Raw genomic sequence first — 144,179 nt, 5'->3', positions numbered from 1 at the left:
TGACTTAAGGTCAAAGTCAAAGTCATTGCATTGGCATATAAGGCCCTCTACACCCTGCCCCTCCTCCCTGTACCTGCTCTCCTCCCACTCCCCCCCACCACCACTCCTCCCCTCTGTCTTGATGTCTTTGAAACCTTAGGCACATGCCCAACTCCAGCCCTGCTCGCATTTTCTGTTCCCTCTGCCAGGAAAACTGTGCTTGGCTTGAGTCTTCACCTCCTTCAGATCTTTACTCAAATGTCATCCTCTCTGCGAGGCTTCTCTAAACCACTTCTTCAGAATTGCCCCCACCCCACACATACACACCCAAGCACACATTCCCCATCCTTCTTCCCTGTTTTACTTTTCCGTAGAGCACCTAATTTCTAATACGCCATATAATTTACTAATTTATCTTATTTTCTCTCTTCCCTCTCACTGGAATGTAAGAGCCATGAGAACAGGGATTTTGGTGTGTTTTGTTTGCTGCCACATTCCCAACTCCTAGAACCTAGGATACAGTGAGCATTCAATAAATATTTGTTGAATGAATATATTCTTTATACACAGCTCTGATTAGTTCTATGGGGTAAATTCCTAGAAATGAAATGACCACAGTACAGGATATGGACATTTTAAAAGGTTCTTGATACAGATGTCCAAACCCTGCCTTCCCAAGGTTGAATTCATTGACATTCTCATCAGTGGCTATGACCCAGCCTGTCCACTGTGTCCTCACATTGTTATCAGTTTTAACACACCTGTAGCCAGCTTGGTGTGTAGCAGTTGTATTTCTAATTTGTGCTGCTTTGATTAGGTGCATTTGTCTTTGTTTTTTCATGCATGTCTTCCTTAGGTGATCATCAGCTTTTGTCCTTTGCCCATTTTGCTAATTTAATTTCAGTGTTTCCTATTGTAGTATTGGTGTTTTTCTACTTGATTCATAAAATTAGGTTAGGTTAGGTTACTGAGTCTTTGTCATCTGGTTTGCAGATATTTTTCCAAGTTTGTCATTTTTCCTTTAATTTTGCTTATGGTATTTCTTGATGTATAGGTTTTTAATCCATTTTAATTTTATAGTTCTTTTTTTGCTTTGTGTTTGGAAAAATCTTGTCTCCTTCTAAGATCAATTATTCATCTGTAATTTTTTTAGTTCTCTTACATTTTAAAAAATATATTTTATTATTTAGTTAATCTCTTGTGTTTTTTCATATTGTCACGAGACAATACGAGAATCTGACATCCATTTTTCCCCTTAAATCATAAACTATTGCACTAACAACGCTATCTTTAGAATATACTAAATCTTTTTTTTTTTTTACATTTTTTTTTAATTTTTTAATTTTTTTTTTTTTTTTGCGGTACGCGGGCCTCTCACTGTTGTGGCCTCTCCCGTTGTGGAGCACAGGCTCCGGATGCGCAGGCTCAGCGGCCATGGCTCACGGGCCCAGCCGCTCTGCGGCATGTGGGATCTTCCCGGACCGGGGCACAAACCCATGTCCCCTGCATCGGCAGGCGGACCCTCAACCGCTGCGCCACCAGGGAAGGCCCTGGAATATACTAAATCTTTATACTAAGGTCTGTTTCAAGTTTTTCAATTGTAGATGCATTTATATTTTTCTTTTGCCAGAACCCAACTCTGTTAATTATTACAGCTTTTTAATACCTTCTTTAAAATTTATTTTATTTTTTCATTTGTTGGTTATTCTTAATAAATTTTAGGATCATTCTGTCAAGTTCAGGAATAGATGTGGAATTAACGTCCTAAAATAAAAATCATATTGTGCCTCTCCCCCATGGGAGGTCTTTTTTTTTCTTTTTCAGCCACACCATGTGGCATGTGGGATCTTAGTCCCTGACAAGGGATCAAACCCGTGCCCCCTGCAGTGGAAGCACGGAGTCTGAACCACTGGACCCCCAGGGAAGTCTCCGGAAAATCTTTTAATGACTCCTCACCACCTTCAGAACATAAAGGCCAGACCCTTTAATGTGGTATCCAAGGCCTTCCTAGACGTGCCCAGTCAGACTCTCTGGGCCTGTTTATTGTTATTCCCTGCTTGCGATTTACGCTTCAGATCCGCACCCACATCCTCTGCTTTTTCTCACCTCCCCATCTCTGCAGCTCCATCTGCCTTTAATGACCTTGACTCACTCCCATTTACCCTAAAATCCATCACTACCTCCCTGTTTCCACACTGGCCAGGCTCTGTGGCCACTCGTGTGTGTCTGTTGTCACCCTGCGCATGTCTCTATTGCCACGTAACCCACTGTGTCACAGTGATGAGTTAGTCTACCCTGTGAACTCAGTGGGAGCATCTCTTGTTCATTTTGTATTCCTTGTACCTAGCATGCTACCTGTCACACAGTAGGTAGTGTAGATGGATTAGAGGAGAATATCTAGGACTGAAAGTCGGGAGATGGATTGTTGCAGTAATCAAAGTGAAAGATATTAGGGTCTTGACTAGGGCAGTGGTGGTAAAAATGGAGAGAAGGGGACATATTTGAAAAATATTTAAGAGAGAAAATTGACAGGACTTTATGTCTCGTTAAATATGAGAGAAGATACTCTGAATCTTAAATTTCCAACATCAGGGGTACCTTGTAGTTACCTTAACCATATTTAGGCATTCAGGAGGAGAAGCAGATTTAAGGAGGATAAAATTAGGACAATTTTAGATGTGCTGTGAGTTGGAGATGCCCTTATGATACCCAGTGGAGATGTCTAATAGGCAATGGGATAGAAATAGGCTAATTATATACTTTTATTGTTCAACCCAGGACCATTTTGAGATTGAAGCAGGGTGTTATTACTAATTATGCCAGGACAAGCATAAACTAGGAATGACCCTGACAAATGACAATATGTATGGTCTCTCATATATATAAAGGTCAGATATGAACCTCAAAGAGAAGGGTCTGGAATGTGATTATTGATTTATGAATCTTTAGCATACAGATCCCCTGAGAGTGGGTGAGGTTGCCCAGGGAGAATTGATAGGATGAGAAAAAGAGAAGAGGGAGCAAAACAAAACCATAGGGAATACAAACATTTAGATAGTGATTATCAACTGGTAAAATTTTTTCAAAACACCCATGTCTCCAAATTTTCCTGAAGATTCTGATATCCTAACTAACCATCCCTATTCCCCACTCACCTTTGTAATCTTCTCTGGTCCCAAATTGCAATAGGGGGTGATTTTTTTTTTTTTTAAGTGCAGAACTGTAGGTTTATAGGTTGGTCAGAGGAAGAGGAGCCAGCCAAGGAAACTGCACGTGGACAGAGAGATAGGAACCAGGAGACTGACTATAGTTCAGCCAGAGTTACTGAAAGAAATGGTTGGAGGTGGTCATTAATGTTAAATGCTATAGAGAGAGAGGCTCAGTCATGAGAGGAACTCAGAAATGTCCATTGGCTTGGCACTTAGGGGGCACTGGTGCTCTTTTCTGGGGGTGATCAATATAGTTTTTCTGCAGAAGCCAGAGGAAGTAGGTGGGACTAAAGCTGTGAAGGGTAAAGACAGAAGTAGCCACCAACATTCCTGCAACATTGAAGCAGGGAAGGATTGTTTCTTGTTTTATAAGTGAAGAGAGAGAACATTGAGTCTGTAATTTATTGACTGCAGGACGGAGCCAGTAGAGAGGGCAAGGCTGAGTGTATAGGAGAGGAAGAAATACCAGTCTGCAGTCATATTTAAGCTGTTTTACTCAGCCCCATTTTCTTGTCTGGAGTACCTATGCTGTAGGTTGAATGCCACCATTCTGTCCCAGTAGGAGTCACTGAGACTTTAAAAACCATCCTTCAGATGTCTATTTGGTTGGCTTGGGACCTAGATTTTTCTCCCTCTTTTTCACTAAAGACTCAAGATGGGAGCCTTTGAATAGAACATAAATGTATCTTCTAGATGCATTGATTTGCTGAAATGTCACTGGCGAAGTGTTGATAACCCATCACTAGATTTATGGGTTGATATGATTATGTCTTTGTTGATAGATTTAGAAACATACACTTCAGATGAACATATTCCTTTGGGACATATATATGTGTGTTTATGTGGTATTCTATGTATTAGAAGGAAAAGTGAGTTTTACACTGAGAGTTGATTTTTTTTTTCCCCTTGAGAAGCTCCATTAAGAAAAAAATGTTGAGTTTCAGAATAGAAACTGTTCCATTTTCTGATCTGCTACCTCATAGTAAGAAGTCCGTTGTAAGGTTAACTTTCTCGGAGAGAAGGCAAGGACACCAGCGAAAGGAAAAGGAAGGTTTAATTGCTCTGCAAAGGCCCAAACATGCTCTGAAAAGTAAAGATTTCAGGCTTAATGTGCATGGAACAAAAGGCCGTTGTGAACTGTGTACAAGAGTTGGTGAGAGTTTGTATTCTGCCCCTTTTTTCTGTGGGAGTTATTTCCTGTTGTTGACTAGAGTTCTTTATTTAGAACCACCTAGCTTCAGAATGCCTGCTAGCAAGCAGAAAAGTGTGTATTTAAAACATAGGCTTATTTCAAGACAATCTCTGAAAAAAAGTCACACTACCCGTGCACTGAGACAGCATCACATTCCCAAAGGTCAAGAGAGTGTGTGGGCTTTATTCCTATAACCCTGTATCGAGGGACACAAATAAGAGAGAAGCAGAATGCATTTGGCGTAGCAGTAAGTGGTCACCTGAACTCCAAGTGAAAGATAGTTCACGGGGAAAGTGTGTTTCCATTGTTTTTTAAAACAAAAGAAAACAAGATTTCACTTTTTAGTGTTAAATGCATTATTTGGTATGTTAAGGAAGTAACAGGAAGCCTTACATATTCTGTAAGGAAGTTTTTATCCTTTCTAGTCAGGTGAGAAATATACCCCCAAATACTGGCTTTAAACCAATTATTCTCTTATACCTGCCTTGTCAGCTGGGCTTCCTATTAAAAACTTTGGTTACGGTAGCATCGTCATTGAATTTTGCAGTCTATTATTAAGAGACAGAGAAGACGGACAATATATCAAATGAGTAAAAGGAATTAAGTTATTACTGAAATAATGGGGGATAAATAAATGCATGAAATATAAATATTACCCAATGCTTTATTAATAGATATTAGAAATTGTGGGAAAAAACCTTACGAAGTTCTACTTCATGGGAACCATATGGAAGAAAGGGAAAAAATGTATTTTTTTAATGTGATGAAATCTAAAACAATAAATTTAAATTGTTTATTACAACATATTTGTTTGCTTTACATGTTTTTAAAAAGAAATTAAACTTTATAGTGTCTCTCCCTGATTCCAGTATTCTCCTCCATTTACGAAAGTCAACCACTTTCCTGAATGTTTTTTGTCTGTAATGTTTTTATTCTATAATTGCATACGTCTGTATTGGTAAACAATATATAGTATTGTTTTGCATGTATTAAAATATTTTATATAAATGATATTATACTGTACATACTTTACAGCTTGCTTTATTTTACTCAGCATTGTGTTTTTGAGATTTAACCATGTTGATATTTGGTATCTTTAGTACTTCTTATCCACCGTAGTTTTCAAGTATATCAATTTATTCTCATCTTAATGAACATTAAGGTTGTTTCTGATTTTTAGCTATGACAAGCAAAGCTACAATAAACACTCTTCTATGTCTCCATGGGGAATAAAAACAAGAGTTTCTCTAGATTCTAGATTTAGCCCTTCTCATCCAGAATTCTTCCAGAGAATTAAACCCCAGTACCCTAAGGCATCTATTGTATGTAATGAATTATCTTCTGTCTAGAATGGTTCACGTGTTGGACTGGAGCTGGAGACTGATACCTGCTCCTAAGAGCCAGCGATTACGCCAATCTTTCTAATTCTTCAGTTCAGTTGGGAGGTTTGAAATCAGCCATGGTGGGTTATTTGCACCACAGAAATCAGCAAATTCTACAAATAAGGGCTTCTTTCCTTCTTTCCCCATTCCCCACCCACACACCAGCCAGTTGTTAAACATTTACCAGCACACCACTGGTTCTTACCTTTATACCACCCTTGGGAGATCTGAGGAAATAGTCACTTGAATTCTTTTCTGTAGGGCTTATTTTCTTACGGAACCCTAGCTGAGAAAGACTGCATGTATGTGGGCAGGGTGTGTGCATCTCCAACTCCACTAGATAATACCACATTATCTCCAAAATGGTCAATCTGATAGCCGCGAACTAACCTTTTATAATTTGCATTTTTCTTATTGCTGATGAGATTGAGTATCTTTTCACGTATTTGTTGGATATTTGAGCTTCCTCTTTTACCCATTTTTCTGTTGGGTTTATATGACTTTTTAAAAATTGATTCAATTCTTTATTAATTCTGAATATTAATCCTTTGTTGATTATATGAATCACATATCACTCAACAGTCTTTAGCTTGCCTTTATCTTTATAGTATATTTTGTTTAATAGATGTTTAATTTTTAATATAATCAAAGTTATTGGTCTTTTTCTTTATAGTCTGTGCATTGGCTGTCTTGTTTCTTAATAATCAAAGTCTCGGCAGGAAACAGTATTCCACTCAAGTGACTCAACTAAAGAGACTTTAATGAAAAAGTACTTTTGACAGAGAGACAAAGGTTGAGGCATGGAAGACCAAGAACTGTAGGAAGCTGTTATTATCTTTAGGTCTAAAGGGGAAAGGGGAGGAAATGGTGTTGCTAGAATCTGTGAGAGTTGGCACCCTGGACAAGGGGCTGCCTGCAGAAGCTGTGGTCTTGGAGGGATGGGTGATGCTATAACAGGGGCCCAAAGCAGGAAGGAGCAGGGAAGAAATACCCCAGCCTCTCTCCGCTCTGACCCACTGGTCTCTTTCTGGTGCCTTCCTGTTGAAGAATCCAGCTGGAAGCTAGTTGGCAAAGAAGCTTAGTCCATAGGGGTCAACATTTCAAGGTACGGGGCAAAGCAGAGGCAAGTAGAGAATGAATCTTAGGAGACAGACAGAAATCACATATTCCTTATCCTGAACCTATAAACATATTTTCCTATATTCTCTCCTAAAAGTTTTAATGTTTTGTTTCACATATTTAGATGTTAGTCCACCTGAAATGTATTTTTTCTAAAAATGTCAGGTACCTCATTTAATTTTATTTTTCCGTGCAGGTAACCGGGTGACCTTTAGTCATTTATTGAATAGCCTGTTCTTTCCCACTGATCTGTAACCTCACCTCTGTCATATTTTATGCTTCTGTATATGTGTGGGTCTGTTTCTGCACACTCGATTCTATTCTGCTGATCTATATATCCCTTGCCAGCACCACTCTGTTTTGATTACTAGAGCTTTATAATAAACCTTGATATCTGATGGGACACATCTCCCATCTTGTTCTTTAAACTTACTACAGCTATCTTTTGTCCTTTGCTATTCCAGATGATTTCTGGATTTGCTTTTAAAGTTCCATGGGTGGGGAGAGGGGAGCATTGGGATTTAAGTTGGAATCATATTTAATTTATTGATGAGTTGTGGGGAGAATTGATATTTATATAGTATTAAGTATTCTTGTCCCTAAATAGTGTATCTCCCCATTAATTCTGTTCTTTTCATCAGATGAACTTTTGGAAAGGTTTCTATTTTCTCACTTTTCATTTTTGGCTATAATGTGAAAATAGTAATTCTGGAGTCTTTATCTTTATAGCTGTTATTTTTTTTTATCACTAAAACTAAGAGCATGTCTAACAGTTCTAAAGTGATAACAAATGAGGATTGATTAAAAATGAATGTCTGATTCATTGAAATTCTTTTCAACCTTTATAATTTGGGCTTTTTTTTTTTTTTGCGGTACGTGGGTCTCTCACTGTTGTGGCCTCTCCCGTTGCGGAGCACAGGCTCCGGACGCGCAGGCCCAGCGGCCATGGCCCACGGGCCCAGCCGCTCCGGGGCATGTGGGATCTTCCCGGACCGGGGCACGAACCTGTGTCCCCTGCATCGGCAGGCGGACTCTCAACCACTGTGCCACCAGGGAAGCCCTATAATTTGGGCTTTAATAACTTAAAGGAAAGTAAAAGGAAATATAAATGGTGTTGAAATTACCAATACTACTCCCACAAAAGCTATTTATCAGCCGTCCCAGTATGGACTATGCTGTCTTCTGTGTAATGAGGCCAAATGAATCACTGTAGTCAAAGTCAGGGAATCTGGCACTTTTTAAATGAGTCTTTTAAATTTGATGTGACTCATATGTATGTTTTCTTTGAAAGGAATCATCTTTAGGGACAATTAAATACATGCATTGTTTGAGCAAACTCGAGTTTGTAGAGTGTACATTTATTTGTAACAGAACAGAACGGCAGTGGGCGTCTATGCTATAGATGATATTCTCGTGGTATTTGCTGCCATCCACTCTCCTTTCTAAATTTGGTGTTACAGATTCAACTTCTGTTTTTAAAAAGGGAAGTTACATATAGCGCATTCACACTATTATTTTCTCCTTAAAAGCCAGTTTCTCTGATGATTGCCCATTTAAGGAGTTTCATATACATACCTCAAACAAGACTTCTCTAAGAAAGCAGTTTTGAAACAAATATTACTCAGCAAGATAAAATCTTTTGTTCAATATTTAGAGCATGTTTAGGAAAACAATTGACTAGTTACACCAGTGTATCTAATGTAGCATTGGTGTTTATCTGAGATGTTTGCCTTAGTTTCTTCCTACTTGACTTTCACTCTGCATTTCTGAAATTTTAAATGTAAAATTTTTTTAATTGAAAAATACATATTTTTCAATTTAAAGCAAGTATTATTGGACAGTTGGATAATTTTGAAAAAGTCTTGTTTATTCTGGCAACAGGTCTTTAAAGAACAGTTCTGCGTTGGTGACTAAAAGAAAAGATAAAGTCTTACCTAAGTGTTACGTCTCCTCCGAAAACCAATAAAAATTCACAGTGGCAAAGAGCTGATTCATTTTTTGTTGTATGCGCTATTTCCATTTAAACTGTCCACATGTTTATTTTTAATGATACTTCATAGCCTGAACTTAGAGGTATTTCCTGGGCATCTATACACATTAAAGCTTTGACTTTTTTTAACTCCTCAAAGTAGAATTTCTACAGCTGAGACTTCAAAAAGTGGTTTAAATACGTTATTTACATTCCCGAAATCACCATAGTTCTCTTAAATGACCTCTTTACTCACAGGTGATTTAAAGGTACACAATCTTAGATCGTTTCTACAATAGATATGAGAATGTGTATCACAGAAAATAGGATGTGAAGTTGGTTTTATATTCTTCTAAACTCCTCCGTGAAGGCAGTCCCCATTGTAGTCACCTTTTCATAGACTCTTAGTTCTGGGAAGGGGCTACAGAAACCCCTGAGCCCTAGTGCCTCATTTTGTGGGGTGTGGATGTGGGTCACATGATGTCAAGGCCCTGATTCAGCTTCACTGCTGACTGGCTGAGGAACTAGACCCAAGATCTTCTGACCAACCACCTGTGTTCTTTTCACCGGAACCAGTGCTTATCCTAAATCTGTGACATAGCAGATTAAGAAACTAAAAAGTCAATGATTAATCATAGCTAAGAGATTTATTTGTACAAGATCTTCAAACTCCTACTCCAGGACTCTTCCTCTCACCAAGCTGGTTCCCAGGGACAAGGATGGTCTGGAGGCTGCATGATTTCTAACATTCATTGAAGTTTTCTAGGGAAGCCCGGAGTGCTGAGTACCTTGAGAAGAGTGTAAACTGCTCAAGAAGGGAGAATGGTTTATAGACAGGAAGTACAGGGTCAACCTGCAGAGGCCACCAGGAGAGTAGTGCCGTGTGGGGAACTGGGGACAAGGAGAGAGGTTTCTGAGAAGCACCCACCAAGTCTTGGCAGAGTGGCATCTGGCAGGAAGGGAGCACTGGAGTTGTCACCAGCCAAGGCCTTCGCTTTCCAGCTGAGAGAGGATGAAAGCAAGAGCTGGAGTCTCTAAGGAGGGCCGCTCCGAAGTGGACCTCACCATTTATCTGAGGATTTTACCGGAAAATAGTGGCAAATGAAGTAGGGAGGAGGCTCATGCTCAACAGATGCCATCTCCTCTAGAAATGGTTAGAAGGGACTAATCAAAAATGCCAGAAAAAAGAAAATGGTTTTAAGAGCATTTTCTTCCAATGTTATCATTAAGATTTTCTTCCAAATGAGGATTTAAATACTATCAGATTTTTAAGAGAGAAAAAGGCATGTATTGCTAACAGAAAAATGACCCTCTCCCAGAACATAAGGGGCAGTCATTGCAAAGCAGTCCAATAACAAGGAGGGAAGCTTTGCAAGAGCAGCCCCTCACCGGAGTTGAAGCTCTCTTCTTGTGAAGCGTGACTTCAGGGAGAGGCAGGAAAAAACCTGACACACGTAGGGCGAAGAGATGGAGAAGAATCTGCAGTAGTAGAGAAGTTAACTGGCTCCTTTGGTACCGTGACGTTTTAACTTGCTAGTGGCTGAAAAGTACTGAACCTGTCCATGCCATCTTTGTGAGAGTGTTTAGTTTAACAAATCATCGTATCCTGTATCAACTCTTTGATAATCAGTTACGTGATATGAGACGTCCAGACTTTATTTTGAAGATTTATTAATAGATTTCAGTGATCAGTGAATGGGAAGTCCACATTCAGTTAGGATCTCTGTATTTTCCACGAAAAGATTATTTAGCCCAGCTGGCTGTATATAATGTGTTTAATAACTGAAACGTTTATTGAGGGGGTAGGGGCATAAGACCAATATTTCCAAGGTATATAGATGGATGATTATTACCAGTATTTCATGTGGAACTTGAAAGGTAAAATGTAATAAAGGAGAAAGAATGAGCTTGAAAACTGTCCTAAAGTCTTTCTCAGTTTATGTAGACAGCTTGTCCTTGTGTCAGTTCTTTGGTGCATACTAATTAAGTGCTAAAAGTGGCCTTCAGTTAGTGCAGTAGTCTGGTTGTTTGCAAGATGTGAGGGCACAGAAACTTTCAAGAGAAGCAGTGAAGTGCAAACTAGTACCCAGAACTACAAAGCAATGTTGAGAAGTACCGCTCTGAAATTAAACTCATGAGTATTTTTAAAAATTACCATCACAGTTCTATACTTACAAAAGCAGTATTTCTTTTCTCCCTAAACAGGTATGTTCCTGATAGTTAAATGTGGATGACTGGCCTAATTTTTTGTATGTGAAAGTGAGAGGGAGAAGCTCCTAACTCTAAATCCTGAGGGTAGGATTATTGTAAATGGACTTTTAAATGTTCCACAGAGTGAAAGTGTGAAAACCACACTTACGTGTTCACTAAGCACTTCTTGTTCATTTGCTAGGAATAAACTATATATATATATATGTATGTGTATGTGTATATATATATATGTATATATATGTGTGTGTGTGTGTGTGTGTGTGTATACACACATACTTTTTTTTTTTTTTTAAATCATGCATACTGAAGGGAGTTGACTTCAAAAGCTCAAGGAGGGCCTTTCCTTAGCCTCATGGTGTTGGATTCCCAGGACCAGGCAGAAATGGCTCTGCTGGCCCGTGGGGGACTTGGCCCCAGGGGAGGGGGCCATGAACCACCTGGTGTGGGACTACATCAGCAGCTGTTGAAGCTGCCACTTCATCCTTTGACTTCTTGGTACAAGATGCCAGAATCTAGAAGTGGGGGAAGTGGGACTTATATATAACATGTGCACGGATAAGACATTTACCTTCAAAAGTGTGGAAAGGTGAAAAACATTTTCCCCCATAACTTAGATTGCTTTCCTAAGAACTCAAACCTTTACTGAGCACACACAGAATACGTACTTTAGCAGAATCAAGCGTCCACTCTGAAGACTTAAAAATTGTCTCTTTGATCTTAGTTCTTTTGGTAATTCATTTGCTAGAAAATATCCAAGCGTCACAAAAATTGTGCAAGTCTAACTTGCTGCTCACTTCAATTCATGAATAACAGTTTCAATTTATTTTAATTTCAACAGAGCCTCTGGCCTCTGCTACAGAGATATCACAGGAAGAGATTACTGCAGCTTCTATTTCAATGGCTTCTCCTTAAACTGAGCGCTGAAAGTATAAGTGAGTGGATTGTTAGGAAACTGTTGGTAGGTAGTGTCCTCTCTGAAAGGCAGAACTCTAGAAATGAAAAATATCTTGGCTTCACGGCAAAATGTTTGAATATTATGCCACCCAGGCACAAACTGAACAGGACTTGCTGAGGGCCCTGAGCACTACTTCCACGATGTGTAATTTGGAATGCCACTGTAATGAAACTTTCCAAAGATATCCACAAATAATTAGCTTCTGGCATTGGTTATACTTAAAGAAAAACCTGTGTAACCTTTTAATTATACTGAGGGGCCAGTAAACACCTTTTTCATTCCCTTGAAAGATAAAACAAGAAACATTGTTCCGTCTACCAACATTTTAGCCCAGGTTTAATTTCAATCAGATCATCGATTTGATTGATAACACATCATTACTGAACAGTTCCAATAGGTGTAAACTTGTCTTGATGTTAACGACTTATAATCACCTTTTTTTTTTTTTTTTGTGCGGTACGCGGGCCTCTCACAGGCTCCGGACGAGCAGGCTCAGCGGCCATGGCTCACGGGCCCAGCCGCTCCACGGCATTTGGGATCTTCCCGGACCGGGGCACAACCCGTGTCCCCTGCATCGGCAGGCGGACCCTCAACCACTGAGCCACCAGGGAAGCCCTATAATCACCTTTATGTTAGATCTTAAAGCTTTATTATCCTTAAACATAACTAGTATAGTGGACTATTAAGCTCCAAAGAGATCTGAGACGATATTGATTGGGGTGGCAGCCAAAGTTTTAAGGTGCCTGAATTACTTTTTGTAACATCTTTACACTGAACGCGCATGTAATTTTTAAAATAATCATTAATTTTCTAGGGGAGCTCTCCTTTCCTAGGGCTTTAAAATTCGCACCGTACACACAACCTCTCCCAACTAGTATAAATTTACCTGCTAAATGTAAGTAGTTCAAGAAAGGAGAGAGAAAAGGCTAGCAATGTGAAACTGCGCCTCGGTATCCCCTGCGTATCCAAGCCTGGCTTGCCTACCTGCGTGGGCTCTGCCAGGGTAGGCGGCCGGCTGCCGGGTCTGCACCACGGCCGCGGCCTGCCACGAAGGATGCAACTCGGTTCCGTCATGTTCCGAAGGTACTCTTGACTTGGTGACCCATTTCAAGTGTTGGGCTGAGTCCACTGCACGCAAAGGGAATTTTCTGTCCCCAGCTCCAGCTGGAGCCCCCACCCATCCTGTCATTCGGACGTCTCTGCGGGCCACTCGTGCGTCCTGAGACTGGGGCATCGGAGAGGGTCTCAGCTGCGGGAGCGCCGCCCCCGCCCTCCCGGAACGCCTGTCTCGAAAGCTCCGCTGGCAGCGTGAACGCCGCGCCTTGGGGTCTGATTTTCTCTCCCCCCATTTCCCCCCGGGACCCTGCCTGCCCGGCTAACCGGCCCCAAGTTGCAGAATAGCTCAGATGCTTGTCATATTTGCGGTCGCGCGACTCAGCGGGCTGTGCGCGCGCGGCTCTCGCCGCCGCCTTTGTCACTAGCGGCTCCGTCATTTGCATGAGTGGTGTGAGGGGATTCTTGGTGGTTAGTTGTGGTCCCCTGGCCGGAGTGTCTCTTTTCTTCTCCCCTGCTCCTTAAGCCTTCCCTTAAGAGAAAATCAAGGACGCCCCGGCTGGGAAGGGAGCCGTGGGCGGCGCTGCCACCCGGCGTCTCGCGTGCTCCGCCTGCCCCTTCCTGCTCCTGGGGCGGCCGGGGCCCCGCTAGGCATTTATCGCGCCTCCCGGGACCTCCGGGGGAGGGGGCGGGGCCGGCAAGAGGCGGGGCCTGGTGGCCGAGGGGCGGGGCGGGCCGAGGGGCGGGGCCTGCTGAGCCCAGCGCCCGGAGCTCGCGGGAGGCTCGCTGGCCGCACGTCACTCCTGCACAGCGAGTGCTGGAGCACTAGCTGCCGCTAGCTCGGTCAGGGCGCCCCCTCCGCCCGCCTCCCGCTTCCTCCTCCGCTGCCTGCCGCCGCCGCCTCCTCCTCCTCCACCATTGTATAATGCTCCGAGCGCGCAGGCAGAGGACGGCGGAGTCTTAGCTTCGGTCTCGCCTCCAGCCCGCTCCTCGGAGCCACCCTCGGGCCCCCGGAGCGGGGGATTCCGCATGGAGCGGGAGTAGCTTGAGGAGTGGGCAGAAACCCCTCCTGATGTGTTAGTTCCCAGGTGGAGCTGCATGTGGTAAGTTCTCCCGGCGCCGGGTTGGAGGGGATTCTTGGATGCGCTGGGCTCCCGGTGGGTGGGGGCGGCGTTGGGACCTCGCCAGGGCCGGCTGAGCCGGGAGGGCGGAGGAGGGGCCCGGGCGGCCGCGAGGGTCGTGGGCGCCTCGGCGGGAGGGACCTGGGCTGGAGCAGGTACCGGGAGGAGCGCTCCCTCCGGCTGCTTCCCTGCCCCGCTCCCTTGGACCCCCGGGGCCAGCGCCGGGGACCCCCAGCGTTCGCGGGCAGATCTGCTGGGGGAAGGGCAGGGGACGGGCAGTCACGGACCGGGGTCAGGAGGGGGTCGGGAGCTAACCAGAACCCAGCGGTGGGGCGGAGGGAGCTTGGAGCTGTCGCTTTTACAGCTGGGATATGTGTGCGTGTTGTGGCGGTTGTGTTGTTGTGAACGTGCGAGACTTTTTTTTTTTTAAGGCTCGTATTGCTGGCGCGAAGGCTGCTTCACTCTTGAATTCTGTGGCCGGATTTGCATCCAACTTGCTTTAGTGTGTTTCTGTTAGTTTCCCTGTGTTTTAGCTTAAAAACGTACCTCTCCACCCTCTTTTCGCCCGTACCCAAGTGAATTGATTTTGAATGTGTATGTATGTTAAACTTGATGTCTCATTGGTTTTTAAGTTAGAAATCTACAAGTCATCTTGGTCGTGACCGCCTATGACTGAAAGGGAGGGGGCTGAGGGGAGCCAGCTGTCCCAAGCCCTGGACTTTGTACCATTAAGACAGGGTGCCGTCAGAGGGCCACTGCATCGAGAGAAAGATCATAAATTGTTTTTTTCCCCCTTGGCCACGAGTTGTCTTACTTTTAGCAGAAGTAATAGTAATAGATTGAGATTAGAGTTCTGTGTTTATCCTTAAATTTCTCAAAAAGATTAGATATAATTTGTTTTAGAATAACTTTTTGCTTTCAAGCTGGTTAATTTCAGGATGTTTCAGGAGGTGGAAAGGAAGTTTTTACAGGCACTGAGTGGGGAAGGACAATCATCAGGGCGAGACATCCAGCCTCAGACCATACTAGTTTTAATTTTAATTAAGTCGGGCAGCCTCATTTGGTCTTAAGGAAGACAGTATATGTTTTCAAGCTTTGTTCATGAAATATACTGTTTGATTTCCCAATATATGTCAAGAAATGTACATAATGTGTGTAAAGAGCCTAGAAGTTGTAGCCAATAGGATCCCTGAGGCCTTAAGTGTTCAAAGTAGCCTTTTATAATTAGAGACTAGTCTCTGACAAGAGTGAAGTGGGCTCTTGGCTGCACTCAACCCCTGGAGGACAGTCCACCTGATTGCCTCTGGGTTGTTTTGCTGATGGGGGGGGTAGTTGTTCAGCTACTCAGAAGGCGTATCTCACCCCTAGAGTTCCTCCCAGTCCTCCCCCTTTTTATAGCCGTCTATTCTGATTTGAGTGTAGTAGGGTGTGCTCTGAGGATGAAAATACCCATCCTCAGATCCCTGCTTCTGGCACGAGCAAGAAGAGCTCGTTCATGCATCTCCGCTTTCCTGTTCATTTTAGCAATTTCTTCGTGGAAAAACGACAAAAAGAGAGATAAATGTTAGAAATTTTCCTTTAGCTTTATTGATTTACTTGGAAATATCATATGTTAATGTAAAGTTGTCTATGTTGTTCATCAGGTTTGGAGCCCTTTAACATAATTTTTATTTCTTTCCTCTCCCCTAATTAAAATGTGCATAACCATGTTGCTGTCAGGTGAGAAATCTTATGAAATGGATTTGACAGCCTTTCTTTTTCTTAAACATTCAGCTCTGTTCCTTGTGTTTTTACAATAGGTGGGAGAGAAGACTCACATTTTATAATACCAACCAAGTGTACGACACGAGTGTCCTAGGGAACAGTTTTATTGTCAGGCGAGTGTCACAGCTTCTTAGGTAACAGCTGCTCCGGCCTGTTTCCCTTAAAAAAATTAGAAAGGGGTACTAACTCAGATTTAGAAAACCTTTAGACTTCTATTTGCTGAATTGTTCCCTTGAAAGCTTTTTTATTTAATTGAGAAGCTGAAATATAAATTTTACCCATTTGCCATGCACTGAATTATTAATAATGAGATACTTAGTATATATTTTGATATTTTAAAACTCAAATTTGTGTAGCAGCTGATAGCTTTTGGCATATGCTATTTTAAACAGTGTTCCAATGACAGAATAAAAGTTACAATGCTACTTAGAAAGGCGCACACACACAAAACAGATAAAAAACATATAAGGGGAGGTTGAAGATATATACATATATACAGACATACAAATACATAAAGATTTTTTTCTGTCAAAAATTAAACTGACAGAAAATAATAAATAAAAATAAAAGCATACTTCAAATTATCAGTAGCAAATTATACCAAAAGTTTGCCCTTGGTCAAAATATTTTATACTTTAGCTATTTAAGAAAGTTAAAAGTTACAACAGAAACCCTTAGAGGTTTCTTTTGCTGTGGTTCCTTGTTAGAGAACACTAGTAAAAGCATGCAGCTTTATTTTATATTTTGTTTATGTCAATAAAAAACAAGACGACTTTGTCAGTATTACAACAGAGATTTTTAAAATGTATAGGTAAATATGGCATTTAGGAGTGTGAACTTTAATTCACTTGTAGAACTTCTTAAAATTTTGTTGCTATAGAAATTTCATATTTACTGTTACGGCCTATCCTATAGGAGATAGCTGCAGTTGCAGTAGTTTCTTGCCAAAGGAGAGAGGGAGAGGGGGCAGAGAGACGAGAGAGAGGTGTCTCTGATTGCTGAGTGCAAAGATCAGGTGTATGCTCAAGGCACCAGAGGGCAAGCTCCAGTTTTAAGTGAAAATGGCCTTGAAATAAGGGTAACAGCTACTTTCATAGGTCTTTCCATTAATCAACACTGACCAGCAGAACACGAACATCTAAAAATGCAGTGGCCACTGCATATGCACATATCATATATTTTCTACTGACTGTTAATAATTATTCCTTAAACAGTTGGCCGAAACCCCCAAGCTAGGACTCCTGCTTAAGAAATGGGTGGATATTTAATTTAGTTTCAATATTCTTGAAGGAAAGAGCAACTAACCAAAGTTAGCGTATCTTTTAAACGAAATTATTGTCTCCAGTGGCTAGTGCGGTTGGTGTTAAAGGCAAACTTGTGCCCTCCGTGCAGATGCTGGGAAACCCTGTGAGCAGCACTGTCCCCTGGAGCGCCCATCACTCATTGTGTGGAGCAGTGTCTTTCTCCATGAGCACTGTGTAGCAGTTCATTCTTTGTATGAATCTGTGAATGGCATATGTCAGGCCAATAAGACGACATTCCTATTCTGGGTAATAAATAGATGCCTTGTTTTTTTTTTTTTTTTCCTTGAAGATCATGAGACAAACAAAAACATGCTTGGCTGTCTAAAAATTTTCTTTGAAATACAAATAAAAATTTCAAAATAAAAACATCGCAATATCTTTGAAAACATATGATTCCTAATAGGACAAAACAGATGCTTATCATTTAAACAAGCACCACATAGAGACAATGAAAACTCCCTTTTGGAAGGAAATTCTGCTGTCTTTGTGGTCTGAGGGCTGCTGAAGCTGGAAAGCCTCCTTCGTCTCCTCTCAAGATCTCCCGTCCCTCCTCTCAACTTAATTGGGAATCCCTGCCAGGATTCACTGAAGCAAACCCCACAATTTGATGTATCTATCTTAGCAACCTGGGAACACAGAAGCTGTATTCCGCACCAACTGCAGCTTTCAGTTCAGAATGGAGTCAGCATCTGCTCTCTTGTCTGGCCTCCTCTTACACTTGCACGCCGTGTGTCCAGAGCTGGCCCTGCCCCTGAGCAGGGACGGCAGAGGAGGGCTGAGTGTGCCCGTTCGGCGCCGCCCCGAGTGGAGTGAGCAATGCGGATGCGCGGGGTGGGGGCCGGAGGGAGGAGAGTGGAGGACAGCTCTGGAGCCGACCGTGCAGCTGCTACAGCAGGTCTGACTAGTTTTAGGTGCCCAAAGGCAGCTTTGTTTCTCCAGTAACTCCAGGTAGCAGCAAACCTCAGCTCTTAAAACGAATTCATGTCTGAATTACTATCTTTCTGTCCCTTTGCAAAAACCTGTAGCTTTGCAGAGTTGCTATTTAATTCTAAGCTTTTTTTCCTTTAAAAACCTTCATAGGTGGTTAACTGAAAGCAAGATGATAAACCAGGCATTTTTGTGCTTCTAAGGAGTTTCATGTAGAATAGTGAAGGGGAAGGAATTCTGGCTCTTCAGGACACACACACACACACACACACACTCATTCACTCGTGTTTCTAGCTGTCTGTGTGAACCTGTTGAACAAAAGTAAAAAGTATTACTTGATCATGCCATGGTAAGAAAATTAAATAATGAAGCGTTACTTGCTGCAAATCAACCTTTAGCCCCTTGCTCTGCTCTCCTGGCTGACTGCTTATCATTCCACGCCAGCCGCAGCTCCCGGGCTTCAGGCAGGCCTGCTGGAGTACCCCACCCTGGTGTTTAGAAGTGTTGAGTTAAACTCTGGGAATCTGAAAGTCCCAAGGTCATCTCTGCACCAGAACAGGTTTGCATAAAATTCTAGCCACACCAATGAGATAACGAGGTGGTGACTGTTTTAATCTGATCCTCCCTTAGTGGTTACCCATTTTACAATAATACATGATACAGATTTGCTTTTCAGATTTCTTTCCCTTTTTGAGGAGGGAATCTCCATGTATGTGTGTACTTCTCTGTCTTCTCTGCTGTCGTAGAAAACCCAACTGGCAGAGGAATTTGAGCACCATGCGTGGTCCGTAGCTGATGAAGAAATTTTTGCGTTGCCTCTGTGCTTGTCACAAACCTGGTGATGGTCTTTTCTGAACAGTTTTTTAAACAGACTGCTTTTAAAAATATTTTTATTATGGCCGGAAATATAAAATAAAATAGATTTTACCTGGTGTTGGTTGTTAGCTGTCTAACAGTAGCTGGTTAACAAATTCAAAGCGTGGATTCCTCAAGTGGCACCTGCCTTCTTGCTTCTGAAGCCCCTAAAGATAGGCAGGATGTTCAGGGGTGGCAGTGGGGTGGGTTGGAGGCAGGTCTCCTTAAAGGTCCTTGAAGATCATAGAAGTTGAAGTTCTGACAGGTAGTTTCCTTAGAAAATAAATATTTATTACATTCAGTGTGGTGCTCTGATTAATTTTATTGTATTTGACTAAATGACTTTGTGTAAATAAAGTTCTGTGGGTCATTAATTATCAATACCCAGAAGTCCTTGGGAAGAAATACTTTTATCTCAAAATAGCCCCAAAATAATTATTTAAAAAAATGAATGGCTGCCATCTTTACTAAGTATCATTCACTGCTCTCAAGCATAGTTTGTATCCTCATTTCCTTTTTCTACTTTGTGAATTATTCAAGTATATGATATAAAGTTTAAATTGTCTTTGTAAAACCTTAACAGGAGCCTGCCTAGTTCTTAGAATTAACTAAAGTAAACATTCTGAATATGTACGTTGCTTATATGAAACAGATATTTACATAGTAGAATAGTTATCTCCTCCCCTTTACGCATCTCTTAAGTATATGTCTTTTATCATGTACCTTAAATTTTTATACCCATATGTCATATTGTAAAAATGTGATAGTTTTCTTTTAAGGAATCCAGATTTAGACCATACAGTACAGTGTTTAGATTTACTCAGTGAGTAAATAAGTAAATAAAGAATATTTATCTGGTTTTCCTCTTTAGATTGCATGTGAAAGTTAAAAGAAATATGTTCTGTATTTGTGAGGAATATAAAGCATGTCTTCTTTTAAGTGATTTTTCACAGTAATAAAGCATCCCCAATTTGAAAACAAAGATGATTAAAAACTAATAATAACCTGTAAGAAACACTTTCATAAAAACACTTCCCGACATAGCATACTTCGTTTTTGTTAGTTTTATTCAGTGGCAAGTTAGTTGGCTAACAAAACCTAGATGGTGATCTTTTGTTTTAATTAAGATGCAATTTTATTTTTCACAGATTTGTTCTAGAAAATTATATTTACCTGTTTTAGTATGACTGTTTTATGTATCTGAGAGCGCTCTTTAAAACAACAACAGAAAACCAAAACACTGCCACATACTTTTGGCAAAGCATTGGGTTTCTACCCTAAGCTTTTCCCCTCTGACCTTGTATATGAAGGGTCTCTAGTGTGAGAGGAAAAACAAGGTATCTTTGGAGAAAAGATGGTACAGGAGGGTTGACACCAGAATCCCATGCAGGCAATTACAAGTACTGGAGAAAAAAATATTTTCATTATGCATGGGAATGGGGGTGGGGTGAGGCTGGCTAGCCTTTACTGGCACATAATCTTAAGGGAAAGAAATTAAAATCTAAGAATTCCTTCCCTTAATGATAATGAGGCTTTAGATTCAGCATGCTAAAGATGTGTTCCTGACACCAAATTAGTGTGGACTAGCATCATAATTTTAATGACTACAATAATATATTATTTATAAAAATAACATAATAATAGTTCATGTTTGCCAAGTTTCATATGGAAGGATTGGTGGTAATAGTTGGTGTCTTATGAACACTGTTATTGAACATACAATATCGTAGAACTTCAACTTGTAATTTGAATAGGAAGAATTCCAGCAAGTTATACAATCAACTTGCTTCATTATCTCTTTAAGGTTACCTGAGTTACACTTTACGATTAAACGGCTCCTCCCCAATATTCTTTATGAAGTTTTCCCAAATAACTGCCTGAAGCCATTTCTGTTCAGTGTGGAGGTAATTTCCTGTTATTAAGAAGCAATAGGATTATTGAAGGCTTTTCTATCCTAGTAAAATTCCTACTGCTAACCTTGAGAATCACCTTAGGATGCCCCCACTGGAAATTCTGAACTGCTGGCTTCTCCCAGTCCACATCTTATCAACTCGGGTTGTATGTTTGTTGTTGTGTGTTTGTTCTCACTTCAGGAGTCCTCCATGGATTTTTAACCATGGTTTTGGAAACATCAGTGTTACTTATATACAGACAACAACCTTTTTCACATGTAGTATTTCCAGATTTTGAACCATAGCATAAAATAATTTAGTTTGGTCTTTGCGGGGCTCTTGGCTTGCTTAGCAGTGTCCTATGGAGACCTGAATTTGGGAACAATCTTGGAAATGTGCATGCTTTGAGAGATCTCTAGTTAGAAATTGCAGTGAATAACCAGACTTCAGGAGTGCCTGTTGCTCTGCTGCGCCCCCTCGTGGTTAGATGTGATATGCTCTTTCAAAGCTTAAGAGGAGTCTCCACTTGTACTGGGCGTGCTTGTTTACATAGAGCATTTATAGCTTTCTTCTATGTAAAATAACCTATCAAGTTAATATAATAGTTCTCGCTAAGGGTGTAAATAGTTTATCGTGCTTATTTGATTTTTTACTTTGTAGAATTTTAAAAGTATGTATTGGTGTGTGTGTGTGTGTGTGTGTGTGTGTGTGTGTTTTACCTTTTTCTTATGGAAAATTCCCAACACACTCAAACTTTAAAGAGAAGAGTACAATGCATCCCTTGTGCTTATCACCCGGCTTCAACAGTTATCAACATTTTGTCAGTTTTGTTTCATCTTCACGGCCGTTTTCTTCTAGAACATTTTAAAGCAAATTCCAGGCATCGTATCATGTTATGTTTTTGTTAAACTTAAGTTTAGAAACTGTATAATTCGGCTCAATCTTTTACTTTAGGTGTGCAGTGCTTTTAGCCAGAATTGTTAGGTAAAATAAGAGAATTGTTGGCATTCTCAGTATCTTTGGAAGAGGTGACTGGTGTCCCTAGCTTCCTAAGAGTTAGGTTTAAAACCTAAAATTCCCAGCTGGCGGAGGAACCAGTAAGACAGGATATTAGAAACATTTTCTAGTACTTAACAGTTACATTCTAAAAAGCCCATGTTTCTTTCCAGATGTTTATTAACAAGGCTGTAATTTATTCCAAAGAAATACTCATTTGAAACACTCTCTCCCAGAATTTGCCTACTAAATGAAATTAGTTGTCAACATTTTTAAACGTCCTTTTCTTTTTCCAAGAGAAAATATGATGTTTGACAAACCAGCAGCGTCAGAAACCGTCTTCAATTTAATAGAAGTGTGTAAAAATCCTGAGAGGGAAAGCTAGAGTTTCTTAAAATGTAGACTTGAGGAAGACATCCCCAAACCGTAAAAGTTGTTGTTTTAATTGACTTCGAGGTTGCCTTCCTGGCTTAATTTATGTTTGTCTCCCAGGCTTTAAGACGCTGTCAAGAAAGCAAGGAGGATTGTTCGCGGCGCCCCGGGTCCAAGTGCAGAGCCTGATCGCGGCTACGCGGCCGTGCAGTGCCTGCGGCCGAGCCCGTGTCCCCCGCGCCGCCCGGAGAGCCCGGGGAGGCGCCGCGGCAAACAGTGGTGTCGGGTTACAGCTTCGGAGCCGCGGCGAGCGCGCCTAACTGGCTTGATCTAGTGACTGGCTTCATAATTACATTGCTGATTTGTTAGGGAAGGCTTTGTCTTACTTACCAATTAGCATGGATGTTACTGCAGGGACCTCATCCTGGATGAGCTTGGGTTTAAAAAAAAAAAAAAAAGCTTCCCCGGTCCGGGCAGCTTTAGGTGTTCAGTTACTAACCCTCCCTTGTCTTCTGGGAGTCCTCACCCTGTCTGTAAACACGCAGAGGCTTTCTCCCTGTTGGAATTTTTTTGTTTATTTTATTTTACTTTGGCTGCGTTGCGTCTTCGTTGCCGTAGTTGCGGCGAGTGGAGGCTACTCTTGGTTGCGGTGCGCGGGCTTCTCATTGCGGTGGCTTCTCTTGTTGCGGAGCACGGGCTCTAGGCGCGCGGGCTTCAGTACTTGTGGCTCACGGGCTTAGTTGCTCCGCGGCATGTGGGATCTTCCCGGACCAGGACTCGAACCCGTGTTCCCTGCATTGGCAGGTGGATTCTCAACCACTGCGCCACCAGGGAAGCCCTCCCCGTTGGAATTTTGCCCGTGTTTCTGCCGTTCCCTAAGGCCAGAGGCAATCACTTTGGGGTCTGCAGGAGTGCTGACCCACAGCGCCTCCTGGAGGCTCACCACCCCGGTTTTGGGGGAACTGCACCGGCCACAGCGCATGGCACACCCCCGCTGGGAGATCCTTTCAGGTTGACCCCCCTTTCTGTCAGCTCTCTCCCCGATCTGCCGATCTGCGGCACCACCACCTAGCATGTCCCTTCAGGGTGGCCTTTCTGTTCTCCCGGTGGGTTCTGTTGTTACTTGGGGGAGGAGGGGTGTTAAAAGCATAGGTGTTATCAGATTTCTGAGTCCTGGGTGTTTTTTAAGGTGTAATATTTTAACAGTGTGGAAAGTTGTCTGAGCAAACCTGGCTTCCCCCCGTAGAAGGGGGTTGGGGCCTCTCCTTCCTTCCTGGGAGCTGCTGTGTGACTGTCTGACAGAAGAGCCTTTTCCCAGAGTTCGCCCATAGCTGGTGGGAGGTGTCCTGGTTAGGAGCAGAGGCTCTCCATTTGGACCACCTCTTCTGAGGATCCAGAGCGCGTTGTAAGGCAGGTGTATGGGGTGAGGAGAGGAGAGCTGAGAATATTCTGTTTCAGAAGTTGTCTCACCAGCATTTCTGGCCAGCCTCTCTCCTGCTCTTGGAAGACTGTCGCACACTCAGTAGTTTTGCCAGGGGCACTCCTTTCTTCTTCTACTGCCCCCAAAAGAAACTGAAAGAATGTGTTTCCACTTACAGGACTTTGGGTTTGGTGGCTCAGGATGTCAGAGTGAGGAAAGCGCCTCTGCTAGCCTGTTTGAAGACACTCGTCACATGTCTCGTCTTAGCTTCTTTTTTCTTCAAACTGGCTAGATCCATGAGGAAAAATCATCGTTCTGAATCATGGGCATTACCCTAAATGCCTCGTTTTTATGATTTTTAGTGTCAGCATGGGCACTTCTGGACTCCTCAGCAACCAGTAATCACACCAGTGGTCACACAGGATGGTGTAGTTGCGGAGATTGGGGACCCTCTGGATTAGGAGCCTTTCACTTGAGAGATGTGAACTTAGTGACGCAGGCATAAGTGTGCAGACCAGTGACTCATCCCAAAGCAGGCACCAGGGTCTTCACCCTGGTGAGGATGTAGAAGGAGACCAGTTCTCTGGGAGCCGAGGGCCCCACTAGTAACTACCCTTCCCCAACAGAAGACACCAGGGCTGAGTTCTGCCTCGTTAACTGACCGTTGAGACAATACGTCACTTAAGCCTGCTACACTCGAAAGCCCTGGATTTCTAGTTGTCACTTACTACTCCAAAAGGAAATTGGAACAAGCTTTTGAAAATGTACACGAAGTACAAACCATCGGGCCTTGAGGTGTTCTGGAGTGAGTCTTTTGGGATCTCCCCTGTCTGCCCCACCTCTGTGTGTGGACCAGCATCCCTCCGCCTGGATGGATGAGCTAAGCTGGGAGCCATTTCCACTCCCTCCCCGGCCACTTGCCTCCGCTCTCAGCTGCCTCTTTGATCATGTGGTCAGTCATACCTTCCCCAGTCATTTCCTCCCTTCAGAAATTGGAACTAAGCTATCAATTTTGACCTTCTTTTAAATGCCTTTTGTAGCATTAATTCCCTTAGATACTGAGTAGGATGAGATGGAGGGTTTTCCTTCTATCTGGGGTGATCACTATTTGGGGGGATGAATTGAGTTAAAGCATAATGCAGTCTTTTGCATCTTTTTTTGACCCGCAGCGAGTCAGAAAGACAGCCCTAGTGGTGCGCAGAGAAGGGCTCCCAGTTTGGGCCTCTCACAAGCCCGAGCAGTGATGCTGCCCACAGGGGCCACACAGCCCCCTCTGTGCACCTGTCAATCAGCGGCCACTAGGCTCTGGGCCTCTAGGAAGCACTAGTGGCCACAGAGGGCTGCAGGTTAAAGCAGTGGATTTTGTTGTTGCTAGTGGGGATGACAGAAGTGGTGGTTTGCAAAAGTAGATTTAATATTCTTAATTTAAAAATCATAACATTTATTTTGACAGCTCCGAGAGTGATTTAAAATTTTTTTCCAAGCCATAGCTTTTAAACAGTTGAAAAACATTGAGTTTAAAAGAACATTTTTGATTGCTTGTGTTTTTCTTTTAATGTTTGCATTTTTTTCCCACAATGCCTTAAAAAATATAAAAGCTACGAAATGCTCCCTTTTAACACATAGGTACTCTTCCAGTTTCTCTTTGGACATTGGGCATAAGGCCTCACTGCCATTCACTCTGTGATCACAGCAAGAAGAATCTAGGCCCCAGTGAGCAGGTGGGATCTGATATATCAGTCTGAGAAGCTGAGCTTTATCATTAAAATTGAGCTGAAGACATCTTAATTCTGCATGGAGTCTTTCTTTTTTAATGTCAGCTGCCATCACAGAAACGCTGCTCATTCTTTTTTTCCTTACCTGCTTAGGCACAAGTAAGGAAGCCCTTTAGGCTCCAGTTTAATTGAGTAAAGATATTCTCAGGCTTACATATGAAATAGCTGGATGGGGAAGAAAGGAAGTCATGGTTTTCAAAATGAGGTCCGCAGACCAGCATCACCTGGAAACTTGATGGAAATGCACATCTTGGGCCTCCACACCAGACGGACTGAATGAGAATCTGGGATAGTGTGTGTGTGTTTGGGGGTGGGGGGCAGCATTCTGTGTTAACTAGCCCCCTTGGTGAGTCTGATGCTCCCTCAAGTTTGAGAACTAAAGATCGAGGGAGGCATCCCTGCCCACCCGCTGTGCCTCGGATACTGACAAATCTCCTTACCCAGGGTCTGCCCTGTACAGCTGTGCCCTCTGAGATTCGTTCAGCCTTCCCCTTTGTCATACCCTCCCTCCCATGCCAAGTTTACAGTCAGAGCCAAAGACACACATCTCTGTCTTTGTTTTACAGTCCTTCTCTGGCTGTCCCTCAGTGTCTTTTCTCATTCTTTCCATTTACTATTCATCCAGTGACTCTTTCTGGAGCATCTTCGGTGTATCAGGGACTGCCCTAACCTGAGAACACAGAGACGAACGGAACAGTCTGAAACCCTCAGAGGGCTTACCGTCTGGGGTGGGAAACGGACATTGAGAGACAATCCCGCCTTAAACAGAAACCTCAGATCCTGTCCCCTTCAGAAGTCCCCTGGTCACCTCAGTCTGTACTAATCTCTCAGACTCCCTGCTGTGGGAGCCATTCAGAATCTGGAATTGCAGACTCCCAAACAGGTGATATCTTCTCCTGTTTCCCTGGTTCTTTCTCTTCTGAGGAATCTCCCAGTGACATGTGACTTTTGACTCTCTGCCCAAGCGGATGGTAGCTTTTGAGGGCAGGGTCCTTCCTAATGAAAGCGGCACAACTGCAAGCCAGTTTAGTATCTGGAGAGTTTTATTCGCTATTAAACTTCCTGGAAGACTCCGGCAGAGAAGTGTTCATTTGTATTTGCTACCCTTGAGTTTTGGTCTCTATTTTCAAAACTTAGATCGCTGCAGTTACTACTTGCCAAAATTTACGTTAAGCAAATCAGAATGCTAGGAGTTTCTTTCTAGCAAGCTTCTTGGGGAGGGAGGTGTTTTATCTGGACCCTTATATTAAGAGCCAGTGAATATTCAATAAAAGAGTGGCTGTGGTTAGTTTTAGGCCCCTCTGGGTGGGCAGGAAAGGGAGGGAGCGCCCACCTCACTCCCCCATGTGGGGATCTCTAACCAGCCCTGAAGCTCGGGCCCCTTCTGGGCCTTTGACTGAAAGATTGGGTAGAAGACATGAGCTTTGGGGCCTGGGTCTTCTCAAGCCAAGGGAGGAGGCAAAGTGGGGCGCCAAGCCTCGGGGTGGCCTGGAAACCGACTTATCACAGGCCCCCTTTGGTGAACTACAGGCTACCACCCTGGTGTCCAGGTCCACCGCCAAGGGGCCTCTCGGGCAGGAACAGCAGACACCCCCTTCCCTCTTGTCAGCTTGAAGCCCCTAATGAGCTCCAGCCACTGCTCCATCCTCAGGCTGCAGCCAAGTGAGGCCTTTTAACACGTCACCTGCCTCTCCAGTGGCCTGAAGAGCTATTGCTGTCGTCTTAGCGCGCCCGCCCGAGGAAAAGGCTTCAGGCAGCCTGGCCCTTGGGTTCCTGCGAAGCTTGTCTTTTCTTTGAATTGTGTCTGCTCCAAGGTGTGGCGTTCACACAGCACCGAGTGAGGGTCCTTCTCACTTCCAGGAGCTGGAGGCCTCTTCTGAACGTGGGCAGACGGGACTCTCAACAGTGTGTTAAGCAAACTTTAGGAAAACTTTAATTTTTTACAAATTTTAAATTAAAAAAAAACTTTTTTTAACGTTAAGCTTCTACGTAGGAGTGAGGATTAGATTTTACTATGTTGTTTTTCACTCCTTTCTGTAAAAATGTAGATAGACTTCAGATTACAAGTCAGGATTGTGTGCATTTTGCAATCTTACTGGGTGTGTAGAGCAGTGTTGCCTCGTAAAATGAAATAGAAAAATGAAGGCAAACCTGCTTGGAGCCATACTCTATCGTGAGTCCTTATTTACACATTTGAGAAGCGTCCAGGATTCGATTCGTCTTGCCTATTCGCGCTCACAGATTTTGCTTACACGGGCCCTCCTCTGTCCCCTTCCAGAGAGCATTACGAATGTCTTACCAGGCTTTCCCTAAATCATTAAGATTATCACACAGCTATGACCAGCTAGATCATTCTAATTGGAAATTAGGCGCTTCTCATGTTGAAATCTCTCTGAAAAGTATCTCCATAGATCTCCCGCAGCAATGGGAATTCTGCTAAATGCCTCTAGTACCACGTGCTTTTTAAGTATTTAAGTTCTATGTGCTCAGTGATTATTTCTAGAGAAGTATGAGTTATTGAAAAAGCCCTGTTGTTTTTTCCTGTCAACAAGTCCTTAAAAGACAGCTGTGCATGAATGACAAAAAGAAAGGAAAAGTCTACGTTGTCTTTTCTAAGGGTTACTTCTCCAGAAAACCGGTAAAAATTTTAAGTGGCGATGAGCTTACTAATTTGTTTTGAGCTGTGTATTTGGTTTACATTTTGGGACAGTGCTTCTCAAACTTTTTGTGATGAAGGACGATCTTGTTTGTGTTTTCCTCCTTTATAGACTGATACTTTAGAAAAACATGACAAAAATAATGACTAGAAAAATGAAATAAGAGTACAAAAATGTAAAAATAGAAGCCTCGTTTTAAAAAATTGTATTTACAGAGATACAATTACTCTGTAAATCTGCTATAAAAGTTTCTAAACAATGCAGTATCTTTACTTACCTCATCATGAACTAGTAACAGTTTACAGACTGGTTCCATCTATGGACCACACTTTGAGAAACACTGTTTTAGAGTGTGTGTGCGTGTGCACTTGTGTACTCTGGCACACGTTTGGATGTATTGGGTACATTCAAATTACAGCATATAACGTAGGTTATATAACAGCTTTATATGATAATTAAATGCATTTGGTGAGCTCTTTGGTAAAAATGGAGTTTTTCTAGAAGTGACATTAAATGCTTCAATTGTAAACCAATACAAATGGCATATATGTGAATACAGTTATCTGTTTCAAAACACAGTTGTCCGGTAATACTTCTAAAGCATGAAGTAGAAAGTGTTTTGTAATGTGAAATGAAGTCACCTCCTCTCTGATTCACACTCAAGTTTAAATGGGCACAGATACTTTAGATAGGAAATGTTCTCTGCAAAGTGTATATACAAATGAGGCTTTTAGCACTGAACAGTAGGAAATGTTTCTGTCATGTGAAGCCTTAGATAAGGGAGTTGTTACTATCATACCTTCCTTGCCTTAGAGAACAGTTAATTATGGGACTGGTCTTCGGTCCTAGTGATAGACAGCCATTTTCTTAATGTTTACAAAGTGAGAGAAAGTGTTTCCTACAAGCAACTCCACATTCTTTATGAGTGTTAACAAATTCTCCAGCTGATTCTGACTTGATGGCTTGCAGCTGTCTTCATCCTTCTCTCCTGGAGACTGAGGCACGTGAAGGCAGTCACCCGGAGTGGGACCTGTGCACCGGGCTCTGTGTCCACCTGCATGTCTGTCTGCCTGGAGGGGCAGCGTGGCCTTCTTTCACAAAGCCTTGGGAGGAAGTTCTGGGAAGTTTTATTATGGTTAGCCTTATTCCTTTAGGATGAGACTCCTAATTGAAAATGATAATGAGGTGTCCGCGAAGATGTTCAGCCCCTTGAAGACCAAGCTTTAGTCCTGTGCAGGACTACCCACCTTCTGGCCGAGTGCCCAAGACAGCGTAGATGCGGGATGAGTTAAAGGATTGAAGGAGGCCATTCAGTAAAAGGCAAGTCGCCTTTAGAAGAAAAACTGGATAACTACAAAGCACTTTCTTGTGTGTGACGGTATCAGAAAGAGTGAGTGGCCTTGAGGAGAGCATTAACACGTGCCTGTGGGTAAGTGGCGTAGAGGGCATAGGGAGCGAGCGTGGGCCTGGCTTGATTAGAAGCATGTCTGCTGGTCTGAACGACGGCGTAAGGACAGCTTTCTTGATTCACTGGTTGGAAAGTGAGGTCTCTGAGTCAAAGGCGGGTGGACTTGTGATTGCCGTTTAGCTGGTAGAAGTTCTGAGATGAAGGACCACTCCCCTGAAGGCACAGACAGCTGAGGGCGTCTCCACTCAGGCCAGAGCACACAAGGAGACCTCCGAGGCTGTGCGTGTCAGGCGAGATAGGCAGGAGTTAAAATCCAACCCATTCCCCAGTGCTCAAGGTCTGAGATAGGAGGTCATTGTTTCTTTGAAATCCCTGCTGGAATCACAGTAGGTATTGTTTTAAGAAATGTGTCGAGTACCCAAACAGCAATGCTTATAATCAGAGCAAATTTCTTTTAAATTAGTCCAGTTGCACTCAGGCATGGCTGCATGCGATGAAATTGAGCCATGGGAAAACTTGGGCTGGGCAATCCACCTTCCTCCACTTGATTCTAGACGGAAAAGCAGTGGCAGCTCAATCACTGTGGTCAGTTAACACAGTCCAAGCACTTCGCCACATGTCACCAAACAGGCAGAAAGGCTCTATGTGTGATGAGGAAGGAAACGGCATTTTGAAAGCACACGTGGTTCTACCAAAATTGTACATATTCCCTTTTCTCCAACTGGGTTCTTTTCATCGCTCTAGGTGTGTTCAAGCTGTAATCTATGATACCTTTACCTGTTTAGGTCATAGTATTGTCAGTGTTTTCTTGGGCTTTAAAAATAGATCTGTTTGGGGGAGGGAAGTTGAACCTGCATGGTAACGCCGTAGGCATGCGAACGCAAGCCCAGGAGCACAAAGTCAAAATCACGGTTTCCATGGTAACGTTTAACTTGTCTGTGTTGTACACATTTCTCAAGAAATACATTCAACAGACTACCCAGTGATAAAAATTGCTCCACCGGCACACAAAGGTAGATTTCCCAATGAATTCCTCTGTTGTAACCGACCCTGGGCAGGGAGCTCAAGTCCGGGTCCTGACCTCTGAATCCACGTCTTTTTTTAGGGTAGAAATTCTTTTTTGTGGGATTGATTCCATCTCCTTCCTTTCTCCTTGGCAGATATATGTTGGGGAAAGGAGGAAAACGGAAGTTTGACGAGCATGAAGATGGGCTGGAAGGCAAAATTGTGTCCCCCTCCGACGGTCCGTCCAAGGTGTCTTACACCTTACAGCGCCAGACTATCTTCAACATTTCCCTTATGAAACTCTACAACCACAGGCCCCTCACAGAGCCCAGCTTGCAAAAGACCGTGCTCATCAACAACATGTTGAGGCGGATCCAGGAGGAGCTGAAGCAGGAGGGCAGCCTGAGGCCCGCGTTCCCCGCCTCTTCGCCGCCCGCCGACCCGCTGGGCTCCAGCTACCGGGAGGCACCGCCTGCCTTCAGCCACCCCGCGCCCGCGCCCTGCGAGCTGGGCGGCGCTGCGCCCCTGGAGGCCTGCCTCACCCCCGCCTCACTGCTCGAGGACGACCAGGACACGTTTTGCACTTCCCCGGCCGCGCAGCCTGCGGCCCCCGCCAGACTCGCACCTCCTGCCCTCCCGCCGGAAAAGGACAGCTTCTCCTCCGCCCTGGACGAGATCGAGGAGCTCTGTCCCACATCTACCTCCATGGAGGCCGCGGAGGCCACCACCGACGACCCGAAAGGGGACTCCGGCGGGCCCGGCGCGCAGAGACCCGAGGGGCTCCAGGACGGCCGGCCCGACGACCCGAAACTGATGGACTCCCTGCCCGGCAACTTTGAGATCACCACGTCCACGGGCTTCCTGACAGACTTGACCCTGGACGACATCCTGTTTGCCGACATTGACACGTCCATGTACGACTTTGACCCCTGCACGTCCGCGTCGGGGACATCCTCAAAAATGTCCCCCGTGTCGGCCGACGACCTCCTCAAGACGCTGGCCCCCTACAGCAGCCAGCCCGTCGCCCCGAGCCAGCCTTTCAAGATGGACCTCACGGAGCTGGACCACATCATGGAGGTGCTGGTCGGGTCCTGAGCCCCGGGGCCCGTCGCCTGCACCCCGCACCCCGACAGCTCTCCGCACTGTGCATGTACCCTTGCTTGCCTTTTTCTGAGAAAAAGAACATTCTACAAAAGGATCACACTAGTTTTTGCTTTGAGCAGAGTTGGAGTGCCTTCATCCAAGTATGACCACTTTTAATATGCTTTTTTGAGTGGTTCCTCAGAGACCTAGTACCCGGGAATAGGAAAGAATACATTTGAAGACAATGTCGCTATGTGGAATGACAAAAATAAACAGCTCAAGTGAAGCACAAGGAATAAGTTGGAAAAGCTGTAAATTGCATGTGCATATTTGTCTATTTTTTCTATAAGTTTTATTGCAAGAGGTAAAAAAAGAAAATATATATATATATTATTTAGATAATCTCAGTACCTTTTCCGGCATTTTCGCCCTGTATAGGTTGACTTGGCAATTCAGCCTTTTTAGAGGCATTAACTACTCCTCGTAAGTGTTGCATTTACATGGCTGTTTAGAAACTGCTGCCCAAATTTATTTTATATTTTTGTACAGATTCCGCAGTTTATGATATTGTTTTTCTAAAAACAAATGCTGTTTATACATATGAGATAGCTATTTTGATAGGATTTGCTCACATAGTTCCTGCAAACTTCAGATGTACAAGTTGCACTTGTACTTTTATAGAGTTGTAATGTTTTATATGTGTTTGGTGCAAAGAGAAAATTGGATCAAATCAATCCGCAGTTGATGTCCCCAGACGCGCGCGCGCGCACACACACACACACACACACACACACACGCAGCGCTTTAAGAAGGGCCAGGAGATATCACACCCAAATTTCACAAGCACCGACCCCCTGGCATGAACACCCGCCAGCACTGTGACTTCCAAAGCCAGAGCCACGTCTGCTCATCAAACTTGCATTAAGCAGTTGGCGGGAGGTGGCCATGGAGCTCGGGGTTTAAGTGATGGTTCTCTTTAGCTCTCTCTCTGGAGGGGAAGGCTACCAAGTACTCATTGTATTTATGCCAAGTCTGCGCTTTTAATTGTTTTTATTTTTTTAAACAAAACCCCAGATCTTTCCCTTTTTGGCATAATTTTTATGAAGACCTGAAATTTTACACACGAACAAAATTTTATGAAAAGCAACTGACCTCTTCATGGAACTAAACCCTGTTGCGACGCTTAGGGCTCGTCAAGAAGGAACTCTCCCCCAGAAGGCATCCATCATGTCGCTCTGTTGTCTTTTCCTGCTTCCCTTCCTTAGAGCTTTCTTTCCCTCTGTTGCTAAGTGCTGAAAATGGCATCTTCACGATCACCACAGTGAGCCCAGTTCTCCTCGGCCCAGCCTAGGATGCACTCTTGTAACACGCATGGCTCCTGAACCTGGAGTTGGTCCCATTACGTCACGGCCTCCGATCTGGTTGCTTTCTTAAATCAACTGCTTTAACTACACTTTACAAGGCTGTTTTACCCAAATACACAGATAGGACTTTCTATGCATGTTCCCCTCCTCCCCCATTGCCATCCTCTCTCTGCCAGGAGAACTTGAGAACTAGCTTTTTATTCCTAGCGGTGTACATTTAATTTTAAAACGTTTGCAATGTATCATGCTTGTTGCCGAAATTGTTAATGGCCTTTCCGTTTCAGTTTTTTCTTTCTTCCAATGGTACTTTAGCTGGTTACAACCTATATTGTTGAAATGCAGGTGGCTTCTTTAGGAATAACTTTTATATTTATTTAAGAATTTTTAAATTATGGGATTTGTGTTGTTGTTGTTGTCTTTGTTGTTGGTCATTTGTCAATATTCAGTCACCAATTCTGCTCACTTCTTGCCATGGATAAAATTGAGTCTTTCTGGCCAATTAAAAAAGACAGCTTTATAAAATGGCACTTTAAACAAGCCATAGATAGTTTTATTTTTATAATACACATGGCAAAGCAAATACACTTTGATGAAGGAACTGCTCATCTAAGCAAAAGATTCGTGTATGATATGATTAAATCTTTCTACGTTCTGATTTACTCCCCCCCCACCCCCTCCCGCCAACTTGAATGTGTTTTTAAAGGCTAATTATCAACTCAGACGAGCAGTGAGAAACCGATCAAACTGCACCGTTCTCCAGCAAGCACCCTCCACCGGACACCTCTTACTACTGCAGATGTGTCATTCCCTTTGATAGGACCAGGGACCATGTAGTTAAGGTGAGGGTTGTGGTAGATGCTTCCGGTGTCACCGTGCCTGTCCGTTTGAAGGGCTTCCTTTTCCTGTAGAGAACAAGTCCGCCCAGGCTCCATGCTTCTGCTAACTCAAGGACCTGGCAGACTCTCCACATGCCGCCCGCATACACATACGTGTACATGCACAATAGTGTTGATTATTCCGGACAATAACAGGGTAAGGCGGCTGATTTGCCATTGTTAAAAACTGATTGATAGTAACTTAGAACAACTGTACTTCGGTTGGATTAGCAAATCGTGTGTTTAAACAAATCCCATATGTTGGGCAGCAGTTCAAATAAGCACAGCGAAGTGTTGCCCACACGTGGTTCTCTGACTCTCCCGCGTTTGTAAGGCTGGGCTTCAGGATCAAAAACAAAAACCCCCAACAGCAGCGCGCAAATGCTTTTTAATTCTCTGGACACCCTCACCGTAAATTCTTGATATTCAAGGTCTAATGAGGAAGACGTGGGGAATTAGTGGCCCTGTTTCAAAAGAACAAAACCATCAAGTGTTCCAGTTATCTTTGTGTCTTATTTTTACAAAGTGATGTCCCGACAGGGAAGAACGTGAGCCTGTGTGTGATCTCCAAGTCCCAGCTTGAGTGTGGGACGTGCTTCCAGATGCCACCCGGCAGCAGTGCCTTCCCGTTTCTAAAGGACATCCTGTGGCATTCAGAGTCAGGCAGGCAGTTTGAGGTGCCTTTACGAGAGGGACAGAGAGACAGGCTGGGTGGGGCTGGGAGAGGACAATTATTGACAGTGATGTGCAATGAAGTGACAAGATGAGAGCAGAATAATAAGAGCTTTGAATTTGAAGTGATTTTTTTTCATAAGTTATTTATTCCTTTTTTTCTGTGTAAATATATTTATTTTACTGTGGAGCTCTAACAACATCTGGATCGTAACATGTGCAGAATGTATGTAGGAATTTATTCTCCTGTAGGAATGTCAATCTGTATTAAAAGGGGGTCCGAGCCAGACCCCTGGGTCTTCTCATCGTATGCACAGTCCACGTTCATTTTTACTCTCTCCTCTAATATGGGTCGATTTGAAATATGCAAAAGGTATGGATGAGGAATGTTTTAATACCTCCAAATTTTTAAGAAAATCAAGCATCAAAGGGTTGATATTTTTTAAAGTTTTTCTAGTCGCACTTTCTCTCTTTATGACAGAAGGGGCATCCACACCGACGCCCTCGCTCACACCAAAGGGTGAGAGCTAGCCACAGCCGCCTCCACCGGAGTGTCTTTCTCAATTGTGCTGTTTATTGCCATAGCCCCTTGGAGTGTCCCAGCCGCCCTGAGATCGATCAAGGAAATTCCTTAAATAAATAAACTCCAAAGAGCCAAAGTGTCAACTTACGGATCATTTTTAAAGCTTAAATTTATTAACCACCTTTGTAGTAAACAATGAATTATGAATCCGCAGGGCAGCCTTCTCAAATGACAGGTGCAAAAAATAATAATAAGAGAGAGAGAGACTCTACTTTGTGCAGCGATTGTTATTCTCTGTATGAATTGTCTTAATTTCAAAATCTTGCTGTTACAAATTGGACCTTTATATGCTTTCTGAAAATAATTGAAAAGAGCATATTTAACCTGTTTCGGCTGGAAATGGTTGACTTCCAGTAACTGCCAATGGCAGTGAGGTGTGTGCGTCCTGCTTATGTACAGTTGTTTTCAGGGCTTCTAAGAATGAGTCTGAATGGTTCTTGAGAATTAGCCAGGATCAAATGCTCTTGCAAGCAAAGCCAATAAAAATTTTGGACGTCTTTTGGGGATAACAAGTTTGGAAGGAAAGTCGGTCCATACGAGCAAACAACCAAGATTTGGAAAAGATGTACATAGTGACATGTTTGGTGCATGGTTTTTGAGGAGGGCTTTTGTCAAACAGGAGGTGTAACCTTTCCCCCACAGACCTGAGAGCTGTGCCTTTTCTATGCAATATTACTAGACGTTACATCGGAACCCAGATGGTTGTATTCACATGTAGGTTTGGGCTGTAATCTAAACAATTGGACAGATTAAATGTACATGGAAATGAGCAGTCTTACTTTTGTAGTTTTATATTATACAATAAACAGTTAAAAGATGAGAGAGGCGTGTTTGCAGTTTCCTTCTGCCCGGAGCACAGCCAGCTCATGTGTCACCGTCTGCCCACGTCAGGGAACGGTCTGCCCGCGGCTTCTGCTGGAGTTGGTGCTGTCACCCGCCCCCTGTCTCTCACTCTCAGGAGCACTCTTCTCTCTCGGTTCTCCCCCTGCCTCTTGGGCCCTTCTCGGACCTCCTCCCCCAACTCTTCCTAAACACTGGGCGGGGGTGGGGGTGGGGGTTCCAGCTCTTTGCTGAGCCTCCACTCCTGCTTGCTTTCCCGAGGGCACCTAATCCACTCAGGACTCTGAAAACGTATTTCCAGCCCCTACCTCTCTCCCAGGCTCCGGACTTGGTATCTGCCAAGTTTTGCCATCTCACGCTCAGTGGGTCTAAACCAGCCTCGTTCCCCCCACGGGGCTGGGCCTTCCCCTTTGGGCCTCTCTTTGGCCTCATCACCCTTCTCCCAGGTGTGATTCCGCCGCCTCCTTTCCGAACTTACCACAGCTTCTTCCGCAGCCCGGACCCTCTTCCCCCCTCGCCTCCAGTTATTGCATCTGCTTCCTATCTGCTCTTCACTGCCACCTGCTTGTTTCTCTAACATCCTTGTTGCCCCCCACTGGTATTCCACAGCACCGGTGGTTCACGAATTTGTTGCACATCCTCCAGCAGCCCGATCCACATTTCCACAGTGCGGCTCCCCACCCCTCCCACCATCTTCCACAGGGTCGTGGAGGAGATCCTGGGGAGTCTCCTTGGCAGCGGGGCCGTCTCTGAGGGCATTGTGTGATCTAGCCTCACCTCCTCCAGGCAGTTCCGGGCCACGATACTAGCTGGTGAGGGAATGGGGCTGGAAAATGAGGGTTCCGATCAGTCAGCAGTGGAATATGGTGGCAGAGTGGGGAGCGTTGGGGAGGTATTATAGGTTGAATTGTGTCCTCCGAAAAAGATCTGTTGAAGGTCTAACCCCCAAGACCTCAGAATGTGACCTTAATTCAGAAATAGGGTCTCTACAGAGAAATTAAAATGAGGTTACCCGGGTGGGTCTTAATCCAATGACTAGTGTCCTTATGAAAAAAAAAAAGGCGGGGTGGGGGGAGATTTTGACACATACAAGCACAGAGGACACCATGTGAAGATGAAAGCAGAGATCAGGGTAACATGTCTACACCCAAGGAGCACCAAAGGCTGCCAGCAAACCACCAGAAGCCGGGGGAGCAGGCTGAACAGAGTTCTTCCTCACAGCCCTCAGAAGGCACCAGCCCTGCTGGCACCTCTGTTTCCGACTTATGGCCTCCAGAACAATCTATTTCTATAGCTTAAGTCACTCTGTGGTACTTTGTTATGGCAGCCCTAGCAGACTAACACGGGGGAGAAGAGGCTGAGCTCAATCCAGACATCCCAATGGAGATGCTCGTTAGGCTGCTAGAAATAAGAGGCTGTTTCTCAGTGGAGAGGTTTGTCTCTGGAATATGAGCGTCTGCTATTAATTAGAGATAGAGCTTTGGCGACTCGTTCAATCTCTCTGTGCTTGTGAGGAGGAGATACAGCCATGGCTCCTAAATCTCTTTGAACATGTTGACGGTGCAATAAAAGTGCAAGCTGTGGATGTCATCTCTCCTCACATGCCTCCAACTGCACCTAGTGCATAGTAGGCACTCAAAACATTTGTTTAATTAAAAACAAACAAAAAAACCCTGTGGTTCCTCCTCTACAGCAGGAGGGAAGCACAGAGCGTGGTCTTCCTTGTTTGGGTCCCAGGCCCACTCCCGTCCGGCTCTCTGGACGCCCCCATTGCCAGCACACTGCATGCCCTTGCTTGTGCCCCCAGTTCAGCTTGTAGATATTCTACCCATCACTCCCAGGCCGAGCGAGCTCAAGTGTCTGTCCGTGAAGTCTCCTCTTCTTCGGGACGGCTCTGCCTCTGCAGAGGCACTTAGCAAGCCTTGCTTGCCATGTCTCTGGCTAGCTGTGCAACTTTGTTTCCTGTGCTACCCCCCTGCTGCTGCTCTTTAGAGAGCAGTTCAAAGAGATTTAGGAGCCATGACTTTATCTCGTGATGTTCATCTTTGTCAGAGGTCGGCAAACTTCGGCCCTTGGGCCAAATCCTGTTTGTGTGAATTTTGTTGGAACACGGCGCATTCATTTATGTGTGTATTATCTATGGCTGCTGTCCTACTACAGTGACACAGAGACCGTAAGGCCCTCAAAGTCTAAAATGTTTGCTCTTTGGCCTTTAACAGAAACAGTTTACCAAACCTTGATCTTTGCAAACCATGCAATGCTTAGAACAGGGTCTGACCATAGTTGAGACCAGGCCAGACTTGCTGTGCTCAGGGGCTTACACAGACTGGGACGTCTGGAGAGGGGTCTGGAAAGTGAGTACAGTACAGAGGTGAGGGCAGGGATCCCAAGGACAAAGAGTGCGAGGTGGGGATGCGAGGGTCCGAGAGGGCGGAGGAGCCAGAAAAGCCCCGTGAGGATGGACATCTTCAGAGCGCTTAACACCTGGGAAGGAAAGGGCCCCGTTTTACAGATGTGAAAGCTGAAACACAGAGAGGGGAAGTGATTCTTGTTTAAGGGGGGAGAGCATAGCATGTAGGTTCAGAGTTTGGCTCCGTAACTGGACCACCTGGGTTTGAAGCCTGGCTCCATCATTGATAGCCTGTAACCTTGGGCAAGTTCCCGAACCTCTCTATGCCTCAGCTTTCTCATCTCTTAGATGAGGGTAGTAATTGAGCTTATCTCGTGCAATGACAGGGATTAAAGGAGTCCATACATGTAAAGCACTTATAACAGTTCTAGGGAATTAAAACAAGAAGTCCACAAATGTTGGCTCTAGCTAACCTGAGAGCGGCAAGGCTAAAATCCAGGCCTCCCCTTGGTGTGGGGTCTTAGGTTGGGCCATTAAGCAAACCTGGGGCATCTTAATGCTGAGGGCACGTTTTGTGGGACCACCACCATTTCCACGCTTGTGGTCATGACTCTCAGCTATGTATTTACTGAGGACACTGTGCTCCAAGCTTGTGTGGCAATCTGGGGTCCCAGAGTCCCTATTGTCTCCTCTGTCTTTGCTTTTAATGTATGTTTGCTCCTCCTGGAAAGGAATCTTAACTGAAGGTGGAGATTCCGGATTACCACTTCCCGAGCACTCACACGAGCCAGACACCACTGAGTGCCGTGTATGGGATCTCGTGGACTCTGCCCGGGCCCTTTGAGGTTTATCTTACCACCTCTGCTTTACAGAGGAGGGAGTCCAGACTCAGAGAGGCTAAGCAACCGCCCAGAGGTCACACAGCTGGCATATGGCAGAGCTGGGATTGCAGGCCAGGCCTCTGTGACCCTTATAACCCCTTCAGCACACTCTCCCGTCACCCATCCTCGCTCCTGGTGTCATCCAAGTCCACCTGCAGGCTGCCGGCTGGAGGCTGAGCAGGTGTCCCAATCCAAGCTTCACCTCTGTCACTTGCCTGACCTTGGGCAAGCCACTTCACCCCTCTTCTTCTCCACAGGGGCATGGCTCCCTCCTGGCACACTGAAGCATTAGCCAGTGGGACAAGAGAGGAAGATGTCCCAGTGGGACCAGCAGTGAACCAGGACCTGGGACTGCTCTTACAGGGCTGAAGTCTCTGTGTGACCTTGGGTCGGCTACTTCCCCTCTCAGGGACTCAGTTGGCTGGGTGGCAAAGGAAGGAGGCACACGCATGCCACATGCTTCGGGCCATGGTTCTTCTTGGCTGCAAGCTGGAAGCATGGGGGCCTCCGCCAGCATCTCTGGGCACGGAGCCCTAGGCCTCGGGATCTTATGGAATCGCTCAGGTGGGAGGAGAGCTGCTGCTCTAAGTCCCCCAGTGCCAGCCTTCCCGGCTGCTGGTGTGCAAGACCGGGAAGGCACACACACCGTCCCTGGAGCTGGGAATCCCCTTGCGGCAGGCTGGCTGTCCCAGTCCCACAGCCCGCCCCTGCTTCCCTCCCTCCCTCCCTCCCTCCCTCCCCTGGCAGGCGGGGAAGCCAAGCTGCCAGCTGCTAGCAAGGCCTATTGTTCAGCAGTGACAAGAAATGGTTGCAGGGGCCCAGACCCGGGAAGGGCTGGAGACAGAAAGGGGGAGGGGCGGGCCGAGCTGGGGAAATGTCTTCGAGGGGCCTTGGCTGCCTGGAGAAGCTGGAGCACAAACACCCCCAGCAGACTTTTTCACACTTGTCTTCCCGGGATGTCATCACTGGAGGATGTGCGTGTCACTGTTTTTGTGTGTTAGTGTTACCGCGTCAGGCTGCCTCTAGAAAAGGATTTATGGTCACTTGTCTCCCAGCTGAGCGCTGAAAACAGTGCCAGGTGGCCAAGTGCTTTGAAAATGGTGTTGTTCGAAGTCAGTCCAATCCACGCGCTCATGGGAAATACCGCCTTCCTGGGCCTGGAGACGTTCCAGGGATCCTGGACATTTGTGTATAGCTTAATGGTGTAGGAAGCATTTCACATACATTTGTGCTGTTTGATTCTCGGGACGACTCTGGAGAGGGTGGCAATGGAGGGAGGCTGAGCTTGCTTGGGGAAACTGAGGCACACAGAGAGGCAGGGCTGCAGACCCAGGCTCTGGACTCCTAAATTTATTACCTTCCGGTGCTTCAGAGCTTAAAGAAACTGGCCAGAAACTTAATTATGAAAAATAATGGTCAACAGCCAGCCATGGAGCTAGAAGTTACAAATCCCTTGGAGCTTTGTAACAGACTCAGTGGGAACTGAAGTTATTCAGAGCTTCTGTTCTGTCCTTTCTAGTGCAGTAGCAGGGCCCTGAGCTGGGGAGGGCTTAGGAAAAATGAGGTAGGGCAGGACTGGTCAGGGAAGGAGGTGGGAGTTTAAGTTCAATGGGAAGTTGCTGGAGGGCCAGGAAGTGGCCTGATTCATGTTTAGAATGAATTTGAAATTTGAAATTAAAAATATGAAACCATTCACATTAACACTATATACTTAGGTATGAATCTAACAAAATATGTACAAAACGGATATGAGGAAAACTACAAAGCACTGATGAAACAAATCACAGAAGATCTAAATAAATGGAGAGATATTCCATGTTCATGGAGAGGAAGAGTCAATACTGTTTAGAGCTCAGCTCTTCCCAACTTGACCTATAGATTCAACACAGTCCCAGTCAAAATCCCAGCAGCTTAGTTTGTGGACATTGACAAACTGATCCTAGAGTTTACGTAGAGACGCAAAAGACCCAGAACAGCCAACACAATAGTAAAGGAGAAAAACAAAGTTGGAGGCCTAACTACCCAACTTCCAGACTTACTATAAAGCTACAGCAATCAAGACAGAAATCACAGTATAGGAAAAAGAATAAACAAATAGATAAACGGAATAGAACAGATTGCCCAGAAGTACACACACACAAATACAGTTAACTAATCTTTGACAAAGGAGCAAAGGCAATTCAGTGGAGACAGGATAGTATTTTCAACAAATGGTGCTGAACAACTGGCCATTCACACACACACGCACACACACTAAAAGAATCTAGCCAAAGGCCTTATACTCTTCACCAAAATTAACTCAAAAGAGATCGTAGACTTACGTGTAACACGTGAAACTGTTTAAAACTTCTACAAGATAACACAGGATAATCTAGGTGATCTTGCATTTGGTGATGACTTTTTAGATAAAACACCAAAAGTATGACCCATGAAAATTATAAATTGGACCTTATTAAAATGTAACATCTCTGCTCTGCGAAAGACACTATTAGGAGAATGAAAAGAAGCCACAGACTGGGAGAAAATCTTAGCAAAACAAAGTAAACAGTCCAAGTCCAATTAAAAACGAGCGAAAGATCTGAACAGACACCTCACCAAAGAAGATATACGGATAACAAGCATATGAAAAGTGGTCAACATCACATGTAATTAGGGAATTGTAAATTAAAACAATAATGAGGTACCACCACACACCCCAAAACACTGACAACACCAAATGTTGGTGAAGATGTGGAGCAACAGGAACTCTCATTCATTCTTGGTGGGAATGCAAAATGGTACACTTTGGAAGACAATTCGGCAGTTTCTTAAAAAGCTAAGGATACTCTTACCATATGATCCAGCAATCATGCTCATAGATATTCATCCAAACAAGTTGAAATATAATGTCCACACAAAAATTCAGCACACAAATATTTATAGCAGCTTTATTCATAACTGCCAGAAACTGGAAGCAACCAAGATGTCCTTCAATAGGTGAATGGATAAACAAAACGTTTATTGATGCCGAAAGCTCAGCCTCTCTGTACATCAGTGCCGAATCAACTCTCTGAGATAGAGTTTTGGGTGAAGCACCCCAAGCTCTGGTCTGCCTCAGGACCTTTGCATTTACTGTTCCCTTCCCCTCTATCTTTGTATTTCATTGAACCCTATGAAATGACTATTTTTGTAGATTAAAAAAAGGTTAAATATCAGGATTCCTAATATATCTTATTCCTTCTCATCCTCCAAATCTCAGCTCAGATGCCACCTCCTCAGAGTGGCCCTGACTGACCATCCCACTCCCAAGTAGGCATATCACTCTGTTTTATTTTCTTAGTAGCATTTATTACCATGTGAGGTTATCTCATTTATTCGTTTGCTTTCTCCTTCTCCTTCTCCTTCTTCTTCTTCTTCTCCTTCTCCTTCTCCTTCTCCTTCTCCTTCTTCTTCTTCTTCTTCTTCTTCTTCTTCTTCTTCTTCTCCTTCTTCTCCTTCTTCTCCTTCTTCTCCTTCTTCTCCTCCTTCTCCTTCTTCTTTCTCCTTCTCCTTCTCCTTCTTCTTCTTCTTCTCCTTCTTCTCCTTCTTCTCCTTCTTCTCCTCCTTCTTCTCCTTCTTCTTTCTCCTTCTCCTTCTCCTTCTCCTTCTTCTTCTTCTTCTTTTCTCTCCTGTAGTATATAAACCTCCTGACAGTAGGGACCTTGTCTTGGTCAATAAGCTTCTCAGAGAACAGATGGTCTGGGGACCCCAGATAATTGTACCACCCTAGGGAGGGGGAAGCTACCCCACTGCCCCTGAAATTTGACTGATGTCATATTTCCAGCCAGCTCTCTGGTTGGGAACAGAGCCTGATTTACCTGACAGAACAATAGGGAAACATGATATTTTCCCCTTATGTGTTGAGGGCCAAGTTCAAAGCCTCCTCCGTTGGTAGAGTGGAACAGCAGCATGGGCTGGAGGCAGAGAGGACTGGGTGGGAACCAGCTTTGCCCCAGCTACCACCTCCTCCAGCCTGTCCCCCCGTAACAATAGAATAGCTTTCCTTACACTTACCATGTTTCCTCAGCTCCTACTCTGATGCACAACCTTTAGTGACTCCCTATTGCCATAAGGAAATATGCAAACCCCTTTTCAGGCTTTCGAGGCCCTGCTTTCTCGCATCCCACTGACTCTTCCAAAAGTCCCCTGCCTAGGACACCCTCTTTCCTCCCTACCTCCCAGGCCCTTCCCATCCGCCAACCCCCCCGCCATTCGTTTGCTCAGCTCATGGGGTTTCGAGGATTGCTGGGGCCTGTTTCAGAGCTCAGGCTCCAGAAGAACAGGGACTGAGTCCAGGGAGTGTGAGCGCCAGCTGGCTGCAGAGTGTGACTTGTTGGAAGGGGAAGGAGGGGAGACTGAGGGGCCTCCCAGTGGGAGAGGACCTTTGTCTCCTCCTTGGTGGGTCCAGACCCCTAAGAGCACACCAGCTCAGGAAGCTGGGCCACAGTGCTCTGGAGAGGGGTCCATGCAGCCGTCCCTCCTTCCCTTCCTCTCCCTCCCCCAGTGTGGAGCCAGCCGAGTTGACTAAAGTGGCAGGAAAAATGTCCCCCAACCCTTCCAAGCTGCTGCACATCTGTGCCCAGACAAAGCCAGCTATTAATCCTAGCTTTTGTGTGAGTGTTTGGGTGTTGAATTCCACTTGGATCTGCCAGCCTTTGGAAGGGGAGATTGGAGGGGATTTAGTGACAACAAAAGGAACCCACTGAGGGGAATGGGAGGGGGCCAGGGGAGCTAAGAAACCCAAGTGCATTCACTCTGAGCCTGGTGAGGGCTCCTGGGAGCCCAACTTCAGCCAGAGCCTAGCAGGGCTCCCAAATTCCCAGGGTCTGAGTCACAAAAAGCGGCCACTCCCCAGGAGAAAAACACCAGCTTCACGGGCCTGCTGTCCACTCCAGATGCTGTCTGGGCCTCGGCCCCAGCCTGACAGGGCCTGTGCCCTGCCCCGGTACCGCCTCTTTCAGACTGGGGCAGCCCACTGCCCAGGGAAGTCCAGGATGGAGGGAGACAGGAAATAGGGAGCAGGCAGAAGCCCCAGGGACTGAGTCCAGATCAGGGAGCGCCTCAAAGTCCCCAGGAGTCCCCAGCCAAGTCAACCGCACAGCAATAAGGGCCGAGGGCCTGAGGCACTGGGCTGCCTAGTTGCCTGGATCCGGTTCTCCCGAGGAGCCCTTGGACACGTGGTCCCAGCCAGATGCTCAGCCTCCAGGGACTCCTGTTCCCACAAACCCTAACTCTGGCTGAGGCATCAAACCCTCAGAATAGCCCTGGACAGGGTCATGGTGTGTGTGTGTGTGTGTGTGTGTGTGTGTGTGTGTGTGTGTGTGTGTGTGTCTTAGAATGTCCAGTAATTCTGAGGGGGAAGACCTGCCGCCCCAGGCAGGTGTTATTTGACTAGTTTATGTAGCAGAAGCTCCGATCTCATTGCTAGATTAATAAGCGGCCTGAGGTGTGAACTGAACCCCACCCGCCAATCTGCCCCTGCCCCTCCTGCTTTGTGAATTTCACTTTTTAAAATGCACTCCCCATCTGTGGCTGTTTGACCCCCAAAGGCTCACCAAGCTGTGGAGCTGTTGTCTGACACAGTGAAGTACAAGTTGTTTTAACTCTGTGTGGTGCGGAGACATACCCCGAGCTTCCTCCGCATTTCTCTACCTTATCTGAGATGTCTCGTCATATTCATTCATTCATTCAATAGTTGACTGAAGTACTGCTCTGCAGGCCAAGTTCTGCTTTAGCTGCTGGGCAGGAGATGCAAAATGTGGCTGCCTGCTACAACGAAGGTTCCGGGCTTAATGAATGATTTTCTAGTGGTTGTTAGCACATCCACAGATGTTTTAGTCTACCTTAATTAACTCTAGAAATAAAAGGGTGAACTCGAATCATTCGTTCATTCATTCCCTCACTCATTCAGGAGAGGTGAAGTCAGGCTGGCCCACCAGGTCCTCTGTACTAAAAACCCCAAATGTTCTCCCAACTCTCTCCTGGTCTTTGGGGAAGGGGATTTCACAGGTGCTATAAAGGCTCTCTCCTCCTGGCACTGTTTCTGGTGGACCTGGTCTCCGGCAGCCCCCCTCCAGAGGCGAGTGAAGAATAGGTGGGCCATGTGCTGCCTCCAGGACGATGGCCTCCTCTGGGTCAGCGAGCGGGCGCAGCTTCTCCAACTCCGGGATGGAACCTTCTGGAAGCCAGAAAGCCACTCCATTCCTGGTTTTGTCAGAGAGCACCTGCACTGTTGCTGAGGAGGCTCCCCGAGGATGGGTGAGAGACCCTGGCTGCTGCACTGCTTGCAGAACCCCATACCCGGGGACACCTCGCTCTGCACTGGGTCCCGTCCATAGGGGCTTCCCGCCAGGTTGACAGCGAGGGCCTTGGAGGCACAGAGATGGTCATGGGAGTTGAGAGGATCGGTGACTGCAAGTGGTTTTTAATCCCTTTGTCCTACATTGTAAGGGACGGGGGTTGGGGGCGGCAAGATGAGTCCACAGGCCTTGGGCGGCACTGACGCATCCGCACGTGGACTGCGATAAATGGGGTTACTACTGTGGGGGGAAGGTCAAGACAGGTACCGGTCTGCGGGCATCTAAGGATGGGGTGTGGAGAAGGGCTGGGGTCGGGAGACCTCACCAAGTGCGGCTCGCAGGTAATCGGTCCTGGCGCAGAGACTAGGCAGGCCCTTCTGCATTCTGTGGCTCTGGGGCTCGGCTTCTCTCTCCAGTTTTCCTCCCAAGATGGTCGCAGGACCTCAGTGAAGGTCACGACCATCAGAGGCTCCCTGTGTGTATCTGCCCACCCCTGGGGCAGGAAGGGTCTGGCTTCCCAAATCAGTAATGATCAGAAGTACCATTTATTGAGTGCCACATGCCAGGTGACATGCTAAGCTCTTTACGTTGCATTAGCTCTGTGAAGACTTGCAACCACCCATGAGGTCAGCACTATTATTATTCCCACTTTATAGCTGTGCACACCGAGGCTTAGAGAAGTTAAGGACCTGACCCAAGATCAAATAGCTAAACGGAGGTGGAGCCAGGACTTCAAAACCTGGGCTCTACTCTATTCTGATGGGGATCCCTAAGACCTCTGGATCTTCGACTTCCCCAGGGCCACCTCCCTCAGCCATTTCACAGCCCAGCAATGTGGAAAAGGCCTGGAAGAGGAGGAAATATCCAGTTTGAGCCTCTAGTTTGGCCTCTTGGTCAAAGGTGAGATGCAGTGAAGAAGATGAGTGGTCAGCAGATTATCTGGAGATTTTATTGCTCCAGGATGACCCCTCTCCTCTCAGAAGAAAACAGATTAGCAGATTTTGCTCTTGAAGGTAAAATTTTAAAATGAAAAGTTTTTTTTTCCTTTTAACAAAAGCAAAGCCAGAAAATACAGAGACACAAAAATAAACATGTAAAATGCCTTTCTATTACTCAGAGGTGATGACTGCTAAAACCTTGCATATATTTTTGTCAATATGCAAATATTTTGTCAATATGCACTTTCTAAGTGCAGACACATATACGCACATGCTTTTTCACACTATATTTTTAACAGAGTAAAAATGGTATTATTTGGAAACTGCTTATTTTTTTTCACTCAGTAATTTATCTAAACATCTTCCTAAGTAGGGACATATTTATTCACCCACTATATCATATTCAACAGCTGTGTGGCATTCTATTCTACGGCTGTACCGTAATTCGTTGAACTAATCTGCTAATGGTAAGTATTTAGGAATTTCTACTTTTTGTTCCTGCTGTGATCAGCAGCTTGAGTTAAAAATCTCAGTACATCCTTATGTAGAACCTTGAAGTGAAATTAATGAGTCAAAAGGTGTGTGTGTGTTGCCCAAGAACCCTCAGGAAAGGTTGTAGCCATTTATTCTCATAATTCAGAGACCCCTGCCCCTGCCCCACCCAGTGCCTGCAAGCGTGCGTGCGTGCGCGCGCACACACACACACACACACACACACACAGTGTTGCTATTTCTGGAATATTCTTGCATTTAAAAAACAGGTTGACAATTTGATACATGAAATACTATCTCATTATTGTTTTATTTAGCATTTCTTTCATTATTAATTGGGGTCAACAGTTTTCATGTGCCTATTAGCCACTTTTATTTCTTCTCTCAGTTGCCCGTTCATGTCCTTTGTCCATTTTTCTATTGGATACTCTTCTTTTAGCACAGTTGTCCTATTTAGGTGAGTAGTTCTCAACCCTGGCATATTAGAATCACCCGGAGGACTTTAAAGAAAGAAAGAAAAAAGGGAGGGAGGGAGGAGTGAGGAGGGAAGAATGACAAGGGCAGGAAGGAAGAAAGGGAAAAGGCCCCATCCCTGAGTAAATATTTGGTGGAGCCTGGGTTTCAATATTTTTTAAAGTGTTCTCGTGCTTCTAATTTGCAGCCATGGCTGAGACCCTTGTTATAAATTAGATTTCTCCCACGGTCTGGCTCCAAATGCTTTCATCGCAGAATCTATTTTCATTTCTTTGACACCCAGTTTTCTCTTGTGAAAAATGGGCAGCAGAACTGGGAAGCAACACAGCACCCTCATCCCAAATTCTATAAATCCCATCGAGGAGGCTGGAGTTTCAGGAAAGAGGGTGAGGAAGACTCTGGCTGAAAGAGGGTGAGAAGCCTGGTCAGGCTCTCTGACAGGCGGATTGGAAAAAATTAAAAATGCTCACTCAGGCAATTAGACTTTCCCTGAAGACAGCCTGAGCCCTAAATGGAGGGGACAAAGCTGGTGTTCTTCAGAACACGTTTGCTTCTCTACTGCACCCGCCTTCAGATGCACAGCAATCTTGCCCTCTCTGGGGCTTCAAGGTGTAGAGTTAAAGTCTTATCTGAGGCATTTCATCTCCTTTCAGATGTCAGCAGGAGACAGGAGGAGTGCAGCCGGGGAATCAGGTCCTTCAGGAGGGAGCCATCCCCCTGGCACCCAGGCCTGCCCTGGGGATGGGACGGATCCCTGGGTCGGTGCAGGGGCTGCCTCCACCACCTCTAGTCCTCTCAAGGGGGTTATGGCATGCTCAAAACAAACTTGAGTACCGTTAAAGCTCAAAGGCTCTGTCCCCTTCCCCCCACCATAGTGCAGGGCGCGCAGGTCCCACCTGGGGGACAGGATGGGATGAAAGGGTCTTTCTGGTGAATCAGGCAGGAAGGTCCCTGGAAACCCCCAGGCTGGCTTGGTGCCACTCCAGGTCGGGCACACGGAGCACAGCAAACGTGAGCCTTCCCGCCACCGCCGCTGCCGCTGCGCCCGAAGGTGGTAGAACACGTGCCTCTGCTTGAAACCTGGCCCACCTGGTGCCTGTGTGTGAACCCAAGCCTCTGCTTCTTCATCTGTAAAATGGAGTTGGATGCTGATGTTCAGGGCTGCCGAGAGGACTAAAAAAAGCGGTATGTGGGGCTTCCCCGGCACAGTGGTGGCGCAGTGGTTGAGAGTCCGCCTGCCGATGCAGGGGACACGGGTTCGTGCCCTGGTCCAGGAGGATCCCACATGCCGCGGAGCGGCTGGGCCTGTGAGCCATGGCTGCTGGGCCTGCGCGTCCGGAGCCTGTGCTCCGTAACGGGAGAGGTCACGACAGTGAGAGGCCTGCGTACCGCAAAAAAAAAAAAAAAAAAAAGCGGTATGTGGCACATTGCAGGTCCTCAGTAAATGCCAGGAGCTCTCCGTGCCTGCCCCTCCACGCCCTTTCCCTACCCTCGCCTGTCAGAGCTGAGGGCTCCAGTTGAGCTCAGGAATCTCCAACCCCTTTTTCATCCCCACGGCCCGCACTTATTCCATTTCTTAGGGACAGGGAAGGCGGCCCTGCCTACATGGTCCCCGGGCTCCCAGCGCTGAGCGGAGCTTGCCCCGGAAGCTGCACCCCTCCGCCTGTGCCCAGACTGCGCCCAACCTCCCTGCCTTCTCTCCTACCATCTCCTTGAGAATCCCACGCCTTTGCACTTTCCTGCCCAGACTTAACCAAAACACGTACTGTAAACCTAATATTTATTGAGCACTTACTTTGTGCCAGGGACCAAGCTTCATCTCCATTACCTTATTAATTGTTCACAGGAAGATTTTTGTTACCCCATTTTACAGATGAGGAAAGTCAGACTAGTTCTTTGTAAAGTCACAGGGCATTAGAGAACTGGATTCTCATGCCACCATGCTGTGTTTGGTATCATATACACTGACTGCCTATGTGCCTGCCCCAAGGAGCTTAAATTCCAGCAGACGTTCTCTCTCCCTCCTCTCAGCTCCCACTGCATCTTGCTCTGCTCCCTCTTCACCATTTATCCCACCCTGCCTTGCATTGCTATTTTCTGGGTACCTCTCATCTCCTTTGACCATGGGTTCCCCCCAGGACAGAAAATGTGTCTTTGTATCTTCATCTTTGAGTCTGGCACAAAACTTAGAACACTGTAGGTTCTTAAATTATGTTTCTAATTCTAAAGTAACGTGTTCAGTATAGAAAAAAAAAAAAAAGAAAACACAGAAAAAGTAAAGCAGAAAAGAAATATCACCTATGATCCCACTACCCAGAGAAAACTATTGTTAATATTTAGGCAAATTTCCTTCCAGTCTCTCTCTCTATATATATATAGTATTTATAGATATATAGTTTTTATTCTGCATAAAGTAGACATTTACAATACCATTTTCTATGATGCTTTTTTTTAAAGTACTCTTTGCTTCTGACTTTTTTTTAAAATATGTATTTTATTAATTTATTTGGTTGCACCAGGTCTTAGTTGTGGCAGGCGGGCTCCTTAGTTGTGATGTGAGAACTTTTAGTTGCGGCATGAATGTGGGATCTAGTTCCCTGACCAGGGATCGAACCCGGGCCCCCTGCTTTGGGAGCACGGAGTCTTAGCCACTGCGCCACCAGGGAAGTCCCTATGATGCTTTTTTACCTTATATCATGAGCAATTCCCACATCATTAGAAATTCTTTGGAAATGCTGTTTTTTGATGGCTGTAGAGTGTTCTCTCCTGTGCCGGTGCCCCTCCTGTTTAAATCACTCCCATAAACAACTCCAAATGTTGTGGTTCATTTACAGCCCCTCTGATTATTCCCAGAGGAGAAATACCTGAAGTGGAATTGCTGAGACAAAGAGAAAGGATATTTCCAAGGCTCTTGGCACATTACAGTTGGCTCTGAACAAAGCCCTGCTCTATCAAACCCTCTTCCATCCCCACCCACCCAGATGTGCTCACCTACTAGCTGGAAGGCCCAGTGCCCTAGAGCCCCCTCTCTCATTTCAACTCCCCCAGCCTTTTCAAATGGTCAGAAGCAGGTGGAAGGGTCCTGGGAGATGGGACTTGAGAGACTTGGCCAACCGATGCCCAAATCTACCCCTCTCTGATCTGCACTCCATCATCAGAATGACTCCTTTGGGTTAAGGGCAGTGTGACTCAAAAGTTGTTGGTTGTACAATGGACTTCTAGTTGGAGACATTCCCACTAAGCCATGGCCACTAGGCAGATCTTCTTAGTTACTAGATTAACAGCCGAGACTTGGGCCTCAGGGATTGGGACGTTACAAAGTTATGCATGTTTTTAATTTTATTGAATATATTATGTAAAAATATTAAAGATTAATCTGGGGAAAAAAGACAAAATATCATGCCTACATCTTTTCCCTTTTCCCACATTTTCTAGGTCAGGGAAGTAGTCTCTGTGAAAGGGAAATAACCTTTAGATCAGTATCTTCAAAAGTATCCAACACTTTCTTGGATAGATTTTCATTCAGCCTATAATGACATCCATAGAGCAATGGCCATGGGTCTCTAGCACAGGGCTGGATATATGAGCCACCAGGTGCTGTGAGCCCCTCAGAGGCCATGGCCAAAACAGCCAGAGTGCTTTTCCAGCTCCACTGTAAACAATTTGGGATTTAATCTAAAGAGATTCTAAGTGGGTCAATTCTTTGAGGTAATTTGTGTCAATTTCCAAGTCACTCCTGGTCATCGTCCAGGAAAGACAATTTTTATTAAAGAACCCCAGGGCTGCCTGTAGGGACAGCCTCCCCGATCCCTCACCAGTCGACACTCAGCAGAGGCGGATGGCTGCGCAGAACAGCCCGCTAACTGAGGGAACCCAGGCAGGATCGTCGTCCTCAAGGAGCTCAGCCTGCCCTCCCACCGAGCTGGGCTGGGCGGTGTCCGTGCTCCAGAGCGGCGGTTCTCAACCTTCGCGAACGTGCGGGTCTCTGGCAGGGCCTGGGAACACAGCCTGCTGGGTCCAGAGACCAGTGCTGGCCCGAGAGTCTGCATTTCTAAGTTCAAGTTCCGGGGGGATGCCGAGGCTGCTGGTCCCAGGGTCACACTTCGAGGACGCTAGCCCGGGAGCTCGGAGAGAGGGAACCAGGGGCACCCCGGGGCGGAGGGGCGCGGAGGCCGGGCCCGGGGCCTCCCGAGAGGGAAGCGGCGGAGGCCGGAACCGCGGGCGGCGGCGCGGCGACTTGGTCCGGGTGACACGGGGGCGGCGGGCGCCTTGGCGGCGGCGGCGGGAGACCCCTCCGGCCACCCAGGGCGCGGCGGCCCGGCCTCCCTCCCCGGCCCCGCGGCAGCTCCGGGGCGCCCCGCGCGGCTTCCCGGGCCTCTGCGCCCACCGCCCGGAAGGGAGACAAAGGCACTACGGGGGACGGAAATGGAGCGTGCCTCCTGAATGTCCAGACTGTCTGGGCCCCTGCTTCTCACACCCTTCCTCCTTCATGGCTGTCATTGGCGCTGGGCTCTCCTCCCTGCCCACGGCGGGGGCGGAGGGAGGAGAGCGCGCTACACATGCAGTCGCTACTCTCACTATCCGCCCCGCACCAGGGGCCGCCGTCTAGAGCCCCAGATTCCATCCCCAGAGCGGCTTCTCACAGCCATGTGACCTTTACAGCTCACCTCAGCTCCCTGGCCTCGGTTTGTCCTGGTGTAAAGCAACTGGGTTGGAGGGGGATGTTTCTGAACTTCCTATCCTATCCACCTTGACCTGTGAATGGCAGGTGGTGGGATGGGGTCTGGTGCAGGCAGAACACGGTTGAAGCTGGGTAGGGGCTATGAGGTGGTGGAGGAAAGGAAGAGGGGAAGCGGGAGGGGGCCTCCCAGGTACCTTTGCAAGCTCTGCCCGCCCTCAGTCCTGGCCTCCATGTGCGGGCTGGCAGAGCCCCTACCCAGGGAAGACGCCCATGGGAATCCCCTCACTAGCTGGGTGCCCGGTTTGCAGTCACTGTTTGCCAGAGGATGAGGAAAGGGACAGGAAGGAACGTGCAGGCTGGACTGGAAAATCCAGCTGTGCAGGAGGAGCCCTGACTGTACTTCACACTGGAAGCTGAAGCCTTGCTTGGCCCTGTCTCCGGGGCACATGCCCTGCTGGACCCTGGGGAGCCCCGTCCAGGGGCACAGCTGCCACTGGGTTGAGAGCTCCTGAGCCAAAAGTCTAGTAGCTTTTAGCTTTGAGGCTGCACACATGTGCTCCCAAGATTGTGTGGAAATGTTATTTTCAACTTAAATCCATCTTCCTACAGATTTACTCAATGAGTTCAAAGATGTTCAGAATTAAGAGTTCTTAATTTACAGCCTTGGCAGCAGCTTCCAACACATTAACCCGAAGGCCTTATATCCTCCTCAGCCCACCCCTGCTCCCCTCTGCAGAAAGGGAAGCGCCCACAAAATGTCCAGATGGTTCAGAGAAGTATGTAAGTCTGTTTGCAAGTGGCAGAAATGCCTCTCCAAGTAGCTTAAAGATATATGCACCTATAAAATATATAAATATAGACAGTATTTTATATGCGTATTTGGCTCACAGAGTCTAAATAAAGGTTAAAAACTGGTAGGAAGGACAGGGATGTTGTTGGGCCCTGAATGTGACAGGACTCTCTGATGGCAGCTCCCAAGCTTAACAACTTAAAGTCTCACTGCCAATTTTCTCCAAAAATCTTAGAGCGAGGAGATCCTTAGCAAACCTATCTGAGAAGGGTCTGCCAGAGGCCCAGACCACTTCACCACGCACTGGGTCTGGGGAGAGGCTCCTTTAGACCTGAGCCTGCACGGGGCATGGGGAGCCTACTTCCTGGTAATGGTTCCAAAATACAAGGACCTCCACTGCCCAGGACTGATGAAGCCCACACAATTCTCAGGCTGGCACCCACCAGCCAGTTCTGCCAGAGAGCTGGGACCAGCAGGGTGAGGCCAGCCTCCCTGAAGGGGTGGCCACGTGAGAATTTGACCTGTTCAGCAGAAGTGGTCAAAGCCACTGTGTGCAGTGGTGTGGGTTGTGCACTGCAACTCCGGAGGTGCCATTTGTGCTGTTGACTCTGTGAAGGCGCCTCCTGGAGTTGTGCAACGCACAGTGCGTGTGGCTCCGGAGGCATTCCTGTTATTCAGGACAACTGGGTGATCCTTACAAACAGATTAGAAACAGAGCTTCCTGAGGTACCTGCACACACATGGCCTCATGGAAGCCACCGGCCATGGTACGGTGACTTGATTTCTCTGGGGGTCACACTGCATTCTCAAGGTGGGGTGCACTGGTCATTGTGGTAAACGCAGATGGAAGCCTTGTTTCAGGCCCCACCTGCCCTGTGAACCACTGGGGCCTGCCTTGCAGCAGCAGGGAACATCCCCAGAGTGGCCCAAGCCCTGGATTTGTAGTTAGAAGCCCCAGACCTCCATGAAAGGGGAGCCATGTGACCTTGGTCCAGTGTCATTCTATGTGGTAGTTTCCTACGACTGAGTAACAAATTACCACAAACTGGGGGACACGAAACAACAGAAATTTATTCTCTCACAGTTCTGGAGGCCTCGAATCCAAATCAGGGAGTCAGCAGGACTGGTTCCTTCTAGAGGCTCTGAGGGAAAAACAGTCCTATGCCTTTCTCCTGGCTTCTTCTGGTTGCTGGCTATCCACACGATCCTTGGCTTGAAGACACATCACTGCAGTCTCCGCCTCCATCTTCACATCCCCTTCTCGCAGTGCGTCACTTCTCCCTGCCTCTTCTCCCTCTTTTTAAAAAACTAAATTAGGGACTTCCCTGGTGGTCCAGTGGTTAAGGCTCTGTGCTTCTACTGCAGGGGGTGCGGGTTTGATCCCTGGTCGGGGACCCGCACGTGGCGCAGCCAAAAAGTAAAAAACAAAAAAAACCCTGAATTTAATTTTTTATTGTGGTAAAATATGCATAGCATACAATTTACCATTTTAACCACGTTTAAGCATATAGTTCAAAGGCATTAAGTACTTTCACATCCTTTCCTCTTTTACAAAGACAGTTGTCATTGGGTATAGAGCCTACCCTGATCCAGGATGTCTCATTTTGAGCTCCTTAATTACATCTGCAAAGACTTTTTTTTTTTCCCCAAATGAGATCATAGTCAAAAATTGGGGGGAGATGTCTCTTTTGAGGGGGCTGCCGGTCAACCTAGCCCCTATGGCCTCCAACCCTCACTTTTCTCATCTATGAAGTGGGAATCATCACACTTCCACCTCTACCTGGTTGGTTGTGGGCACTTAGGTGCCATCTGTGCTGAGGGGTCACGGGCAGCAGGCCTGGCTTGTCTTGTAGTTGCCCTGTGTGTGGCCCTGATAAGCCCGGTCTCCATGTGGCCTGAGTTTTGGCACCACGGGGACTCCCCATGAGAGGGAGAGCTCTCCTGCAGAAGGGCAAACAGGCACCTGGTCAAGGCCCAAGGAGGAGGCCGGGGTGGGGACAGGCTGGACATGCTGCCTCGTTGACCTCTCTCTACCTGTAGAAAGCACTCCTTGGACGACCCCTGTGACTTTGATGCAGAACGGGGAACGAGAGTCGGGGAACAAGAGTGAGTGTCATCCTGGAGACCATCCCCCCTTCCACAGGCCACCTCTCCGGGCTGGGGCTCTAGAGGGGAGGCAGTGTGATGGGGCCGGACTGTTGGCCGCCACGAGCTCTCCCTCAGGAACATGCTTCTGAGCAGAGTGACCTTCTAGATTCCCACTGCCCCTGCCCAGCGTGACCTCTCGCCCCTCTCAGTTCCCCTGATTCTTCCTTGGCTCTCAGCCTTCACAGCAGGAGGTGTGTGACACCCAGGGCGATCCTGGGCCACTTGCCCAACCTCAGTGTCATCGCCTGCAGAATGGAGATAACATAGGAGATCCTTCAGGGGGTGGGTAGTGAGGCTCAAATGCGATAGCAGAGCTTGGGGGCGTTGCATGGACACATGGACGGGCAGCCAGCCCCTCCGGGTTTAGATCTGGTCTGCTGTGGGCTTTGGGGCAACTTGTTTAACCTCTCTGGGCCTCAGTTTTATCATGTGTAAGATGAGAAGAATAATAGTGCCTATTTCATAGGACTTATGGGGGGATTAAACAAGCTAATACACGGAAAGCTCTTTGAATAGTGTCTGCCACCTTACCACGTGCTAGGTAAGAGCCGGCCATTATTATTATTGTCGTTGTAGGGTTTAACACAGTATTGTGCATATAGGAAGTCCTCGAGAAATAACTTAAAAAGAAAAACCCAAACCAAAACACCCCAACCTGCCTTCTCCCTTTGGGCCTTATCTTCCCAGTTAGCCTGAGCTCCTGGATGGGCTGGGGGAACAGCAGGAGTTTGACACAACTTGGTTGATTCATGTATCCAAAAAGCTGCCAGGTGCCATCTCTGGGTTTTTCTTCTTACCTTTTTTTCGTTTTTTGTGTGTGTGTGTGTGTGTGTTTTTTTTGGTGGCTGTGAAAACTGTTGGAAACTACGGACCCTCTCCCCAGAAACTACGGACCCTCTCCCCAGAAACTACGGACCCTCTCCCCAGAAGCAAACATCACAATGTGTTGCACAGACTTTCAGGGGATCCCTGACCCCCGCTGAGGACCAGGGCAAGAAGCCCCTCTCTAGATGACACCCTCTCCCATGTCTCATTTGTTGGTTTTACTCCAACAAAACAAAAGCTGGTCCTCCTCCCTCACCCTTCAGTGGGCGGTACCCCAGCTTCTACCCCAGCTCCCAGCCACCTTCACCCCCCCACCCCAGGCCCCCTGGCTCAATGCCCACTCCAAGCCGCAAACCTTGGAGAGGAGTTGAATATAGCACCTGTTCGGCATTTGAGGGCTAAAAAAGAAAAAGAAAAAAACAGACTCAACTTTAAAAAAAATCAGACAGAAGGAATCATCCTCCAGGCCAAACACCATAATTCATGGGGCTCTTATTCACTGAGTGGGACTAAACGATATTTACAGCCAAGAGGCCCTGGACTCACCGAGATGAGCCATCCAGGAGTTGCCCAAACTCTGGCAGCAGAGTGGAGAGGGCAGGGGCGACCCAGGGCCGGGAGGTCAGACCACTGGCAGGGGGAGATTTTATTGTTGTTGTTCACAGATGATGGGGTATTTTTTCCCCCGCTTAATGTTAAGTGTAATTTCGGAATTTTAGTACATGTTCCTGGGAAAATGATAACTTCAAACAATTGTTTCCTTGAGGCCAATTATGTGCTTGGAATTGGGCTATTTGCTGTGGGTGGTGCCCATTCATTCATTCATTCATTCAGGGTTTATTAGGTACCTTCTTTATATGAGAAGCTGTTCCGGACACCCGGGATACAGCCACGAACAAGGCAACAGAGGTTCCTGTCTTAATGAAGTTTATAGTCTTGGCAGGAGAGACAGATAACACAAAATAAACAATAAATAGATGTTGGGTGGTAATGTGTGCTGAGAAGAAAGTCAAAGCAGGTGGGGGCTGGAGAGGGCTGGGCACTATGTTATTGAGTGTTCAGAGCAGAGGCCTGAAGGAGTGAGGTTTGGGGAGGGTCCCAGGAAGGGAGGAGGGCCATCCACCAGGTGGCCAGTCTTGTTTGGGTTGGGACAGCTCAGCAGGACTAATGACCCACAGGACCAGTTCCCACAGCTGGGGGTTTCTGGATGACAAGTTTGCTGAAGGCCCCCAGTCCTCTGCTGGAACTTTTCCTGGGGCACATAGGTCCTTCCTGGCCGTGGCCTTGGGTCTCCCTGCCAAGCCAAAAGTACCCCCAGGGCTGTTTCTTCCTCATCCCTACCCCTCCCTAGGATGGGTTCTGGCTGATCACCACGCCCCCTCCCCCACGTTTACATCCACTGTCCTTCAAACTCAAAACAAGACAATTAAAAACATGGGCAGACTGTCAAGGATCACCTTTGAGGGAAGTGCCTGGGAGGGTCCTCTGAGGTCTCCCTGGATTCCAAGCATCGCCGCCATCACCTCTCTCCAAGCCCCTTCAGCATCTCCTGGAGGCCTCCTTGTGGAGCTCAGCTACTTCTGTAGCCCCACTGTTCAGGTCAAAAGTCAGTTGCTCATAATCATTTAATCATGAACGGCTGGCCTGCTGGTCCTTAATTATGCCCTGGAATCAGGTGCTGCATGGTAAACAGCCCTGTTCCCCTTAAGGCTCCCAAGTCAGGTGAGACACATTGTAGGTACCCAATAAGAACTTGGTATCCTAAATAATAATAATAATTAATAAAAAAATAATATGTAACATTTATTCAGCACTTACTATCTCCAAGTGTCATGCTAACTGTTTAACAAAAGTTCTTTCTTTAATTCTCCTAAGAAGCCTGTTTTGGTGTTTTTTTTTTTTTTTTTTTTTGCGGTACGCGGGCCTCTCACTGCTGTGGCCTCTCCTGTTGCGGAGCACAGGCTCCGGACGCGCAGGCTCAGCAGCCACGGCTCACGGGCCCAGCCGCTCCGCGGCATGTGGGATCTTCCCGGACCAGAGCACGAACCCGTGTCCCCTGCATCGGCAGGCGGACTCTCAACCACTGCGCCACCAGGGAAGCCCTGTTTTGGTATTTTTTACTTTAATTCTGACACCCATTTTGCAGACCGGTTCCTAGTTTCACAATTAGGAAGTGGCAGTGCCAGGATTCAAACTCCAGTTGCCTCATTCCTGCTTCTCTCCCAGGAACAATGTTCAGGCCACATCTTCTGTGGTCCTCGAAGGCTCAGGATTCCTTAGTCGTGGGGCTGGTGAATGCTTGAGGACAGCTGGGAAAGCCATGAGCCCCCAGGGCCCAAGAGCTGCAACTCCGGTTCTTGAGTTTGCTCCCGTCCAAGCTCCATGTTGAAATGATTATCCAGAATAATAGCTCATGCCCCTTCTTTCACAGTCCTCAGAGGCAACCCACAGGATGGTTGAAGGTCGGACAGGTTGATGTGTCACCTTTTATGGAAGTGCCTGGGAGGACCCTTTCCCAGAGGCCAGCCTGCAGAGGTAAGTACCCTGGTTGCAGACACTCCCCTTCAGCCAGGAAAATGTTCAGGTCCCCTGGCTTTCTTGTCAGTCATTAGGGGTTCCTGGCGGGTCCCCACTAGCATCTGAGCTAGGATAGACCATTTCACATCTTTGCTCCTCTCTCAGGGCCTATTGCCCAACCATCTCCCCGTCAGTGGAGGTTGATGTTAGATAAAGACCAGTTGTCACTGGTGGGCTCTGCCCCGATTTTCTTCCCCTGAATGCATCCTCTCAACAGGTGTCTGGTGACACAGGACCCATGAGGTCCTGCCTGCCTCACAGATGTTAGGTTCCAGCCACAAAACCAAAAAAAAAAAAAAAAAAACTGGGGTGGGAAAGAAGGATCCAGATTTCACTGAAAATGAGGCTTTTCAGGGTTGCTGACTAAGGAATTTTCTTTCCAAACATCTGAAAGTGCAAACAGATTGTAAATTAAGAGGGAGTTACAAGATAGTAGCTGAAGGGAAACAACGCCTCCCTGCTCTCTGGTTGTGGCTGGTGTGGCACTGATGGGACCCAGGCAGCCAAGAAAGATGATTAGCCTGGCGGGTGGGTGGGATGGGGCCAGGGTGCTGGGGACAGTGTTCAGGCCGCTTCCTTGAGCCAAGGGGGAGTAGCTTCTTCTGACAGGAGGTAGAACACTGGTCTCTGTCTTCTCTTGCGCCAATGAATTAGTGATTCCCACCCAGATCAAAATTCAGGCTCCCAAGGCAACTCAGCAAAAATAAAGTGAAACAAATTATAACCCATTCAAACCAGGCTTCTCATGACCAAAGCATGAAGCCAGGAGTTGGACGGCCCTTGAGTCACACTTCTCTGCTCCTTCTGAGTAAAAATACTGATCTCAGTGAAATGTCTTCATTCAGCTGAGGCTTGAATTTATAATGGGAGGAGAGCCCCTGGCATAGCTGTCTCTGGCAATAATCCTGCTGGGTTTGGGGTGCTGGGGCCATGATGGGGAGCCTGGGCCCAGAGCGGAAAAGTCAAGAGCAATTCCCCCTGCCATGACCACACCACCTCCAGACGCAACGCGGAAGCACTGCTTTGGAGAACAGAACAGGAAAAGAGGGGTGGAGAGTGGGAGGACTGTTGAAAGCCCAGAGCCGGCTGGGCAGGTTTCAACATGGAGCAAACCTTCAGGTTCCCTTGTCGTGCCACGGAGTTCAGTAACTATCAGCGTGACACCCCCTTTCAGGGATATCAAGCTCTGTCTGACGACCCCTCAGTGTGGTCCTCTGAGCCCCTCTGAGTACGCCCAGGCCTTGCTCAGAGGCTGACTGTCCAGTACCATCCACTGAGGGCTCCCTCTGGGGAAAGGTCGGGATTCTGGGTTTGGGAACCTCCTACAGACCTGTGTGCTTTCCAAACAGGGCTTACCTGGCGGTGTGAGCTGTGCCCCAGGGGCGGCCGAGATACCCCCACGTCCAGTCCATACTTGCTGCTTGCACAAGGCAGGAATCGAGGCCAAACCAAAACAAAACAGACAGCTTTGGGCAAAATGGAAACCCCGTGGGGTTGGTGTTGGCATTGGGGCGCGGCTTCAGAGCTTGGAGAATCGAGTGGGTGATGAATGGCCTAGGGTATCTCGGAAAAATTCAGGCAGGACTTGAGGTAGGGCTCATAATATTTGCAGGCAAAGGCACACACAGCACAGGTTCTGGAAGGATCCCTCCATTTCACCGAGGGGTTCAGCGTTCACAGTTTCAGGAAGAAAACAAGGTGAAAGTCCGTCAACCTGCCAGGTCCTGTGCCAGAGACCACGGGCCCAACCGGAGCCAGACACAGTCCTACCCTCAAGAAGCTCACGGCCTGAGGGAGAAAGGAGCAAACCGGTCATGAAGCAAGGCCACAGGTGCCTTGGCAGCCCTCATCACTCTGTGAAGCGTGCGGCCTCTGGCGTCAGACGGACCTGGCTTCTAGACTCTTCTGCTTCCTGGCTGAGTGATCTTGGGGAAGTTGCACAATGTTGCAGGTGTTGGTTTCCTCCGCAGCAAAGTGGGGGTGTTCAGGTACCTCCTAGGGTTCCGGGGAGGATCCAGAGACTGAGCGTGTGCAGAGCACGTGCCTGGCCCCCGGTGGTGCTCCTAATAATGCAGAGAAGCTGGTTTGATGATAATAATGTAAACCTAGTGTTATTAGAGAAGCTTGCCAAGCACCCAGAGTGGCTGGAGACCAGTCGTCTGCTGTTCGGGGCGGGCCAGGGGCGCGGTCCAGAAGGGCTCCCAGAGGATGATGCTGGCCGCACGGCGAGGCAGAGCAACACTGGGAGGGGGCGTTTGGGTCCCGGAGAGCAGCCGGCAGTCCCGGCAGAGCCCACTGCGCAGGGGACAGAGCCCCCAGGTGCTCTGCGACGTGCCAAGGAGTTAAGCCTTTGTCGGGAGGGTGGAGGGGTACCGGGAAGGCTTTCTGACAGGAGAAGCACACTCTGCCATCAGCAGAAGATTAGATGGGAAGGGAGGCAAGGCGGGGAGGGTCAGCGTGGGCTGTAACAGTGGGCACATAAGAGACTCTGGGGGCCTGAAGACGGAGGAGATGGGGATGTAGGAGGCGTCGCTGCTAGGACTCCAGAACCTACAGGATCAGGGCTAAGGTAGGGGAGCAGGCCAAGAGCGAGCGTGGAGTTTGGCCACCAAGGCCAGGGGCGGGGGTGTGGAGGCAGGGGAGCGCAGGGCTGTGTGGCACACGGGCTTCCATGCAGGGGTCTGTGGGCCGTCTGGGTGGGGGCGATGGGGCCATCAAATCCTGGTGCAGAGCTGGGGGAGGGGCAAGGGTAAGGATCTCCAGCAAGACTCTTGGTTACCTGTTTGGGCTGAGGAGCCATATGGGAAACACTATGTAGGTGACCAGAGTGGCCCCTTTCCTGCGGCAGACACAGCACTGATGACATTCTCACCCGCTGACCCTTGTGATTTTTCGTGACCCTCGTCACTGACCCCCCAGGAGGGAGACGACAACACCGGAGAGGCGCATGAGCGTGGTCAAAAGGTGAGTCCAGAGGTGAAAGCCAAAGGAGCCAATGTCACCGTTCACAGTCAAGTTCAGGGTATAGATAAGGGGTCTGTCGTCCTTAAATCCTGATTTTGGAAAACTGAAGGAAGGGAACAGTTCTTGAAAGAGGTAAATTTAAAATAAAATATTATTATATGAAGTGATATGAATGCTATCCTCAGAGATAGTCCCCCTGAAAAGATGAGGTCAAGTGACGGACAACTGAGGCATGAGATACTCAGAGGGCAACCTGAGGTTTGTGGACGTTGGGTGGACTTTCTGACTTTACTGTCAGGAAGACAATCGCTTTTCCCACCATCAGCCTTTTATCTGCATCATCAGCGATGGAGTACTGACTTGGATGAGTGATGATAATACAAAAGTATTTATTGAGTTCTTACTATGTGCCAGCGACTCTACGGATTATCCTCATTTAACCTCGCATCCTGAGTAGATGCCATTTTATCTCCTACTAGTTCTATCACCCTTATGCTTCTTTGGGAGCACTAGGGCACAGCCATTATCAAGCTGGATGAGGGATTGGAGATCATGTGTAGAAATGCTCAGGGTACCCACGAATTGCCACAGGCAGAGTGTGAGGGATTCGGCAAGGCTTCGCCTGTTCTTAGGATCCGTGGGCATGATAGAGAAACGTGGGTGTCACTGTGCTGGGAAGGTGTGTGCTGAGTCTTCCTGGCTCTCTGCGAGGGCAGTTGCAGGGATTCGTACTGGTCAACATCTGGGTCGGTGATCTGGATCATAAAGGTTATTTATCAATCTGCGAATGACAAAACTGAGGAAGGAGGGAGAGACTACATGCTAGATGGTACAATAAAGATTTGATGAGAGGGAGAGGCTGAAGTGATCATCCAAAGCTAACAAAATAAAGTTGTAAAAGGGCAAGTGTAGAACTCTGTTTTCAGATCTAAAAACTCAAGTACACAAGTAGATGATAGAGAAAACCTGGCTTGATGGCAATTATGGGAGAAAAGGCCGTTTACACAGTTTAAAGAGGCAACATTATTGCCCTATACAATAATGGAATTGTAGGCTAAATTTTAAAAAAGTGTCTGAAATTAAATTAAATACGAGCCCCTTGCTAGTGATGAAGCAACATCGGATCCAGTCTCAGGAGTACATTTTTTTTTTTTGTGGTACGCGGGCCTCTCACTGCTGTGGCCTCTCCCGTTGCGGAGCACAGGCTCCGGACGCACAGGCTCAGCGGCCATGGCTCACGGGCCTAGTCGCTCCACGGCATGTGGGATCTTCCCGGACCGGGGCACGAACCCGTGTCCCCTGCATCGGCAGGCAGACTCTCAACCACTGCACCACCAGGGAAGCCCCCTACTTTAGCTTTTGATTCTATAGATTCCAACCCCTCATTTTATGCATCAAGTACCTGTGACTTAGAAAAGGGGTTTATCCAAGATCTTACAGCTGATTGGTGGCAGAGCTATACTTAGAACACACAACTCCTAGCTTAATCTGCTGCCCCTTCTACCTCACCAGGAGGCTCCCTACTTCCACCCATGATTTGTCTTAGCGTCTGTGCCCCTAGAAGGTCCCGGTAAACCTGAGCTGCCCCCTATTGATTCTTTCCCCCCTTGGAAAAGCACCAGGAAGGCAAGAGATACTGTTTGAGGCATTGCTGCAGCGTGAGACAACGATCCCAGATTTCATTTCACTGTGTATTACTTTAGCTCCATGAAATACTGTATGAACTGGGAAGTGAAAAACAGGAGTGACTCAGGCTTCTGGTTTTTCTACATGATCTGTTCTCTCCTTCCTTGCTACTAGAATCCCTTTTAGATGGCCACCCAGAATAAAGGTATTCCCCAGTCTCTTTTGCAGCTAGATATGGCATTGCAACTAAGTTCTGGCCAATAGGTTGGAATTAGAGAGACTTAGGAAAAGTGTCCTTAGCAGGAAGAAGCATGCCCTTCGCCCACGATGGATGGAATGCAGACTTGGCGGCTGGACCCCCAGCAGCCACCGTGGACCATAAGCTAGAAACCACGTGTTGATAAGGGTGGAACAGGATGGTAAGAGCTTGCATGTCTGATGAGCTTATGAAGACTCTTTACCGGCCCCAGACTGTTTCCTCATGTTTTACAGGCAAGAGAAATAAAGTCCTAACGTTGAAGCCACCGTTACCATCTTCCATCAACTCTGTCATTGAATGTAAGAACAGCGTTATTTCATACATCACTAAGAAAAAGAAACCACTGCCAAATTAAACAGCTACCCCATCCAGCTAACCCATTCCAATTTCGGAGAAGTTCCAATGTAGCAAAAGGATGAGTCTTATTACATGAAACGCAGTATTTTTGGTTTTTGTTACTCATAGCCAAGCCTAATCCTGATTCAAGAAACATGAGGGAGCAAAAAGACAAGTTCTAAATAAAGAGCATGACAATCATGTAGAGGGAAGAACAAGTCTCTATAAAAGAATGACTCATAAAAATAGTAGTGACACATGACTCAATTTAGGGAAGTTTCTCCCATAACTTCCCAGTCTGGCTTGAATTAACTGGGGAATTATGTATGGCTATTTGGATTTGGCCATAAAGTGAGATGAGACTCCAGGGGATGAGTGGGCTGGTTTTAAGATGTCAAAGACCCAAAGGGGATTGCTAAGCCAGTCTCCATTGTGTGTGATTTGGTTTTAGGGTCTCTGATTCCTTGGTTTCTTCTCCCCAACTCTGCAGGGTCCTCCTGGCTGACTTTGAGAAGGACAAATGGGCAGCTGCTGCCAGAAGCAGCTGATGACCAAGACAAGCTTGCAACCAACAGGCTCACCCTTAGCTGAGAGATTCGCATGGAGATGCTCACGGCTCTTCCCGCACCAGCCCTGCTACTGCTTTCCAGTGTAATTTGAGCCTTGATCTGGTGCAAAGCTGAGCACTTTTGGTCCTCAGCACTAGAGCCCTGACCTTAAGCTATGACAACCCAGTATTAACGTACCTGAGTGATTAAAACATCAAAGGCCAATATGACACACGAAAGGGAAAGGGAAAGGGAAATCTGGCTTATTGAAAAGTGGTTATAAGATGGACTATCCACTTTGTGTGTCATTAAAGCCGGGGCACTTTCATGAGAAATGTCCACTTGATTACTTTTAAATTGTAACAGAATAACTTATTTTAATTGATCCTATCTCCTGTGACTGCTTCTTGAATCTACCGGGACACCAGGGGCCTTTATAGATTTTGCGGATTCTATGCTCTGGCTATCGTTTATTGACGGTCTCCTCATGTGATAAATGTTTTACATCTATTATTTAACACATCAACCCCACAGGTAGGTGGTATCATTCCCTTTTTTTTTTTTTTTTTTTTTGGCAGTACGTGGGCCTCTCACTGTTGTGGCCTCTCCCGCTGCGGAGCGCACAGGCTCTGGACGCGCAGGCTCAGTGGCCATGGCTCACGAGTCCAGCTGCTCCATGGCATGTGGGATCCTCCCGGACCGGGGCACGAACCCGTGTCCCCTGCGTCGGCAGGTGGACTCTCAACCATTGCGCCACCAGGGAAGCCCCTCATTCCCATTTTTAAAGATATAACTGTGGCTCAGAGAAGGTTGATTAACTTTCTCATGGTATCACACACAGCTAATAAATGGGCTCTGAACCTAGGTGGATGAAGGCTACCATTATCATTTAGTTGTAATGGACTGTAGAAGCAGCCCTTTAAGCTTCAGTTACTGAAACATGTAAAGGTCTGCTGAGGAATACTTTTATCCTTCCATTCAGAAGGTCCACTGGGCACTGAAGACTTGTGACTATTCTGAAGGAAAGCCTTCTCTGGAAAAAAAAAAAAAAAGTTGGGGAAACGGCAGGAGATGGACTGGATAAGCATTCTTGCTCCAGGCCTTACTTAAATTACACTCAGGCAACTGTTCCAATGGCCCGTGTAATAACCTGGCGACACAGGAATCTCTGTCAATGACAGAGGTGCAGAAGAGTTCCAATGGAACATTCCCACAGCCGATGAGGTGGACTACTGTTGGGCTGATTGCCTGTTTTTACTGAAATACATCATGTGACTTTTTGCTGAAGCAACATCTAATCTAATAACAATATTTTAAAAGTGCTTTTAAGAAATTTTCTGCTCACCTTAATTTCATGCATGTATTTCCTTGGGAAGAAAAAAATTCCCTACAAATCCCTATTTAACTTTGCCAATTCTGATGAAGATATATTATAATGATCATGGGAATTTCTTGTATGATCTCATGTTCTACATAAAAACAGCTCAGCTACTTAAAGGGTTGATTCAAATTCTTATGGGTGAGAATCTAATTCTTCTTGGTTTTAATAAACTGGAAGCCCTACCAAATGATTTCTTCTGGATTGAAACACATTAAGATGAAATAAAACTTAACGTTCAAATTCATTACATTTTCCCTCAGATACCAAAGTACAGACACCAGGCTAAACTTCTTTTAAATTATTTTATTTTTGTGTAAGCTAAAAGGAAATTTACACACTGGAATCTCAAAAGACCTTGGGCATGCACCTTGACCTTGTTAGAGGTTCCTCTACATGTCTCTTTTTTTCCATAGGAATTTCCCCAAACATTTAAAACCCATAGTTTTTACTGTATATACAGCCTAAACCATAGCAATCTATGATTATGTCATTTTACACTGTGCAAAATCCTCAAAAAATAGTGGTATGATAGAACAAAACAATCAGTAACAAGTAAATTTCATGGTAAGACATTCATGTAATTTGGTCCTTCTCTAAACCAAACTGATTTAAAACAGACAGGCACAATCTCTTTAAACCCCTTCAATCAAGTTCTGACAATGATCCATACCCTAGAACAAAAGCGCAATCGATGAAAGTACCTTGCAAAAGGTCAAACAGCAACAGGCCAGACTGAAAAGATTAAACAAGAGCACAAAAAGGGTAACAAAAGCCAGATCTGAAACAAACCCACCACACGTAAAATTAAAAAAAAAAAAAAATTTAAACAGGGACTTGGAGCTTATTTATGAGAGCAAAAGTAATTCAGTGTATGATGTGAAAAATTAATAGGACAGTCAATGCAATCTGAAAAGACTGAAGGGGATTTCACAGACAGTGGAGATTTGACTTTTTAGTTTTCATTTTTTTATTTCAAAAGTTTTGTAAGAAGGACACCACCAGTGTATTTCACAAAGACATAAATGTATACACCCCAGCAACACAAAAAGAATAAATCTTCAAAAATGTTCACCCCGATTATTTACATTTGTTTCTAATATAAATTTAGGGCTTCAGTATGTAAATAAATATACATTACTATGTATACCTTTCTAGTGCGGCTTACCAACAAATCAGCTGAACTTTAATTTTTTTTTTTTTAATTAGAGCAGGTATGCTTTTGATGGTGGGGAAGGGCTGGAGGGAAGGAAAAGCAACTGAAACCGTCCAGTTCACATCAGTTATCAGTCTGCCTTCTCTTGGGAGCTTGTGGAAGGTGTCAAGGTGGTTGGGAACATCAACACCTTGGCATGCATGAACGTCAGGTCAGGAAGGCTGGCGATCACCTTGATGGCTTCTTCACTCAGGTGCTCTTCTCTTTTCGGTTTCCTGTTGACAAATGAAAAAAGAGATGTGTGTTAAAGTGACACTTGCTGGAGGTCAAACGGGAGAAAATCTACTCTCAAGGTAGACAGCAATCTGTGGGGACTTGAGTTATCTTTCCCTCTGCCAGTCCCTGAACCTCATAATACCTTTGTGTTGAGTGCTTCCTGTGCCAGAGGCCAAATCCCTTACAAAGATTCACACCGAATTTATGTATGTTCATTACAGTTAGGCAGGTACGTAGACATTCACATGTACCTGTGCACAGCTCGCAGCTCTATTTAAGCTTAGAAGCATCTACCTAGGCATACTTTTAAAATGTTACTAGGGAACTCCCTGGTGGTCCAGTGGTTAGGATTCCGTGCTTCCACTGCAGGGGTCACGTGTCCGATTCCTGGTCGGGGAACAAAGATCCTGCGTGCTGTGTGGCGCAGCCAAGAAAAAGTTACGCAGCAGAAATATGATGCTGAAGCCCTAGCTAATAACACTCTGCCCAACTGGACTTCCCCCTCCCCACTGAGAAACTACCAAAGTTGCCTCAACATAAAGCAAAGTATGTCTGGCACGGTCCTTGTAAGTCATTTTAACCTCAGGCTTTCTTCAACCCCAAAGGGGAATTCCAGGACAGAAAGCCCTCAGCTCAAAAACACCCAGCCTCTGCCCCACTGGGATGCAGAGAGATGGTAGGTCCAAAGGCCGCAGCACTAGGGCCAGCTACTCATGCCGAGAATGCACATAGGCAGGAAGGACTCAGGGAGAGGGGAAATCTCGAAATCTGTTGGGTCCTATAGATGAAATGCCCCTAATATAAGAAGTGATCAGCGTGGCGACACAGAGAGGAAGAGCTCCTGCTGACCCGGGTCTTCCCAGCAGGTGAGCCACAGAAAATGCCAATTGAGCCTCGAATGTGGCTCAAATTGGGCACATGATTGTAATCCAATCTTTATGTTTTCTAGGATGTTAAATATACTGAAAGATAGCTGCGGTCATAAAGATATTAATTTTAGATCAAAATAATTTAAAATTGTTGACTCTAAAAGGCCCAATCCTCTTTTACAGTAAATGATAGTTGGTACTCTATTAGGTGCGACACAAGTTATTTCTTCCACCTAAGTATTTTCTTTGTCCTTGGGATGAGGTGCAGGAGGTCAGGAGATGAAACAAGAAAGAAAAGATAGATGCAGGTCTTTGTTTTATACCTGGACTTTTCTGTTGTTACCACATTTAAGTTCAGGCTGAAATAAAAAGATTTTACGAAAAGACTGAAAAATAAAACATCAGACTTTTAGGACCAAAGTTCTTCAATATGGGGGTCAGCTTCAGGTACACTGAAACCATCAGTAGATCAACTCAGAAGAATGGAATAGCACTCCAAATTTTTTCCCGATTAAAATCTACATTTTTAATTGCACTTAAATCATGGTAAAACTATTAAGTGGATGGTTGATGGGAAGTTGCCTATCTGCATCATTCCACAATAAAACCAGATAGTTCACTTTTTAGTCTCAAAGTGAAAAACTGGAAGACTACATGGGAAAGGGCAGCCTCTCACCATGGTCAATCTTAGCATCACTCACGATGGGGTCAACCAGACATTATGTGTCGTCTGATGCGATACAACACCTATGATGTATTCCAGCCAAAAGGCTTTACCTGAATCCATCAAACCTTTAGATATAATGTCCAGTTTACAGGAAATAAGGGGAATAGAGAAATATTTGAAAACTACTTGAAGGAAGCAAATGGACAAATCCAGAGATTGGGACGTTCTGCAGGACAAGTGGACCGATCTTTTCAACAAGCTAGCGTTAGTAAACTGAAAAGCAAACAGAAGGGATGGGGGTAGATATACTAGGTTAAAAGTGACTTAGCCATAGCAGCTAGGTACAATAGTCCTAGATTGGATGCTGATTTGGAGAAAGCAGAGAGAAAGGACATTGTTGGGGAATTTGAATACATATAGCCTGGCTATTAGATGAAATGAAAATTTACTGAAATCAGTAGATGGAGACCACTGACTGCAAGGGAAGGCTCAATGCCGTATAGACTATAAAATCTCCTTTTTGGTTAAAACAACACTCATATGGGTATATTTGCAAAGATAAAGATCTGAAAGAATATGCACTAAGGAGTTATAGTGATCTGACTGGTAAGAATGTGATACTTTCATGAAAAATTTTTTGTCTATTTTCTAACTTTCTACTCTTACTGTTTCTGTAAAGATAAAAAATTATTAAAAACAGTAACCAGTAAAATTGCACCTAAATGGACTTCTCGCTTGTGGAGTGCAGTTGGGGTGTGGGGAAGGAGAACAAAGAAGTTGTTTTCACCCAAGGAATGGTTGGTAAATATTATTCTAGAGTTTCTACCAATTGCCTTATTTCAGAGACACTACTTGAAGGCTGTCTGAAGTTGTATTTAAAAATAAGAAAAAGTTTACGTAGTTCATAGTTTGTGCGTTTATCTGTAGTCGCTGTGCGTTGATGTGATCTAGTTTTCTTAGAATGTAAGAAAGAAGAAAATGCTTGAGGGGAATTTGAAAATAAAAAGTTACATCATGACCTTTCCTTGAAGCCAAAGGCAGTGACCTAATTTTGATTTATACTCTTCCTAGTTAAGATTTATCCTTTTGGCCAATGCAGTACAATTAAGAGTTCAGAAATAAACCCATACATTTATGGTTAAACTGATTTTCAACAAGAGGGAAATGGGGCAAGAACAGTCTTTTCAACAACCAGTGCTGGTACAACTGGATATCCACGTGCAAAAGAATGAAGTTGGACCCCCTACCTTACACCATATTCAAAAATTAATTCAAAATACATCAAAGGTCTAAATATAAGAGTTGAAACTTTAAAACTCTTAAAAGAAAACCTAGATGTAACCCTTCCTGACCTTGAAGTAGGCAATGGTTTCTTAGATATGACACCTAAGGCACAAGCAATGAAATATATATGTACATATTTATGTACACATATATGTATATCTATCTATAGAGATATATACACATATACGCATGTATATAGGGCTTCATCAAAATTAAGAAACTTTTGTGTTTCACAGGACACTACCAAGAAAGTGAAAAAACAGCCTGCAGAATGAGATAAAATATTTGCAAATCCTGTATCTGATAAAGGTCTAGTATGCAGAATATGTAAAGAGTTCTTAAAAACAACAACAACTTCCCTAAAGAAGAGATACAAGTGGTCAATAAGCACCTGAAAAACTGCTCAATATCACTGGCCATCAGGGAAATGTAAATCAAAATGACAATGAGATATCACTTCATACCCATTGGGATGACTATAACCAAAAGACAGTAACAAGCCTTGTGAGAATGTGGTGACATTGGAACCCTCAAACTTTATTGGTGGAAATGCAAAATGGGGCCACTGCTTTGGAAAACAGTTTGGTAGTTCTTCAAAAAATTAAACAGTGTTACCACGTGACCCAGAAGTTCCACTCCCAAGAAAATTGAAAGCATTTGTCCACACAAAAACTTGTACATGAATGTTCATGGCAGCATTACTCATAACAGTCAAAAAGTGAAAACAACCCAAATGTCCATTAATTTATTAGTGGGATAAACAAAATGTGGTATAGCCATACAATGGAATATTATGCAGCCATAAAAAAGGAATAGAAAGTACCAATACATGCAACAACTTGGCTGAGCTTGAAAACATTATGCTAACTGAAAGAAGTCAGACACAAAAGGCTATATAATGTATTATTCTGTTAGTATGAAATAATCAGAATATGCAAATCCACAGAGATAGAAGGCAGATTAATAGCTGCCAGGGGCTGGGAAAACTGGCATATAGGGAGTGACTGCTAATGGGAACAGGGTTTCTCTCGGGGATGATAAAAATCTTCTGGAATTAGTGGTAATGGTTGCACAACCTTGCGAATATACTAGAAGCCACTGAATTGTACACTTGACGTGGGTGAATTTCATGGCATGTGAATTATATCTCAATTAAAAGGTCAAAAAAAGAAAAGAAAAAACCATGCATGCCTTTTGGCAACTAGTCCTCTGGCCTGTATAATCTTCAGTTAGAGGTCTGTGGCTACTAACTAGCTGGCTACCCACTGATTAAGATTAGGAAGTAATTTTTCTCTGTATTAGAAAAGGTAAGCAAGAAGATGGAACTATTTTAAAACTGAGAACTTGCATTTCTTTAAAATAAGAAGTCACTTTCACAACCTATGTTTAGAAAGTGAACAGCACATGTACTTTCTCTTACATATGCAAAGACATTTGGAAAAGAGTATGGGATGTTGTTTGTTACATGGCAAATTTCCTCTACCTAGACCACTATTTCTTAACCTTTTCTTACCCTACAGTTCCTCAGTGCTTTTTCACTCCATCTTCTGTGTATTGACAAAAGCCAAGATTTTGCTGAGGTGTACACTTCAAATTTTATTTTATTCAAAAACAAAAACAAAAAATGAAGCAAAACCAAAAAATAACAAAGATGCTTAAAATTCCTTTGGAATTATGCCACCCCACCTTTCTCCCCCCTGTACGACTGAGAATCACTCATGGGGGCACTTTACAGTATTACCTTCTAATTATAAGACTTGTGAATATTTGCACTTCTCACCACTTTCAAATAGTTAATTCCTCCAAAGAGAAAACACAAAGTTGACAACTTGTTTTCTTTGCAATTTATTTTGTTTTAAATGTGAAGCTGGACAGGTACCAGAGACTAATTCAATGCAGTTACAAAACTGACCCCAGGATACACACTATAGTTTCAGTTCATTCCATAATAGTACAGAGTAAGAGAAAAAATAAAATAACTTAAAGTGGTAGGAGTTGGAAGAGTGCCCTAGTGTACAGAATGTTTTAAGGGTGAGTTGAAAAGTTAGGAGAGCAAGCAAGTTAACAATGTGGCTTAGAGCTCCTCCTACTGGCACAAAGAATGAATTCTCACCACCGGGACTTTGAACACTAACTACTACAGTTCACTCAGTGAGACTGCAGAGGGAAAAAGGTGAGGAAACACTAGGGCTGTCCTTAGAAAAAGTTGTCCAAAAAGTAGCAGGAGAAAGCCCAAACGATAAAAGTGTCAGTTTTTTGTTTGTGTGTTTGTTTTAAAAGTCATTAGCTTTTGGTTAACATATATAGAAAAAATGGATGAGAAATCTGTATAAGGAGAACATTAATTTGAAAATGATTTATTTGGAAAGAGAAATTAGAAAGCAAGCAAAAAATCCACACTAGCTTCATTTACAAGCAAGTTCACTTAATAGGAGGCTTTAACAGCGCCAGGTAGTGTTACTACAAAGAAATAGGGGTGATAAGAACAAGGGAGAGAATCTGTGGCTAAACAAGAACGTGCAGACTACAAATCCATTCCCGGGAAAAGTTCAGGGTAGCCTTAATTATAAAACAAATAATAATGGATTTTCATGATTATAAATATTAATTGTATTAGTAATAATAAATATCTGTTGAATGGGTACTTAAGCACAAACACAGTTTTAAAGGTGATGTGATAATTCAAGCCAAAGTTTTAAGACAGGTAAGCATTTATTATTTGCAAGGAAAACACTGCTTTATTAAATGGATGTTTTTCTACAGAAGAACTGATTTAAAAGATAAATCTGAATTTGACGTGTGAGTAGAATGTATTTAAACAGGAGAAAAAGCTATAATATCTCTGCCTAACTGGGCAAAAACAGGTGAATATTTTCACTTTAAAGTGCTGATGAATCACAGATTTGGTACAGCAGAGTTGGTATGCCGATCAACCAGTATTTGCTCTTGCAGTAGTGACTTCCTGGTTCATAAGATTACCTTCTTATTAGAAACTGCCTTATTCTTATGGCTAACATGTCAAAGCAATGGATTATTCCAGTGCTTAATTATGTAAAACTAAAGGTTTCCTGAATCCTGCACACAACGCCCACATGACATTCCTGTATCTGAGATAACTGCTTTTCTAAAAGCCCTGCCCCTGAGGGGCTCCCAGAAAGCTTGTTAAAAGCAAGGCTTCGGGCTTCCCTGGTGGCGCAGCGGTTGAGAGTCCGCCTGCCGATGCAGGGGACATGGGTGCAGGGGACATGGGTTCGTGCCCTGGATCCCACGTGCCGCGGAGCGGCTGGGCCCGTGAGCCATGGCCGCTGAGCCTGTGCGTCCGGAGCCTGTGCTCCGCAACGGGAGAGGCCACAACAGTGAGAGGCCCGCATACCGCAAAAAAAAAAAAAAGCAAGGCTTCACGACCCAAATCAGAGGTGTTACACATTAGCGAAAATTCAGAAAATAAAACAGTGGCCATTCCCTACTCTCTCTTAGCCCAGAGGTGAAAGGATCAGCATAGGTGACTCTGGGAGTGTGAAACTGGGTTCTCAAAGATGATCATCTCAGTAGTTATGAAAGAAAAGGGGGAGCATTTCTGTAATGGCTTCATGATCTCAATTCTTTTATCAGATTCTTCTCTACAAAGTTGGGTGTAGGGGTAGGGAAGGAGAGAAAACGACATCTGTCAGCCCTTTCCAGTCTCTCATGAAATAGCTCCGCTCTAGTAAATCCATAATTAAACATAATTTGATACTATTTTCTGGAATTAGGCATCTATTGGTTTTATAAATGTAAAGTGAATTTTAATATAATATATTGAAATACTGCCAACTTATGTGCTTTCCCATCTGGGCTACTTTGTTTAACACAGAATTCAAAATTAGGGTGTAATGAGCACTAGCTTTTACCTGGTAGATGTGCTTGTCTTCTCTACTGTGGACATGAGTCTCGCAAATGCATCAGTCACTTTGAGGCTTGAGGTGGAGATTTCCAGCTTAGAAGTTGTTAACTCATACAACTCTGGATCCACACCTTATAGTATAAAATGATAGTCAGTGATGGCAAGCTGCAATGGGTACTCAGCCACAATCCAAGATGCAAAAGGCAATTACTCTGTAAACATCTGAGTCTTTATAAGCACAACACATCTTTAGAACACTGTAATATTGCATTTAGTTTTTAAATTATAAATTCCACTCTTCGGAGTTTTTATAAAGTAGGAAAATACTCTTAAAATTCCACTCTGGTATAAATATAGCCTTAATTAATCTAACGTTTATGTAGACGATACCATCAAAATACTTCTAAAAAATTCTATCTGCTATAGAAAACTCCCTAAATTTTGTATTTGTTTGTGATATGAAGGTTATCAATGTTTTATAAATAGAATGCACATGATTTGTTACATAATATGACACCTCAATTTTTAAATTGACTGATTTAACTTCATTTTTTGAACCTCCCTTTTCCCTTACCTCCCTGACCATTTATCCTCCATTATTTTCATCCATATCCCCAAATTTGTAAGTTAATATAAAGTCTCAGATACAGTAAATAATTTGGTTAGTTTAAATATATTCTGACTATCTGAGGACATGAAATATTACCCAAAGTATCAAATTATTACTAAAGAAAAGTTATATACCGCATTGTTCTTTCTTCAGGTAAGAAGTGGGGAGGGTAAAATATTTTCAGAAAAAGTGAATAAAAGCACTACGTTTGAACAAAATGAAAATTGTCTCAAGGGTTATACTTCTATTGTCTCATAGCTGAATCTAGTGGCTAACAGTTCAAATATCTTGTTAGAAAAATTCAAAACAAAGCTGAGTTAGAGGATTAGATTTATTGTAAAATCTATTAAAATCCTTCCCATCTGACTTCATTAAAATATACATACATATTTTAAAACTTTCCTTGAATATTAATTTATATCAAATATGAGGACTACAAAAAACAAGGAACAATTAAATATTTTCAACTCAAGCTAAGCGTTGGAAAATAAAGGTAATCAGATAAAAACTTTTTAATCCTACACTCTCTTTGGTTTTAGCAAATTCAGTAGTTTCAGGGTATAATAGAAAAGCAGACTGTAAGTACAAATGTCTTATAGCTTCATCAATTTCTACTTATCATTTCTAAAAAAGCCCTAAGACCCGCAGATAAAATTATATATACATGTACCATATCGATATTAACAAACAAGTTTCCTCCTTTAGGATATTTCTAGGTTAAGAAAAAAAATCAGGAACTGCCTTCTATTAACCACCTTTGTAGCTGACTAGCAGATGTAAACACAGATCTCAGATGTTTACAGAAATCATACTAGCACAAGCGGCTTCCACAGTTACCATGTCCAACAAGGGAGGAAGGCTATAGAAAATGTTTGTTGACTCTCCGAAGTTTTTAGTATTTCATTAAGGTACAGTTTCAAAATATAATTTAAAAGGCCCTTTCTTTGTATTTCTATAATAAGTATTAAGGTTGCAATTAAAATGTAAAAATTTACAGATGCCTGTAAAGGGACCAGATGAACCCAAAGCACCTCCTTCCTCCACTATGAAAGGTTAGATTCCAAGTAACCACAAAATTTAAGTAGATGGTGAATGCACAATGCAGAGTAAACAATTGCATTCTGACTGGCAACAGGAAAGTGCTAGTAAAAATTTAGTTGGGTTTATACAATACTGACAACTTGGCCGTCAAACAGTGAAGTGGGAGATTTTTAAAAACCGCTTCAACCTCCCCCAACCTCCCAAAACCATTACCACCAAAAAAAGTACTATGGCTATATTTTATACTTTTCAAAAACAAGACAACTACTTATTCTACACAAAAAACTGGAGAGTAATTTTTTTAATGGAAGAGTTTTTTTTTTTTTAACAGAACCTTAATGAGGCATAGTTTAGTTACATAAGTAAAGCTAGCCAACCAAGTTCTATGCCAACCTCCTAAGTCTCAAACACAAAATAATTAAATAACCGCAAGCTAAGACAAAATGACTTTCCCAGAAACAAGTCAGAAAAAGTGCAAGCAAGTGGTGAAATGGAATACTCAGGAAAGGGTTGACACCTGTAGCTTGATGGTAAGTTTTAACAAAACCCAATAGCAATAAAACAAGCCAAAGCAAATTTATAGTAATCAGGTTTACACAGCAGCTAGAGTATATTAATGAAAATACGGAAGGAAAATATTTAAAAGGTTCCAAAGTAATGAGGACCGCCATTGACCATGCTAATTTCATTTCCATTACAGCTCTAAGCTTCTGAAACTGCTTGCTCTTCTCAAAGCTGTGTATGTATACTGAGCCTGGTTTATCAGGTCATTTCTGTACTTCTTTATACAGTCAGATGATTTGTGCTCTTATGGGTGATTTTTAACTGAGTTTGAAATGTAACCAAAAATTAAATTTAAACCAGGTTTTTAGACACCCAAAAGTAGTGACCTCATTTAAATTATGATACAGTCCATGACAAAACAAAGCTGAGAGCAAATTAGAAATAGGAGCTTGGTAATTCATTCTTGGGATTATAGTAATAAGGAAACTGATACACAAGTTTTTGGGTTTCTTCCCCCCATTAAGTATTAAAAACTAATTAGCTCACCCAGGTCATTTCATAGCTCACATGTGTTTAGAAGTAATTTAAATAGTGAAATATTCTGAAGTCAAAACCAGACACATTAGTTTTTCATATGTTTGTAAAATCTCGGAAACAATGAAAATGATAACCAGGGGATTAGATTTGCGGAATCCAGTCATTCTACAAAACGGCTTTGGAATGTCCTTATAGCACAATCAGATTTCCATAACCAGCTCTTGGAGAAGGGCATTCTGGGTCCCAGGTTCACCCTTAGCTGATTGTCTTAGTCTCCCCCATTTCCCATCATGGCTCCTAAATTGCTAGAAGTGGGTGGCAGGGTTATCTAGCTGAACAAAACCAGCAGATTCTCAGAACCAGGCTGGCTGTCTAACTGATCCTAGTGGGGACTGAGAGGGACCCTCCCTATGCATTCTGGGCATCAGCATCTATATAGCACCTCAACAGCCGTCTGGTATCAATGGGCATGATTACCAGATCACAAGTTGGGATGACAGGGAGTCATTAAAATCATATTAAATAAAATGTAAACATAAAAATGCCATTATATTTTAATCGTTTATTCAGTTAGAAAATGACAAAGTACATTAGGCCTTTGGTCAATGAACTGAACTTTTGCCAGGCTGAACATTAATTTAACAGGCACTCCCGTAAGTTTTAATTTCTAGCTTTTAGTATCTCATAGCAATTATTTTCTATTATTATCTTTAACATTTTTTTTTCCTCCATGGAAAACAGTAAACTTTCTATTCAAGAGCTACATAAAACAGTAATAATTCTATGTGGGACTATATAACTAAGTGCTAGACTCCAACATTTTGGAACCTAATTATACATTTAGCAGCACTAATGAACAACTAATTGAATGCTAGAATTTGTAAAAGGTTCTATTATCACAGACACTATAATGTAAAGTCACCTTTGTGTACTAAAATATTCTTATATCTCTAAATTTGTATTTTTTCAAATGGCTTTGTAGAATATGCTTTAAAAATAAGCATATAAAATATCACATTTTCTATTTACAGGGGGAAAAAAAACCCCTGCCTTTAACTGTGTAAGGACATTAGGGCTGTTTTATATCTAGAAACTACTTTCAGCTCTGAATATTATACTCTGTCAGTATAATTTTAAGCTTTCCTTAAAATACATTTCACATAAGTCATTTGTTATAAGTTACACTACTAGAAAATAGCAGTAGATAGATGAAAGAAAAGTAGTAGACATTATAGAGAATACAATCTACTTGTTTCCTTGTTTATAGGAAAGTCAAGTGATGTGGTCATGCTTTTAGTAAATAAACTAGAATTATGGTTTTAACACTCTGCTGACCTGGGATTGTGGTGCTGCTGCTAGAGCTACTGTCATCCACGGGCCCAAAGAAATCAAGGTTCAGAAGAGTGGAACCTCCACTAGCTTGAAATTCAGTGACCGTGTTGGTAGGCAGCCACACAGAAGGTAAGCCAAGGGAGGAGGGGTTATGTGTAAAAAGGGGTAAGACACACACTTGAACATGCAGGTTATAATTAGTAGTCATTACATATTTTTAAATCAACATTAAAACAATGTGTACAGTATTAGTTTTTCACTGCTAAGGACATTTCTAAAGTAACAATTTAATTCAATGTACATTTTCTCATGTACAACGTAAATAATTTGACACTTAGTAAGGTTTTAGTTAGGAGTTCGGTTCTTTCAATTGAAACTCGAAGCCATACCAGAAAGACCAAGGGGAAAGTATACCCGTTAAAGGGAAACAATACTTTAATCTCAACCCAACATTAAATCACTGTACATGCCCAAATAAATCTTTTATGTTAGTAGTGTTGGTTTCTAATTAATGCTTTTTAAAAGTGACAAAGTTGTCAGTTTCAGGACAGGCACCAATACATTAACTTAGTTTAAAATAAAATAACGTAATAAGGAATGTCATAACTGCCCTACCCTGATGTGCAACCTCAAGCTGTACTGTTCCCCTTTAACTCTGAAACAGTAATCAGAAATAGTATACATTTTTAAAGAAGTTGTTTGTTAATAAAAAGCATGATGATTTGACTGAATAAGACACCAGACAACAGCAGAAGGTGCATCCAGGCTTTCCTTCAGCACGGATATTCAATTGGATGCTTTCCAGATATCCTGGGATCCCCCACTCTAAGGCAAAGCTGATAGAATAGCAGGTGTTTTAGACCATGGCTCAAACAACTTATGAAGTATAAGGAGTAAGAGTAATTATACCTCAGAGTCCAATTAAAACTTGTGATGTCAACACACAGGAAAACTAGCATTTTGTATTACTTAAAAACCCCACCTTATTGGAATAAGTTAATCCTTTTTCAGGATTTTCTTTTAAAGCCATAAGTGAAACCAATTATTTCTGGAACTACCTACTAGTATTTTGAGATAAGTTTTAGAAAAGGATCATGAAAATCATTCGTTTTTCCTTTGCATATAAGTGCACTATAAAATATTATTAAATCTGAAAACTACTTTGAGTCAATAAATATGGATCTATTTGCACATTGTTTTCGGTTAAATAATTGTGCTTTGTGCTTTAAAGCAGCCTCTACACACAAGACTTTGCATCCAAGAAAATTCCATGAACTAAGACTATAAAAAAAAATTTCAAGTAAATTGGTCTTACCTAAAATATCATTTAAACTGCCTAGATATTTGTGAAAAATAAGGAAGCTTGTTTTTGTCTTGAGATAAAGAAACTAAAATTTTATCTGGCTACTACTACCTATATATGGACATTAATACTGTTAATACTAGTAACAGCTGGTTTCTTGAGCAATCACTATTCAGAAAGAAAGCCTGAATTTCCAAAGATAAGAAGTTATGTTCAAACAAAAAAGGAAGTCAGCAGAGAGAAGTCTGTCTGAACTTTGTAGCTTTCTTAACTCTAGCTCTGGTGCTAGAGGCTCTACGGAGAGACGTACCATCTAAAGGGTTAGTAAGGCCACTGCTACTCCAGTCAAACTGGACGGGTGGTAGAGACTCCTAGAGTTGAAAACCAAAAAATCAAAATTAATCAGTATAGGTTGTAGCAACATAAAGAATCCTTAAAAATAAAACGAAACACTATTATAGCAAGATCATTAGGCAATAAGATACCTAAAGACAAAATTGGGATAATTTACAATTTCAGAAGGTTATCTACAAATATTAACACAAACTGAAATTGCAAAATTTATAAACAGTACAGCTTGTTGACATTAAAAATGTTGTATCTGAGAAATGGAATTATCTTTACATTTTCAAACAGAAATTTATGGACTGATCCTATGTCAAGATTTCAATCTATTCTCAAATCATGATTTAAACTACTGGCTTGATTACAATAAAAATATTTAAAAACATCACTGATTTTTTTTTCACTAAAGAGTTATCCACTTTATTTTAAATGACTATCCACTTAAAATTTCTTAATAGATAATATAATGCAATAGAGAAGGTACCACTGAAAGTGAGGCAATTTGGGTTATTAAAGACTAAGTAACTAGTTGTATAAACATGTATAGTTAATTTAGTTGGTTTCCTTATATATAAAAATTAAAAAAATCAATCATCTTCTTTAATTTAGAAATTACTTATAATCAGTATTAGAATTTAATTTTTAAAATAATGTACTGAAAAGTATATGCAGAACTCATTTGAGTATTCTAGGTTTTAAAATTCTGTTAACTACCAAACACATAAAGATAAAATGAGCAAATGATACATAGAAGATGGAAGGTAGTACAAAACATTTAAAAATGATTGCTGCTTTATTTTAAGAATATTCTTGACAAGAAAAAAAATGCCTCCTTTTCATTTTCTTGTTTTATTTTGAGGGTGGTGTTGGCAACAATTATTGAAATAACCTGTATTTTATTAGACTCTTACTATCAACATGTTGCCATCTTTTTTTTTCTATATTGCTCACCACCATGCTTTACTGTAAGGTAGGCACTTATTAAAACTTTATAATCGGGACTTCCCTGGTGGTGCAGTGGTTAGGAACCTGCCTGCCAATGCAGGGGACACAGGTTCGAGCCCTGGCCCAGGAGGATCCCACATGCCGCGGAGCAACACGCGCACCTTAGCAAAGAGTAGCCCCTGCTTGCTGTAACTAGAGAGAGCCCGCACGCAGCAACAAAGACCCAACACAGCCAAAAATAAATGAATAAAATATAAAAAAATAAATTAAAAAAACAACAACTTTATAATCATTTTTTCTGTGTAGACAAAGACATTGTTCCCTGTAGGAAGGGAACATGAATCGGCTATTTTTGAAAGTTCAATCCCATGACATTAAAATACAATTGCTTTGATAACCAATTATAGGCATGTTACTATAAGCACTTAGTCTCCCCCATATAAGTCGGGCCTGGAGGTGGAGGGGCTAGGTATAAACAAAATAAAACACTAACATTAGTGGTTGCCAGGGGTGAGAGAGAGTTGTGGGAGCTGGAGTGGGGTGGGGCGGGGGCTTGGCTGTGGAAATGGAAGAAATGCTGTATGCTGACTGTGGAGGTAGTCACACACATGGAAAGATGACACAGAACCACACACACATACTGCACAAATGTCAGATTCTTGGTTTTGATATTGTACTATGATTATGTAAGATGTAATCATGGGGGAAACTGGTGAAGACACAAGGCACCTCTTCTGTACTACCTTTGCAACTTCCTGTGAATCTGTAATTATTTCAAATAAAATTTTTAAAAATCCTGGTGAAAATCTCGTTTATAACCTACCTGCAAGACCGATAAATAACATTTAGAAAAGATTTTCTTTAGCTGATCTCAAAAACAAACAAAAAGCTCTAGGCATTCCAACAGATTCAACTTATATTATTCTACTTCTAGATCAGAAACACCTTTAGAACTATTCAACACTGACTGGATGGACCAAACCCAGATTTACATAATAACAAAGTTTCTGGGTATATGGAGCAAAGGTGTTTCATTAACATGTTTTACCTAAACGATGTCAAGTAGCTGGATGTTTTGAAATATTTCAGTGATTTTCTGGAATTTTAGCTTCTCACAGAGGTGTATGGCATTTTGAAGACACAGCCAATATTATAATAATGAGGTGCTAAATCATGAATCAAAATTTAGTGGAAAAGAGAAAGATGAAAAACAGATACCTAAATAATTATAGGCTAACTAACGGCACAGACAAGTAGGCAACTTAAGGAGAAAGCACTGGAACGAAACATTTTCAAACAACTTTAAGTAATGTGGCATGAATGATTAATGCAGAGACAAAAGAAAGGAGACAAGGTCATAATAAAAAGAGGGGGAAAGAAAAGACTAGAGACAGGAGACTCTGGCTCTAGTCCTAGCTATAGCACTGATGTGTGCTTTTGGGTAAATCACTTAGTCTTTCCAAATATGTTTTTCTAAGTGTAAAAAGAGAGTACAGTGCTAGATAGTCATTTTTTCTTTCTTCTATCTCTAAAACTCTGATTCACAACTGAAATAGCAACATAAAGTAGCCTAAGAAAAGAAGTTTGCTAGTGGTGACTAGCTGGATAACTGATAGCCAGAGAGCTGACTTTACTCAGCAGTGAATAAAGTATGGTTAAAGTACTGATCTTAGAGGGCAATCAATGGCACCGTGAATGGTGTGACCTTGAAATTCAGTGGATAAAGATGCAAACGACAACAACAAAAAGTATCACTACCGGTTTTTACCTATAAACTGTTTTTTTCAGGTAAAAGTATCTTTTAAAAAAACATTAACAGTTGTTAGTAAAATATTAAATTCCTAAACAAGAGATGCAATGGCTATAAGACTGATGAGTACAAACTGATGTGGAAGATAAAAATTCTATGGGTACCAAACTGAAATAGAAAAGACAGGCCAAAAAGAATGCAGTCATAATGAGAATTATACAACTATGATAAGTTTGAAAGTCCCTGTTCAATGATGCCAAAACATAAGAGGAAGGTCTGCTATACGCTTTGGGCGGGGGCACGGGGAAATTTAGGTATTGAACAGGTCTTTCCTGACACATTTTGCTAAGCTTCTAGCACTAATGGCTATGGCTGTTTAATCTGAAAATTATCACTAGGAGAAAGACTGCATGGCCAAAATGTTAAGTGAAAAATATATACATGTTTATATAATGTATATATAATATATACATTGCATGCCAAAGAATAGTGGTAAGAAATATCACTTTATATAGAGAATCTTTACAATGCATTTCAGATGTTTGTTAAGTATCTTAACCTGAATCAGAAGTATGGAGCCAAGCAAAGGTCATGCAATCTAGTGATGGCGGTTAGGCATCTCAGCACAAAACTCTGATACGCATGCTGAAATCTTCAATTTGAATGTTAGAATGCAGACCTACACAGGCTCAAGTCAATTCAGAAATAAGTTTGAATTTCCACTGGGAAATATTATTTTCACTGGTTTCCCAAAAGCCTAAAAACTAAAGCCAGTGAGGATCACAAACTACCATAAAAAAGTACAGAATGAACTTGTTAATTCATTATTTACATGTGTATTTTTTAAAAAGAGAAATGTGTGCATGAAACAGAATAAAAGGACATATTTGCTTAAAAAGAGCTTTTAAAAAATATAAGTAGCAAGAGACCAAGTTCCATCTTCCAGCAAAAATGTTAGATATGCTTAAATGTTGCTGAAAATTCCTACACTTGCCTGTAAATAGGGAGAGAGTCCCTTGATTGCAAGTACATAGGGGTGTATATGTATGCACAGAGGTGGCAGCAGCTGAATACATATGGAGCTGCAACTAACCTCCATTAAATTAACACACATTAATTTCTACTAAAAATCTTCTGTTAAATTAACACACATGCTTTTTTTAGGTTATCTAGACTTTTAATCAAGTCTATAATTAAATTATATAAGAAAGATGATAAGTATGAGGTATGACTAGGCAAAAATGACAGGTGACAGCTAACTCTGATAAAATAAGCAATAACTTATGGGGCTGTAACACATGGAAGTGGTTGGATAGAGAAGAGGAGAAGGAGGCAAGTAAAAGTAGCAACAAGTGGCCTCAAGTAAGAACAGCTCCATTTCCAGAAAACATACCAGGCAGTTACTCAAATTACTTTCCTAATACCTAGCATTGTAGGAATAAGAATGTTGATTGGGGCAGAAGTGAGAATGTGCTGTGGGAGAAGTAATTTTGGAACCTGCATAAACCTGGCAGGCCTGGGAGAGCAGCTGATAGCCAGAGGGCAATATAAGGCCAATGAAAAGAAGAGAGCTAAGGACAGATTCAACCTACTGAGACATTTTGCCCAAGGCACCTTGCCTGTTGCCCAGCCATCAATAAGGCCAGGCATTTTACGCATTAGGTCCCCTTGCCCACTAATTCAGTGCCAGTAATAAACTGGCTTCAGAGGGATGTTTAAGCTAAGCCCAAGTATAAACCACAGTGGTACAGAGCAGTAATATTAGATGTTTCTTGAAACACACCTGAAAAAGTAGGACCTTGCTTTACAAAATTATTTTCCAAAGTATGTTCTTCAGAAAAGGGTCCTGTGGCCAAGTAAACTTGAGAAATGAAGTAAAATTAAATAGGGTTATTCACTGCAAGATTCTTCAGAGTCCTTAATGTGTGGGTTGTGAATCTCCAAGGGTGGTTGTAGGGTATGATATGAAATATTTCCCAAACTTACTTCACTATGGAACCCTTCTTTAGTGGAGCATTTCTGGGAATTAGTGTTCAATGGAACATACATTTTGGAAAAGGCTGTCCAAACATACATTATTGTGTTAGACATAATCAAAGATGATATTTAAGGTTAAGAAATGACAAACACAGCAAGAATATGTTTTAGAAATGGTAATGTTCATTAAGAATACTAATATTTTAAAAAACAATTCGATGTCGAAAAAGTAAGCAAACCAAAGTGGCTATGTTCTCCCAGATAAAAAGTAAGAGGGAAGGCTTTGATATTAAACATATTAGACTGAAATACGATTTGTGCTTAAATGTCCCAAGGAGGTAAAGGATAAGAAAGGTAAGAGAGCTTTCTTTTTTTCCTAATCCATAGAATGTTTTGTTAAAGGCTACATCATTTTTAACTTAACAGCTTTATTCAAACTCTCAAAACAACAGTTTTTGATGTAATAAACACATTTAAATTTTATTACTTTATAAAATTTTTGCAGGCTTCAGGAAAAACACACTATAGCAGACTTGAAGAGCTGGTATAAATGCAGTGTTTTCCATTTTTTTGAAATCTAGCACTTACCAGATTTGTGTGTCAGTAATAATGATCATATAATGTTCAAGCTGTAAGGGATTTTTAGAGATGCTTGCTTCAAAGTCCTCATTTTATAGGTAAAAAGACTAAGTCCTGGATAGGTTTAAAGGACTTACCCATAACCAGCCAGTTCTCAAATTGCCTTTTCTATTTTTTTAAATTAAAGAGAACTTGCTCATTGTATTTCAAGGGATATTAATAAGTAACTGAAATCACATCTATCATGAAACTAAATTTTAAAAATATTTCAAAAACTAAAAGTTATATATTAAGGGAAACAACAATGTGTGTGGACATACGTGTATATACATGCATAAAAATATCTATATACATCCAGATATTTTTACCTGGAATTGGTCAGATGTACATGTGTTCATTTCTGGTGACACAGCGGTTGTCTGACCGATGGAAGCGATTTTCTCTGCAGCAGATAGTGGTTTCAATGGTTCCTTGGTGGGCTCTAACATACCCTGAAAAAGGCATATTAGCCATTAATGGGGGGGAAGGATCAGCCCATAAACTTTGTAAACTTTTTTTACAAGAAAGTTAATCTAGTAGAAAGCAGAAAGAAAACAGGTCATCTGAAAAGAACTGAAGACAAAAAGGAACTAGTCCTAAATTTTGCTTCGTGAAAATCTTACAGCACTATAATGGGAAATGTTTCATAATAATACCTTTGGAATCCAAACTTTTTGAAGCAAGACGTTGTAATTGAACTGGATTTGTTGTAAAGTGCCTGGTTATCACTGTCACACAAAAGCATAAGCACATGGGATAGTGGGAGCGGGGAAGAGGCAAGCAGAACAGTATATCACATCCATGCCCTAAGAATCCAACATTATTCTGATGTTTCAGATCTGAAACTGCAGGAAAGGGCACTCTTCATACACATTACACCATGGTGGTGCTTGGAGAGGTGAGAGCTGATTCTAAAACACACCATATAATGTGATGACGTCTACATGTTTCAATGTGAATTTAGTGTTTGATCCTTGCTCCACTATAGATGGGAACCTTAATTCTTGGTTCTTTGGACTGGCAAAGCAGAGACAGTCATTTCAGAGGGGAAAACATCTTACATATTCCACTATGAATCTAACACACTTTTTGAGTAAGAGAGAAAAACATTCAAGATGGATGTAGAAACAAAGAAGAAGAAAAAAATCAGCATTTTGCATTAATGTTCTACCAAACACTAAAAATAATGGGTAATAATCCAGGTTACTGGCATGAAAAAAGGCCCAAGCTTTTACAAATTTTAAAATAATACTTGATAAGTTCTTGAATAGTTATCAACCAAATAAAAGTCTCCCTTTACTACTGGGGAAAAAAACCCAAAGCTGCTAAGTCAGGAATCTTATAGTTAGAATCTATGCATTTCTAAAACCAAGTTTTCAGGAGAATCCCCCTACCCTCATAAAATCAAGCATAAGCTAAATAAGCAATTTACAGATTTAGTTCTTAACAGTGCATGTGAAAGGCTTTAACCTAGCAGCTTGAAAAATGAAAATAAATTCATGGTCTAATTCAATACCATACACATTATACAGGCTTTCTAGTGTGCCCTTCTACAAAGGCTCCATGCATTTGGCAAACAATTACTAGTCTTAGCCAACTTTTCTAATATGAACTCTCCCTTAAGTCAGTGGTTCTCAAAGTGGTCCCCATCAGTAGCTTCTCTCTCACCTGGGAACTTGTCAAATGTGCAAATTTTTGAGACCTACCCCAGACCTACCGAATAAGAAACTATGGGGGTGGTGCTCAGCATTCTGTGTTTTAACGAGTCTTCCAAGCCACTCCAATGCACCTTAAAGTCTCAGAGCCAGTGACTTAAATGACAATTTCAGGTACTATTCCTCAAGATGAGATCAAAAGATACTGAACATCTCATGTGCGTAAAGTACCATGGGAAAAATTCAGGTATCATTAAAATTTGAAACCAGATATGAAAAAGAATAAGTTTCTAAATATAAGGCGTCACACAGATGGAGGAGGAGATGATACATTCACTAAACCAACTTTGGTATTAAAAGCTTACAAAAATGGTAAAATTACATTACTAATAAAAGGTTGTAATTAAGATAGGAAAAAAAGCATAGACATTAGTCTCTAATTCCACATAAAACTTAAAGAATTGGCTAATGTGCTGACCCTAACACAGAGCATTAAGTAGGTTACTGTCGCCAACATGCTGAATGAAAAGTGCCCACAAATTAAATTCCTACTTCCTATTCAGAATGTGACAATAACACCACCAACAATCTCTAGAATGCTACTCCCTGAGGAAAGAGATCCACATAACCAGAAAGTTAAAGAAACGTTCTGGATTACATTTACCTACAACATAAAAGAGAGTAGGGATGATCAAGGTGTTTTGAAAATACAAGATAACCATTCACAAAGGAGCAGAAACTGATTTTTTTTAAAAAGGTCAAGCACAGAAGTTTTTGTGCAATTCCACAAAACAAAACAAAGCAAACAATTCAATAACAATAATTAGAGCTTATTCATGGAAAAGTTTGCAGATTAAAAAAAGGTCAAGTTCCACAGCAAATTCATTTTCACATGCACATAAAGGGTTTTTAAACTTAAACTCCATACCAAGGGTTCCTCAGTTATTTTTTTCTCTATCTTAAACACAGTATCTTTTTCTTATTTTCAAGTTATTGGTGAAAGAATTTTAAAATACTTCTACTTTGATAGGACATTTTTATGCACCAATAACTCAAAGACACACCAAAAACCACAAACAAGTCAAACTTTAAAATGTGACTGAGCCTTGATAAGGTACAGAATGAAAATTCCTCAGTTTTCCTGGACTACCTGGCATATCTGAAAAAACAAAATTCAACACGTTTAAAACATTAATGGAAAAACTAAATACCAATTATGGGTCCTGACTCATTTTCATTTGTTATAATTTGGTATTTCCAAGCTTTGATATACACCCATGGCTTCAATACTGCATTATTTAAAAATAATCGTAAATGCATTAAAACAAGTGATAGCTAAGGCTTCAGATACTTCAGCTTCTTCTTTTTAAAAGCAAATTAAAAGAGAGAGACTTCCAAAGGTGGATTTTACAAAAAGTTACGAGCACTAATATTACTATGATAAAAAATAATTTTCAATCTAAAGCAAAAGTGTCTATAATTAATAGAATACAGAAAAATATCCTCAGATCAAAACTTGAAGGGATTTATGAGATCGAAAAAGGATATACTGTATTCTCTTAACGGCCCCACAGTAAACGCCCCCACAGTAAACGTCCCTTAAAATACACTTTCCATGTCATGCTATGCAAGATGATTTTACAGAATAAATGCAGCAATGATAAACACATGCAAAGACATCTTTGTACTTACCAATCCTGCTGCATACATGGGCACTATAACAGGTTGCTTCTTATTGCCCGTGAAGAGCTATATACGTACGTTAGAGAGAAAGAACATATATTTAGAGAATGATCTGTCATAGAATGAAAGTTTCCAAAATATGCTTGTAATGCTTTATTACATACATCGTGAATGATAAATTGAAGAAATTGTTAAATTGCCCTTATGGGGTTATATTTTTGATCTCCTAGCCCAATTCCTTCATTTTATAGTTAAGGAAAAACACTAGAACAACTTTTCCTAAAAGTAAGAAATATTGCAGAAAAATCTAGATAGATTTATGCTTAAAAGTTGGCATATTCAAAAATACATGAACATGTTAAACCAACTAATATTTATTTTTCTGAGGAACTAGTTTCAACAGAAGTGTGACAGAATTTTAAAACATTCATAGGTTGATTAAAGGATTTTCCAAGGTACTAATAAACTCACAATGTTTCGGGTGTCTATTCCCAAGGAGCACAAGAGCTTCTTGTTGCTATGGGAGCCACCCCACTGATATCTCAAGCCATGTGCATCATGGATGTCCTGTAGCTCAGCCCACACATCCAGCAGTTCCCTGCAAAGGTCACGATGAAGCCATGGGTTACTCAATAGCTTTCATGGGTTACTCAATAGCTTTCACCATGAATTCTACTTTTAATGTGACTGTGAAATATACATTTCAATTAATCTTGTGTCTAACATGAGTATATAACTACTATCTGAATGAAATCAACAGCCAACACTTAGTCATTAGAAAAGTAAGTTAAATTCATTTGAAACAATCAAGCAAAAATTTGGCCTGTTTGTTATTTTTTTTAAATTGTAAGGCAAAAATATTTAAAAGGAGGAAAGATACCACCCAGCATCCCACCATCTTTCTGGAGCTATTTAATATGTTTTCTCCTTGAGTCTTGACCCACAAATACAGTTGCAATTACAGCATATTTAAAATTCTGTATTCTTTTTTCAGATTTTAAGCATTTCCTTATGTACATATGTATCTTTTTCAGTGGTTGTGTAATGTTCTATTAGACAGATGCATCATCATTTATTTAGCCACAATCATCATACAGTTTTAATTAAGTTGTTCTTACTGTTTGGCTCCTATTGCTAGTAGTACAAGAATATCTTCCTGTATTTTATGGTGTGTGTTATTGCAGAATTGTGTTATTTCCTGAGAATGAATCTCTTGGGTCTAAGAGTATGAACTATCTGTACAGCTAGCATATTTAAAAAAAATATCTACAGTTTAAAGATGGCAAAACATCAACCTTTTTATCCCCTTCTGTTCTCAGAAATCACCCCAAAACAAAAGTCAAGAAGCAAAAATAATATGCATCTTCAATGAAATTAAGAAATCCTGCCTCCAGAGGTGGGGAGTAACGAAATGTAACAGAACTATCCAGGAATAAGAATAAAATTAGCAAGTCAATCTAGACCCTCTAACATCTAATAATTAATAGGAGTTCCAGAAAGAAAACAGAGGCAATGGAGGAAGGTAATTGTCATTATAAGAGAATTGCTCAATACTGAAGAACAGAAGCTTCCAGATTGAAAGGTTCCTACCTAGTACTCAGTCCAATGAATGAAAAAAGATTCATATCGAGATACTTCATTGTGAAATTTCAGAACACCAGCAACAAAAGACCCTAAATTATAAATTTGATGTAGGGGTAGAATAAAGTAAAATTTTACCTCCTGTGTACCTTTTTCTCTGAGGAGGCTATTAGAGGATGTGCTCCACCAAAATGGGATTTAAGTGAAGGGAAGTCCCAAGACAACATGTGTTTAGGGGGCCCAGACTGATCCATTCCAGATTGGAAGGAACTGGAAGATGGAGGACTCCAGGTAAAAAATGGAATGGTCAGCTTGATAGGTCTTATCACAAGTAAAATTATATTCACAGGCTGCTGGAGGGTAGGGAAAGACTCAGTAAATGAAAAAGAGAGGCAATTATTAAATCCAGGAAAAAGGTATACTATAAAGAAAATAGTGGCTTAGCTGTGAACACTATATATATGATCGTAATAATGAAAATACCAAATAACAATTTAACCAAAAACTATGATATAAGTATACTGGGAAGATGAAGAAAAGAGAATAGCAGATGTAAGATCTAAATTTTCATCTATCATACTAGGAAATCAAAAAATAATATAAAAAATTGATTAGAATATCGATTTAGAATTTTTTTAAAAAAAGCTCAAAAATGGACAAGTAGAGAGTTTTTTAAATCATATCTTTTAGCACAATATAATTTTTTAAACCTAAACACAGTAATATTTTAGAACCTTAATGGTTTAAGATAACCTTAGATAATCTTATAAATTAGAACAGTTGAAACTAACAAATATACATGCTATCTGAAAAGTGTCTACTACTTACCCACTTTCAGCTAAGGCCTCTCTTCTTTGTATTGGCAAGGTGCTTGCTTCCAGCAAGTGCTTCAGGGAAGTAACTTCTTCTTCAGTATCAGGGACAAATATGGAAGGAAAACATGCTTCGAAAATTCGCTCCAGGCGGTTTAGTAAAGCTGTCTGCATCAAAACCCCCCCCAAGAGTTTATTTTCATTTTTGTAATTTTAATAATGTCATAGCTTTATCATTACTACACACACACACCCCCATACAACAATACCCTGTCCGCTACTATGGGGTGGGGGAACTACCAGTCAGATACAGGAAACACTAAGTGAAAGAAGAATAACTACTCATAGAACAGCTTTAAATAATTGTGTAATGACAAATAAATGTCATTACACACCAAGCATCATGCCTGGCACTTTACAAACATTATCTTACTTAATCCATTACAAAATTCTACAAAGAAGCAATTACTACCCCATTGTACAGTGAGAAAGCAATCTCAAAGTCTGAATAATCTGCAAGCAAAAACAAACCCAAAAAAACCAGACAGTATTCATAATCTTTCCATAACACTGGGGTGTTTCTTACTACCACTCACATACTCTATATTTAGAACAATAAGATTGGATGCTTGCAAAAAGTATTATCCTATTATAGTTGAACAGAACCTGGATATGAACATGTGAATTCTGAAAACCTTTTTTTTTAATTTTTAAAAAATCTTATTGAAGTATAGTTGATTTACAATGTTTTGTTAATTTCTTCTGTACAGCAAAGTGACTCAGTTATACATATATATATATTCTTTTCCATTATGGTTTGTCCCAGAATATTGAATATAGTTCCCTGTGCTATACAGAATGACCTTGTTGTGAAAACCTTTTAGAAATATCTGCTAATAGAAGAAACCAAAGTAGGAAAGAATGTCTCAATTTTTACCAAGAAATTCATGGCTCATTTATCATTTTGATGATCTGTGCTATCTTTTAGAAATTCCATTTCTCTACTCTTCTATGGTGTGCATATTTGTATTTCTGAATAGTACACTATCTTTCCTCCAAGCAAAGCCTGCATATCCCCTAGAGTATTTTCTCTGAGAACACTGGCATTTTTGGAGTATTTTTATTAATTAAAACTTGTTGGATTTAGATTAACTTAGATTTGGGGGGTACTAGTAGGTTTAGTCTACATGTAACCTACAATAACATTTATTCCCACTTTCCTAACTTTATTTCAAATACATGTAAAATATTTTCAACTCAGCTCACCTTACTACTTAAACATCAACTAGGAATACAAACTTTTAAGTCAAAACTTGTTGGAAGATTAAGTGTACTACTGAAATGACATCCTGTGTACAAGAAAATGCCACATCATGGCGGTACTTCCTGCCAAGTAACAAAACAAGTTAATGCTTGATTTCTGTTGTTTAGTATAGTCAGCAAACAGGAAAATTAAAAACAAAAGGAAAAATTTTCACATACATATTTTCCAAAACAAAATCTCTTTTGGAAGCAGTATCAGAGCAAAAAACTTGACACTGCATAATTGGTCTCAGGGTACTCTTCTGCTATCTCTACAAAAGTTTAACACCTTCATTATATTCATGTATATGATATGGGAAAAGGTTCTCAGTATCAATTATGAAACCTACAGTAAAGAGTAGACTCAAGATCCCAAGGCTTGTGAAACTTGAGTGCATCAAGGGGACCCATACTTAACTCACTTCAACAGAGGGAATGGACAGACATTACTTTTAAAGGGATCAGATAACCATCTAATTGGAAACATAATAAGCATTGGCTCCTCTTGGGCAGGGAGGGTAAGCAAAAACTCACATATGACCAAATTTTATTTCTCTGTAAATTAAAACAGAATCTTTCTTGTATCCTCTTTGTTATCCTTTTAATGGGATAGAAAAAAGATTTATCTAAGGATGAAAGAAAGGACCTCAAAACATATTCAATGATTTGGATCAATCATTACACATAACTACCAGGTCTTAGGTATACCAGTGAGCAAATTCTCAAATTAGTGGAATGTACTTGAAGAAATAGAACATTATTTTAACCCAATCACATTTAAACTTTGTTTTAAACTTCTTCCCAACCTTTTCTCATAAAGAATAAAATTACATGGAAATTTTAAAAGAAAGTTCCATATGTCTTTAGGATTAGATATTAGAGTCAATTGCTTCAAATCTTTTGCTGAATGAGGTAGAGCAGGAGTTGGTAGATTTTTCTCTATAGGGCTAGATAGTGAATAATTTTCGTGTTGCAGGCCATCCATAAACAAATAAGTGTGGGTGTGTTCCGATGAAACTTGATTTACTAAAACAGGTGGCAGGACAGATTTGTCTGCTAAGCCATAGTTTGCTGACCCCAGAGGTAGAGCCATAAATAAATTTTTTTAATAAATATTCAAACAACCAGAATCCACTAACTGACCAGCACCACTCACCACAAGGAGGAACTCCTCAACAATTCAACAAGAAAGCAGCTAATAGAATTAACAAAGATTTTGATTAAAATTAAATTTCCTAACATTTTACTTTTTAAAGTATATTAATTTCCAACTACCAGTTTGATGCTAAAAGGGCTACTATCTTGTTCATGGTAGTAAATAATGCCAAATTTCATTTACTACTAGTCAATTCCAGTAAGTAAATAGCTGATATAATTATAACACTTCAACAGAGGACTGTGGACCCAAGGGGCTGAGACTCAGTTTCAGGATTTATAAACTGGAGCTCTCAGGGCCTACCTTACAAGGTGAATAATAAATTAGAGGAGTAAATGCTTGACACCCAGTGTGTGCTCAAGAAGTGGTAGCTTTTATCACTACTGTTGTTATTATATAGATGATACATACAGACACAGTGGCCTGCCAAGGAATAAATGTCAAAACCAGGTTCAAATCTCACTAAGGCTATTTCTCCACCACTATTTAGCATTCTAAATCATTATGAAAATACTTGTCTCAATTTATATCAATTTCTAACATATTACATCAAGAAATTAAATAATCCAAATATTTTGCATCCTCCCCAAGATCCTCCTATCAAGTTGGGAAAAAGGGACCTAATTAAAAAATATCTGTTGTTAAGAGCTGCTTATATAATGAGAACCTGTTACTGCTACCCCTTGGGGATTTTAAATTTTGAAAACTCGTGAACATTTTGGTTGATTGTTGGCATCTGTGACTTAAATCTTGACCACATTATGAAAATCAAAGAGTGTAAACCACACATGAGGTGTGTTAAGATGCTTTACTTCCCAAGAAGCACAATAAAGTTCAAACATTCGATGGAACATAGCCCAAGTAACTTGGTAAGTAGAAGAGGTACAAGAATATAACATTAACCCTCAGAAGAAGAGAAACTAACCTACCATAAGAATAGTTTCTCTTATGACCAAGCAGATAAATTTCTTTCAAAAAAACAGATTTCCCAAAACACTGTAATTAGACACTCAATTTTAAAAAACTCATAAAATTTGAGCATGAGATAAAAGGTAAAGGTTGGAACTTCCCTGGTGGCGCAGTTGTTAAGAATCCGCCTGCCAACGCAGAGGACACAAGTTCAATCCCTGGTCCGGGAAGATCCCACATACCGCAAAGCAACTAAGCCCGTGCGCCACAACTACTGAGCCTGTGCTCTAGAGCCTGGGAGTCACAACTACTGAGCTGGCGCGCCACAACTACTGAAGCCTGTGCGCTGCAACTACTGAAGCCCACGCGCCTAGAGCCTGTGCTCTGCAACGAGAAGCCACCACGATGAGAAGCCCACGCTCACCGCATCTAGAGAAAGACCGCGTGCAGCAACGAAGACCCAACGCAGCCAAAAATAAATAAATAAATAAATAAATAAATAAGGTAAAGGTTGATACTGGTAAAGGTTTTGGGTTTTTTTGTTTCTTGAAGATTATTAAATAATTTTAATTGTTTTAAAATATATTCAATTTTTTCCTCAACATTGTCAGCCAAGGTAGTTTAACACATGCAACAGCCTTAAAGTCAGTAAAGAGAAATATTATTTAAACTTCGATTTATTCTACTGTACATAAGCAAATTATTCATCTAACACTACTATTCATAGTTTCCAACAAAGCAAATAGTAAATTTTTACTAAAGAGCCAGTGCTGCACTCTAAATTAATGTGAGGGTAACAAAATAAGTACACACACTTAGCATATTAAATATTTAGCTGAGGTTACAACAGTAACTAAATAGCAAACTAAATAAAATAATATTCACTCCAGTTACTTGAATTTCAAATGCCTTCAACTTCAAAGTCAAAGAGGAAAAATAGTCATCAGTTCTCCCTTGTATTTGGAATTAGGAAACTGGTGATTGAGCCATGTCTGTCAATTCAAACACATATCAAATTCTAAACCTGCAAACAGCAGCATATCTGGCCATTAAACATTTTAAGAACAGGGGGCTCTGATAAATGCAGAGTTGAAAGGCAAATGCTTTTCCAGACAGGTACGAGACTCCCTTTTTCATTTTCTCTACCGTTTCCAGTGCTAGGAAGCCAAAGGAGAAGGTCTGCTACTTGCAGACAAGCACACTTGGGCTCAGAAGAGTTCCTACCTGTCAAATCTATTCTAAGAAGGGAAACTAGCCAGAAGCAGCATTTTTGCTCTCAAAATAGTCTGACAGGTGAGTATACAGCTGAACTAGGGGTACTCCCACACAAATTCTCATTTACCTCCCTATTACTTTTTGCTATTCACCAAAAAATCCAGTTGGCAACACTATTTCTTGCACCTTTTTTTTTTTTTTGCGGTACGCGGGCCTCTCACTGTTGTGGCCTCTCCCGTTGCAGAGCACAGGCTCCGGACGCGCAGGCTCAGCGGCCACGGCTCACGGGCCTAGCCGCTCCGCGGCATGTGGGATCTTCCCTGACCGGGGCACGAACCTGTGTCCCCTGCATCGGCAGGCGGACTCTCAACCGCTGCGCCACCAGGGAAGCCCTCTTGTACCTTTGAAGAGCATTTTCTAAGAAGTGCATTTCTGAGATTATTCAGTAACAGCTAACATTTATTGAGCACTAGTTATGTGCAAGACACTGCACTAAGCACCTTTAATATGCACAATTTCATTTTATCTTCACAATGAGTTTTGAAGTAAGTACTATTATTATTCTCTAAATCTCAGGCTCAGAGAAGTGGCTAATGCAAGTCAGTGCTGAAAGCTGGATCTAAATCTAGCAGTGTGACTCCAGAGCCTTGATTTTTAGGTACTATACTATAATCAGGGCCAACTTATGCAGTAGGCACAGGGCCTAGGGTCCACAGTAATTTTAGGGGTTCATGAAAACGTTTTAATAGTTACTATTAACATACTCAACCTTATACCAAGTTATAAAATAGAATTTTAAATATCTTTTATGGGGAAGGGGCTCACAAAAGTCGTATGTGGTCTTAGCTATACTACTCTCCAAAGGTACACTGGCTTTTATAGGATTTCTCTATCTTTCCCAATTTTCTCATTTCTCACATATTTGTTTTCCTATCAGGGTCCTTTTTACCTTGAATCCCTCGATATTTTATTTTTTTCAACCCATACAGTGTTTCTGGAAAAGCAAAAACGATTACCCAATGTTTTAATTCATCAATGAGGGCAAAGCACTATGCAAGAATTCACTTATACTCATTCCCAGTTCTGTCCTATCTCCATGTCTGGGTTTGGAGGAAAAAAACCCTTTCATTTTATACACTGGTACAAGTAAGTCATATTATCTAATGCAGAGCTTCTCAACTGACGTGGCTCAGTTACAAACAGGTTACAGGTCTTCCAAAAATCCTGAAAGCTATATATGGATATTTGGCATTCCCTCTTGTGACAGTTAATTTTATGCATCAACTTGACAGGGCCAAGGGGTGCCCAGACATTTGGTCAAACATTATTTTAGATATGTCTGTGAGGTTGTTGCTGGATGAGATTAATATTTGAATTAGTAGACTAAGTAAAACAGATTGTCTTCCTTAGTATGGATGGGCCTCATTCAATCAACTGAAGACAGTTTGCGGACTACAGATCTTAGGACTTAGTGATCATCTCCATAATTGCATGAGACAGTTCCTTATAATACATCAGTCAGTCTGTCTGTCTCTCCATGCATGCATGCATGGTTCTACTTCTCTGGAGAACCATGATTAATACACCTCTATTTTGTAAATGACTACAGTAGAGTATAAAAAGATTGTGTATTGAAATTCTCATTCAGTTTTCCAAAGGAGTGTATAAGACCAGCACTGAGGATCCTAGACTGGTTCTGAGGCCACTCAAAGGCATATCCCCTTTAAAGTATCTTGATTTTAGGGTAATTTCTAAAATTCCTTCAACATATTTCTAGCTAGTTTTCCTTTCTCCCTTATAAACAGTAGTTGATTAATGTCAATAGTTTTAATATTGATAGAATTAGGTCTTGTTCTTAAGTGGAAGTTTAGAAGAAACATAAAATCCACTGGGCAATTTAATCTTCCATTTAAGAGGATACCTTATGCCTTACCACCATTAAATATTAAGTAAGGTATCAAGTACAGTCTACAACTGTATACTTATCAATCCCCAGTTTCAAGCTATGTAAGAAGAGTAACCAATTGTAGTACTCACTATGCTCTAAAAAGATAGTTTGCCCCTTCTGCACAGTTTCTGGATAAATCTAATAAAGTATTTCTATCTGTTTTGGAATTAAAGACAGAATTTCAAATTTTCTGAGGGAAAAATAACAAAAGGAATTGCTGTCCAAATACTTCAAGCAAGCAAAGAGCTACATGGCCAAAATCTCCATTTCTTTCTTTCTTTTTTAAATTGAGATATAATTGACATATTAGTTTCATACGTACAACATAAGGGTTCAATGTATGTATATATTGCAAAATGGTCACCATAGTTACAAATTTTTCTTTTCTCGTATGAGAACTTTTAAGAACTACTCTCAGCAACTTTCAAATACACAATGCAGTATTATTAACAATAGTCACCATGCTGTACATTGTACCTCCAGGGACTTATTTATTTTATGACTGGAAGGTTGTACTTTTTGACCACTTAATTTCTTTATTTTGTTGCTTACTTATGTTTTCAGTCATAAGTTCAGGTGTTCACCCACATTAAGGAAAACCTGCACAAATCTTAGGCAGGTGATTAAATAAATGAAGGTGAAAATGTAGTTACACTCAGTTTGAGAATGCTGACTTTCTGGTGAACAAACCAATAACTTAATCTCAAAATAACATAAGCCAAAGTATTAGTGATTCTCTTCTTTTTCCTTTTTGTGATACTCAATTTTTAAAGCTCTCAAGATAAATCTTCTAATAACATTTTCCCAGTAACATTATCAACTAGATGGCTAATAAAAGAAAATGACTCATAGCTTCCTTTTCTATAGCCAATTAATACAAGGAGATTACTTACCAATTACCTAAATTCTCAAATAACACCCAGAGCAATATTTTGAAAATTTTACAAAAGCTCAGAGTTTAATGCAGTGCTCATGACATTGTCTCCTTTACCTTATAGCAAAGAAAAGGCATCTTGGCTATTTCAATCAAGGTTCCTTTCTGGAACATTAACAGGTTAAAAAAAACCAAAAACCAAAAAACTGTTAAAACAATACATATAATGGTCTTTTGGAAAAAGAACTGCTTTCAAAGTAAGGAGATTTTTGTTTTTTGTTACTGTCATTTTATTTTGTTTTAAATCTCAGCCCCAAAAGTGAAGAATAATTTTGACCTTTTTCCAATTTCTACCGTAGCGATACCACTAACTTGCTTTTCTCTACAATTTATAAGAATATTAACAGGAGAATGAAATAAACTGAACTCTGCGTTCTCAGAAAAAAATATTCACTGAAGGGGAAGACTATTTCTCAATAAATGGTCATTATGGCTTTTCCATCAAGGCCTGAACCCTCTGAGGCTTGCTGGACTCACCATCTGAGAATTGGCTTGACTGAAAACATTTTATAAGTTTCAAAGATTTCTTCTTGGTTGACTTTTCCCTAAGTAACCAATTATAGCAATAAAGTTACAATAATTGATTGTCTCTTGACCCAGGGAACATATATTTTATTAAAATGTTAAGATATCCTTCTGGTAGGCTGAAAAAAGGAAAGTACTAAAAAAACAGGGACCTGGACAATGTCACATACATAGCAAAAAAGTCAAAGAAATTTGAAATGACAACTATAGCATTTGTCTGACTTCACAAAGAATTGTTCCCCATGTTTGCTTAATTGAATTAACTGAGCTCTGAATTCTAAAAGACTCTCACAACATTCTGTCAAAACAATTTGCGGGCACTCTGTTCAAGACAGAATTGTTGTATCCAGGTAAGATTCAACAGGGATAAATCATTTTATGATTAAAAAATCTAACTTTTAGTGTCATTAATATGTGAGGATTTCTGTGCTGTCCCCAAAATGGTAGCAACTAGGAGAAACATTTTAAGAAAAATGTTAATAAATCTAATCCTCTCCTAGAGAACTAGAGTAATGTGCATTTCCAGCAGATTCTGGAAAAGGAAGAAACTACAGGTCACAACCCTCCTTTACAACAGAAGGATAAGAATGGAAGTCACTTTCCAGCTCAGTCACTTTCCATTTCCCCACCTCAATTTCCTTCCAAACTTCTCTTCTAGCCCCCTTCCAGCAGTTTCTCCTTTCCAACATGCATCTCCAAGTTCTGCTCATTTTGCATAGCCATTCAGCAAAAAGAAAAGCCTGAGGACTGAACCAGACAAATCTCAGGAAGTCAAAGCATCTTGACACAATCCATATAGTTTTTGTTTTATTTTTACAAAATAGAATCATACTACAAGATTCTTATTTTTCAATAGATTTTTTTCACTCGTTTTAACGTTTACTGTCATTTTATCTTCACAAAAGTCCTTTGCAACAGACATTACCTCCTTTTTACAGACAACTGAGTTCAGAAGTAACTTGTCCAAAATCATAACGCTTATATGACTCTGAGTCAAGATTCAAACTCAGATCTGTAAGATTCCATAAAGCCCTTGTACTTTATTTCCTCCTATATCCAGTTATCAGATTACACATAAATAACTTCAATCATATGATGCAAAAAATTCCTTTCTGAAGTGGTCATACTTTAAAAAATACATTATATGATGATGTTAAAAGTTCTAAGGCTATAAATTAATGATTATCCTAGTGTCACCCTATACTCTAATAAGATGAAACTAAACAGGGAAAGGATTAGCTCAAAAACCAACAGTCTTCACTTTGCATTATATAATTAATTCATTCCTTGTTTAAAATTGTAAACTTCTGCCTCAATAATGAATTACTCAACAGGAATAATACACATTAGCCAAACCATGTAATAACTGAATTAGCAAATTAAGCTATTCAGACACTCAATGTCAAACGAAAAGTGATTAGCTGTGCACTCCAACTGGTGGTACCACAATTTCTACAATATCTTAATGTATCAGTAATATCAAAGCAATTATGTATAACCATTTTAATTAACAGACTCTGGAAATATTTCCAATTGAAAATGGTTTGCTTAGCAAAAGATAATTGGAGAAGCAAAGTTTATAGATTCTGATTTTATTCTCAGTATTTTTAAAATAGGCCTGTGGACCAAGTGTTACATATATCAATAAAAAGCAGTTATATTCAAGGGAGTGCTTTCTTCCATACCCCTGGTTAAATTTAGCACAGGGTACAACTCAGGACTGGGGAACAATCTGGATATCAAACTGCACCTCTAGGGGCTACTTTAGGTCAAAATAATCTTAATGAATCTTCTCTGAAAGAATCTGGACCAGAAAAGGATAAAGTACAGGGGCTAAGGGGTAAAAATATTCCTGACAATCCTACGTCCTAAGAGTAAACATAAATATACATTTGCAAGAAATTGTAAGCAAATAAATAGTCACAGTATGGCTAAGTCAACTATGGCTGTTGCATGTTCTAGCTCTAACCCTTAATCCATCTGACACCCTCACCTCAGGCCTTTTATTAGCTGTTAAATTATGAGGCCCATATCTGCTTTTTTCAAATTCTTTTTCTATCCTTCAAGTCCCTATAGCCTTCAGCACAGATTGAGGTTTCAAACTCTGCTTGCTCTTTTTTGTAATCAAAACTAGGTCTTTGACAGACAAAATTAAGAGACATTATTTTCTGAAGCTTAAAAAAATCTTTGAAATCTCAGTTTAACCTTCTTTTGAAATCACTATAAAGGTAAAAACTGAAGGATTTGTTGGAATAGTTCACTAACTAATGAATTTTTACATAAGTGGTATTTATATTTATCAAAAAACCAAGTTGATGATTATGATTATTTAATATTTCTGTAAATATTAAAGAAACCTACTGAGATAAAGAAAAATCTTGCCAAGCATTATTATAAGAATGTCTCTTTAACGTTAACCAAATGATTGTGAAACATGTAACTAATCTACCAAATCTGGCAAGCATTGTGTATCATAAAGAGACGCCTTTAACAGGTACCCAATTAAAAAATACTTTTTGAAAAGCTGAATTAGAAACCTCTATAGCAATTAATATGTCATACAAAATAGAGAAAATGAGTAAATACCTGAGCTGAAGTGGCTGTTTCCTGTAAATGACCACCAGCAACTGCTCCTTTGGAAGCTGCTAAAGGGACACTGTGCATTTTGGGGGTTCCTGGAGTATCAGTCTTCTCATCTGTCCTATGTGACTGCCAGGCTTCCTTTCGATGATGAGATTCAGTAGCTTGCTGGTCTCCAAAAGCAGCCCAAGAGCAGCTATCTTTCTGTCCATCCTCAAAAGCATTCCAGTCTACAACCTGGCTAGGACCAGCTGAACTGAAGTCCGCAAAATCATCAGAGTCCTGAAAATCACTGCAGTCATCTTGAATATTTGGCACAGAATCAAAATCTCCAAACTCACCTTCTTGCCCAATTTTCAGTTCTGAAACAGGTTCAGTGCCTGTCCCAGTAGATTTTCTTGCCAAACTGCATCCCTCTGATAAACTATCAGAAGTTTGTTTTAGAACTGACTCAGTAAATATAATTTCCTCTGGGCAAGAGACAGCATTTGATTCCCCAAATTCTCCAAAGTCATCACCTGGTTCACTAAAATGTGGAAAGTGCTCTGAGGACTCTTCAAAAGTGACGTCACTCATTGAATCTTGTGTACCAGTAACAAAAGGTGGAGTTGTGCCACTGGCTGTGCCAAAGTCACCAAAATCATCCTCATTGGTATCGTTGCAAGTCACAAAGTCATTACTACTATCATCGTTTTTTACACTCATAGAATCATCCAAAACATTTTCTTCTGTAGGATCAATGCTGAGGCTTCGGGAATCAGTACACTTTCTACTTTCTTCTTTGGAAGAACCAACTTCATCATCAGCATCGTAAGTTTTAGTAGAATCCATGCATAGGTCAGCACGTTTAGAAGTAAATAAATCAAGTTTTTCCTCAGTTTTACATTGTTCTCTCCTACTGGCTTCTGAATTTTCAGTTGAGTCTACCAAACTCCAAGCCTTTGATTGAACACTTGAATTTAAAAATTCATCCTGTTGCAATGTTGGAAGGCTTTGTTTTTCACTGGTGAAAGCTCCATTACTCACCATGCTTATTTCTGAAACACAAACCTGATCCTCTCCAGCACTGTCTCCTTTATCACCAATGCTTCTATCCAAGGACACTTCTTTTACAGAATTCAGTTCATTGACTCTATTAATTTTATTGTTTTCCTGAATGGTAAGTGCTTCTCTATCATTTAAAACTGCACATCCTATTTCTTCTAGTTGTATCCTTTCTTTTTTGGAAAATGTGGCAAAATCTGCAAATTCCTCCGCAGGACTAGGTGCAGAGTCTAAATTATACTCAGTACTGTGAGTGCTAAGAGGCTTTCGTCCTTTTGAATCAGCTACAGTGTCCAGATCATCTGTTCCCTGAGGATTTACAGTTTCCAATACTGCAAACCCATTTGTTAGAATCTCCAGACAAGGAGGCTTTTCACCATTGCAGCTCTCTAACTGCTTGTTTTGATGAACAACATTCATATCAGTTCTAAAATCTCCTGGAGAGAAACTTTCAGGTGTTCCAACATTCTGTCTCTGCTCCACTACTTTATTTAAATCTCTTGGACTTTCTATGCCATCAATGGAAGTATCTAAAGTTTTAGGTGAAATTATTTCTTTGCTGGTGGTAGAAAGTAAAATATCAGACTGTCCTTTCACAGAAGAAGAAAGTTCAGCAGTGATGTCCTTATCATTACCATTTTTGATGGACTTAAAGCTTGTAAGGCTATCTACATTTTCTGAGAAATCATGAATTGGCATAAAATGGTTTGAAGGTACAAACTCTTCCTTGGGATGAGTATAATCTGGTGTATCAAAATCAACAAACCCTACACCAGAAGGGCTAACTTCGGAAAACCCACCAAATTCCCCAAATTCATCCTCATCCTCATCCTCAGCTCCATTGTCTAGTGGTGGTGGGGATGAAGAGTACATTCGAATGATGTCTGGCTCCATTGTTCAATGGCTTTCAAATAATTAATTTACACCTGAAAAAAAAAAGATTTTTTTTTTTAGGGAACTGATTACATAGAACAAAGTCTTTCAAAATTCTCTCAAAGAAACTTCAAAACTATGCAAATTTACAGTGCTCTGTTTTTTATCTTTTAAACTATTTTTATCTCAGGTGGGATTACACAGCTATAATATAATGGCAAAAAAAAAAAAAGAAGAAAAACACTCTCTTCTAGTGTATGTTTCCACGGGCATTGGTAGTACATTACTGAATCTGGGGATTCCAGAAAATTTCAAATAAATACTTACAAAAGTATATGTACAAAAGTCTCTCTTGGGGCACTTGCTTGTTCTCTTAAGCTCTCTTTCCAGTTCATTGGGGACTCAGGGCTTGCCTTATGGATTTGTATGAGTTCTTCATAAATAAAAGACATGAAAATTTCATCTTTAATAATGGCTACGAATATTGATATTTTCCTCACTTTACTTTTCAATGTTTATTTCTGACCCAAGTTAATTTTTTTTCTTTTAATAGACTTTATTTTTTTAAATAAGTTTTAGGTTCACAGCAAAATTGAGCAGAAGGTACAGAGATTTCTCATATATCTCCTACCCCCATTCATGCATAGCCTCCTCTATTATGAACATCGTCCACCAGTGGTATATTTGTTACAATTGATGAACCTACATTGACACATCATTATTACCCAAAGTCCATAGTTCATATTAGGGTTCACTGTTGGTGCTGTACATTCTATGGATTTGGACAAATGCATAAAGACGTGTCCACCATTACAGTATCACACAAAATAATTTTACTGCCCTAAAAATCCTGTGTTCCACCTATTCTATTCATCCCTCCCTCTCCCCTGCCCTGGCAACCACTGGTCTTCTTACTGTCTCCATAGTTTTACTTTTTCCAGAATGTCGTATAATTGGAATCACAGAGTATGTAGCCTGTACACACTGTATGATTGGCTTCTTTCACTGATCACTATGTATTTAAGGTTCTTTCTCCATATCTTTTCATGGCTCAATAGCTCTTTTTTCTTTTTTCGTACTGAATAATGTTCCACTGTCTGGATGTACCATAGTTTATTTAATTTTTTATAACTTTCAATTTTGAAATTGCTTAGGACTCACAAGAAGTTGCAAAAATAGTACAGAGAGTTCTCATGTATACTCCCACCCAGTTTCCCTCAATAAGAATACGGTAAACAACAATAGTACATGATCAAACCCTGAAACTGACATCAGTACAACCTATTAACTCAGCCACAGACCTTGTTTAGATTTCACCACTTTTTTTCTTTGTGTGTGTGTCTGTATAGCTTTATGAAATTGATCATATGTGCAGATTAGATTTCAGTAACTTGTCACTACAATTGGGGATTAGAACTGTTGCAAAAATAGTTCAATAATACTCATCAATATAAAGAAAGTCCCTTGTGTTATCCCTTAACAGTCATGCCCTTCCCTAAACCCTAACTGCTGGCAACCACTGATCTATTCTCCACCATTATAATTTTGCTATGTCAAGAGTGTTATCTAAATGGAATCATATAATATGTAATCCGTTGAAGTCGGCTTTTTCACTCAGCTTAATGCCCTCAAGATCCATCCATGTTGTTGCATGTGTCCACAGTTCATTCTTTTTTATTGCTAAGTAGTGTTCCATTATATAGATGTTGGATGTTATAGATGTTACCACAGTTTGTTTCTCCATTTACTCCATTCAAGTCATTTGGGTTATTTTCTGTATTTTACAACTACAAATAAAGCTGCTATGTACATTTGTGTACAGATTAACCTGTGAACATGAGCTCTCATTTCTTTAAGATGAATACCCAAGAGTGCAAATGCTGGGTCACATGGTAAGTGTGTGGTTAACTTTATAAGCCAAACTGTTTTCCCAAGTTAATTTTTAAGGGGTCAAATTGGTTAATTTTCCATTAGTAATTTTCTTCATTATTTTGCTATCATATAAGCTTAAAACTGAATAATTATTCACTTATTTTCTTCTACTTAGAGGGTTTTTTTTACATTTAATTTTTAATACATCTACAATTTATTTTGGCATATGGTCTAAAGCAAGGGTCTAAGTGAATTTTTTTCTGACTAGCAATTATCATAATCCCATTTATTGAATAATCCTTCCCATGCCCACCAGTTTGATACCTTCTTTTTCTATATATTTAATTCTTAAATGAAATCTATGTCTGGGTTATTTTGGTGCTCTCTATTAAACAGTCAAAAGTGTCACAAGACAAACTTAACATTAAAAGCAAAGGGTAGATTAACATCAAAGTCCTAGAACAAAAACAGCCCATAGACAATGAATTGATACTTACTGCAATTCAGTTGTCCTTAGACACATAAGGAAAACGTTTACTACAAAATTCAACCAGTTTTGCAAGCTAACAACAACAAAACTTTCTTCCGACTCTCAGGATAAAATTTCATAAGATCTTCCAGTTTTACAGAGAAGGTACCTTAGAAACCACATAATTTAATTCAGAGATGAGGAAAATGAGGCCTACTGGTCAGCAACTTTACCAACAGTCAATACAGCTGGTTAATAGAGAATGGCTTCAGAATTTAGAAAAGATCTTTAGGTCAATGACTGGTCAGCTGCTGAGAGAAATAAGTGAGTCAAGAGAAAAAAACATTCCATTGTAACATATCTACTTTAAATTGTTTACCTATGAAATCAGCATTATAAAGAAGGAAATAACTGCTTTAGTGCTAAGACACCTTCTTTTCTGCTGATTTAAAGAGGAAAAAAAAAAAACAGTAAAAGATACACATAAGCCCTATTTTCTTCCCTTGTCTAGAGCACAAAATACCCCTTTTAATGCTGGCTGTACAGGGTCATTTGACCTTTGACAGTTTCCCTTTAATGATGAAGTTCCTAGTATTTAAAAATACTCTCCAATTGTTAATGAAAGTGTGGAGAAAGGGACACTTGTACACACATACTACTGGTGGGTGCATACATTGTTACAAGGCTTCCAGAAGGCAATCTGGCTATACTAAAAAATAAAAAGTTTTTAAAGTAAAACAAAATGCTCCAAAGGGATTACTTAAGCAAATTATGCTACATAGGATACTATGTACTCATTAATATCATAATTCCTTTTTTTTAATTTAAAAGCATTCATAATGATGGGAACATGTCAAAAGGACACAAAAACCAGCTTGAAGGGGTTACTGCTGTTTAAATCAGGGACAAATTGAGCATCAAAATAAAGATGATGATAGATTATAATTCACTAAATAAAATAATAAACTATCAGTCCTCATGGATATAAACATATAAGTGAAATAAACTGAAAGTTAGATGAGGAACAAGTTACTGCATAGTTTCAAAATATCCCTACAACATACTTAATTACAAAGGGAACAAGTGTTAACTTTACCGTGGTGAAGCCTGACACTTAAGTGATCAAAGTGAACATCACTAGTAATGGGAATATCGAAATCATGCATCACCTGACAAGATGCAATGAGGACACAGACTCACTTCTGGAATATTGCTGCCAAAAATACATAGCCTGAATAAATTCATGAGGAAACTTCAGACAAATTCAAATTGAGAGAGAGTCTACAAAACAACTGGCCTATAATCTTCAAAAGTATTGATCAATGTCATGAAAGTTATGAAGAAATTGGAAAACTGTTCCAGACTGAAGATGACTGAAGAGAAATGACAAGTAAATATAACACTTGTTTCTCAACTGGCTCCCATTGTTATAAAGGTCATTATTGGGATGACCGTGAAACTTGAAGAGCCCAAGAATTAGACAGCAGCAATACATTGATGCTAATTTCATGATTTTGATGGTAGTATTGTGGTTATATAAGAGAATGTCCTTGGTATACACTCTAAAATACTTGAAAGAGATGGGGCATCAGGTTGGCAACAGTCTCAAATTGTTCTGGAAAAAAATCTTATTTGTACTGAAACTGCAACTTATTTATAAGTTTGTGATCACTGCAAAATGAAAAAGATTAAAAGCATTCCAGGAGATTTATGTTTGCATTTAAAATATGCCTACTTTATAAAAAATGTGTTACTTATACAATAATAATGCTTTATTAAAAATTGTGGCAAGATAAGCATAACATAAAATTTACCATTTTAACCATATAAGTGGAATCATACAGTATTTGTCCTTTTGTGACTGGCTTGTTTCACTTAGCATAATATCCTTAAGGTTCATACACGTTGTAGCATGAGTCAGAATTTCATCCTTTTTAAGGCTGAATATTATTCCATGGTATGTACATACTAACATCTGTCGACAGACGGATAGGTCGCTTCCACCTTTTGGCTATTGTGAATAACGCTGCCATGAATGTGAGTGTACAACATACCTTATTTTTAAAACTTTTTAGTTTGAAATAATAATAGATGAACAGAGTTGCAAAAATAGTAAAGTCTGTACACCCTTCACCCAGTTCCTCCTAATGGTGACATCTCAAATAGCTCTAGTACAATAGCAAAACTGGAAATGTTGGTATTACTATCAACTAGACTACAGACCTTACTCAGTTTTCACCATTAAAAAAAACCCAAAACACTTGCATTCATCTGTGTTTGTGTATAGTTCAATTTTATCCCACGTACAGACCTATGAAACTACCACTATCAAGAAACAGAATTGCCCCAACTCCCCTACCTCATTCCTGTCCCTGGGCAACCACTAATCTGTTCTCCATATCCATAGTTTTATCATTTCAAGAATGTTATGTAAATGGAATCATACAGCATGTACCCTTTTGAGGTTGACTTTTTTCACTCAATACAATGCCCTTAAGGTCCAATGTATGGTTATTACGTGCATCGGTAGGCCAATTATTTTTATCGTTGAGTAGTATTCCACTGTACAGATATACCAGTTTGTTCAACCACTGACCAACAGAAGGACATATGGGTTATTTCCTATACTTTACTATTATAAATAGTATATATACTACATTAATAATATATACACTAATAGTATATTTAAATAGTATTTAAAATAAAGATGCTAAGAGCATTTACGTACAGGTTTTTGTGTGAACATAAGTTCTTATTTCTCTGGGATAAATGCCCAAGAGTATAATCACTGGGTCCTAAGTTAGTGCATGTTTAGTTCTGTAAAAACTGCCAAACTATTTTCTAGAGTGCTGTATCATTTTATATTCTCATAATACTATATTTTAAAGAACCATCTGTGATGTTTAAGTAGAATCTGTTCATGGTTAATCTATTGCTTTTTCTAAAACTTTTTATTGTTTGAAAAATAAAATATTTTATTATTTCAAGGCTTATTTCAAACTCAGATGTTAAGGCAAATATAAAGATCTGAAATCAGGAACTTTGTAACCAATCCAACAACACAAAGTAGTTTTTCTTCCTGTCACACCCTGGCAAGGTACTCTCTTTCTCTTAGGTGCAACAGGCTCTATCAGCCCCCCAGACTACGAACATTTCCACATTCCTCAAACCTGTGTCACCTATCGATGGGAAGAACGTGGGCTGCACATTCCCCTTCAGCAGGTCTTGGCTCTGGCCCAACTCACCCTTCAGAAACCTAAGAGAGTGCCACTGCTCACGAGTTTCAGCCAAGAATGCCAACCAGCCAGTGTGAAGGAGGCCTGAAATTTTTCAGAAAATTCTTCTGTGCCCAGGGCAATTCAGTAAAATTTGTTAACTGAAGTCTATTTGTTCATTTGTTAACTGAAGTATTATTTGTATAATGAATTTACATATTAAGTCTGACTTAGACAAACCTAACTTTTTTTTTTTAACCACAGGAAAATATGGATTTTAAAGTAGATATTTCTACTTAACAGAGAAAAGAAAAAAAGATAGATGAGCTACTTTAATACAGTGTCTGGCACACAACCACCTCAATAAATGTTTCTTCATCCTTAATGAACTACTTACACCACACACAAGGAGTCCTAATCAATCATCCAGTTTCTTTACAACCTGAACAAGCACTTGTACGTGTGTGTGTGTGTGTGTGTGTGTGTGTGTGTGTGTGTGTGTCTCTGCGGGGAAGGGGGTGTGCTCAACCTGCCATTTTTTTGTCTGCTTATTCCAAGACCTGTTAGAGGAGAGTAAACAAGTAATGGGGATATCCAGAAAAGATTCAAGTCATAGTATACACAAGGCTCTCATGACTGAGTAGTAATGGTAGTCCTAAAGGTAGTCAGAGCAGCCCTGTGCCAGAGTAGCAGCCAAGGTGACAGGGGATATAATGAGTGAAGGAGATTCAGTATTAATCTCTCACAAGAAAAGGAGCCACATTTGCTTAAGGAGTTCTAGCCTCAAGTCTGAAATAGTCTTAGAAAAAAAAGATGGTGAGTCTCTAGGCTGAAAGCTCTGGGGCTAAGTGGCAGGGAGGGCTTGACAAGGCAGAGGAATGAAGAGGGATTGGGCTATCATCTAAGACTATCTAAGCCATTTCAAAATGGTTTCTCAAGAAGGACAAAATTGGAGGATTTAACCTACCAGGTACCAAGCCTCGGTTTAAAGCTATATGGCCACATGATAACAAAAATGCCAATGCAGTGTGGGGGGGAAGAACAACCTTTACAACAAATGGTGCTAGATCAACTGGGGAAAAGGTCTTTGACTCTACCTAACATCTTACCCAAAAGCTAGCTCCATACAGACTGTAGGCCTCAATGTGAAAGGAAAAACAATCAACCTTCTAGGAGATAATTTAAGAGAATATTTGCATGACTTTAGGGAAGACAAGATGTTTTAAACAAGTAACAGAAAGCACTACTCATGTAAGAAAAAACTGATAAATTGCACTTAAGATTAAAAACTTCTGTCCATCAAAAGAACAACATTAAGAGAACGAAAAAGCAAGCCAATGCCTGGAAGAAGATATCTGCAATACATATAATTGTCAAAGACCTCACATCCAGAATATGCAAAAAATTCCTACAAATCAATGTGAGACGACCTAAAAGAAAAATGGCCAAAATATTTAAACAAAAGAGTATTTCACAAAGGTGGATGTCCAAATGGTCAATAAGCATTTGAAAAGTCGTCAGGGAAATGCACATTAAAACCACAACAAGAAGGACTTCCCTGGTGGCACAGTGGTTAAGAATCCACCTGCCAATGCAGGGGACACGGGTTTGAGCCCTGGTCTGGGAAAATCCCACATGCCGCAGAGCAACTAGGCCCGTGAGCCACAACTACTGAGCCTGGACGCTACAGTCTATGAGCTGCAACTACTGAGCCCACACGCCACAACTACTGAAGCCCGTGCGCCCTAGAGCCAGCATGCCGCAACTACTGAGCCTACACACTGCAACTACTGTAGCCTGTGCACCCTAGGGGCCATGTGTTGCAACTACTGAGCCTGCGGGCTGCAACTACTGAAGCCCGCACGCCTAGAGCCCATGCTCTGCAACGAGAGAAGCCACCACAATGAGAAGCCCGTGCACCACAATGAAGAGTAACCCCCCACTCGCCACAACTATAGAAAGCCTGCATGCAGCAATGAAGACCCAATGCAGCCAAAATAAAGAAACAAACAAAAAAAACACACCACAAAACACAACTACCCACCCACCAGAATGGCTAAAATTAGAACAATTTAAACTATAGCCACTGATGGCAAAGATGTGGACCAACTGGGATTCTCTTTGGAAGTATCTACTAAAACTATACCAGGTTTATACCCCACATATAAATATATGCACTAAAAGACATGCACAAGACTTACGACAACTTAACTGAAAATAACCCAAATGTCCATCAACAGGTGAATGGTTAAGATAAACCATGGTATAGACAAACACGGCAATGAAAAGAACTATTACTATATGCAACAACATGGATGACTATCACAGACATAATGTATAAAAGAAACCAGATAAATACACACAAAATACACACCGTATAAGTCCATTTCTATGAACTTCAAAACAGGCAAAACTAATCTATGGTGGTAATTCAGAAGAGTGGTTATTTATAGGGAGGGGGTAGAGTACTGAATGGAAGGGGGCATAAAAGAGCCTGTTGGATGCTAATAGAGATAATGTTATTATCTCTTGACCTGGGTAGTAGTTACACAGGCACATACTTTTGTAAAAATTCACCCCATTGTACACTTACGGTTTGTGTGCTTTGCTGTGTGTATGCTATACGTCAAAAAGTGTTTCTCAGAAAATCAACATACTTAGATTAACAGCAGCTATGTTACAAGTGAATGAATATATGATCAGAGTTAAAAATATACCATTCTATAAAAAAAAAGTGCTTGTTTAACCTTGCCTTATTCTGGGATTTAAGGCTATATATGTATGCCTCAAGAGGTAGTATCGTATGGGGGAAAGATGTTGGATCTGGAGTTTGGCAGATCCTAGGTTCAGATTCTGGTTTCCCCGTTTACTATGTTTGTTAGTTTGCCCTCTCTGAGCTTCAGTTTCCTATCTATAAAAAGGGGCTAGGAGGCCCTACCTTTCAATACTGTTATGAGTATTAAAGATAACAGACCTTAAGTACCTGGCACATTCTATGCAGTCAATAAGTTATAAACTATCATCACATTTGAACTTGCACCAAGTCTGTGGCTCAAATCATAGTCTACCATTAACAAAATCTAAGCCAGTGTTTGCTTAGTTGGCACAAACATTCACATGACTCTGCATATACTTTTATAGGTCACTGAAAGAATAAATCATTAAAGAAAACTATTACTAACCACATTAAAGATACATGAAGTTGACTTTACTTCTAATTTCTATAACCAATCCCTAGAAAATAGGAAACAATGCCCAAGGTTAAAAGACTGAGACCGTATCCTCTGAACCAACTCAAGGGACCAATAGTAGTCTGTTAAAAGATGGAGGTTTTGAAGTGGAACAGGCCAAGGCAACCCAGAAGGTCTCACCAGTAGTACCCTGAATTATACGGCTGTGGATACTTTCAAGTTAGAGGAACGACCACAAGAAGAAAAGCTTCTAAGAAGGTGCCTGGTTGGATTAGGATTCCACATATTCCTCTAAGAGAGAGTTAATCCTCGACCAACCCTCTACCCTCCATCATCCACACAAAGTGTTAACTACCCCAAAGATCCCTGGGCTCACATTTGGTGATAGTGGTGGGGTCTCTAAGAGGCCCTCTAGGACTCTCCCAGAATCAAACATCGAGAGTTCCTTCCAGAGAAGCTAAAAACCCACCAGAGAGAAATTCCCATCTTTTACAGGACATCAGCCCAGCTTTATCAATGTGTACATCAACTTTCAAGGCCAGATAGTACTTCTAGATGATACAATCCAGCTTTACTAAGGACCCTTCGCTCCAAACTTATTTTTATAGGGACTGGGACAGAAGTGGGTGGTGGTGGTGAAGAACACAAGCAGAAAGGTTAGTGGTAAGAAAAGGGAGAAGAAAGACAAACAATTGTATCTGAAGTTATGTTACTGACTTAGGTAGTACAAACCACACTAACAAGGCTTATTTAATGAAACACATACACAGACACACAAAATCACAAAATCACTACCTTTTACCACAATATGTTTGAGGTTTATAATTAATCATTTGTTAAATCATTTGGGTGAATGAAAAAAAATCTGTATTTTCTTTAGAAAAATGAATGAAAATATTACATAAGCAAATAACATCAATTTGCATTACAAATGTTGCCTGCTACTGCAGTAGTTCAAATTATTCAAATCTTTACTGTAATATCCTCATGGGAGTTTTAAGATACTATCACTATCAAAATGCACTGTAAATGAATCCGCCCTGCCCATATTCCTGCTTAAGAGTCGTCTTGTCATAAAGAAACAAAAGGGAAAGCCCTTCTTCTAAGCCATATGAAGATTTAAATTTAGTTAACTTTTTGGTTTTCAATACATCTAAAGATGACTGGAATATGATGTCACAAAAGTTTTCATGCCTCTAATATTTAGAATCTACGAAAGGATAATATTTTTTCTCTTTTTGAGTGCTTTGTCCTCAGCATATTAGCTCACTCACAGCTAACAAAAAAAAGAGAGCCCCTAAAAATAAAAGCTTTTTAGTAAAGAATTGAGAAAGATGGTGTTGTTTGTTTTTAGGACTATCATCCTCCCATCAACACAGGCTACAAACTTTAAGGCTACTTAATCACATTCCCACAATCTCAAAGCTGAGCATTTTTCAGATTTCAGAATTTCTTAGAACTTGACAATTTAAAAACAAAAACCCAAGATACCACTGACATCAACTGTATCAATAATATGCAATATTATTTAAAATATCTTTTAAATAAATAGTATATTCCACATACTTTAATTCTCTGCTTCCATCAATAACAATATTAATATTTATTGGGCGCTAACTATGTGTCAATACTATGTGAAAAGCACTTGTGAATTATCTCATTTATTCCTCACACTATAGTATGAGGTAGGAATGATTATCTTCATTTTACAGATGAAGAAATAAAAGCTTAAAGAGGTTAAATAATTCCTCACAGTAGTATAACTAGTAAGTGGTGAGTCAGTCACAAGCTAATAAAAATATCTGAAGAATGTCCTATCGCAGAAATAATTGACATCCAATATTAGAATTACAAGAATCTTCCCTAAAAGTTTTCTGAAACTTCCACAACAATTTGGAAGGAGAAAAAAAGGTGCTTACGAGCTAAGATGAAGAAAGTATAATCAGGCTTCCCTGGTGGTGCAGTGGTTAAGAATCCTCCTGCAATGCAGGGGACACAGGTTTGAACCCGGGTCCGGGAAGATCCCACATGCTGTGGAGCAACAAAGCCCGTGCGCCACAACTACTGAGCCTGCACTCTAGAGCCCGCGAGCCACAACTGCTGAAGGCCGCGCCTAGAGCCCGTGCTCCGCAACAAGAGAAGCCACTGCAATGAGAAGCCCGCACACAATAACAAAGAATAGCCCCTGCTCTCGGCAACAAAGACCCAATGCAGCCCCCACCTAAAAAAAAAGAAAAAGTATAACCAACAAAAATGCCAAGAAGTGAATTTGTTTCAATATTAATGTACATAGTGGTAAAAACGTGGTAAACAATGAAAATAAACAGCAAAATATCTTTATACCTAAGTTGACCACCCTCAAAAGGCCAGACTGCCAAAAGTGACAACCAAATTATGTCTTCCCTGGTTTCAATATAAGGATGAGTCACAAAAGTACAAATATACTATATATAAGGTAAATGACAATGTGAGCAGCAGCACATACTCACTCTTCAATGAATGCTGCTAAACAGCAATAAAAGTTATTACTTTACAGAAGCTGGTTTTCAAAAATTCCTAAGAAAGAGCTTTTATTTCATTGTATATTTTAACCTTCTATGCAAATCCATAAGGTATTTTACTTATTTGTACAGTTTCACAGTAAAACTTGAAGATAAATAAAAACATTAGAAACTGTTTTACCTTTAACTTGTAATATCAACTGACCATATTTGAGAGTTTACTAGCTATTTTTCCCAGAAGGTACTTCAACTTGAAATTGAATAAATGACACTGGATAACTGTTGATAAAAAGGCAATGAAACAGAAGCAGCAATGAGGGCAGATGCATTAGCCCTCAGAAAACCATTTTTTCTCCTAGTACCCTCTGCTCTTACATAGCTGCAGAATAAATTAGCCACGCTAAATTTCCACCCTAATATCCCTGAAACTTTACATTGAAAATAGAATCTAAAAGCAGAAACTACTTCAATTTCATGCCCCTTCACTAAAACCTTGCTTACATCCACAGTATTGTCTACAGATAATCCCTGGACCTTCTGTTTTCTTTCTCAACTGCTTGCTCAGGGGCCTCTTTTGAATTTCTCTATTACTACTGATGCTTTCTCATCAGCCTGTCAATGTTCAAGAATCTTCCACCCTCAAACAAATCAGAGTAAATCAAAACAAATCCCTCCCTTCTGTGCCCTTTTAGCTCACCTCCTCCTCCTCACCACCAAGCTTCTTGAAAGGGCCCTGTCTATTTGCTATCTCTACTTCCTAACCTCCTATACTCACTCCTCAGCCCAGCACATCTGGCTTCACCCTACCACTCCACTGAAACTGCTCTTCCAAGAGGGACTTTACTTGAGCTCAAAAGACTAGAAAGGTTGTGCAGGCACAGGCCTCTTTTGTTGACCACTGCATCCTCAGGGCCTGGCTCACAGCAGGAACTGAATGCACTACTTTTGTTCTTGCTGGGGCATTTGGTCCACCGACCCTCTTGAGCTGCCACCTCCTCCATGCCCTCGCTGGATTTCTCATAATCCTAGCTCTGGTCTCCTCGTGCTCACCCAAAGAAGTTAGGAAATACCTGAAGTTAGGAAATACCTAAGTTCAATCAAGGTAAGTAAGTGTGATCTGAGAGAGGGTGGTCTGAAATACAACACATGTGAAAGAAAACAAATCCAATCATTTTGCTGCAACCTGTCTGAGGAAAGAATGTGTGGAGAGGAACAGTACTCACATGCAGCTATGGGAAAAAAACAGCCAAAGGACAAAAATTTGTGTGGGTTTTTTTTGTTGTTGTTGTTGTTTTGCGGCACGTGGGCCTCTCACTGTTGTGGCCTCTCCCGTTGCGGAGCACAGGCTCTGGACACGCAGGCTCAGCGGCCATGGCTCACAGGCCCAGCCGCTCCGCGGCATGTGGGATCTTCCCAGACCGGGGCACGAACCCGTGTTCCCTGCATCAGCAGGCGGACTCTCAACCACTGCACCACCAGGGAAGCCCTGTTCGTGTGTTTTTAATAGACCAAATAATATAAATATCTGCTTCAATCTGAGGCCGTTTCTCCGCATAAGTGGAGGTGTCAGCCAGTGTCACCCAGTGTCACCAGAGCGTAATACTACTCTGGGCAGTCAACTAATTTCCCTTGCTCTTGTTCTCTGCTCCCAGCAACCTTCTTTAGTACTTCATGTAAATCTTCCCACAGATTTTGCAATCAGCTGACATGAACAGCTGACATACTTTGAAAGATATTTCTTGCTGTAAAGTTTTAAATTAGCATTCTGGTCAAGACCGGTAAGTTAAACCTCAAGAGCCCAGGGTATTCTGGGAAAAACAAACCAACCAACCCCCATACTTTGTGGGCTTTCAAAACTAAAGCCCACATCATTTTAGTCTGTAACTAAAATCTGTACACCTTGTGAAGCTCTTGGCAGCTGCCCTTCTCCTGACAGTGTTACTCTCTGTATCATAACGCCTACCATGAGAGCAACTCACCTTTTGGAGGAAAAAGCATCTAGCTAAAGTTATAAAACTGCAACCAAATGCAGTTAGAATTCAATTATCTGAGCTAATGAGAAAGAAAGCAATGTCCTAGATAATCTAAAACTCACAAATTTGGCCTTAAACTATGACCTATGTAACAGAAGATTTACCTCACAAATGATGTCTTTCCCAAGTACTATTAGTTTTACTTTAATTTGTTCCCTGACCACCGATCAATTGAGAAGAAGATGACCTAGACACACATGAGGTAACAGAAGGAAACCAGACAATGAACCAGGCTTAGAAATAAATTATCCACAGACAATAACATAAATGGCATTCTTGGGGTAAATTATCATAAAACAAAAGCTTTGTATATCTGAAAAATCAAATGTAAACACATTCCAAAACAGTGCTCATGAGTGTGTGTGTGTCTCGTGTGTGTGTGTGTGTGTGTGTGATATACAGGTACTACCACAAGTGGATCTACCTGTACTGATAACTTCATGGAAACTATGGAAGGAATTCCCATTACAAACAAATTTCTAGCTAGTTGACCTTTTAGTGGTGTTATTGCTTGGTTTAAAGTTTTACTTTCTCCTAAGAGATAGAAAGACTAAAGGGTAAAAAGGGAAAAAAAAACAAAAAACAGACAACATTTATTATTTACAATGTACTATTATACCTTTGGTTACAAATGACTTGAGAATTAGCCTATTGTATAAAGCAGAATTTTTCAAAAGTTTCCCCTCTGTAACTCACAGTAGAAATATATACATGAAAAAAAAAAGTTTCAGTATTTACTCTTACTGTGTACTCTTGATATTTTTAGTTCTATTGCATTTTTTCTTAAAAGCTGGTCATGATCCCCTATAGTGGATTTTACAAACCAGAAACAGGTCATAACTCAAAGTGTTAAAAAAAAAAAAAAGTCTTACAAAAAGGATACTAAAGAGTTTAGAGAAAATGACCAAAATTAACCTCAATTTCCCCCTAATATTGCTTACATCACTGAAGTTAGGAAAAGGCAGTGGGTAGTTCCATACTGGTACTGTGGACAATGTAAGGTAATTAAACAAAATAAAAACAAGCTGTGAAATTTGTCCATAGTCTTTACCTTTAAATTATGTAAGCAGTACAATTTAGGGCAACTTAAAACTTCTGCAGTATTTCTGGGTATTTTCTAAGGCACTGACTCTCCTATGATCAGCTTTATAAGAATAACTCATTTTCCAGTCTTGGGGTCATTGCTTAAAGTCTATATAAGAAGAAAAAAAAAATCAAAATATTTCTGTCTAAAATCTTAGCACAGAATTTGTGTTGGTTATGTCATTATGTCTACAACAATGACAAGAACTGTTTGCATCCATTAATTCTGTTCAAGTTTAATTCACCTCACAATAATATTATCATTCTCCTTCCTTCTGATCCACTTCCTCTAAATCCAATTATTGCTTCCAGCATATAAGAAGAGGAAACAGAGCTTCTTTTAAAACAAAGAACTCCTTAATCTGGTGCATTCAAGGACAAAATGCATTCTTAAATTATGTTATTTGAATGAACCAAGTAATGTGATAAAATCAAAGTATTCTCTTTCTCTTTACAGAATTTTACATAAAAGTAATAAATAAAAAATATTATTTATTTTTCAAATTCATACTACCCTCAATCTAGGAAGCAAGCCACTTTAAAGATAAAATTAAAGACACTACTGGTGGGAGTATATATTGGTTCACATATTCCAGGCAATTTATAATATATCAGAAATTTTATAATGCATATTCTTTTGACTAAGCAATTTCACCTGCAAGAATGTATTCGACAGATGCATTCATATAAGTATGCGAAGATATTTCCACAAAATGTTAATTCCTGCATTGCTTGTTTTTAAAGAAGCAACTGAAAACAACTTAAATATCTATCAATAAGGAATCAGGGTAAATAGAAACTGTAACCATTTTTTAAAAAGATAAAGCTATATTGCTAATAGGGAAAGGTGTCTAAAACACATTTTTAAGTGAAAAAGCCTTTCTGAAGAGGCATTCTCTCTTGATTCTCCTCCTACCTATCATATCCTTTCTTTCTCCTCCTTCAGTGGATGTGTTTCTTCTGCTTGCCTCATTAATGTCCATGTTCCCCAGGCCTTGGCTTCCTCATATTCTTATCCCTGAGAGATCTCCTCCCCATTTTGTTTGATATTATCTCTTCCCCATTTTGTTTGATAATTATATGTTCACTATGGCCAAACCTCTATCTATCTGCCCAACCTCTGCCTACCCAACTGCCTTTTTGAATCTCTCTACCTGGATGTCCCAAATACAACTCATATCCTCCAATTCCAAAACTGAAGTCAACCTCTACTCAAAGAACAAACAGAAACCACTTGTTCTTATAATATTCTGAGTTCTAAGTCCGGAAATCTGAGTGTTACCTCTGACTGTTCCCTCTTTGCCATCTCCCTCCCTCAAATTAAATGAACCACAAATTAAGTCCTTAACAACTCTTACTGTATTTAATATCCCAAAACCAATATCGTATTTCAGGGCCTCATTATTTTTGGCCAGGATTCCTGTAGTCCACTTGAAACTCCTTATCTTAGCCATAGAGCTAAGACACTCCCTCTTTCCTCCACCCAGACAACACTACCCCCTGGGTTCTCCACTGGCACTACGTTACCTCTAGGTTGTCACATATGCCACTTCTTCTAATTTACTATTCTTATCTGTCCAGAAAACCCATTTACTAAGCCTTCAAAACCCTACTCAGGCATAGAGTTTTTCTGTGAAGTGATATCACCAATATTTATCAAGTTATTATGTGATAGGAACTGTGCAATGTACTTATTCGTACACTATCCAATTTAATCTCAAACATCCATTTTTAGATAAAGGAACAGGCTCAGAGAGGTCAAAAAATCCGCTCAAGGTCCCACAAAGAGTTATGCAGCAGGACTCTAACATTAAAAAAATCAGTGTTCTTTTCATTATGTCAGGTTGCATGTCTGAATTAATTCTTCTTTAGACCTATCTCTTTTATTACATTTAACAAAGTGAATCAAATTTATTTCCATGTTTTTCTCCTCTTAGTAGGCTATAAACCAATGTGTCTCAATCTTAGCTTTGTATTAAGTATTTTTTTTTATAGAATAGATGGGCCTGAATATCTGTATTTAAAAAAAAAGTTTCAAAGATAATTCTGATGGTTAGCTAAGGTTAAGAACCACTGTGTTAAGCTTCCAGAGAATATAAATATTACTGGATTTTATAACTCTGGGGATAACATAAACATCTCTAAACTTCACTGCTGAACACATTAATATAGGTAAATCAATGAAATAGTACTTTTTCTTACAAAAAGTTTTCCCTTACTTACAGTGATTTGATTGTACAAATATTTCTTAAAGTTCTGTCAGTACACATACATGAGAATATCACTACAAAATTTAACTCTCTTAAGATTTCAAAAACAAGGAGTTCACGATAAATTAGTACTTTTCTTAAAAATGAATATTGGAAAAGTTCCTTAAAGGATCAAATTTAAATTACTGCACTAATCCTTGAAACGTTTATAATTATCTATATAAATGTTATAGAATTCTTGGGGGAAAAAACCCCACGTTTAAAAAATTAATCACAGTTTCACTTGCAGCTGAACACTAAGAAATGAATATGTGAACAGCAGCAACTACAGAAACTTTTCTCCACCTCGAGAAACCAAGGTCACTGGTTATCTGATTAAAATCTGTACATTTTATTCAGGTGTAACACTTGGACTGTGCTTCAAGTAAACTTCTGAAACTTAATGAGACAGAATGCTATCATCTGCTGGCTCATTATGATATAGAGGGAGGAGTCTGAAATATGCAAAGGAGTAAGAAGAAACCACGATTTAACTACAAGTAAAAAGTAATGAATAGTCAAATATTGTTTGGCTTTAGCTAAGAGAAAATTCGAATTTGATACTTGAATCTCTTGTATAATTTTTTTTTAAGGAACAAAGATGCTATTAAAAATATTCAATGTAAAAAGAGTTAGGGAGTTCCCTGGTGGCCTAGTAGTTAGGATTCCGGGCTTTCACTGCCATGACCCGGATTAGATCACTGGTGGGGGAACTGAGATTCTCACAAGCTGTGTCGTATGGCCAAAAAAAAAAAAAAAAAAGAAGAGAGAGAGAGTTAAGTTATTTCTTAATGATAGGTTCATTACTTTTTATAAATAGCTACTAAAAATGAAAGCTTTAAGAGAGAAAATTAATCAATGCTTCAGATTTTGAGTGTTGCTATAGCAGACATGTTTTATCTGCAAATACTCCAGGTCAACATTTCTGCATGCACACAATAAACAATTATTATGCGAGATGATAAACCACAGCAAAACAGAAAATACTACAAAACATAAGCAATGACCAAGAAGAAAACAACAACAAAAATGTCCACTTGGGAGGGTGGGTGAGGCAGGAATGTTATTCACTTCATCCATTTAAAAAACTGTGGTCTCATTAAGATGTATACAAATATTAAAGATCCTACTCCTAGAAGTCTTACTTTGAAAAGTATCATTTAAAGTCAGCATTTAAAGAATAAGAAGATATGACTTAGAATGATTTCTATTACCTAAACACAGAATTGTTAATAAAACTGAAACAGCAATGTAGGGTTTTTACATTTATTAAGTTTATTGTTAAGGACTTTACCTTTTTTTTTCTTCTGCTCATCTATCTTATTTTCTAACTGCTGAGTACTGTTTATAAAATTGAAAGCTCTTGTTACTTGTACAGTATACCATCACATCATAAGCAAATTGGGGTAGTTTGACCTTTTCCTTTCCAATTCTTATGTCTCTTTTTCCTTATTGATTGTGCTGGCTAATGCCTCCAATACCAGATTTAGTAGTAGTGGTGACAGCAGGAATCTAGTATTTCCCCTTAATTAGGATACTGAATTAAGGTACTGATTTTTGGTTTGAGGTATATATGTTTTATCATATTACAGAATTTTCTAATAATTCTTATTTTAAGTTGCTTTGTTTAAAAAAATCAGAAGATGGGTTTTTAAAGTGACTTTTCAGTATTTATGGAGATAATTACATAATTTTTCCTTAGATCTACTAACGTAGCAAAAATACCAATACTTATTCATAAATATTCCCAGCTTGTTTGATGTTAGGGAAGCCCAGTTTGTTTTCTATTGCAGGAAAAAGGTATGTTTCCAAATAAATAAGAATTGTGTTAGATTATCTATTCAAATACATATAAGTCAAACAGAAGTATTTAACTTATTTGATCCAACTTACTCCTCACTTTCACTTTTACAAGTAGGCTTCAAAACAAACTGATATTTTCTTGTAAGTACTGATCATACTCAAATTAGTAGCATAAGTTCTTCCAGGTTTCATCTAGGCTCTGTTCTTACTCAACTCTCCCTCAAACAATCTCATCCACCTAAGGTTTAATTAGTACATTCTAGGACTCCCAGATTTCTCCCTGCAGCCCAGCCCTCAAACCTGAAACCCAGTCCAGCCAAGCCAATTCTCTACAGTCCTCTCCACTTGAGGTCCTCAAAGACCTGGAACTGGGCTTAAGAAGAACAGAAGCCAAGCTTTTCTTCCTCAAACTTGGTTCTCATCCAGGGCTCTCTAACCCTGGGCAGATGGCACCACCACCCACCCAGTCACTAAGCCAGAAACTTCAGAGCCATTCCTGACAAAGCTCCCCACCCTCCACTATCTCTAAAGAATTATTTTTATCTCATGAATCTCTCAACTTTGGAATACCTGTACCTCTTTCCAACTCTCCTGACTCCATTCTGGTGTAAGCTTCCATCATCTAAACTAGTCTCCCTGATTAGTATTCAATCATGCCCAACCCAAGTAATCTTTTAAAAAGTCAATTTGGGCTTCCCTGGTGGCTCAGTGGTTAGGAATCTGCCTGCCATTGCAGGGGACACGGGTTTGAGCCCTGGTCCAGGAAGATCCCACACGCCGTGGAGCAACTAAACCTGTGTGCCACAACTACTGAGCCTGTGCTCTAGAGCCCGCAAGCCACAACTACCGGCCCACATGCCACTACTGAAGCCCGCGCGCCTAGAGCCCGTGCTCCACAACAAGAGAAGCCACCGCAATGAAGGGCCCGTGCACTGCAATGAAGAGTAGCCCCCGGGGCTCACTGCAACTAGAGAAAGCCCGAGTGCAGCAATGAAGACCCAATGCAGCCAAAAATAAATAAATTAAATATATATATATATATATATATCTCATAAACAATCACAACAAATAAACTTAAAAAAAAGTCAATCTGTTCACATCAATCCCCTGCTTATGATAAAGATTTTTAAAAAATCTTTAATAAAGTCTAAGCCATTCCCATCTCTCCAACACAGATTCCTTCTCCCTTCCCCTATAGTTTTCAATGCTCTAAACTAGGCCTTCTTTCAGTTTTTGAAAGTCAGACAATAACATTCTTTTGTGCCACAAGGCCTTTGCACCTACAATCCTATTGCATAAAACATGCCCACACACGCTTCAATTCCTAGAAGAGGTATCAATTCCTCAAGTAAGTTTCCTAACACCCTCCCCCAACCTACTACACATATTTCTTTCAGAGCATAAGAACTGCAATAACTTATAGTTTGTAATAAAAAACATAATTTGAAAAATGTGCAAACTGAGTATACTGGAAAAAACACACTGACAGGTTTAAATGTAGGAAGTAACTTTAAGAACACTATTAACTACTTTCTAGAACAATGAAGTTATCTTGCGTTTCTTTTCCATAGGTAAAAATGTCATACTCTAGAGTAGCACTGTCCAATCAAAATACAATAAAGCCACACATACAATTTAAAATTTCCCAGTAGCCAATTTAAAAAGAGGTGAAATTAATTTAATATATTTTACTTAACCCAAAGTATCCAAAATATTATTATTTTAACATGATATCAATGTAAAATCTATATTTTACATTAGTTTTTGAAATCTGGTATTTTATACTTAATGCACATCTTACTTTGGACTAGCTTTATTTCAAGTGGCACATGTGGCCACTGGCTTCCGTACTGCACAACACAGTTCTAGAAAATAATATCCTATTTCTTGTACTTAAATAGAATCAGAGCTATTTTTAAAAGAGCATGACATTAAACAATTTTAACCTCTATCAACAAGGATATGTCTCACGTTTAAACCCTTCAAAAAATTTTAAATTATGCAAACATTCCACGCTACTGAAAAGCCCAAATTCAAAATAAAAATTCAGGTAAACAATTTAAAAACTGCATATTTATTGATCACCTGAGCAGATTACAGGAAGATGGGTGCTCTCGACTATTGCTAGTAGGAGTGATTTTATTACAACCTCTTAGAAAGCAATTGGTTTTCCCTTTGATTTAGTAACTCCACTTCTAAGACTCAGTCCTATGGAAATAACCAAATTACCTACAAACCTGTTCACCGAGATACAATATGATTCATTCATACATGTATGTGTGTGTGACACTCGTATATCCATAGGGAAAAAAACTAAATGTAAACCAAAATGTTTACAGTTATCTTTTTGTAGTGTGATGACTGACATATTTTTCTATTATTCCTTTAAATATATATATTTATTGAGTGCTACTCTGTCCCAAGTGTTAAAACAGATGGATATTTGGCACTAAGAGGCATACCAGTTTTCTTTACACTTTCCACATTTTCCAAATTTTCTATAGTAAAAGTATATTACCCTTTCATAATTTTAATAACCAGAAGAATATGGAGTGAATGTTTTGGCCAAGTCAGCTGTAAAGGGACATTTTTGAGTCAACTGGGGAAGAATTTGAATATGGTCTTGAATATTAGTTTAGATGAAAATTTCTTGAAGTGGTAAGGGAGTCTAACTGACTAAATCAAAACAACCTACAAAACAGTCTGTATGATAAGATTTCATTCTGGTAAAAAAGTACACGTACATAAATATATGTGTGGAAAGATATGCCCTGAACTGTTTACAGTGGGATTCCTGGGTAATGGGAGTGTAATTTTTTTTTTTGATTGACTATTTTCTACAATGCTTCTGTATGCTTCTGTAATGACTTTTTAAAAATTAAACTATACACACACACACACGCACCTTACTGAGCATCTGCTACATACGATAGGTTCTATAAGGGGTAGGACTGAGTAATGGAGCCACAACCTTAAAGAAACTTATAATTAATTATGAGGACCAATATAGGAAGACAGTAAAAGTAATTAATACAAGGCAGAATATAAACACCAAATAAAGTAAAAGGTGGTTTTAAAGATTCTAAGAAAAAGATCTCACTTGACTGGAAAGAGTGGTGAAAATGAGAAAAAAAAACTTTATGAAAGAGAATTTGAAATGCAAAGGATTTTAATTAACAGAGGAAACGGCAGGCACTAAAGATAAAGCATGGGGCAACTGTCAAAGAGCAGGAAGTCATATCATAGAGTTTGGCTGGAATGTAGGATATATGAAGCGAGTAGGCAGTATGCTGGGAAAGTAGGCTGTGTGGGCCTTGACTTTTCAGAAGGGAGTATGTACCTCTGAAGTTTTTGAGTTTAGCAATGGGGAAAATCTTAGAGTTTAGCAATGAGTTTAGCAATGGGGAAAATCTTACAGAGGTTCCAATTGAGTTTTTTTGAGTTTAGCAATGGGGAAAATCTTAGAGGTTCCAATTCTAGTAACTGTCCTACCACTTCTCATCATCTCTATTGCTACCATCTTGGTTCAAGCCACTACTATCATTCATTCATTCACTTATTTATTTTGCGTTACGTGGGCCTCTCACTGTTGGGGCCTCTCCCGTTGCGGAGCACAGGCTCCGGACGCGCAGGCTCAGCGGCAATGGCTCACGGGCCCAGCCGCTCCACAGCATGTGGGATCTTCCCGGACCGGAGCACAAACCCATGTCCCCTGCATCGGGAGGCTGACTCTCAACCACTGCGCCATCAGGGAAGCCCTCATCTATTTATTTTTAACTTTTGATGTATTATTTATTTATTGAAATACAGTTTATGTACATATTATGTTAGTTTCAGGCGTACTACATACAGATTTGACATTTGTATTCATTACAAAATGATCATTTAGCTGTATCAGTCACCAACTCCTAATGAAATCTTCCTGCTTCCATTCTTGCACTCCTATAATCTACTTACTGTACAGCAGACAGACAGATCCTTTTTTTTTTTTTTTTTTTTTTGTGGTACGCAGGCCTCTGACTGTTGTGGCCTCTCCCGTTGCGGAGCACAGGCTCCGGACGCGCAGGCTCAGCGTCCATGGCTCACGGGCCTAGCCACTCCGCGGCATGTGGGATATTCGCGGACCGGGGCACGAACCCGTGTCCCCTGCATTGGCAGGCGGACGCTCAACCACTGCGCCACCAGGGAAGCCCCGGGACAGATCCTTTTAAAAGACAGATTATGTCACATCTCTACTCAAAAACCCTGCAATAGCTTCCCATCTCACACAGTAAAAAACCAAAGACATTAGAATTTTTACGAAGCCCTACAACACTGCCCTCTCACACTCTAAATTTCTGATTCCAATACACAAACATGCATGTGCACACACACATACACAAATGCCAAGAAAGTGAAGTTCTATAAGGGCTATTTTTTTTTTTAATTTGATCATTTCAGTGACCCTAGCACCTAGAACAGGGCCTGACATATAGTGAGTGCTCAATAGGTATCTGCTGTATGAATGAAAGGAAGAAAACACCATGATGTTAGTAGATATTTAATTGAAATGGTTTGTGGCATATTGTAAATATTTACATAAATAGAACATGCAGTGAATTTATTCTAATTTACTACTTAATTTTCCTCTGGAAACTACTCACCAAAATAGTGCTTGTAAATTAAGCTTTGAGCATACAGACAACCTTTAATTTATTAGCAATTTTTCTCTGCAAAGTTTACTTAAGTTAGTTATTTGGAATAGGGGTGGTGGTGACTGAGGAGTGATAGGATGGAGTCTTAAATCTCCTATTTTTCCTCTTTTTTCACTTTTCCAAAACTCCTTACTTCCCTGCTTCTTCCCCACATATAGTGTCTTCCTTTTCTCTCTCCCAGGGAATACATCTAATCCAGACCTATAAGTCCTACCCTAGGCTAAGGGCAGAAATAGAAATTAGAAGTGTGATACAGGGCTGTTGAGATGGTTGGCAGCAATTAGAGAAGAGCCCAGGCAAGGGAAGTTACTGCAGAGGACCCCTGGGAGGGCAACAATTCTTAATTCAAATATTTTCAATTAAAAGCTCCTTATATAAAGGAAATCAACACAAAATAACACTAACTCCTTCCTGTCCTCTTTTTAAATATAAACTGCTGAAGGATAAGAATGATCCTTTTTTGTGTGTGTGTGGTACGCGGGCCTCTCACCGTTGTGGCCTCTCCCGTTGCTGAGCACAGGCTCCGGATGCGCAGGCTCAGCGTCCATGGCTCACGGGCCCAGTCGCTCCGCGGCATGTGGGATCTTCCTGGACCGGGGCATGAACCCGTGTCCCCTGCATCGGCAGGCGGACTCTCAACCACTGTGCCACCAGGGAAGCCCCCGATCCTTTGTTTTTAAATGAAAAACCTGAACTTTGTATTTTATTATGATTTCAAGCATACAACAAAGCTTAGAAAAATACATACAGTGAATGATCAAGTGCACACCACCTGGCTGTGTTAAATCTTAATCTTTACCAAATCTGCTTCAGATTTATTTTAAAGACAGTACAGTTATGGCTGAAAAACCATGGACTCTTCCTAGATCCCTTATTCCTCTCCAGTTCTCCAGAGGTAACTTTTACTGATTTGGAATTTATCATTCCAATGCATGTTTTCATACTTTTGCTACACATTATTATACAATTCCCATAAAATATATCGCATTGGCATGTTTTAAAAACTATATAAAGAGTATATAAATGTGAAAAATAAAATTATTATATCTTGGCTCTTACTTAACATCTCTGTGCCTAAGTTTCCTTTCTGAAAAGTGGGGATACCACCTCCTAGCTTACAGGGTTGTTGTGAGGACTAAATGAGTTAATATATTGCATATAAATCACTTAGAAAAGTATCTTGCTGGGAATTCCCTGGCGATGCAGTGGTTAGGACTCTGAGCTTTCAATGCCGAGGGCTTGGGTTCAGTCCTTGGTCAGGGAACTAAGATCCTGCAAGCCGCATGGCACAGCCAAAAAAAAAAAAAAAAAGAAAGAAAAGTATCTTGCTCACAGGAAGTAGTGTATATCAGTGTTAGTAACTATCATATAAAGTTGCAAACGAATCTGTGATTGTGTGTGTATATATGCGTGTGTATATATACTGATTGAGAAAAGATTAATTATCAAAGTGAAATGTATATATACTCCATATAACACCAGATATTTCCAAAATTGTGTAAAAACTAGAAATACTTATAAATTTCAGGCTGGAAAGATTCACTAGCCTACTTAAAGAGGAATTGAAAGTGCTAAGCATAGAGAAAAGGGTATTTTTTAACTTACAAATTGTAGGTAAAATTAAATCAGAATATCAACGTTTGATTTAAATAATGTATGATTGTTTAAAAATGCCTAAAAATTTAATGTCCTCCTTTTATGAGTTTTTGGGGGTAGGCTTGGGAGAGAAGGGGTAGGGTAATCCTTCAATGAGATGCTATTCAAAGACTTCTTAGACTGTTAAGGGAGGCACTTTAGAATTTCACACAAAATAAAACATTATTTGATAAATTTCACTATTTTTCTGAACAAGTTTTTAACTTACTGTAAGTAGAAAAAAATTAAAGTTTAAAATGATGTTTTAAAATAGTATTCACCAAGATTACAAGATTTTCGTAGACAATTGGATTCTGCAAAATTTATCAATGCAATTGTGGATACATTTTCTTTGTTTTGATTATAGGATTATTTTTATAATAGTCTCTAGGTCAAAAGACCAGAAAACACTAAAATTTAATGTCCTACATATTATGTGAATATCTATGCCTTTAATAGATATCTAGAAAAAGGTGTCTATGCCTTGAAGATTAATAATATAATGATACATAAACAGAGGAATTTAATCTAATGAGCATTTAATAGGTAACATTTACTTGTCTAGATGTTTTACACAGGATATGCGTTTTAATACATGTGAAATATCATCGTGGACAAAATTTAGAAGACTACCTTAGATACTTTGTTTAAACACATCTACTTCTGCAAAGAATTAAAAATGAGTACTACAAAAGCCAATATTTAAGTTGGCAAAGCATATAAAATGTAGAGAAACTGTGTAGATTATGTCAACGCAATAGCGTTGAAACAGTTGTTTCCCTTAGAGTTCAGCATATATCCATGTCTAAAAGGTTAACAGAAAGCAACAAATAAACGTAACATCAAGGATTAAACTGTCTCCCCCTCCCATCCTACCAAAAAAACTAAAACGTAGCTGGTGAAAGGGAAGATTAAAGTTCAAAAGTAAAGTTTTACTTTTCTTCTCCTAAAGTGAGAACTTTGAAACGGAACTACTGATTTTGTTTCATTTGCTCCCTAGTAAAATATTTCCATGTATGGGTTAGTCCCTCCCTCGGCCCCAATAGAAGATTCAGTGGGAAACCAAGTTGTAACTTGAATTAATCGACAAGAGAAAAACCTAGTCATTCTCAGCACTTTCCTAATGGTGAAAGGATCCTACCACCGTTCACCCTATACTCTGTCCCCTGCCCAAGCAAGACGTAGCACGTGCCAAACAGGACACTTAAAAGAATAATGGTCCAACTTTTCGCACGCCGTCTGGGGAGGGGACGCAGACTATTTCTTGAGGAGTGCAAGAAGGAAGCAGAAAAGGTCCTCTCAGGAAGGGATGATGGACCTTTGGTGCCGTCTCCTCTGCCTGTTGGAGGACTCAAAATCCGCTTGCTTCAGAGACCCTAGGAAGCATCACATTCTGGTCGAGGCTGGCCTAGGGCCTGGGCGAAGCAGTCAGTGTTTACACCTGTCACGAGGGAGGGAGAGGTAGAAAGAGGAAGCCGGAGCAAAGCCCCAAACTTCTCAACAAGCTCCCGGGAGGGAGCGGCCGGTACGGAGCTCTGGGCAGGTGGAAGCTGCGGGGTAGGGCAAGACGGTGGCGGCCGGGGACGTTGGAAAGGCTCTCACTTCCCCGGCCGGTGCCCGGGATGGCAAGGAGGGGCCGTGTGCTTCGGGCGCCGCCGCCGGCGTCCCCGCACCCGCCGTGGAAGAGGACAGAGCCCGGAGCACGCAGGCCCGCAGAGCCGGCACCGTCCCCGCAGCCCCCAGCTCCGCGGCAGGTGCCCCCGGCCCGGGCGAGGATCCGGCCGGTGGGTTGGGCCGGGTCCCCCATCCTCTTTCCCCCGCGCGGCTGGGGGAACGGAGCGGTGGCGCTTACCTGGCTCGTCCGGGGCGGCCTCGATGGGCATGGCTCAGGGGCCCGAGGAGGAACTGGCTCCCCGGAGAAGGACCGGTTATTCGGACGCGGAGCTGGTGAGAGCGGAAGGCAGGCTGCTCTCAGCACTGTCAGCGAAGCAGCGCCATGGACGCCCACCCGGAGTTTCAGCGCTGCCGCGAGACCCCCATCCCATTACCCTCCGCCCTCTTCCGCCGCCGCCGCCGCCGCCGCCGCCTCCACCTCCTCCTCCGCGGAGACCCCCCGCCCACTCCACACACTCTCCCATCATGCAGCGGGAGAACCGCTGCCGCCGACACGTCACTTCCGGGCGCAGGTGGCTAGGTCGGGGCCGGGCGCTGGTGAGTGCTGGGGGGGTGGAGGGGAGGACACTCTGGGGGAATCAGTGTCACAGCACGCTTACCCCTGCGCAGGCGCCGTCGCTCAGAGCGCCGGCCGCCATTTTGGGTGCGGGCAAGCTGCCCTTTTTCTTGACTTCCTCCGAGTCATCGAGCTGTGAGGGGGGAAGAAGTACTCTCGCACTCCGCGGCTCCTGAAGCAGCGCTCCGGGAGAGGGACAGGTGCTCCTCAGCCGGCTAACATCAACGTTCAGCTCAGGACCGAGTTAAGTCTCTTGCTCTCTAAGTAAAAATCGCGAAGGTTTTGAAATACGGAGCCCTATCTTCTCCACCAAAAACCTACTGGAGAGCACTTATCAGCTTGCCCTTTTCGCCCCGAAAAACGACTTTTTCGTTCACCGTCTAAGTCCCTTCCTCTTTCTAATTTAAGCTGACAGAAGAGGAAGCTGACATATTGAAATAACAAAGAAGAATTAAATCAAATTTAAAATGGAAAACAAGAGGGAAAGCAGCTGCCGAACTGACAAATCGTCTTCGAGACCAACAAAAAAAAAATTGGGGGATTTTGCTAACGTATTGAGACGGTGGTCATTTTTCATAGATGCTGCGGAAGACTATTCGATGAAACTAAAGAAATCAAATCAACTTCCGCGTTTCTTTAACAGCGGTCATAACATTTTTCTATCTTCAGTCTTAGTCATTTGCATTTTTACAACCTTTCCCCTTCCTTTGTAATGTAGAACACCGGCCACTGTAAAAACCAGACTGCCAGGCTGCAAGGATTATTGTTATCGTCCGGGATGATGAGCCCGGGGGTCCTATCCTGCAATCCTGAGCCCTACCGCGTGCTCATTCTACTCACATTTGCCAAACCTGCACCGGCAATTGGAATGATTTAAAATCGTTCCGGAATAGCAAAGCTCATCAGCTACGCAAAGAAACAAGGTTGGAAAACACCCCCTCAGTCACAGGGAAGTGGCCACCTTTTGAGTGGAGGAATTATACAAATCAGGGGAAAGATAAGGACAAAAGCAGTTCATCAGGGTTGATCCCGCCTCTGCAATGTTCTAGACAACTTGGAGCGCTAAAATAGACACGCATTTGTCTCTTTACAACTCAGTCGCTGTAAGATATACGGAGACTGCATCACTTTAAATTGGAGTACCAATTGCTTTGTGGAGGTGCTGGATTTTTTGTTATTGCTCAGTCACTAAAGCAAGAAAAATCTATATAGTTTGTCAAATTTAATCCTATTGTATTTCGCCCCCTGCTGGTTTTGCTTGTGTGCAACCATATATATATGCTATATACGCGATATATATATCGCTATTATTGACCAGGAAGGAAAGAAACAAAAATATTTGTGTGTGTTTGTATAGATACTGGAAATGAATTGATTTTAGATGAACACATGCTTGTTCTAATTTGATAGCTCAACTAAACAGAAATATCAGAATAAGAGCATATGACAAAATCCTAAAGCAGACCCTACATCAAGAAAATGTTTAAACGGAAATAATAAATTTAAACATCAAAATATTAAAAAGAAAACTGCGTTCAGAAAATATCTTCCTAATTTCTTACATAACATATGATTACAAAATGATGATTTTTGTCAAGTAAATGCAGGAACCAATTCTATTAACTTAAGGACAACAATACAGAAATCAGTGTCCAACGTTGCATATTGAAATTGAGTCACTGTTTGGCCAGCTGATTTGTGAGCAATCAACCAACTTGTAATTAGTAATCTTACACATAATTCTGAAGACAGCATTCCAATGCTTATGAAATTGTATTACAAAAAGAAAGTATCTCTGAATGTTTTGAAGATGATGAAAACATTAACATTCATTGTATTTGCATCCAATGATAGTATTGTTTTTATTTGCTTTTTAAAAGTTATGACCAGGGCTTCCCTGGTGGCGCAGTGGTTGAGAGTTCCCCTGCACTGGCAGCAATGTCTGGAGAAACTTTTGGTTGTCACAACTCGGGTGGAGGTGCCACTGGCATCTAGTGGGTAGAGACCAGGGATGCCATTCAACATCCTGCCATGCAGAGGGTGGCTTCCACAACAAAGAATTATTCAGTCCAAAATGTCAGTAGTTGCTAGGTTGAGAAATCCTGCTCCAGGCCACCCTGAAGCTGCCAGGTGCTACTGTACTGCTTTGGCTAATTCTGTCCACTGGGTCTGTTAATCCTGGGCCCCTCAAGTGTCTGCTACTGCAGCTAAAAACGTAAAAGCACTCCAGGAGCCAAATTTCTGCACCAGCTTTCCAGAGGATTCCTTACTGCCATTTTGGGCTTCTTCTGGTGTGTTAGAGCTGACAGAGACAATAATTTTGGTGTTCTGGCCTCTGGGCCCACTTAAGTACACCAGACCCTAAATTCTCACAGCTCTGTAGCTCCCATGAAGTAAATGTTGCTGTACTGCTTTCCTTGTTAGAAAATCAGGCCAGACTTCTCCCAGGATGGGGCAAGAAAGACTTGTTCAGGGGCTATGCTGGGATCTATCTCTTCTCTAAGCTAGAGAAGAGGACTTGTCTTCAGATCCCAGAGAGGGTCTTTTCCTCCCTTCATTAATACCATCAAGATGAGTGTCTCTCAGGTGAGCAAGTAAGCCTGAAGCTTAGGGCTCAGAAGCAGACAGCATCCCTGTGGGCTGGTTATCATTCCTCTCCACACCTTTAGTCCTGCCATGACCCTGTCTTAGACTATTTTGCCTCATGAAGCTGGCGTATATTATTTTTGCTTTCCCCTCCCCAAACTAAAAGACAAAGACAAATGGCCACAATGAGCCTGCTGATATGATGCAATGTGAAGTACACAGATCACAGATGAAACATGCAGATCACAGAAGTACACAGTATTCTTGCCAAATATATTTAGCCTGAATCTAAATAAGCCTTTAAATCTATGTTCCATTTTACAGGAAATGCTGGAGGAACCAGTTGAACAGGACTACAAAGACACAGTCATACCAATCCAGTACCTGGATTATTGGACAAAACAAATAACTTGGTCTCTTCAAAAGGGATATTCTAGATTAAAAGAGACAAGGGAAATAATAACCAAATGTAGTGTGTGGTTCTTAATAGGATCCTGATTTGAACAAAACAGTTATAAAAGACATTTTGGGGGTAACTGAGGAAATCTGAATGTGGATGGCCATGAAATCCTCTTGAGAAATTATTATTAACTTTTTTAGATATAATAATGAAATTATGGACATGTATGAGAATTTCCTTACTTTTTGGAAGTGACTAAAATATCATAATAAGTGTAATTTATTTTAAAATGGTTCAGAAAAAAAGACCATATACATAGAGATAAGGAAAATATGGCAAAATGCTAGCAATTATTGAATCAAGGTGGTGGATATCTTGGTGTTTTTTGTACTATTCTTTCTACTTTTCTCTATTTTGAATATTTTCATAATGAAAAGTAAAAGAAAAGACTTAAAAATGCCTGAGCATATGAGGTTTGGATTTTCCTTACATTTATTTCCAAATTACTGCACACCCTAGGCAATCATTGTCAAACACACATCTCTGATTCTGGAGCAGATCTTGTAAACAGTGATCTTGTAAAGTGTTTTAAAGATATAGAAAGGAGAAAACAAGCAAGGACTGCAACTCCCAAATCAATTGTAATTAGTTTAAACCCTCTAATATGCACAAATACGGTAGAATTACAATTCTGTTCAACAAGGAGCAGTTCTAACGCAGCGTTAGCAAGAAAACAGCAAGCATTATGTTATCATGAGTACTGCACTATTTAAGTGGCAGTATCAACTGAAGTTCTCTCTCTGACTTTACAATACTGTTCCCTCTGCATGGAATGCCCTTCTTTCTGCTTCTTACAGTGGTCAGTTAACTTTTTTTTTTTTTGAGAGCTCAGCATCTGAACCCCTTTTCATACACGTGAGACAATTGCTAACTTATGAGACTAGGTGGGAGGCAAAGCCTTCCTCCAAGTATAAGAGCTGAAAGTGCCAGTATGGGGACTTAAAGACAGCTGCAGGGTTTTTGCCCCTCTTTGCATTTTGAGATGGAGTTTATCTTCCTTCTACTTGAGTGTGTGTTAGCTAGTGGCTTGATTTGACCAACACAAGTGGTGGAGACGGTGCTGTGTAACTTTTCAGGCTGAGCATTAAGAGATCTGAAGCTTCTGACTTTGCTGCTTGGAATGCTCCCACTTTGAAGGGAGACACCATGTGAAACGTACAACTTCTCTGAGAGCACCATGCTGTGGGAAAGCCCAATCTATGTGAAGAGGCCCATTGAGGAGAACTGACCTGCTACAGTTCCATCTCTTCCTCAGTCTTATTTTTTCCTCAATCAAGTAATGCTCAGCCAATCAAATTGGCTAATTAAGCAGAAAATAAATTTATTAAAATAATATTAGATGGCTGGCTGAGCTCCTAGCCAACAGCCAGCCATGTGAGTGAGCCATCTTGGATGAGCCTTCAGATGATTTTAGGCCCAGCAGACATTACTTGGAGCAGAACTGTCCGTCTGAGCCTAGTCAACCTACAGAATCTTGAGATATATTGTAATAATTGTTGTCGATGTTTGAAGCCACTAAGTTTTGAGGTGGTTTGTTAGGCAGCAGTGGGTAAAGAAAACAGCAAGATGTTGACTTTCCTAGCTTCCTTTGCAGCTAGGTATAGCATGTGACCAAGGCTTTGCTGACCAGATGCCTCTCTCTAGACTTTCATTTAGGAGCTCATGACACACAGAAACAAGAACATGGAGAACTTTTGCTGATGGTGATGGTAGCAGTTGCAGCAAGACTGAACTTATGAGGGAGCAGGGGCTAGTTGCTGTTGAATGTCCAGGGCCAGTGGCACTGGTAATACCAGCTTCGGCTGCATCCTCACTGGACTAGATCTCTGGCGTGATTTGGGGGGATGTTTCTGGCTGCATGGTCTCTGAGCCTGGTTCTTGAGTCATTCAGGAAGTTCCATGAGCTATCTACTATCATCTTAATACATTTCTTTTCTCCTTAATCAGCCAATGTCAATTTCTGTTGCTTGTGATAATAACTCTGAATGATACATCTTTTTTATTTTTTCTTTTGACTGCACTGCGCGGCATGTGGAACTTTCCTGACCAGGGATCGAACCTGTGCCCCCTGCAGAGGAAGCGTGGAGTCTTAACCACTGGACCACCAGGGAAGTCCTCCTTTTATTTATTTATTTATTTAGTTAGTTAGTTAGTTAGTAGTAGTATTATTACGTATGATACTCCTTTTAAACCAGCTGGCTTCTCTTTTTCCCTTAAGATAAAATTCACAGCAGGTGCTTTGTTTGGACCCATATTCCAGGTGTCACAAGGCCTTTCCTGTGGTTCACAGAGCAGTTCCTAGAGTAGTGTGGGGACAGGTTGAATCTTGGGTGGTACTTGGGTATAAAAGAGAACCTATAAAATCAATGCACTAAGGAACTGGGGTTGGTGGTTCCCAGCCACTGGCTTGTAGCCCTCTCCTCCTTTCTTTTGGCAATGCAGTTCTTATAAGTAGCAAAGGCTTGTGTTTAAATTGGGCCTGTCAAATTTTCTTGTCCCTACAATATATATTTGTAATTTTTGTACCTTTATGTACATAATTAAAAATTTTTTAATTATAAAAATGCAAAAAACATCCAGAAATATTTTTCATCAGATAATACATTATAATGGAAATACAGAAAAAGGGGCAGTGTCTCCTACTGTAATTCCACAATTCTCCCTCCTTAGCAATAACCAGTGTTAGCAGCTTGCTAATATATACACACCTGTGGGGGCGAGATAGGTAGTTATAGGTTTTTTGACCTATATAAACACAAACATTAAAAAAATAAAGGTAAGATAATATTATAAATACTATTTTATGATCTGTTTTTTTTCCTATGGAATCATGTTGGGTACCTATTTCCATGCAAATATATAAAAACCTATCCTAGCCTCTGAAGCTTCCCCCCCTCCGCCACCCACAGTCTCCACCAGTGAAGGGGCTTCTAGTGTGTGGAAACTTTTCCTCCTTCACGGCTCCCTCCCAGAGGTACAGGTCCCATCCCTGTTCTTTTGTCTCTGTTCTTTCTTTTTTCTTTTGCCCTACCCAGGTATGTGGGGATTTTCTTGCGTTTTGGGAAGTCTGAGGTCTTCTGCCAGCATTCAGTAGGTGTTCTGTAGGAGCTGCTCCACATGTAGATGTATTTTTGATGTATTTATGGGGAGGAAGATGATCTCCACATCTTACTCCTCTGCCATCTTGAAGGTCCAACCTTCGTTAATCAGTTTTTATTAAATGGAATCTATAAAAAAACACTTCGATCTAAAATATTTTGTTTATTCAACGTTGTATTTAAATGCCCTGCTCTTTGCTGATAAGGAAGCTGAAGTGAAGACCCAATGAACTAAACCGAAAACCTTTGTTAGCTGACTTACAGGGATAGTGATGAAGGTCTCAGATTAGAATAAATGTGTCTGTGCACTGATATCCATCAAGGTACACATTTCCTCATTACTTATAAAGGGATAAAACTGCCATCGTTGTCAAATGGTTTTTCTAAAAATGTAAACCTGTTACATCTGTATAGACACGAAGGCTTGTGATAAAGGCTTAGAGAGGCGTGGAAGGTAATAAAACAATTGTATGTATGATGATGGTTTGTACATTGCCTGTTATTAACACATGGAAATATAGACATGAACTTCCATTAAATTCAAAGCATTTTTCTCCTCCTTTCTCACTGTTCTCCAGGTTTTTCTTCTTTAACACCATACAGTGTGATTTCTGGTGTTTGAGGCAGCAAACACCAGCTCTGTTATCTTCCTTCTGAGTGGTTTAAAAATGAGTAAATGAAAGTTCTTCTGACAATTTATAAACCTAAAACCCAGTGAGGAGTTTTGTTTTTCAATAGTGTGAAAAAAAAAAAATTCTGAGCTGAGAAACTGACTCTAGAAAGTGAATCACACCACAGGCCTGATGACTTGCAGAGTAACTGTAAGGACATCCCTGAAGTAGTTCCTCTCCCTATGGCATGGTGTCTCTCTAGCCCTTTCTTTTCTCCTGCCCATCCTCCTCCCAAACCCACCTCCTCCTAACCTCTCTGAGGGAAAACTCACTCTGTTCTCCACCACCTCCACCTCTAGATCCACTCAGTGTGTGTAACCCAACCCAGCAAGGTGAGTCTTGGGCTCTCGCCAAGCAGACCATCTGCTGTTCTTCAAGCTTACCCTTGGGGTCTCAAGACATCTATCTATACGTTTTTTGTTTTGTTTTATTTATTTTACAAAGATGGAATCATCTGACTCCAGACATACTTTTGGGCAAATTTGCTTTTTTTTTTATGATTTAAATATTATTTACTATTAAGAGTAAATTTTATATTTAAACAAACCACACTGGTTTTATTTAATCAAAGTACCTGTAGCAAATTCCAATAATAAATATTCAAAATTAAGATGTTAAATAAAGCCTTGACTTTCTTTTTTTTTATAATTTTTTTCACACACACACACACACACACACACACACACATACACACTATATTTTATTTTTACAAGAGATAAACAGACTGACACCAAGCATTGCAAATGGATGACCACAACAAAAGCAACAATGATTGCAATTCCCAGACACGAAACATACTCATACTATGTCATAATATTGACATTCAGTCCAGTAATCCTCCACTGTAACAGCTCCTTTACTTTGCAGTGAAAATTGATTTGTATATTTTTTGCCTCTGAGTCCTTGTGGGATTTTTTTTTTATTATTCAAACAGAAAGTCACAAAAATTATAATCATCAGTTCACTCAGTCCCATGTAATTAATTTTTTTTTCATCTTGATCTTTTGTTAGCACTTTTATGAATTCATCAGTTTTCCATTAGAGTTCTGAAAACGCTTATTCATTCAGTTCAGCAGTATAGTCAGTTACCAGAAACCTGTACTTGTCAGAGTCTTTTCCATGAATTCCTTGAAGATGAAACCCTTTTATAGGAACATTTTTGCAAAAGCATCAGAGTACATCCAGAACTGTCTGTAAATGACAAAAGACTTAAAAATGACCACGGGTAAAGATTCAATGAAAGCTCATAATAATGCAATTGACAAGGAAATTTAGTTATTTCTGAGATATAAATTTTAAAGTAATAACTAGAATTATGACTTATAACATTATACTAGAGCATATAAGATTTTTAGAAATTTCATGTAAGCGAATTTGCTTTCTAAGAAAAAACTCAGCAATATATTATGGACATTTCCCCCATCAATTTACACAGTGCCTTCTCCTTTCTATACCGGTATGGTACACCATAATATGCTGCTATAATTTTTTTAACCAATTCCCATGATGATTAGCATGAAGGTGTCTCTGCTGTGTTTTGCTGTGACAAATAATGCCATAATTTCTTGGTGGATTTGTCTGAGGAGTGGGGCAGAAAGTGGAAGGAAAGGGGGTAGTAATCTGGAGGATATCGAAGAGCTGCAAGCCTAGTTTTGGATGTGATGGTAAGCACCTCCAGAGTGCAACTGGATGCCTTGAAAATGGGGTGAGAGTGAAGGAGGGAGGAAGTGGAGAGGGCAGCAGAGGAGGTGGGACAATGCCTGGACCCATGGGCAAGCTCACCCACCCACCCACCCTCTCACTCATTTTTAGGCAACCAGTAATTTCTATCAGTTACCAACATGGTATTAGAGAGGCCCATGTTAACTCATCTTTTCCCAACCTAATGCCTTACCAACTAGCTCTTCTATGCCTTAGTTTGGAAAGGTAGGCTGAGACCAATCCATGGAGGGCCTTTACTTCTGCACCAAGGGGTCTACAGCAATCGGGGGGCTGTAAGTGGACTTACAGTTCTTCAGTTCTCAGGTCAGAAGTTGACTTTGCAAATACCGAAGTGTTCTTAAGAGATAAACAGCACAATTGAAGAACAGCCAGCCTTGGGAAAGAACACAATATATGACCTGTCTGGTTGTGCTTCAACTCAGTTGTTTATCTCCCAGGGGTAGCCCCATTCTATTCATTTAATTCCACATTCTTTGTACTCTTTAACTGTCCATCACTATGTCCCCATAGCAGCTTCCCTCCTTATAGCCCTGCTGGTTCCTTCTTTTTTTGTCTTCCTTTCTTCCTTCCTTCCTTTCTTTTTCTTTCTTTCTTTCTTTTTACCATCGGTGGATTCATAGTAATTATAACACATATGATCTGTATATACTAAACTACACATCTAACCGCAATCTAACACCAGTTCCCAAATAACAAAATGCTGCAAATTCTAAATTTTGTAGAGTATTACTGTAGCCTTTAATTTAATTAATTCAATCTTCTGTGCACGAATGACCACATAGGAGGGCTTTCATTCCCCTTCCTTCTATTGTTGTTCACCTTTTGGTTAAAGCATGGCTCTGCTTCCCAAACCTCCTCCAACCTGCACTCTGTTCTTGGGTTCCCCCTTGGGCAACCTGCCATGGGGCTTCTGGTTGACCTGGGGTTTCGCAGGCTGTGTTACTCAGTCTTTGTTCTTAGGACCAAGTAAAGGCAACTCTCTTTGCTGTTTCACACTGGCTTCTATTTGCTGAAAAGCCTGAGCCCACGGAGAAGCCCTTTAAGGCTTGGAAGAAGGTGCTGTCATCATTCAGTACCTTGTTTCTGGCATCAGTCTCTTATGTCTCTCCCCCTGCCAACCTTTTCCAATGCCTCTCTGCAGACCTGTCTCCCTCCCTGCCAGGGCTTTCAGCCTTCATTTCCCCAGGAAATGATTTTCTCAGTCTCTCCACAAAAGCCCAGGAGGAAAGGAACTGGCCTTTCGTTCATAATGGGCCACAGTGTGATGAAGGAGTAAAAGTTGTCTGGTGTTGATATAAATGCATCTTCCCACAAAAAACAGCCGCTGCTGTCACTGGAGCTGGGAGAAAGCTTACTTTGTTTGGAACAATCAATGATAGGGTTAGCAGAATGTCAGCATGTCAAGGAGTGACTTAGAGTATCTAACCAGATGAGGAAATGAAGATCCATTTATTTTAGTCATGGTGTGTATGAATGGGTACGTGTGCGTGTATGTGTGTGTGTGTGTGTGTGTGTGAGAGAGAGAGAGAGACAGAGACAGAGACAGAGAGAGAGACAGAGATTTCTTTCCTTTGTAAAGGAGCTAGTTTCTGAAATGGGGATGGCTGGTCTCCAAGGGGATAATTAGGATTTTAACAGCTTACTGTGAGTGGAACATTTCATTTCTCTTAAGTACTGAGAAGTGCAGGCTAATAGTTATCCCAGCCATTAGTTATTCTGCCAAAGATTTCTATCAGACTTAGACATTCAGATAGATGTTCGAACCAGCACTGCGGTCAGCAGAGACCTGTAAAGGCTTTTCTGGAGGAAATCAATCTGTACCCAATGCATTATCCAGGCATGTTTGTTTTTCCGATTCATAAGTCATTTTGTTGTCAGAGTAGCCTTTTTATTCCTCTTAACTTTATATTGAATTCTTCAAGGCAGGTGTTCCAAATCCTTTTCATTTTTCTCAAAGAACTTCTGACCTCCCCCACCCCCATAGATGACCTCCACACCTAGTTTACTGAGGGGGTCAAGGCCTCAGCTCTCCTCTCCACTCTCTCAATTTGATCTGCATTGTCATCCATCCTTTGCTTTTTTCCTTCATTCTTTCTACATATTTCCAGAGAAGCCACATCTTATTTTTGTTCCCAAAGCTAGCCTTTTCTGGAGTTCTTGATTTTACCAGTAACTCCCCATCTCTACCTCCATCAACCATTATCTCCCTATTTCTGGCATCTTCAAGATCCTGTTCTCTTCTAGCTCATTGAAAACATACCCCAATGTCTTGACTGCAAAAACCTATAGCATGACTATGCTTCCCTATCAGAATCCAGGCCCTAGTCAATTTATCTGGAACCACAATTTCTATTAAAACTGGCCTCTCGTAAGTCATCAATAGACAGCACATCCAATGACCTCAGTCCTTGACACTCCTGACTATGAGCCATGCTTAGAAAAGGGGAACAGTGAAGATTTGAGAGTGAGAGGCACATAAATGAGATTCCAGAAGGGAAGGGCCATTTTGCAAGCAGTCATTGAAGAGGTAAAGCTGAGTCGAACACACCAGGCCCTTGGGCTTTGTTCTTTTTCTGGGGTCAGAGGGGGCAGAGTTGGCTCCCAGGCCCTACTGTCAGAGCCAGACAGAAGGTCCTGTCCACCCTGGTGGGCTTGGGTTCAGCACTGCTTGGGCAGAGGAATGGCCATGTGGCTTTTGTTTTGGGGATTTGAACAGACATCCCAGAGCCCACAGGGAGGTTTCCCCTTACTTTATGGACTTAGGCATATTACTAATGCTCACCCCAAGTGAGCTTTATCTAATCTAAAGAACCCAAGTTACTCCAAATCCAACACTATATCCAGGAGTGGAAGACAACTTAGATGTTCTCTCTTTCTTCGGATTCTTACCACGGATTCCATAACACCATGCTCTTCATGCCTCTCGCCTTCCTCTCCCACTGGCTCATCAGTTGCATGTGCTGTAAAAGTCAAAACACTTTAGGCTCCAACTGGTTGAAACGACAGAGCCACAAGATGGAAATAAGTTGGCCCCTGGAGTCACTTCACGAAGGATAGATGCCTGGAAGAATCACTCTACTCCTGTTGGATTTTGTGTGAACAAGAAATAAATCTTCTGTTATATTAAGCCACTGAGCTGTCGGGGTTTACCTATGACTGTAGCCTGGTCTATGTAGCTACAAGAGCTTAAATGCCTGCAGGGGCCTGAGCAGGAGGCAACTGAAATGAATGAAGTAGCTGAGAGCCTAACAGAGAGCAGGGACTCGGGTGGGGAGGGTACTACCCTGACTCTGGGACTAAGCTTGCCCCATTACAGGGGAAGAGTTGCTGCTCAGATCTAGCTCATTCTCTTATGGGATACTTTGGAGCCAGCGTTGCCAGATCCTAACTGCATATTTTCTCAAGAAAAGCTGGGAATCTGGATGTTGATGTGAAATCTCCCAACTTTTTTTTTTTTTTTTTCTGTACGCGGGCCTCTCACTGTTGTGGCCTCTCCCGTTGCGGAGCACAGGCTCCAGACGCGCAGATTCAGTGGCCATGGCTCACGGGCCCAGCTGCTCCACGGCATGTGGGATCTTCCCGGACCGGGGCACGAACCCGCGTCCCCTGCATCGGCAGGCGGACTCTCAACCACTGCGCCCCAAAATCTGGGGGTTTTGGGAAGCCCCAAAATCTCCCAACTTTTTAAATGCTGGCAGTTCATATGGATTAAAAAACCAAAACACAGACATCTTTGCTGTTTCCTAAATGTCTTAGGTATGTTTCTGCTTCAAGGTTTTTGCACTTGCTGGCCCTTCTGCCTGGAATGTTCTTCCTCTAGGCACCTGCAAGGCTTGTTTCTTCTTCTCCCATGCCTTTGCCCAAATGTCACCCTGTCGGCTTTTCCCAACCACCCTCTTTAAGACCACAGCACACTCTCCCTCCCACCTTATACTGTCTCCTCCTTCCCTGTTTTTTTCTTCTCCATACTATTTACTACCTTCTAAATAGATAATTTTAAAAACTTATTGATTGATCTGCACATTTCTACCATTATGATCAAAGTGTATGAAGGCAAGGATTTTTTTGTCTTGTTCACTTTTGTATGTCAAGTGCCTAGAATAGTACCTGGGACATAGAAAATGCTCAACATTTATTTGTTAAGTAAATGAATTTTTAAAAACAGCCAGTATGTGGGTCAGATGATGCATAGCTGGAGATCTGATTTAGTTCATGGGTCATGAGTTTACAACTTCTGTTTTAGACCCTTACTGAGAAGTCCTTGGAGAAAAGTGCCATTTAGAGCTGCAAGCAGTTTCCCACCTCCCACAAAGTAGATGTTTGATTCATTTTGTTCTGGGAAATAAAACACAAGGAGTTTCAGGCAAAGTCTTATAAATTCCAGGGAGTCCCATGCCTGCCTGTATTTTCACAGAATACTATTTCTCATCTTGTCTGTGCTCAAAATCCTAGAATTGTTCACAGCCAAATTTCTGTCTCAGTCCTGGTGTGGGGACGAGTCGTGGTTCCCATAGTTACACCAGCCAATACATTCCCTTTTGCTTATTGAATTGGTTTGAGTTGGGTTTCTGTCACTGTGAATGAGAGTCCTGACAAATTTAATGTGACTTTGGGCGAGCTGTTTCATGTTTCTGAGTCTCAGCTTCCTCACTTATAAAAAGGTTGGGGTCAGATTAGATAAGCAGTAGAGCCCTTTCCAGGATTTTAACATTTCAGAATTCTAACACATTTAAGGTCACTGATCTGTGGAGCCCAAACATTTTTGACTGTGGGCAAACTTGGTTCCCTGGAGCCACATGCCACTCTTGGCCCCCATTACCAGCAGCCCCTCTGACTGTCGCTCCCACCTCCTTTGGGGGGTTGGTTTTTCTGGTCACATGTTCAGGACTTGCTCCTGTTGGTAGAGTCACATGCATTGTCCTTCTAGTATCTCCAGATATGTCCTGCAACATGATCCTTGTGGACACATTTTTCTTCTTCCTGACCCCAGCTCTTATTTGTCCCCTTTCTTGTCCCATGCCTCACTAAAGTCATATTTACTTAATCTGCAGCATTCAGATATTTTTAGATCTTTCATGCCCTATTGTGTGTCTAGACTGTTCTCCCTTTTACTGTCTCCTTCCATGCTCCTCTGGGATGGGTAGGAAGCTTACTTTATCAACTCAGGTTAGAAAGCTACATTATTTTCTTTAAATCATCATAGAGTCTGCCTCTGAGTCCCCATTTGGCAGGGCTGGAGAGAAATTCAGTCTTCGTCATTATTAGGGATACCTCCCTTCATTCTAGAGTCAGGCAAAAGTCTTGGGGCTCTTATACAGAGCAAAACATTTGGAGGGGTCCCCCCAGTTCAGGGCAAGTTGGCTATTGTAGATATGCTCTTTTCCTAGCCCACATGGCAATCCGGTATCTGGTAGCTGCTGGACCACACTTGGGCATGAAAATGATAATAACAATAACAGCAACAACAATGTTTATGGAATGTTACTAAAGTGCCAGGGACTCAGTAGTGCTTTACAAAAATAATTTCATGTGAGCCAACTGCTCTTTGGCCCAGAACATACTTTTCCCAGATAACTCACAGTTCTCCCTCATCTCCTTTAAGTCTTTGCCAAATATTATGTTCTCAGTGAGGCCTATCCTGACCACCTGCCTCTGTGCCTCATCCCCTACACTCGCCATCCCTTTTCCCTGCTCTACTTTTGTTCCCATAGCACATTCTAGGCTATATGATTTACATACTAATAGTGTTTTCTGTCTGCCTTCCCCCAGTAGAATGTAAGCTCTAAA

General features: G+C 41.5%; 2 protein-coding genes across 5 annotated transcripts; one reads left to right on the top strand and one right to left on the bottom strand.

Moving 5' to 3' along the window:
* The first annotated feature begins 14,015 nt into the window (after positions 1-14,015).
* Positions 14,016-31,674, top strand: SERTAD2 (SERTA domain containing 2). Its single transcript, XM_082672501.1, has 2 exons — positions 14,016-14,172; positions 30,721-31,674. Exon 2 carries the CDS (start codon positions 30,725-30,727, stop codon positions 31,658-31,660), a length of 936 nt encoding a protein of 311 aa, XP_082528627.1. The 5' UTR covers positions 14,016-14,172; positions 30,721-30,724; the 3' UTR covers positions 31,661-31,674.
* Positions 31,675-65,857: 34,183 nt separating this feature from the next.
* Positions 65,858-129,734, bottom strand: AFTPH (aftiphilin). Of its 4 annotated transcripts, XM_082672290.1 has the most exons (10): positions 129,478-129,734; positions 100,970-102,933; positions 90,411-90,562; positions 88,473-88,599; positions 88,011-88,067; positions 84,993-85,115; positions 79,339-79,399; positions 77,729-77,902; positions 73,709-73,832; positions 65,858-66,997 (listed from the first exon to the last, which is right to left on the bottom strand). In XM_082672290.1, the coding sequence occupies exons 2-10, from the start codon at positions 102,899-102,901 to the stop codon at positions 66,853-66,855; spliced, it is 2,895 nt and encodes a 964-aa protein (XP_082528416.1). In that variant the 5' UTR covers positions 102,902-102,933; positions 129,478-129,734; the 3' UTR covers positions 65,858-66,852. The 4 variants fall into 4 exon arrangements, with proteins under 4 accessions (XP_082528416.1, XP_082528413.1, XP_082528414.1 ...); XM_082672287.1 differs by lacking the exon at positions 77,729-77,902; XM_082672288.1 differs by lacking the exons at positions 77,729-77,902; positions 129,478-129,734 and adding an exon at positions 103,208-103,315.
* Positions 129,735-144,179: the final 14,445 nt, after the last annotated feature.

The sequence above is a fragment of the Grampus griseus genome (genome assembly GCF_964374135.1).
Source record: "Grampus griseus genome assembly, chromosome: 15".
NCBI lineage: Eukaryota > Metazoa > Chordata > Mammalia > Artiodactyla > Delphinidae > Grampus > Grampus griseus.
The sequence above is the reverse complement of the archived record's forward strand: the minus strand, read 5'-3'. Positions and strand labels throughout refer to the sequence as shown.

Coding starts and splice junctions, on each gene's coding strand:
- SERTAD2 (XM_082672501.1), top strand. CDS start 30,725: ATGTTGGGGAAAGGAGGAAAACGGAAGTTTGACGAGCATGAAGATGGG.
- AFTPH (XM_082672290.1), bottom strand. CDS start 102,901: ATGGAGCCAGACATCATTCGAATGTACTCTTCATCCCCACCACCACTA. Junction 88,068..88,472: donor GAATAGACACCCGAAACATT/GTGAGTTTATTA, acceptor GTACGTATATAG/CTCTTCACGGGCAATAAGAA. Junction 79,400..84,992: donor GTACATCTGACCAATTCCAG/GTAAAAATATCT, acceptor TTTCAACTCTAG/GAGTCTCTACCACCCGTCCA.